General features: G+C 45.1%; 1 protein-coding gene across 1 annotated transcript; it reads right to left on the bottom strand.

The window, feature by feature from the left end:
- Positions 1 to 3,676: 3,676 nt before the first annotated feature.
- On the bottom strand, positions 3,677 to 89,177 carry LOC138676989 (cytosolic purine 5'-nucleotidase-like). The gene is made up of 18 exons (XM_069766752.1): positions 88,933 to 89,177; positions 83,037 to 83,110; positions 82,599 to 82,716; positions 78,668 to 78,763; positions 73,840 to 73,931; positions 69,817 to 69,874; positions 66,089 to 66,182; positions 58,460 to 58,513; positions 57,618 to 57,701; positions 57,497 to 57,538; positions 34,175 to 34,282; positions 33,307 to 33,373; positions 32,090 to 32,260; positions 30,596 to 30,647; positions 13,640 to 13,700; positions 11,004 to 11,180; positions 5,484 to 5,573; positions 3,677 to 4,100 (listed from the first exon to the last, which is right to left on the bottom strand). The coding sequence occupies exons 1-18, from the start codon at positions 89,052 to 89,054 to the stop codon at positions 3,990 to 3,992; spliced, it is 1,671 nt and encodes a 556-aa protein (XP_069622853.1). The 5' UTR covers positions 89,055 to 89,177; the 3' UTR covers positions 3,677 to 3,989.
- Between the last annotated feature and the right edge of the window lie 13,682 nt (positions 89,178 to 102,859).

The following is a 102,859-nucleotide window of genomic DNA, read 5'->3' as shown; positions in this document are numbered from 1 at the left end:
GGATGGTGAGTGCTCTTCTCCAAATTCTTTTTCTCATTTGCTTGGACTGAACTTTTTTCTTGAATGAGCACCAGGATTCCGTCATGGCTATGAACAACAGAACACCAGCTGTGTCATATTGTGTGTGCTAGTGGTTTAAGCGAGCAGGTGGTGCGGACTTTTTTTTTTTCTTTGTTGTTGTTTGCTACATAAGTTAGTTGATACTAGCGCATGGCCGTGCGGCCATGCGAACCTTTTATAGCTGCAGCAACTTCAAGACCTTCCTAGAGGACCAATGGGAGCTACTGCAGTACCTGAGCAACGTCAGGGCCTTCCTAGATGACCAATGGGAGCTGCTGCAGTACCTGAGCATGTGACCCCCGACCTCCAATGAGAGGTCTTACCCTGGGCATGCTTAGAAGGGGAAAAGCAGGACTTAGTCCCAGAGACGTCTGCTCGCCGCTGACCAGTACTGGTTACAATGGCTGAACCTGGAAAGGCAGCAGTAATCATCCGCACCGTATTAGGCTGAGCCAGACGCTGGGACCGACGTCTCTGCTGAGCAGGCTCCACTGCGGCTGGAGATGGATGGGAGACCGGAGCGGAGATGGCTCGAGATTTTCCCTGTGCAGAGGCCGGAACTCGACCCCTAACACCCTCTACCAAAATGCTTGTGCATGCCTTAATCCTCTCCCACCTCGACTACTGGAACATCCTCCTCTGTGGCCTACCTTCTAACACTCTCGCATCCCTCCAGTCCATCCTTAACTCTGCTGCCCAACTAATTAATCTCGCTCCTCGCTACACTCCCCTCTTTGCAAATCTATTCACTGGCTCACAATTTCCCAGCATATCCAGTTTAAACTACTAACACTGACCTACAAAGCCACCCATAACCTTTCTCCTCCGTATATTTCCAAACTAATCTCTCAATATCTTCCCTCACGTAATCTCTGGTCCTCTCAAGACCTCCTTCTGTCTTCTACGCTTATTCGCTTCTCACCCAATAGCCTCCAAGACTTCTCCCGAATATCCCCGATCCTCTGGAATTCTGTGCGCCAAGAGGTCCAGTTATCCACCACATTTGGATCCTTCAAACGGAACCTGAAAACCCATCTCTTCAGCTTACAACCTGTAATGACCACACGGCCACCTCAACACCATCGGAGCTACTGCAACCCCTGACCTACTGTCTCCTTCCCCATAATCCTGTAGAATGTAAGCTCACAAGGGCAGGGTCCTCTTCCCTCTGTACCAGTCTGTCATTGTTAGTTTTACTGTAAGTGATATTTGTATTTTGATGTAGCCCCTTCTCATGTACAGCACCATGGAATTAAAAAGAACCTGTCACCCCCAAAATCGAAGAGGAGCTAAGCCCACCAGCATCAGGGGCTTATCTACAGCATTCTGTAATGCTGTAGATAAGCCCCCGATGTATCCTGAAAGATGAGAAAAAGAGGTTAGATTATACTCACCCAGGGGCGGTCAGAGAGGCCCGGCACCTGCGCACTGCAGTACTTTGCTCTGCCCTCAACAGGGCAGACAAAGTGCGCCTGCGCCGGAGCCGCAGTGTAAGACAAGAAGAGGACGTCATCATAAGAAGATGGGAGGCCCCGGACCGCGACGCCCATCGGACCGGACCGCCCCCCAGGTGAGTATAATCTAACCTCTTTTTCTCATCTTTCAGGATACATCGGGGGATTATCTACAGCATTACCGAATACTGTAGATAAGCCCCTGATGCCGGTGGGCTTAGCTCCTCTTCGATTTTGGGGGTGACAGGTTCCCTTTAATGGTGCTATATAAATAAATCATAATAATAATACCCTTTCTTTACCTGCAGCTCGGATGACAAGGGCCAATACAAGTCTATGTGTCCGTGTAAGACACGTACATCGCTCTGTGTGTCATCCATGTGCTGTATATGTCTAACATTGCAGAGTATAGGAGAAGCTGTGGAATTGATTTTTCTTAAACCATACTGGAAAAAAACAGCTGGCACACTGATGACCCGCTGATAGCACACTGATTACACTGGCACACTGATTACCCGCTGATGACCCACTAATGGCACACTGATGACACTAGCACACTGATGATCCGCTGATGGCACACTGATCACAATGGCACACTGATGACCCGCTGATGGCACACTGATGACACTGTCACACTGATGGCACACTGATGACCCGCTGATGGCACACTGATCACACTGGCACACTGATGACCCGCTGATGGCACACTGATGACACTGGCACACAGATGACCCGCTGATGGCCCACTGACACTGGCGGCACACTGATGAGACTAGCACGATGATGACACTGGCACACTGATGACCCGCTTATGGCACACTGACAAAACTCTAATAACACGCTGATGACTCTGGCACACTGATGACATGGGCATGCTGATGGCACACTGATCCAAAGACACTGATGAAACCAGTACTATTTTTTCTGTTACCGAATATTCAACAGATGTGTGAAGGGGGCTCAAAAAACACAGGACATGATAGGTACAACAGATGGGTGAATGTAGCCGCATACAAATGGCTGAGTGCTCCCAGTCGATCTGTTTTATGCTGAAAAACCCTGGAATCACAGAAAGGCTCCCTTCCAGCAGTCCCACAATGTCATCCCTCACCTGTCTGCATCCTTGAAGCACCACTCCAGAGTGGTGTTATTAATGTAAGTTCCATGCCCCTAGTAATATATTTACCAGTCGCCGTCTTCTTCTGTCCTTGCGCTGCTCCGGTCGTCTCCTGTTAGTTGTGACCGGCCGGGTGGCTCCAGTGTTTGCTGGGTGAACAATGCAAGTTTGTCAGATGCAGAACGAGGCCCTCATCGACTTACACTGAGAGCTTGTGATTGTTACCCCCAACTTACCTTCAGTCAGAAGCTGCCGTCACAAGTGGCGGTGCGTTCAAGGAGCGGCGCTGGGAAGAGCTGAAGACTGCGACTGGTGAGTATATTACCAGGGGCAGGGAACTTAGATTAGTGGCACCACTCCAGTATCACTGGAGTTGGTGCTTTAATCTTATTTTTCTGGGACTGTGAGCGGCGATCCTCTGTTACTTCTTAGATATAGACGAGTATACATAGGCAAACGCCCGACAAACAAGCAAAATGCTTTTTTTTTTGTCTGGTGCAATGGTTTTTAACCTTGTTTAAATCTGACATCCACTTTTAGAAAATCTTCTGGACTCACCTTGAATCAATTCCACCAAAAGCTGACAGTCTTCAGGCCTAAGCTTAACAACATGGTCCAGAGGTTGAAAACCCTAGTTCTCCGCTCCTTCTTGTCACGCACCTTTAGAGGGGGTCATCCTATTAATACTGGATAGATAATAAATGTATGATCCTGATGCCCGGTGCTGATCCTGAGGACAGGAACCCAAAGTCGCACAGGTCAATGAGCATTGAGCATGTGCGATCACCATCCTAGAAACAGTGGTCGCACGTGCTCACTACTGATCTATTCTCGCAGGAGACTTTGGGACCCTCTTTCTCGTGATTATTGAGATTCTCAACATTAATACATTTATGAATATGACCAAAAATGATAATCTATAGGTTTGTAGTGCTCCATAATAGCATTTTTGGAGTTCAAAATGGCTAAGTGACAACCCCTTTGCCGGCTGTAATGACCGTCATTCCGATTGTGAAGGAATAAAAATTGGAAAAATTGCAAAATGTAACATTTTAACAGAAGAGGCTTGTAATTTGTTGTGATTTTCCTTTTTTTTTCATGAAAAGCAATTATTTATCTGCAATTATTCAGTGCCACACACAAATCTGCCCATTTATCCGATGCTGTAGACCAGGCGTTATATATAGTGTAAAAAATGTCCTGTAAACTGAGTTCATTCCTATAACAACTGCAACTCCCATCATTTCTCAACGCACGGTGTGTGATTATTGCCCCTCCAGCTGCCTTCTGCCATGAGTTTTTCAGCAAGTTTCTGATCTAATCCCATATGTGCCCGTCCCGCCGATGGCTGCTCAGGACTAGTACAGCATGACGCTAGGGGGAGTTTTCTCAGTTTCAGGCTTTAATGTTGGCGAGTCGTGAAGACTTAACCTGGCGGTGTTCACCAGCTGCAGCCAATCGTCTTGAACCTGAATCAGGAGAACAAAAATGGTGGAAGGGTTACTATTACACACAACGCTGGGACAGATTTACTAATCCTGGTCCCTCTTTAGACTACATACTTCGAAAATATGCCGGATGATAGATTTGGTGCACGGCGGCTTTGGCTCTGACATTGATAGCACTGCCATAGATTGCTGTACACCATCGCTACATTGCAATGTTATGCAGGTGAACGGGGTCACATTACAACTCACAAGGTATAGCATCATGATAAGGAAGTTTTGAAAAGAACCAGTTGGATATTTTGGGACTCGCTTGTACCTTATGGATCACAATGCAACCCCATTTATCTGCACTGTGCAGCGATTAGTGGCGATCTTCGGACTCACGACCTGCGATGCAGCCAAAGTCACCGAGTAGCCACAGCTTCAGACCTGTTTATCTAACTTTTTACCACTTTTTGTTGGCTCATTTTGAGCCTTTTTTTTTTTTTGCTCCTTAATTTTGGCACAATTTGGTGCACATCGAGGGTATGTGCACATGTTGCGGATTCGCAGCAGTTTTCCATCAGGTTTACAGTACTATGTAAACCTATGGAAAACCAAATCCGCAGTGCCCATCGTGCGGAAAATACAGCGTGGAAACGCTGCGTTGTATTTTCTGCAGCATGTCAATTCTTTGTGTGGATTCCACAGTGTTTTACACCTGCTCCTGTATAGGAATCCGCAGGTGGCAAAACGCAGGTGAAATACGCACAAAAAACGCAGAAAATCCATGGTAAATCCGCAGGTAAAGCGCAGTGCATTTTACCTGCGGATTTTTCAAAAATGGTGCGGAAAAATCCGCACACGGATCCGCAACGTGTGCACATAGCTTGAGACATTTTAAGCTCCTTTCTAGCAAGGCAGCACGACTCCTCATGAAGTCAACTCCAATTTTTCGTGTGAGCCGCTAGACATAGTAGAAACAGATGTAAAACTATACCAAATTTGCATGAAAATTTGACGCATTTTCCACCGAAGTCATGGCACACGTACAATAGTAAATCTGTGCTAATATCTTTATGTAAACCTGACATCCATCCAGAAAAATACCTAGGTGCGTCTTATGGTCCGGTGCGTCTTATAGTCCGAAAAATAAAGTAATTACGGTATACGGTTTTAATAATAGAAGTCAGTACAAGGCAAAGCCTAACATGGGTTCACATTTGACCTTCACATTCCCCTCGCCACAGACCAACACCGCCATGTATACATGCAAATGCACCACAGCAGGGTGGACCACCATCATGAATACAGCAGTCTGACTACTAGGAGTCCATTTTATTTTTCTTAAGGCTCAGGTAGCCATATGGCTCAATATTTTCTTAATTTTAACCACATCGGAGGTTACACATGTCCCGTACTTACATGTTCCCTTTTGATATATTTCAGATGTTGACCAAGAACCTTGCTGGCATCTGCTCCACTTACATGGTCCATTGTGGATTCATGTGGCATCTGGAAGCAATAACATATGAAAAGTTGTCATAGGGGAGGTATTACCGTAAATAACATAGAAACCTATTACTGCTAGATATGTGCTGCCCTGTCCAGTGTCCACCCCAACACTCCTAATCAGCCACATCAAAGCAGTTTTGACTTCTGCACCTGGAGTCCTGGGCACCTCTTGCACTTGATATGCTACACAACATCTGTCATGATGGAGGACAGGACTGGACGTTGGACCAGGGCAGTGCATATCTTTTTTTCTCAACTCTATTCACTATGTAAGATTATGTTTCCTATTCTTACTTTACTTTATTAAAGTTTGCATTGATGATACATGTCAAATATGAAATGACCTTAAAGACTTGTTTCATTAGGGTATTTAATTACATGGGTTACCCCACTGATGCCCATCTTTTGTGACCATCCACTATTCAGTTTGAGCAACACACAAAAAAATCTTAAAATGACAAGGGGCAATACATAGGGTGCTGGTCTCACAGAAAAACCCTCAGGGTTTGGATACCTAGCCTGCCGACAAGCGTCTCTTGCCTCACAAACTAGCTCATACCAAAAAGCTTGTCATGGTTCAGAACAGCTGAGGCCTCCTGTTACAGATTTTACATTGTGGCATAGGTGTTTTTGCTTTTTTTCCAAATGCTTCAGTGTGTGGATATATTGTTCATACATGTTATAGCGTCCCCTTCTGCTCTCTTGATTTTATCAACTCGTGAGAAGCTGGTGAGGAGAAATCGATTGTAATGTGTTGATTCTTGGGCACACATTAATCAAAACTGCTATTTTAAAAACTCCAAAAGTTGCAAAACGTTGGTGCAACTTCAACTTTTGGAAGAATTTTTCAACATTTCAAGCAGTTGTAAGCCTAATTCAGAGGTCTATGAAACACGATGTCCGGACTGGCTACGGATCTTCTGACTTGAGCTTGATAGCCTCCTAGGCATGCATGAGGCTGTCAAGTTTGGATCAAGAGACCCGAGGCCAGTACATGCTGTGCTTCATATACCTGTGAATGAGGCTTTATGCCATATTTTAGGCAAAAACTGCTGGATAAATCAGGGCCTTAATATCTGGCCTGCACTACAACAAGAATTTACTCTACGTCCAAAAATTTTAAAGTGTCTCGCCAGTAAAACATGGCAAGTGGACAGGGCAGGAGACAGGTAAGCTATGCCAGATATGCAAACAAACATGCTCCTTGTTCAGTTGTACTACACCATCTTATTTCCATGTCTCTCTACTTCATATAGGTTGTGGCTGCTGTTTCCTTTCTACTCTACTGCCTTTTGACATATTCTACACAGTCTCTATACATCAGTACATTAGCCCCTCTCCCATGTATAACTCTGAGGCCCTATTGACAGGTCTCAATCATGCAAAACCATATACCACAACCATAGAGCGCGCAAAACGCTCATACAAATCATTGAAACACCTGATCTTTCTCTTCCAGCTCCTTCTCTTAGTTGCTGGCGACATCTCTCCCAACCCTGGGCCTCTGTACACTACTATATCTAACACTCATCCTCCTACACATAGAAACCCTGCCAATCTTATAAATGTTCAGTACATGCCTTCTACTGTCTCTTTTAATTGTGCCCTCTGGAACTCACGGTCATTGTGCAATAAACTCTACATCCAAGATTTCTTCCTTTCAAATTCCCTTAACCTTCTGGCTCTCACTGAAACCTGGACCCAGCAGTCAGACACCACCGACGTGGCTGCTCTTTCATATTGTGTGCTACAATTTTCATATACCCCAGACCTGAGAGCAGACAACATGGAGGTATTGGTCTGTTCCTTTCATCACCATGACTTTTCCAGGCCATCTTCCCCCCGGTTCCCTCACTTATGTTTCCTTCCTTTGAAGTCCACACCGTCAGAATTTTCAAACCCTTCTCCCTGCGAGTTGCAGTTGTGTGTCGCTTTCCTGGCTCCTACCTTCAGTTTCTGGATCACTTTGCCACTTGACTTCCACACTTCCTATCCTGTAAAAGTCCCACTCTCATCATGAGGGATTTTAACATCCACATTGATGAGTCGCTCTCCCCATCTGCCTCTCATTTTTTTTCTCTAACTTCCTCCTTTGGCCTTTCACAGCTTACTAACTCTCCTACACATGAGGACGGGAATACTCTGGACCTTGCCTTCTCATGGCTCTGCTCGCTGCGTGACTTTACTAACTACCCTCTCCCACTCTCTGGCCACAACCTTCCTTCTTTCTCTGTCAAGAACTGTCTCAACACCCAAGACAACCCCACGTACCACACACAGAAATCCATGTGAAATCTATACCCTGCAGCTTATGAACAATCTACAGATAACTTTAGCTCCCATTTCCATCTCTTATGTCAAGACTTAGCATAGGTGTACCGAGCATCTTTCAGCAGAAGACTTAATTCACTATAAGTTCATGCTCAAAACTTATAACTCTACTCTCCATCTGGCTAAACAAGTCTACTTTACCACCCTCATCACATCTCTAGCCAACAATCCAAAACAACTCTTTGAAACCTTCCAATTCCTCCTTAGCCCTAAAGTACTGACGCCCATCAACAACCTAAGTGCTGACATTCTGGACACTTATTTCCTTCAAAAAATCAATCATATGGATCAAGACATTTTTGCACAATCCCTTCAGAGCCAAGATCCCCTTCCAACCTCAAATTCACTTTCCATCTTTGAGACTGACACAGAAGTGACCAGACTCCTCGCTTCTTCTCGCCCTACAACTTGCAGCAGTGACCCTACACCCTCACATTTTCTTCAGTCCTTCTCCCCAGCTGTCACTACCCACCTAACTAAAATATTTAACCTCTCATTCTTCGTGTATCTTTCCCTCATCATTCAAACATGCCATCATTAACCCCTTTACTTAAAAAGCTATCCCTTGACCAGAACTATGCTGCTAATACAGACAGCTCTCTAATCTTCCCTTTATCTCTAAACTCCTGGAATGCTTGGTACACTCCTGTCTCATCTACTCTTTCTCTTCTCGACACTTTACAATCTGGTTTCCACCCCTGACACTTTACTGAAATTGCCCTTACTAAAGTTTCTAATGACCTATTAACAGCAAAATTCAGTGGTCACTTCTTCCTGCTGATTCTCCTGGATCTCTCTGCCGCATTTGACACTGTGGATCACCAGCTCCTCCTCACTGTGCTCCACTCTGTCTCAAGAACACAGTTCTCTCTTGGTTCTCCTCCTATCTCTCCAAAACATAACTTGTGTTTTCTCCCTCTACTATCCTACCTATGGCCGACTTTGCAATTTCCTTGGATCGTTCAACCATAACTCTCAAGCAGCAAGCTTGCTGTCTTGGGGTCATATTTGACAGAGATCTGTCCTTTTATTTCTCATATCCACTCATTCGTGTCACCTGCACATTAAAAGCAAATCCAGAATCCGACCGTTTCTCACCTTTTGAAGCTACAAATACTTTTACTGTCGCTCTTATTCACTTTCTTCTGATCGACCTCCCTCTAACCAAACTTTCTTCTGTCCAATCCGTCCTGAATGCAGCAGCTAGGGTGGTATTTCACAGATGCCTCTACACTGTGCCAGTCCTTGCACTGGTTACCCATTCATTACAGAATACTATACAAACTCATCTCTCTCACCCACAAAGTCCTCCACAGTTCTGCACCGCCCAACATCTCCTCCCTCATTTCTGTCTATCGCTGTTCCCGTGCTCTCCGTTCTGCAACTGATTTAAGACTAATATCCTCCATAATCCGATCCTCGCACTTCTGTCTCCAAGACTTCTCCCATGCTGCGCCAGTATTCTGGAATGCACTACCCCAAACAATCTGACTAATATCTAGCCCCATGTTTTTAAGCGTGCTTTAAAACACATCTGTTTAGATAGGCCTATCACCTCCACTCACTAACCTAAAGGTACCTTCACACATAACGATATCGTTAACGATATTGTTGCTTTTTGTGACGTAGCAACGATATCGTTAAGGATATCGTTCTGTGTGACAGCGACCAACGATCAGGCCCCTGCTGGGAGATCGTTGGTCGCTGAACAAAGTCCAGAACTTTATTTCGTCGCTGGATCTCCCGTGGACATCGCTGGATCGGCGTGTGTGACACCGATCCAGCGATGTCTTCACTGGTAACCAGGGTAAACATCGGGTTACTAAGCGCAGGGCCGCGCTTAGTAACCCGATGTTTACCCTGGTTACCAGCGTAAAAGTAAAAAAAAACAAACACTACATACTTACCTACCGCTGTCTGTACCCGGCGCTGTGCTTCTCTGCTCTGGCTGTGAGCGTCGGTCATCCGGAAAGCAGAGCGGTGACGTCACCGTTCTGCTTTCCGGCCGCTGTGCTCACAGCCAGTACAGAGAAGCACAGCGCCGGGGACAGACAGCGGTAGGTAAGTATGTAGTGTTTGTTTTTTTTTACTTTTACGCTGGTAACCAGGGTAAACATCAGGTTACTAAGCGCGGCCCTGCGCTTAGTTACCCCATGTTTACCCTGGTTACTCGGGGACTTCGGGATCGTTGGTCGCTGGAGAGCGGTCTGTGTGACAGCTCTCCAGCGACCAAACAGCGACGCTGCAGCGATCCGGATCGTTGTCGGTATCGCTGCAGCGTCGCTTAATGTGAAGGGGCCTTAACTCTGCTCCTTCCTATTCATCTGTCTCCACATCCTCCCTGCACCCAATAGCCCACGGTAACTGCACTCAGACAGATCCTGGCTGATGACGGATCATACAGCTTTATATGATAACCGTTATTTATTATAATGATGTCTGGACCGTACCTGACAGCCCATTCTACCTATCGTGTCCCCCTATTTCCTTATAGATTGTAGCTTGTGAGCAGCAAGACCCTCACTCCTCTTGCAGACCTGCAGAATATGTTGGCGCTATAGAAATAAAAATTATTATTATGATTCTGAATCACTCTCTCCCCCATAAGACAAGAGGATTGGGGTTGTCTGGCTGAGCTTCTCATTATATGTGACCACCGGCACTAGATAATTTAGGGTATGACAACACTGCCTGCACTGCATCCATGCTTTCTGGGTTTGCAGGTGGAAAATCCTCGGCATGGTTTTTGTAGCAGCAAAGTGGATGAGATGTTAACAAATCTGATCTATGATCTGTAGAAATCTGCACGGAAATTATGCTGTGGAGTGAGTTTATATCCACAATGTGGCCGTTTATGTCGGAGATTTCACTCGCTGCAGTCCATAGGGTGACATTTGTGTTGGAAGAGTCTGCAAAATTCCCCTAGGTGACCATTGGGAGAGGGTCTTGGACCATCACTGGGGATGGGGGACGCCATGAGGATTCGTTTATCCCATATCAGAGCACTACGTCAGAGCTGTACTTTGTGAGTGTTCCCTCTATGTGACATCAATGTTGGATTTACATGGTCATATAGCCGGGGCTGGTCCAGATACAAACCAGTACAGGAAGCGCTCGGAACACGTAGCTGAAGGAATAGTACAGGAGGTTGAGGAAGGAGGACGCGTACAGGTCTGCGTAACGGATCAGCTGGCTGGAGAAGAGCGTCTGCCGGGAACCGCTGCGGAACAGGCTGCCCATCTTCCCGTAACATGAGTCCATCTCTTGGGTAATTTTCTGTGAAGAAGATCACACTTTTACAAGAAATGCAACTACTGGTGAACTACTCATAATATACTCTATAAGGACAAAAGCATATTACACCTACAGGAGATCTTATGACCTGCCATTCTAAATCCATAGGCTTTACTATGGGGTTGTCCACCATTGCAGCTATTACAGCTTCCACTCTTCTTTGAAAGGTTTCTACAAGATTTTGGAGGTGTCTATGGGAATCTCAGCCCATTTATCCAAATGATCATTTGAGGTCAGACACTGATGTTGGAGGAGAGACCGGGATCACAATCTCCGATCTAGTTCATCCAAAAGTGTTCAGTAGAGTTGAGGCCCAGGCTCTGTGTGGACGGTCAAGTTCTTCCAAACGAAAGTTGCCCAACCAAGTTTGAAGCAACAACTGTACAAAATACCCTGGTAAGCTGAAGGATTAAGATTTCCCTTCACTGGAACTAAGAGGACGATCCCTGAAAACCAACACCAGAGCATATCCCTCTTCCATCAACGTTACAGCTGGCACAATGCCGTTGGGCAGGTAACATTCTCCAGGCATTCACCAAACCACCGGTGGTCTCAGATAGAGAAGTGTGATCCATCACTGCACAGAACATGTTTCCTCTGCTCCACAGTCCAGTGGTGGTGACTTTACACCACTCCATCCAAGACTTGGTATTGTGCTTGATGATTTAAGGCTGCATGCAGCTGCTTTGCCATGAATCTCCAGGCGGGGGCGCAATGTTTGTGTCACGCTGTAGTACTGAGGTGGCAGCCGAGTAGTCAGAGAGCCGAGTCAATACCAGGAGATAACGCAGTATCAAGAGATAACCATGGAGCAGAGTCAGACAAGAGCAAAAGATCAGTACAGGTCAGTAGCAGAAATACCAGAAGGAAGAGACAGAATCAGGTCAGAGCCAAGCAAAAGTCAGTATCGGGAAATCCAAACGCACAAGGGAAAAGGGCAGGAACAGCTAGAAGGAAGGTAAACAGACATGGGTCGGGTCAGAAAAGCGCAGCAGGACAGATCAGGGACTCACCAGAGCCAGCTAGAACGCCGCCGAAGGCAAACAATATAACTGGCACTGCGGACAGGTAGCAGCACCAAGATATAGCAGACCGGACATGGGAACGAGGCAGGGAAAGTTAACCCCTGACAAGATCAGACCGGGAAAGGAAAGGCAAAACCAAAACCCGGCCTGGATCTTGACAGTTTGTGCTGAGTTTAATACCAGAGGAGGCCTGGACAGTTATGAAGTCAGCAAAGCATGGTAACTTTCCTGTCCTCTGTTCCTCAGCACTTGGTGACCCTGCTCTGTAACGTTACGGGGTCTCCACTTCGTGGCTGAGATGCTGCGGTTCCTTCCCATCTCAATATTATCACTCACAGATGATGGGGTAAGATTTAGGAGGGAAAAAATGCCATGATCAGACTTGTTACCCCAGTGGCCCCAATTACAGCACCGCACTGGTATCAGTGAGATCTTTACCACCCATTCTGTCACATGTTAGTAAAGGCAGACGGCATGGCGGGGGTACTGCGGTTATACACTGGGGGCAATGGGACTGAAGGAAAAACCCAAATTTAAGATTAAGGCTATGTTCACACTTTGCGTTGTCCTTCTGCGGATTCTCCTGCAGCGGATTTGATAAATCTGCAGGGCAAAACAACTGCGGTTCTCCCTGCAGATTTATCGCGGTTTGTTCCGCGGTTTCCGCTGCGGGTTTCCGCCTATACTATTGATGCTGCATATGCAGCAATATGCAGCATCAATAGTAATGTTAAAAATAATAAAAATTGGTTATACTCACCCTCTGACGTCCCGATCTCCTCGGCGCTGCACCCGGCGGTCCGGTTCCAAAGATGCTGTGCGAGAAGGACCCTTCGTGACGTCACGGTCATGTGACCGCGACATCACCGCAGGTCCTGGTCGCACAGCAACTCTGACCGGACGGCCGCGTGCAGCGCTGAGACTTCAGAGGGTGAGTATAACATGATTTTTTATTTTTTAACCCCAAATATGGTTCCCAGGGCCTGGAGGAGAGTCTCCTCTCCTCCACCCCGGGTAGGAACCGCACATTATCCGCTTACTTCCCGCAACGTGGGCACAGCCCCATGCGGGAAGTAAGCGGTTCAATGTATTCCTATGGGTGCAGAATCGCAGCGATTCTGCACAAAGAAGTGACATGCTGCGGGTTTTAAACCGCTGCGTTCCCGCGCGGTTTTTCCCGCAACATGTGCACAGCGGTTTGCGGTTTCCATAGGGTTTACATGTTACTGTAAACGCTATGGAAACTGCTGCGGACCCGCAGCATCAAAATCGCGGCGGTTCCGCGGTAAAAACCGCAAAGTGTGAACCCAGCCTAAGAGGTTTGCCCCAATATTTGCTTTTATATATTGTATATACACATGCGCAGACAGACATGTACAGGTCGTTGACTCGCAGACAGCAGAGGGGTCACATTACCTGAATCTTCTTCTGAATGGAGCTGATATTTGGCTGCTCACAGCTGCCGCTGTCTATGTGTCTGGAGGAAACATGAATATACAAGGATAATTAGGTAACTAGACTGATTATGGATATTAATAGTAATTATTTCCTGCGTATTCACACTAGTAAAAATGCTCCTCTAATAGACAGAGAGATGGTTTCCGCTAATCTGTCATCTGATGATCTGGTTCATGATTCAGTCTCCCCACGTCTGAAACAAAACACTAGTAAATGTAGTGTCAAGTGCAACCATCAATATATCATGCTCCAGGTCTAGACATTAATCTTTAACCGGTGTTTTTTTTTCCTATAATTCCAGTATTTTCATCTATCTGCTGTTCTGTGATCCTGCCATATAACACCAGGCAATACAATATAAGATAAAGTCAGCATTAGGCTAGCGAAGATCTAAGGGGTAGAAATTCTTCTAAAAGGGAATCTGTCACCAGGTTTTTGCCACGTAATCTGAAAGCAGCATAACAAGGAGGCAGTCACATGGATTCCAGCGATGTGTCACTTACTGGGCTGATCCCTGTAGGTTTGATAAAATCACTGTTTCACCAGCAGAAGATTATCACTAGGGCACTAGTAACTTGCTGCCATGTATTCCAACCCCACCCCCCACCACTCATAGGCAGGCTATGCACAGTGTACACAGAAAGCTGCCAATCAGTGGTGTGGGCGGGGTTATACAGAGCTCAGCATTCCAAGAACTGGTTGATCTGCAGCAGATAAAACAGTGATTTTATCAAAACTGCATCAAGCAGCCCATTAAGTTATATATCTCTGGAATCAGTGTCTCTGCCCCTACATTATGCTGCTCTCAGATGGGGTAGCAAAAAATGGTCACAAATTCCCTTTAATGAAACTGCCTAGCTGGTGTAAGGAGACTTATAGGCAATGCAATGCTTCCTGGGGCATTTAAGTTGCAAATAACCTCTGTACAGAGCGGAACTGCTAATGCGGCCTGTTGTAATTAACAATCCTAGAAGTCAAAATTGACTCTTTAAACAGCCTTTCCACATTATTTATGATATAAAGTCAAACAAAAATCACCAACTTGGCAAGGTTGTTAAGGAAAAACTTTACCTCCTAGACCACTTGTCAGGGGCCTCTTATGCAGACTACTACGTGTCCCACTTTGCAATTATGCAAGAACCCCAAAACTGATGTGTGCAAGTGGAGATTTAGTTTGGCTTTATATCATAAGGGCATATGTGAGGGATGTGCCGGGATCGTGCAAACATCCCTTGTTCTCATGATGTTGTATATATGTGCATTACTGCAGTATATTTACTAAATTGTGTTTTGTACATTCTTTGGCTAGTAGGGTGAATTACCTCAGATTGGCCACTAGATGGGGCATAGTTGAACATGGGAAATAGTTATGGTTCACATAGGAGGGGCACAGTGGGATAAGTTAGGAGGGACTTCCTGATAGGGGTCAGTCGGGGTGAGGGCGCCCATCGGCTCAGGAGGGCTGGCTAGCCCTGGGCAACATCGTGTCACGCAACGTTCAGCTCAAGCTGAAGGCCCAACATATATTCATGACCAGGATTGTTACAGAGGGATCTACAGCAGTGCAGCAGGGTGGGCAGTGCAGAATAAGTGGGTCTGCAGTTGCCACCAGAAGACCAAGCAGTTCAGGCAGGTTACCCAGGATGTGGCAGCTTATCACGTGGGCGGATGCCCTCAGGACTGGGGCGAAGCGGTCGTGGAGGCCCTTTAACAGATTAAGCCTGCACAGGGTAGACACTGAGGATACGGAAGGTACGGTCTGTCCCGGAAACGAGCTTAGTGGTAGAGAGAGAAGTGAAGGGAGAGAAGAGAAGTTGTATGTTGTGAACCCTGATGATGATGATGCTGGAAAGGATATGAATATGCTGTGTACAAGTCTCAGTAAACTTGCTCCGTTAAAAGTTGAACTGGACTGTGACTCCGTTATTTCTAAAGTGGATCTGGAAGTCCTCCAGAAACGTACAGAGGACCCTGATGGAGCTGTGAAAGGTGCAGCAGGCATGCTGAGTGATGAGCAGCGTGTTTATGTGATGGGAGGCCAGGGCCCACTGTTGCAGATGCTGGTGGCCATGACTACTGCCCTGACCGTCCCTCACACATATTTACAGCCATTGAACAACTGTCGATAGGCAGATTATTAATCTCTTCACCTCCGAGCCTCTTTTCACCTTCCTGACCAGGCCAATTTTTACAATTCTGACCAGTGTCACTTTATGAGGTAATAACTCTGGAATGTTTTGTCATGACACATTGTACTTTATGGTAGTGGTAAATTTAGGTCGATTTCTTTTTGTGTTTATTTATGAACATATCAGAATTTTGGAAAAAATTCACATTTTTTTTAAACTTTTAACTTTTACACCTTTAATCAGAAAGTTCTATCACACAAAATCTATATATAATTGTCTAAGGGGCACTTCCGTCTGTCTGTCACGGAAATCCCACGTCGCTGATTGGTCGCGGCCTGGCAGCCGCGACCAATCAGCGACGGGCACAGACCGGCCGCGAATTCGCCCCTTCCTACTCTCTGTCAGTGCCCCCTCCAATCAGCGCTCACACGGTTAATGGCTGCGTTACACCGCATTATGTTGCGGTGTAACGCAGTCCGTTAACACTGCTATTAACCCAGTGTGACCAACTTTTTACTATTGACGCTGCCTATGCAGCATCAATAGTAAAAAGATCTAATGTTAAAAATAATAAACAAAATAAAAAATCATTATATTCTCACCTTCGGTCGCCTTTCCCGCTGCTCCTCGCAACGCTCCGGGCCATGTATTGCGGTCTCGCGAGATGATGACGTAGCGAGACCGCAATGCATTCTTGGAACCGGACCGTCGCGAGGAGCATCGGTAAACGCCTGGGCTGGATCCGGGGGCTGACGGAAGGTGAGTATATAACTATTTTTTATTTTAATTCTTTTTTTTAAACAGGGATATGGTGCCCACATTGCTATATACTACGTGGGCTGTGTTATATACTGCCTGGGCTGTGTTATATAATACGTCTCTGCTATATACTACGTGGCTGTGGTACATATTACATGGCTGAGCAATATACTACATCGCTGTGCTCTATACTACGTGGCTTGTGTTATATACTACGTCTCTGTGCTATTTACTATGTGGCTGTGCTATATACTACATGGCTGTGCTATATACTACATGGCTGTGCTATATACTACATGGCTGTGCTATATACTACATGGCTGTGCAATATATTACGTGGCTGGGCAATATACTACGTGTCTGTGCTATATACTACGGGGGCTGTGCTATATACTACGTGGCTGGGCAATATACTACGTGGGCTGTGCTATATACTACGTGGGCTGTGTTATATACTGCGTGGGCTGTGCTGTATACTACGGGGCTGTGCTATATACTACGTGGCTGGGCAATATACTACGTGGGCTGTGTTATATACTACGTGGGCTGTGTTATATACTACATGGGCTGTATGCTACTTGGCTGTGCTATATTTCTCTGCTGTATCTGTGCATCATGAATCGTGGTATGTTGTGAATTCTGTGGCAGAGCTCCCTCCTGTGGTCACAAGTGGTACTTCGGCTGATTCTCTCTGTGAGCTTCTGTTGGTGGAGGGAAGTGGTACTGCGGCTTCTGAGTTTCCTCCCTCAGGTGATCTGGTGAGGTCGTTAGGTGCTTCTCTACTTAACTCCACCTAATGCTTTGATCCTGGCTTCCTGTCAATGTTCCAGTGTTGGACTTGCTTTTCCCTGGATCATTCCTGTGGCCTGCTGCTCTGCATAGCTAAGTTCTTCTTTACTATTTGTTTGCTATTTTTTCTGTCCAGCTTGTCTAATTTGTTGCTGGAAGCTCTGGGACGCAAAGGGTGTACCTCCGTGCCGTTAGTTCGGTACGGAGGGTCTTTTTGCCCCCTTTGCGTGGTTTTCTTTAGGGTTTTGTGTAGACCGCAAAGTTACCTTTTCTATCCTCGCTCTGTTAAGAAAGTCGGGCCTCACTTTGCTGAATCTATTTCATCTCTACGTTTGTCTTTTCATCTTAACTCACAGTCATTATATGTGGGGGGCTGCCTTTTCCTTTGGGGTATTTCTCTGAGGCAAGGTAGGCTTATTTTCTATCTTCAGGCTAGTTAGTTTCTCAGGCTGTGCCGAGTTGCATAGGCAGAGTTAGGCGCAATCCACGGCTGCCTCTAGTGTTGTTTGGAGAGGATTAGGGATTGCGGTCTGCAGAGTTCCCACATCTCAGAGCTCGTTCTATGATTTTGGGTTATTGTCTGATCACTGTATGTGCTCTGACCGCTATGTCCATTGTGGTACTGAATTGCCTTTCATAACAGTACAGGAAGCCCAAAGTACTAATGATTCTCAATAGAGGGAAAGGAGAAGTTCTGAGACCATTTTTTTTTTCTTTGCACTGTGTTTTGCCTTTTTTTTCCCCTAGACATTTGGGTGGTTCAGTACACAGGTGTAGCGATGGACATTAGAAGTCTGTCTTCATTTGTGGATCAGCTCTCGGCAAGAGTACAAAAGATTCAAGACACTATTGATCAGAAATCTATGTTAGAACCAAGAATTCCTATTCCTGATTTGTTTTTTGGAGATAGAACTAAGTTTCTGAGTTTCAAAAAAAATTGTAAATTATTTCTGGCCTTGAAACCTCGCTCCTCTGGTGATCCAGTTCAACAGGTTTTGATTGTTATTTCTTTTTTGCGCGGCGACCCTCAGGACTGGGCATTTTCTCTTGCGCCAGGAGATCCTGCATTGAGTAATATCGATGCGTTTTTCCTGGCGCTCGGATTGCTGTACGATGAACCTAATTCAGTGGATCAGGCAGAGAAAAATTTGCTGGCTCTTTGTCAGGGTCAGGATGAGATAGAGGTATATTGTCAGAAATTTAGAAAGTGGTCCGTGCTCACTCAATGGAATGAATCTGCGCTGGCAGCTATGTTCAGAAAGGGTCTCTCTGAAGCCCTTAAGGATGTCATGGTGGGATTTCCTATGCCTGCTGGTTTGAATGAATCTATGTCTTTGGCCATTCAGATTGGTCGACGCTTGCGTGAGCGTAAATCTGTGCACCATTTGGCGGTATTACCTGAGCTTAAACCTGAGCCTATGCAGTGCGATAGGACTTTGACCAGAGTTGAACGGCAAGAACACAGACGTCTGAATGGGCTGTGTTTCTACTGTGGTGATTCCACTCATGCTATCTCTGATTGTCCTAAGCGCACTAAGCGGTTCGCTAGGTCTGCCACCATTGGTACGGTACAGTCAAAATTTCTTCTGTCCGTTACCTTGATCTGTTTTTTGTCATCGTATTCTGTCATGGCATTTGTGGATTCAGGCGCTGCCCTGAATTTGATGGACTTGGAGTATGCTAAGCGTTGTGGGTTTCTCTTAGAGCCCTTGCAGTGTCCTATTCCATTGAGAGGAATTGATGCCACGCCTTTGGCCAAGAATAAGCCTCAATACTGGACCCAGCTGACCATGTGCATGGCTCCTGCACATCAGGAGGTTATTCGCTTTCTGGTGTTGCATAATCTGCATGATGTGGTCGTGTTGGGGTTGTCATGGCTACAAGCCCATAATCCAGTATTAGATTGGAAATCCATGTCGGTGTCCAGCTGGGGTTGTCAGGGGGTACATGGTGATGTTCCATTTCTGTCAATTTCGTCATCCACCCCTTCTGAGGTTCCACAGTTCTTGTCTGATTACCGGGATGTATTTGATGAGCCCAAGTCCGATGCCCTACCTCCGCATAGGGATTGTGATTGTGCTATCAATTTGATTCCTGGCAGTAAATTCCCAAAAGGTCGACTGTTTAATTTATCCGTGCCTGAGCACGCCGCTATGCGCAGTTATGTGAAGGAATCCCTGGAGAAGGGGCATATTCGCCCGTCATCGTCACCATTAGGAGCAGGGTTCTTTTTTGTAGCCAAGAAGGATGGTTCGCTGAGACCTTGTATAGATTACTGTCATGATTCCAATGGCAGGGAATCACAAAAGGACAAGCACCAACGAGCTCTAGGGTGATGGAACCTGAGCTGACCGCGACCCTAAACCTGAACACACAAATAACAATAGCCGGGGAACGTGCCTACGTTGATCCTAGACGTCTCGCACCAGCCGAAGATGTAACTTCCCCTATTAGAAGAAACACAGACCTCTCTTGCCTCCAGAGAAATACCCCACAGAAATAGCAGCCCCCCACATATAATGACGGTGAAATGAGAGGAAGGCACATACACAGTATGAAAACAGATTCAGCAAAATGAGGCCCGCTAAAACTAGATAGCAGAGGATACAAAAGTAAACTGCGCTGTCAGCAAAAAACCCTTCAAAAAACCATCCTGTAATTACTTGAACTCATGTTCCAACTCATGGAACATGAGGAGCAATTACAGCCCACTAGAGCAACCAGCAGCAAAGAAACAATTATATGCAAGCTGGACAAGACAAAAATAAAGCAAAACGTGGAACAAGAAAATCAAAACTTAGCTTGTCCTGAAGATTACTGAAGCCAGAAGCTGAGGTAACAAAACACTCTGATAACCTTGATAGCCGGCGGGGAAATGACAAGAAAGCCCGGTTAAATAGGAAACTCCCAAATCCTAATAGAACAGGTGGACACCAGAGACAGCAGAACACAAATCACCCAGTACCATCAGGGAGCCCAAAAACAGAACTCACAACAGATTACCGCCTTCTAAATAAGATCACGGTTAAATTTCAGTACCCCTTGCCATTGTTATCTGATTTGTTTGCTCGGATTAAGGGGGCTAGTTGGTTCACCAAGATAGATCTTCGTGGTGCGTATAATCTGGTGCGAATCAGGCGAGGAGATGAATGGAAAACTGCATTTAATACGCCCGAGGGTCATTTTGAGTATCTAGTGATGCCATTCGGACTTGCCAATGCTCCATCAGTGTTTCAGTCCTTTATGCATGACATCTTCCGAGAGTACCTGGATAAATTCCTGATTGTGTACTTGGATGACATTTTGATCTTCTCGGATGATTGGGAGTCTCATGTGAAGCAGGTCAGAACAGTTTTTCAGGTCCTGCGTGCTAATTCTTTGTTTGTGAAGGGATCAAAGTGTCTCTTTGGTGTGCAGAAGGTTTCATTTTTGGGGTTCATCTTTTCCCCTTCTACTATCGAGATGGATCCTGTTAAGGTCCAAGCCATCCATGATTGGACTCAGCCGACATCTCTGAAAAGTCTGCAAAAGTTCCTGGGCTTTGCTAATTTTTATCGTCGCTTCATCTGCAATTTTTCTAGTATTGCCAAACCATTGACCGATTTGACCAAGAAGGGTGCTGATTTGGTCAATTGGTCTTCTGCTGCTGTGGAAGCTTTTCAAGAGTTGAAGCGTCGTTTTTCTTCTGCCCCTGTGTTGTGTCAACCAGATGTTTCTCTTCCGTTCCAGGTCGAGGTTGATGCTTCTGAGATTGGAGCAGGGGCTGTTTTGTCGCAGAGAGGTTCTGATTGCTCAGTGATGAAACCATGCGCTTTTTTTTCCAGGAAGTTTTCGCCTGCTGAGCGAAATTATGATGTGGGCAACCGAGAGTTGCTGGCCATGAAGTGGGCATTCGAGGAGTGGCGTCATTGGCTTGAAGGAGCTAAGCATCGCGTGGTGGTATTGACTGATCATAAGAACTTGACTTATCTTGAGTCTGCTAAGCGGTTGAATCCTAGACAGGCTCGTTGGTCGCTGTTTTTTGCCCGTTTTGACTTTGTGATTTCGTACCTTCCGGGCTCTAAAAATGTGAAGGCGGATGCTCTGTCTAGGAGTTTTGTGCCCGACTCTCCGGGTTTGTCTGAGCCGGCGGGTATCCTCAAAGAAGGAGTAATTGTGTCTGCCATCTCCCCTGATTTGCGGCGGGTGCTGCAAAAATTTCAGGCTAATAAACCTGATCGTTGTCCAGCGGAGAGACTGTTTGTCCCTGATAGGTGGACCAATAAAGTTATCTCTGAGGTTCATTGTTCGGTGTTGGCTGGTCATCCTGGAATCTTTGGTACCAGAGAGTTAGTGGCTAGATCCTTTTGGTGGCCGTCTCTGTCGCGGGATGTGCGTGCTTTTGTGCAGTCCTGTGGGATTTGTGCTCGGGCTAAGCCCTGCTGTTCTCGTGCCAGTGGGTTGCTTTTGCCCTTGCCGGTCCCGAAGAGGCCTTGGACACATATCTCTATGGATTTTATTTCTGATCTTCCCGTTTCTCAAAAGATGTCAGTCATTTGGGTGGTCTGTGATCGCTTTTCTAAGATGGTCCATCTGGTACCCTTGTCTAAATTGCCTTCCTCCTCTGATTTGGTGCCATTGTTCTTCCAGCATGTGGTTCGTTTGCATGGCATTCCAGAGAATATAGTTTCTGACAGAGGTTCCCAGTTTGTTTCGAGGTTTTGGCGAGCCTTTTGTGGTAGGATGGGCATTGACTTGTCTTTTTCCTCGGCTTTCCATCCTCAGACTAATGGCCAGACCGAACGAACCAATCAGACCTTGGAAACATATCTGAGATGCTTTGTTTCTGCCGATCAGGATGACTGGGTGTCCTTTTTGCCTTTGGCTGAGTTCGCCCTTAATAATCGGGCCAGCTCGGCTACCTTGGTTTCGCCATTTTTCTGCAATTCTGGGTTCCATCCTCGTTTCTCTTCAGGACAGGTTGAGTCTTCGGACTGTCCTGGTGTGGATACTGTGGTGGACAGGTTGCAGCAGATTTGGACTCATGTAGTGGACAATTTGACCTTGTCCCAGGAGAAGGCTCAACGTTTCGCTAATCGCAGACGCCGTGTGGGTCCCCGACTTCGTGTTGGGGATCTGGTTTGGTTATCTTCTCGTCATATTCCTATGAAGGTTTCCTCTCCTAAGTTTAAACCTCGTTTCATTGGTCCGTATAGGATTTCTGAGGTTCTTAATCCTGTGTCTTTTCGTCTGACCCTTCCAGATTCTTTTTCCATACATAACGTATTCCATAGGTCATTGTTGCGGAGATACGTGGCACCTATGGTTCCATCTGTTGATCCTCCTGCCCCGGTTTTGGTGGAGGGGGAATTGGAGTATATTGTGGAGAAGATTTTGGATTCTCGTGTTTCTAGACGGAAACTCCAGTATCTGGTTAAATGGAAGGGTTATGCTCAGGAAGATAATTCCTGGATTTTTGCCTCTGATGTCCATGCTCCCGATCTTGTTCGTGCCTTTCATGTGGCTCATCCTGGTCGGCCTGGGGGCTCTGGTGAGGGTTCGGTGACCCCTCCTCAAGAAGGGGGGTACTGTTGTGAATTCTGTGGCAGAGCTCCCTCCTGTGGTCACAAGTGGTACTTCGGCTGATTCTCTTTGTGAGCCTCTGTTGGTGGAGGGAAGTGGTACTGCGGCTTCTGAGTTTCCTCCCTCAGGTGATCTGGTGAGGTCGTTAGGTGCTTCTCTACTTAACTCCACCTAATGCTTTGATCCTGGCTTCCTGTCAATGTTCCAGTGTTGGACTTGCTTTTCCCTGGATCATTCCTGTGGCCTGCTGCTCTGCATAGCTAAGTTCTTCTTTGCTATTTGTTTGCTATTTTTTCTGTCCAGCTTGTCTAATTTGTTGCTGGAAGCTCTGGGACGCAAAGGGTGTACCTCCGTGCCGTTAGTTCGGTACGGAGGGTCTTTTTGCCCCCTTTGCGTGGTTTTCTTTAGGGTTTTGTGTAGACCGCAAAGTTACCTTTTCTATCCTCGCTCTGTTAAGAAAGTCGGGCCTCACTTTGCTGAATCTATTTCATCTCTACGTTTGTCTTTTCATCTTAACTCACAGTCATTATATGTGGGGGGCTGCCTTTTCCTTTGGGGTATTTCTCTGAGGCAAAGTAGGCTTATTTTCTATCTTCAGGCTAGTTAGTTTCTCAGGCTGTGCCGAGTTGCATAGGCAGAGTTAGGCGCAATCCACGGCTGCCTCTAGTGTTGTTTGGAGAGGATTAGGGATTGCGGTCTGCAGAGTTCCCACGTCTCAGAGCTCGTTCTATGATTTTGGGTTATTGTCTGATCACTGTATGTGCTCTGACCGCTATGTCCATTGTGGTACTGAATTGCCTTTCATAACAGTGGTATGTGTTAAAGAGGAGGGCCCACTGAGACTCTTTTGCCCGGTGCCCTCAAAAACCTGGAGCAGGCCCTGGCTTCACTGATTGGTCACGCCCAGCCGCGATCAATCAGGGACTGGCGCAGTCCGGCCGCGAATTGGCGCGGAAGTTGAACCACGCTTCGCTAATTGGTCGCGCCCGGCAAGCTGAATCCTGTGTATAAATTGCATTATTCTGAAAACTTCATAAATAAACTACATATACAGTGGGGCAAAAAAGTATTTAGTCAGTCAGCAATAGTGCAAGTTCCACCACTTAAAAAGATGAGAGGCGTCTGTAATTTACATCATAGTTAGACCTCAACTATGGGAGACAAACTGAGAAAAAAAATCCAGAAAATCACATTGTCTGTTTTTTTAACATTTTATTTGCATATTATGGTGGAAAATAAGTATTTGGTCAGAAACAAACAATCAAGATTTCTGGGTCTCACAGACCTGTAACTTCCTCTTTAAGAGTCTCCTCTTTCCTCCACTCATTACCTGTAGTAATGGCACCTGTTTAAACTTGTTATCAGTATAAAAAGACACCTGTGCACACCCTCAAACAGTCTGACTCCAAACTCCACTATGGTGAAGACCAAAGAGCTGTCAAAGGACACCAGAAACAAAATTGTAGCCCTGCACCAGGCTGGGAAGACTGAATCTGCAATAGCCAACCAGCTTGGAGTGAAGAAATCAACAGTGGGAGCAATAATTAGAAAATGGAAGACATACAAGACCACTGATAATCTCCCTCGATCTGGGGCTCCACGCAAAATCCCACCCCGTGGGGTCAGAATGATCACAAGAACGGTGAGCAAAAATCCCAGAACCACGCGGGGGGACCTAGTGAATGAACTGCAGAGAGCTGGGACCAATGTAACAAGGCCTACCATAAGTAACACACTACGCCACCATGGACTCAGATCCTGCAGTGCCAGACGTGTCCCACTGCTTAAGCCAGTACATGTCCGGGCCCGTCTGAAGTTTGCTAGAGAGCATTTGGACGATCCAGAGGAGTTTTGGGAGAATGTCCTATGGTCTGATGAAACCAAACTGGAACTGTTTGGTAGAAACACAACTTGTCGTGTTTGGAGGAAAAAGAATACTGAGTTGCATCCATCAAACACCATACCTACTGTAAAGCATGGTGGTGGAAACATCATGCTTTGGGGCTGTTTCTCTGCAAAGGGGCCAGGACGATTGATCCGGGTACATGAAAGAATGAATGGGGCCATGTATCGTGAGATTTTGAGTGCAAACCTCCTTCCATCAGCAAGGGCATTGAAGATGAAACGTGGCTGGGTCTTTCAACATGACAATGATCCAAAGCACACCGCCAGGGCAATGAAGGAGTGGCTTCGTAAGAAGCATTTCAAGGTCCTGGAGTGGTCTAGCCAGTCTCCAGATCTCAACCCTATAGAAAACCTTTGGAGGGAGTTGAAAGTCCGTGTTGCCAAGCGAAAAGCCAAAAACATCACTGCTCTAGAGGAGATCTGCATGGAGGAATGGGCCAACATACCAACAACAGTGTGTGGCAACCTTGTGAAGACTTACAGTAAACGTTTGACCTCTGTCATTGCCAAGAAAGGATATATTACAAAGTATTGAGATGATATTTTGTTTCTGACCAAATACTTATTTTCCACCATGATATGCAAATAACATGTTAAAAAAACAGACAATGTGATGTTCTGGATTTTTTTTTCTCATTTTGTCTCCCATAGTTGAGGTCTACCTATGATGTAAATTACAGACGCCTCTCATCTTTTTAAGTGGTGGAACTTGCACTATTGCTGACTGACTAAATACTTTTTTGCCCCACTGTATATTCTAGAATACCCGATGCATTAGAATCGGGCCACCATCTAGTAGTTAATAAATAACATTTCCCACATGTCTTCTTTACATCAGTGTAATTTTTGTAAAAAAAAAAACAACTTTTTTTTGTCAGGAAGTTAGAAGGGTTAAAATTTATCAGGAATTTCTTCTAATTTTCCCAGCAAAATTTACAAAACCGATTTTTTTTTTTTAGGGACCACATCGCATTTGAAGGGCATATATGAAAGAAAATAGCCTAAATTGAGACCATTTTAAAAACTGCACCTCTCAAAGTGCTCAAAACCACATTCAAGAAGTTTATTAACCCTTCAGGTGCTTCACAGGAGCTAAAGCAATGTGGAAGAAAAAAATGAAAATTTTACTTTTTCCCACAAAAATGTTGCTTTAGCCCCACATTTTGCATTTTTCACAAGGTTATCAGGAGAAAATTGTTTGTTTTGCAATTTCTCCTGAGTACATTTATATCCCATATGTGGTGAAAAACTACTGTTAGGGCACATGGCAGGGTTCGGAAGGGAAGGAGCACCTTTCAACTTTTGGAGTGCAAAATTGGCAGGAATAGATAGTGGGCGCCATGTCGTGTTTGGAGAGCCCCTGATGTCCCTAAACAGTAGAAACCTCTGACAAGTGACCAAATTTTATAAAACTACACCCCTCAAGAAATGTATTTAGAGCCATGATTAGCACCTTGAACCCACAGGTGGGACACAGAATTTTATAACGCTGAGCCGTGAAAATGAAATAATATATTTTTCCCACAAAAAAAAATTGGTTTTGCCCCAAAGTTTTCATTTTCTCAAGGGTAAAAGAAGAAAATGGACCATACAATTTGTTATGCAATTTCAACTCTACTTCATAGGTGGCACAAAACTACCGTTTAGGTGCACGGAAGGGCTTGGAAGGAAAGGGGCACCAATTGAATTCTGTAACACAATTTTGCCTGGAATAGATTTTGGATGCCATGTCACATTTGAAGAGCCTAGACCCCTCAAGGAATTCATCGAAGGGTGTAATGACCATTTTTAACAATCAGGCAATTCAATGAATTGTATAACATTGGGGGGCTGAGTCACTGGAAAATTACCATTTTTTTTGCATTGGCCAGTTTTTATTTTACAGTGGGGACAATAGTAATGGTACAATTTTATTTCTCCTGAGTATGCCAATATGCCATATGTGGTAAAAAAAACACCCTACTTTTGAGGCACAGTGCAAATCTCAAAATGGAAGAAGCGCCATATTGGAGTTGAGATTTTGCTGGAATGGTTTGAGGGGGGCCATGTCACATTGGCAGAGCCCCTGAGGTAACAGATCCCAACATAAGTGACACCATTTAAAAACATCACCCCAATGAATTTACCTAGGAGTGCAGTGAGCATGTTGAATTTTATACAATTGGGTGGTGAAAAAAGGATAAATACATTTTGACCGCAAAAATGCTGTTTTAGCCCCAAGGTTTTAATTTTTAGAATAGGAAAAAATGGACCTCACAGTTTGTTGTGCAATTTCTCCTGAGTGCGCCAATACCCTACATGTAATCGGGAAATAGTTTTCAGGCACAGTGCAAAGCTCAGAAGGGAAGGAGCTCCATATTATAGTGCAGATTTTACTGTTATGGTTTGTGGGTGCCATGACCCACTGGGAGAGCCCCTGAGGTGCCAGGACACTCCATAAGAGACACCATTTTAAAAACTGCACCTCTCTAGGAATTTATCTAGGGGTGCAGTGATCATATTGACTCCACGGGTGTTTCACAAAATTTTATACCATTGGTTAGTGATGAAAAAATAACTACATTTTTACCACAAAAATGTTGTTTTAGCCCCAGATTTTACATTTTCACACAGATAAATGGGTAAAAATGGCACCAAAATTTGGCACACCACTTCTGGTGAACATGGGAACGTCCCATACTCACATGGCAAGACTCGAAGGGACGGAGCGCTATCTGACTCCTGGAGCGCAAATTTTCCTAGAATAGGTTGCAGACTCCATTTTACAGAGCCCCTAAGTGCTAAATGACCCCATTATTGAAACTACATCCCTCTAGGAATTTATCTACGAGTGTAGTGATGATTTTGATTCCAAGCAACAGTGGATGTTGCTGAGTGAAAATTGCAAAATTACTATTATAGTGCCCAGTGCATTATGCCCAACTCGTGCTTCTGAAGACATGCAACCGTAAATTAAGAGGGCTCTCATCGCTACAGAAATGCCAAACTTTTAGACACCAATTCTGGTTTAGGCACACTTTAGGGCTCGGACGGGAGGGGGCATTTGGATTTTGGAGCGCAGAATTCACTGGATTTCTTTTGGGAGTGAGGAACCGTAGAGCTTTTCCAGAACCCTTGTGTTACCAGTAATGTGGAAGCCCCCTATATTTCCATTAACAGATGGCGGACCTGAGTGGGGATTTGTATTTTTTTGTGGATTGAGTTGAAGCTTTTATTGGGAACATTTTACATTACATGTTGGCTCACATTTATCCTGCACTCTACATTGAGCTCTAACATCGTGGTTTCCTTTTAAATCTCTGAATGACATGATTTAGATAAAATACCTGAGGGATCCTTTCACTATAATGAGGCAGTAGAGTTTCTCTGGACTCCGTCTGGCCTCTGTTCGGCTGTGTCCTTCTTTTCAGAGGTGCACAAAACTGTGGTGGACTGCGCTTTTATGTACGCCTAAAAAGACAGACACCGCTGGATCCCATGCAGTCCACAGTGACTCCATATATCTAATTATAGGGATTCTTCTGCCAGGGGTTCCATCTGAATCACGTATTTCAGAGAGTTACATGAAAACCCTGGTGTAAGTGCTCAGCGCAGAGTGCAGGATAAATGTCGAGCTTTACTGCGCTCTTTGGAAGGCAGAATGAGAAAATCAACAGCAGGTGTAGAATTGCTTTTATTTAGTTTTTACGCCATTCCTCATGCGGTATAAATAATTAGATGACTTTATTCTTTGGGTCGGTGCGATTACAGCAATACCAGAGTTATATCGGGTTTTTATGTTTGGCTGCTGTCACACACTAAAAGATGGTTTTATTTGCAACACAAATTTTTGTATCACCATATTTTGAGAGCTATAATTTTCCTATATTTCTGCCAACAGAGTCATGTGAGGGTTTGTTTATTGCGGGACGAGTTGAAGTTTTTATTGGTTCTATTTTTGGGCACATGACATTTTTTGATCGCTTTCTATTCCGATTTTTGGGGGATCAATTAACAAAAACCATTTATATAATTACTTTTATGTTTTGCAGTTTTTTTTTTCAATAAAAACTATTTTATAAAATAAAAACACATTTGTCTTTGCATCGCTCTGTTCTGACAATTATAACTTTTTTATTTTTCTGCCGATGGAGCTGTTTGGCAGCTTGTTTTTTGCAGGGGCAAGATGATGTTTTCAGCTATAACATTTTTATTTTCATTCATCTTTTTTTTATTCCACTGTTTATATGGCAGTATGATGAAGAAGCATAGTTTTTTCCCAAGTGTTTTATTCTTTTTTTGCGGTGTTCACTGAAGAGGTTAACCAATGTGACTATTTTACAGACCAATTCGTTCTAGACCTGGTGATACCAAATATGTATACTTTTTTGTTTATTTTTGTTTTTACATAAAGATGCATATTTCTGGGTATACATTTCTTTTATTTATTTTGTAAATTTTATTTTTTTTTGGTATTTATACTTTTTTTAAACTTTTTTTTTTTTTACTTTTTTTTTTAGTTAGTCCCTCTATAGGACTTTAACTTTTATTACCCTGATCTCTGATACAGTGGCATGTAAAAAGTTTGGGCACCCCTGGTCAAAATTACTGTTTTTGTGAACAGTTAAGCAAGTTGAAGATTAAATAATCTCTAAAAGGCCCAAAGTTAAAGGGGCTGTTCACTACTAGGACAATCCCTTCTCAATCTAAATGTTGGGCACTGAGAAAATAAAAAAGCTTATACTAACCTCTCGTGTCTGCGCCGTTCCAGCGGTGAACATGAAGAGAACATGAAAAGGAAATCCGGGCTGCAGCTGATCTCTGACTTCCTCTTCATTTTCAATTCATACGAAGGTGGAGACGGTGACGCCAGTGCTGATTGGGTGCCAGGTACCACGTGTCATGCAACCTCACAAGAGCCCCGAGTGCCGACACCACTGGAAAGCCTCCGGCATGGGAGGTGAGAATAAGCTTTTTAGCCTTATAGCAAGAGACGGCTATAAGATGATAGCAAAGTGTTTTCAAGTTGCCCTTTCCTCAGTTGGAAATGTAATTAAGAATATGCAGTTAACAGGAACAGTGGAGGTCAAGATAAGGTCTGGAAGACCAAGCAACATTTCAGTGAAACTTGCTCGTAGGATTGCTAGAGAGACAAATCAGAACTCCCACTTGACTGCAAAAGACCTTCAGAAACATTTAGTAGACTCTGAAGTTGTGGTACATTGCTATACTGTTCAGAGTCACCTGCACAAATACAGCCTTCATGGAAGAGTAATCAGAAGAAAACCTCTCCTGTGTCCTCACCATAAAATTCAGCGTCAGACGTATGCAAAAGAACATCTAAACTAGCATGATGTATTTTGGAAACAAGTCTGTGGACTGATGAGGGTAAAATAGAAATCTGATCACAATGATCAAAGTTACAGTATGTGTGGAGAAAAAAGGGCAAAGAATTTCAGGAAAAGAATGACCTGCCAACCTTTAAGCATGGGGTGGATCAATCATGCTTTGGGGTTGTATTGCAGCCAATGGCACAGGGAACATTTCACAAGTAGAGGAAAGAATGGATTCAATGACATTTCAACAAATTCTTGAAGCAAACGTAACACCATCTGTAAAATAGCTCTAGTTGAAAAGAGGATGTCTTTGGACAACCCCTTAAAAAAAAACACAGTCTCCCCACTGATCCTGGAGAGCTCATTAAATCTACTGGCTACGGGCCGTATATCAATATGTTAATATAATGTAATATACAGGTGATGCCACGTTTATACTTAGACTGAAGACTTACTCGTATATCTGACCAAGAAAGATGTCCAGACTCTTCAGCTCATTGAAAAGCTCTGAAAAAAATAGGAAGTTATCAAAGGTAAGTACTTCCGCATATTTTACTGCAAAATATATGTCTTCTTTTATGTTGGCTGGTCTTTAGTCTACAGCTAAAGATGTGGTCCCCCACATCGGGCCGATCTTCATTGGGAATAGGGACCAGATTCTCCTGTTCCTAGGATTGTTGGGGTGCTACCAGCAGTTGGATTTCACATGCGGCAGATGAGTCGCCCGCCAGGGCTGTCGGGTACTCGGTACCGGGTCCGGTGTTCACAGGGGGATGTCACGGTGGCGACCCGGTCCGTGACCCTGAGCGCCCATGTAAAACGGGGAAAGTCTTTAAAGGGATTTGGTGAATAGAGTATATGTTCATGACGCCACCTGTGGTATTTGGTCAGAGGGGACCGACGCTGCTTTAAGGGGTCCTCTGGGGTGATGTTATGGCAGCTAGATGGTGTACCTTCCCACAGGTGAAGTGTTTCCCCAGGGCTCCCGGTGTGTAGATGAAAGATGGTGAATGGCGCAGTAAAGAACAAGGACACGGGTTTACTGTCTCTTTACCTGGTTTACTGAAGACTTCAGGCAGCCATAGTCCAGGGCACCAGATCACAGGGCAGGCAGGGTCCGGAAGTGAATCCAGAGTCCCCTTTACCAGGTGGAGTTAAAAGCCTTCCTCTAGCGCAGTGGTGTTGTAGTCCCTTAGTGCCTATGGCTTCAGATAAGGTCCTCACAGTTCTTCTCTCTGTCCCCCATATAGGATAGGACATAACCAGTATGACTGGTGACTTGAGCCTTTTTACAGGGACTCTAGCACGCCCCGGGCTCTATGTGTGTCACCGTGCCTCCTGGGTATTAAGGCGGACAGGTAACTTGCAGTTCAGCTGTCCTGCCAGTCTCTGATGTAAGTCGTAGAGTCCTCACAACCTCGGTGGTCCGGCTACCGGTTATCTGCTCCTCAGAAGGAGGCAGCCTGCTTTTAGCTGGTCTCCCCTGATGTTACTCTCCTGTGCTTTGCTCTCCTGCACGTTCATTGAACAATGTTCGGCTTTCTGTATGTCTCTTTCCAGGAGCTGTAGTGCTTCGGACTACACGGCCCCTTCAGACCTTGTGACACTCTATGTCGGTCTGCTCTCTTCTGTCTCTCTGACAATCTAATCTCACTTTCCCTCCAAGCCACAATATATATATAGGGGAGTCACCTAGTAAATAGGATAAAAAGCTCCCCCTTGTGGCTTGGAGTGTGAACATGTTGTGTGTATGGTGGTTACCTGATAAAAGATCTCCTTCATCGCTTCCAAACGTAACATCACTCTCCCCGTGAGGAAAGCAATGCTACTGTGACCACCAGGACCCTGGGGCACCACACATACACAATTAATAAACCAAACAGATCTGCTGAGCAAATACCCCTATAAGTTCAATTAACTACATAAGTAGTCTGTAGGCAGGTACCCACCACTCTTCTCAGTCCAGATGTTCAGCTCTTTGGCCAGTTCGGGCACCACTAGAAATGTTCTCCATCCCTGTCTTTTTTTAGACTTCAGGATATCACCAAAGATGTGGTCCCCCACATACAGGATGTCTTTTCCTTTCACCCCAAGAAGGTCACATACAATGTCCGAGGATCCTGCAGACAAGAAAACACACCAACCACAATGTACAGAGAAAACCACCTGAGTGTGAACTCGCAGCAGTAAACCCAATTGATGCGCACATAGACATATTGGCTTCAAGGGAACCTGTCAGCAGATTTTTGCTATGTAATCTGAGAGCAACATCATGTAGGGGCTGAGACCCTGATTCCAGCGATGTGTCCCTTTGTTTACTGGGTGCAGAAGTTGTGAAAGAATCACAGTTTTCTTTGCTTAAGATCTAGCAGAGCTCAGAATGCTGAGCTGTGTATAGCCCTGCCCACACCACTGATTGGCAGCTTTCTGTGTATAACCCCGCCCACACCACTGATTGGCAGCTTTCTGTGTATAACCCCACCCACACCGCTGATTGGCAGCTTTCTGTGTATAACCCCACCCACACCACTGATTGGCAGCTTTCTGTGTATAACCCCGCCCACACCACTGATTGGCAGCTTTCTAGCTTTCTGTGTACACTGTATATTGACAGAGAGCTGCTAATTAGTGATGAACGAACGTGCTCGCATAAGGTGTTATCTGAGAATGCTCGGGTACTAACCGAGTGTCTATGATGTGCTCCAAAAATATGTTTGAGTCCCCACAGCTGCATGTCTCGCAGCTGTTCGACAGTCACAACACATGCAGGGATTACCTGTTTGTTAGGCAATCCCTGCATGTGTTTTGCGACTGACGAACAGCTGCGAGACATGCAGCCGCAGGGACTCGAAACTTATTATTCGATCATGCCGAAGTCACTTGGTTAGCACACGAGCATGCTCGATTAAGTCCTTATATCAGCACGTTTGCTCATCACTACTGCTAATCACTGGTGGGGTCATGGCTGGACTAGCAGGCACCCGACAGCTAGTCAGACAGTGATAATCTAATGCTGACTAAGCACTAAATTTATTGGGACAGAAACACAGCCCAGTATGTGACACATCCCTGGAATCAGTGTCTCAACCACTACATCATGCTGCTGTCAGATTACATAGCAAAAACCTGCTAACATATTCCTTTTAATAGAGAAAGGACCACCTACCTCCTGAGTACACGGCACAGTGCTGGTGGGGTCCAGTGTACGTTCCAATTCGCAGCTTCCCATTATCCTAAAATAAAACAACAATGAAAATGATTGCAGCTCTACATCTAGGCATTGATTCATCAAAATTGGCATTTTGCACAGCAGGCTTCATAAACAGTGCTCTGGAGTTCATTAAGAGACCTGGCATAAAAATGCCAAAAGTCATAACACTTTTGCCCAAGTAGCACCCGGGTCCTGGACCCCGACGAGGCCCCAGGGCTCCTCCACCACATAATAAGACACCAGTTTTATAAATGACACCTGGTAGGTGGGGGGATCTGTTACAGATTCTACATTCAGGCCCAGAAGCCAATGTCTTGGATGACTTTCCAGGGAGGACACCCCCATCTTTATTCCATAAGAGGTCATTCTTGGCCATGCTTACAAATTACCCATTTGCCTATTAGTTCTTTTGGGGGTAATGGAAGCGAGCTGAGTTTGAAGTCAATGTTTTATGGAAAAAATACATTCAAATTAACTTTCTCCTGGAAGAAAGTTCTCACTTTTTGGAAGCAGAGTCATTGTCTGACACTTTAAGAAGCCATGGAACATGGCTGGTGAAATCAGTCAAGGTAGATAGTTGAGTCGGAGAACCTGGTTTGGCAGGCCAAATACTGAATTATGGAAGCAAACTAATCATGTCTGCTGAGATCAGAAGCAAAAGATAAGTTACCAAAGCCCACTTCACCACTTTCAGAAATTCGAAATTCTTAAGAACAGCTACAAGAGTAGGTGACAAGAGAGAACTCAGCTCTTCTGGACTAAACCTCTAGCTCAAAAACTGAGAGTTGAACCAACAAAAAGTTGTCTCCATAATGGCTCTTACCGTATTGACTTGGCGAAGAACGGTTCCTTCTGCAAAGAAGAGCGGTTTCCTGGTGTCCACAACAATCAGATCAAAGTAGGACCGCCATATTTTCTTCTTGGGGTCATACTATTCGAAGGAAGAAGAGAAATAGAAAGTTTAATGTTGCTCCTACGTCCGTCAGCATCATGTAGTGAAGATGCGACAACGGAACAAATCCACAGTGACCACACAACAGAATATCAAGTCAATGTAGAATTTTGCTCCCAGCAAACATCAGAGACATCCATGAAACCAGGTCATCAACCCATGGATAGATGCACGTCCAAAAATTCCAAGGAGCTCACGTGGAAACATCAACCATGAGAAGAGTAGAAAGGGGGACAACATCCGAACTTGAGTGAAGTGAATAAATCTTCTTTTATTCTGCCAAATACATTCAACGTTTCGACAATACAAGTCTTTGTCAAGCGTGCTTGACGTTAAGATTAAGGTCTGGTGACATAAGGTTGTAATGTCCCTTTGCCACCATCGCAAGAAATGATGGTGAATGGGTCCGCGCAGAAATCAGGTAGGGTTGCAGAAAACCTAGAGTCATAAATCCTAGAGTCATCTGCTGCCTAGTTATACCTGTTACTACAATGCATCAAAGTGTTCCACAAGTCCTCTATGATAAATCTGCCCCTTAGTGCTGCATATTACGCATCTATACTAATTCTGTTGTTTTGTTTTGTCTTTCATACACTTAAATGTTTTTATCCCCAATTTCCATTATAAAAAAAACCTTTTATTCTATGCACCTGGATTTTTTTTCCAATACAAGAATGTTTTATTAGATCTGTTTTAGCCCATAGAAGTCAACGGGTTGGATTTCAAACTACATGTTGGCATAGTTCACACTTAGAGATTTAGTTTTTTTTTTATCATCTGTATTTTAGAAACTTACAAAAGCCACCAAAATGTTATCATTCCTTTAACCAGAAATGGAATAAATACAGATAAAAATGCAGAATGCCATACGGAGCAGGATGGAATCTGATAAAGAAGCAAATATACAACAAATTGTAATAAAAAATGAATCTGTATTTGAACTGTATTTTCTTATGAAAGCATTCTGTAGTTGCAGAACTACGCCACTTTGCTGCAGGGATCTGGAAAAAATTCATACAGACGTCCGTTTTTATTTAATTTTTTTTGCATACAAGAATGGACCGTTTTTCATAAGTGCAATAGATTCGATCATCAGCCATTTTTGAACCGTTAATTTTACCATCAGGGTATCTGGTTTTCTTGTAAGCAAAAAAAAATATATCAAAGCTTTTACCCTCAAAACAGTAAAAAAAAAATAGGATAGCATTCAGCTGACACATAGATGGCATATTGATCATGAAAGTCTTATCCATTTATTTCATAGAATTGTTCATTTGACTGGACACATTTGATCCGCAGTATCCCCGATGTGAGGATTTACAAGTCTGCAGTCCCATAGAGTATCTGCAGACTTGTATCCTGAGGCTGGACAGCCCCATCACATGTTGTTGCCCTCATATATACCAGAGTCCATCGGGGATATAACCCAAGATTCAGATATCTGCAGCAGCTGATGTTCTTCTATTACAAGTGACCTCAAACACAAATTATCCGTAATGTTCTGCCTTTGTCTGAAATAGATCTGCTGCCTGTATTTAAAGGGTCCAACAAACCAATTACCTGTAACCCTAGTAGATGGGACCTTGAAATAATGTTATGAGGACAGGAATCCTACACAAACCCTGTAGTAATTGTTGTAGTATTACATGGGATTGTGGCGGCATCAGGGGGATTCTCTGCAGCTGCCGCTTCATCGCTCGTCATTCCTATAATCTCACACAATAGTAGATTCCTGCACATGACAACCTAATAACTAGGAGACCACCCAAACTGGAGGTGGTCCAAGTCCCCAATGTCCCATCATGGGCGATTAAACCATTATACAGTCAGGCCCATCCAGATAACTGGGATGTGAGGTACATGGCACATCGCAAGAAATGATAGTGGATGGTGCCTCACAGAAATCCAGTAGTGTTGGATTTCTGCTGACCAACAAGTCATGGCCTCTGAAGGTCCATTCACTGTCTATACAGTGAGCATCTGTGTAAGACCATGTTCACAAGTTCAGTATTTGGTCACTTTTTTACCTCAGTATTTGGAAGCCAAAATCAGAAATGGGTGAAAAATACAAAAGTGGTGACATGTTTCTATTAGATTTTTCCTCTAATTGTTCCACTCCTGATTTTGGCTTACAAATACTGAGGTAAAATACTGACAAAATACTGAATGTGTGAACACTGCTTTCTCATGTCGGCTGCTATGACCCCCGCTGATCCCAAGGTCCTTTGTATGAATAAACCAGTAGTGAGCATGTGTGACCACCACATCCTAGACTACAAATGGTCGCACATGCTCACTACCGCTCTATTCACACAGGGAACTTCTGAAACCCCGATCTCATGATCTATGGTGGTCTCACGAGCTGAAGATAGATTATATGTGTTTACCGAACATACTTCTGACAACTACTTCTAATGTTAATTACCATACCTATAGGGTCTGTAACTCCATATTTTTGCATTCCTTGAATGTAAGGTAAATCCTTATTTTGAGGCTAAAGGCCCCTTCACACTAAACGACGCTGCAGCAATCCAGACAACGATCCGGATTGCTGCAGCGTCGCTGTTTGGTCGCTGGAGAGCTGTCACACAGACCGCTCTCCAGCGACCAACGATGCCGGTAACCAGGGTAAACATCGGGTTAATAAGCGCAGGGCAAAAAGTAAAAAAAACAAACACTTCATACTTACCTTCCGCTGTCTGTTCCCGGCGCTCTGCTTCTCTGTACTGGCTGTGAGCACAGCGGCCGGAAAGCAGAGCGGTGACGTCACCGCTCTGCTTTCCGGCCGCTGTGCTCACAGTGAGTGCAGGAAAGCACAGCGCCGGGGACAGACAGCGGAAGGTAAGTATGAAGTGTTTGTTTTTTTTGCTTTTAGGATGGTAACCAGGGTAAACATCGGGTTACTAAGCGCGGCCCTGCACTTAGTAACCCGATGTTTACCCTGGTTACCAGTGAAGACATTGCTGAATCGGTGTCACACACGCCGATTCAGCGATGTCTGCAGGGAGTCCAGCGACCAAATAAAGTGCTGGACTTTCTGCTCCGACCAACGACATCACATCAGGATTCTGATCGCTGCTGTGTGTCAAACTGAACGATATCGCTAGCCAGGACGCTGCAACGTCACGGATCGCTAGCGATATCGTTTAGTGTGAAGGTACCTTAAGTTCACACAACCGTATATTTGACCCTACTGACATCACACAGACAGCACTCAGACCAAGGTTATTCAATTATGTTTTTCGGAGGATCGAGTGTCCGTGTAAAAACATTCTCAGCACAGACTATACTCATACAGATTTCGGATGAGTTAAACATATGGGAACGCAAAAAAATCGGATCCCCTAAGGCTCAACTGTGTAGCATCTAATCCATCCGTATACTTTGCAATTCTTAACACAGGAAACTGGATTTGGACTTATAAATTGTATTCACTAATATATAAAAATGGATTCCAACGGATGAAAATACAGATGAAAAATAGTTTTCTTCTGGATGAAAATCAGACAATTTTTTATATGGTCAAGTGAATATAGCCTTAGGCTTGTCACAACGTGCCATCTTGTGTGTCCATTTTTTATACATGAACATTCTAAAATGTACAAGATCAAATGCAGCTTTCTAGATCAATAATTGCAAGGTATTAGCTAAAATTGGATCTTATGTGGATGATCTGCATAGCATATGATTTTTTGGGGCACCAATAAAATTGTATAGATGAATCTCATTTGATAAGGAAGAGCGCGCTCCGATTTTAATAACACGGGCTCTCAGTCATCTGGACAGCCTGACAGAATTTTGTTGGTCCGTGTGCGGTCCATGTACTATCTGATTTTTACTTGGACAGCACATATCTCAATAATAGACTCATCTCACCGAACCCTTATGAACAGGTTTAGGCTAGTTTCACATTTGCGTTTAAAAACGCAGCGTTTAAAACGCAAACGCAGGTGGTGAAAAAAACTCGTACAAACGCTGCGTTTTTTAGACGCATGCGTTTTCGCATGCGGTAAAAAAAATGCGGCGTTTTTATGCGTTTACATGCGTTTTTCCTGCGTTTGCGTTTTTGGTACGCATGATGAGAATTTTTTTTTTGGGAATAAAAAGCTGCCAATCATAAAAATCAACTAGAAAACCCACTATAAATAGAAATGGTTAGGGTTAGGGTTTTGATCCCTAGGGTTAGGGTTTTGATCCCTAGGGTTAGGGTTAGGGTTTGGATCCCTAGGTTTAGGGTTAGGGTTTGGATCCCTTTATCACCTTGATGGTGGGGGGTGGCTTATCAGTGTGTAGACTTGTTTTTCTCTATGGAAACGCATGCGTTAAAAAACGCAACCAAATGCATGTGCTTAAAAACGCATGCGTTTACATAGACAGCAATACGTTTTTTTGCCGCAAAAAAACGCATGCGATTTTTGGCGGTAAAAAAACGCCTCTAGAAATTACTACATGTTGCATTTCCGCAACAAAACGCAAGCATAGAAATGACGCATGCGTCGTCAAACGCGGCCAAACGCGTACAAAAAAACGCATGCGTTTTTAATGTTAAATATAGGAAAAAAACGCATGCTTTTTTTGCGCTAAAACGCAGTGGCAAAAAACGTAAATGTGAAACCAGCCTTATATGCCATGCAGGGTTTACGATAAGCTGGGTCTGATAACCACATTATTATACTTTATTTTCCTCTCGGTGTATGATAAATTCCCATGTTAATATCTGCCCCAATAAAGCATTTCTAGAAAACACTTTGGGTTATGGGGGATTTCCAGTCTTCCTTTGAAGTGAGATTTTACCCGAGTGGGCTACTAAAAATAAGCCAAATACTTGCACCTGTTGTTTTGTTGTAGGACACCACACAATATCTATGCTGGTCTTCACCTGTCATGGAGATACGATGCAGCTCAGAACTTATCTCCTCTGAGATGAAGATGGACACATTTTCTTACAGTGAGTCAACCTTTGGCCTTATGCACCCAACACATGGTGCTGCATATTTTCTCATCGAGCCATGTCTCTAGGGGGAATATCGCCATCATATACAGAAGTGTGATGACCAAGCTCACAGAGCGTGCAAACGCTTGACTGCGTATTCCAAAATGGGACCTCCGAGCTACCATACCTCTCTTACCGCGTTGATCCTTATACCCCGCCTGCCAGGCCTAATTAAGGCTCTCTTAAATAAAACACAACAATTAATTCTTTGGATAATTTGGCCACAGCGGCCATTTTATTAATTAACAAACATAACCATTTATACATTTATATAAAACTTGAGGGGAGGGTTCTTGGAGCTAATAAATCTGGCACCCAATAGGCAAAGCCCAAAACCAACATGGAAAAAACCCCTTCTTTACCCTCAGCCGTAACCACCAGCTCGAGGGCACCATGTAACCCGTTTACCGGGCAAACCAACCCCAAAGCTCCCGAGGTCAAATCCCCGTCCAGAGCCGGTAAACCAAAGCCAGATCAGCCCCATGAAACCAACTCCAAGAACCCCGCCCCCCGCCAACCAGCCACTGTGACAATAATGCAAAAAACGACCTTTACAAAAACAAATTTAGCACTTAAAATCCCCAACTATTCCCTCATTACACCAAAAACAAGGGAGGGAGGGTGGGCTTCTCAGGTCAGATGCTCTGCCAGTAATGGCCCCCTTTCCCGCACTTTCCCATGACCCACCCCCACCCCCACTAGGCCACCCCTCTACTCCTCCCCAACCCCTGACCAATCGCTTTTCCCTGCCTTCATATTTAAAAATTGCTCCCCTGCGTTCCCTTGGCAACGCAGTCATGGGTTGCTTTTCTTAACTCCGTTCCTCCAGCCCCCCCTCTTGACTGCGTATTCCAAAATGGGACCTCCGAGCTACCATACCTCTCTTACCGCGTTGATCCTTATACCCCGCCTGCCAGGCCTAATTAAGGCTCTCTTAAATAAAACACAACAATTAATTCTTTGGATAATTTGGCCACAGCGGTCATTTTATTAATTAACAAACATAACCATTTATACATTTATATAAAACTTGAGGGGAGGGTTCTTGGAGCTAATAAATCTGGCACCCAATAGGCAAAGCCCAAAACCAACATGGAAAAAACCCCTTCTTTACCCTCAGCCGTAACCACCAACTCGAGGGCACCATGTAACCCGTTTACCGGGCAAACCAACCCCAAAGCTCCCGAGGTCAAATCCCCGTCCAGAGCCGGTAAACCAAAGCCAGATCAGCCCCATGAAACCAACTCCAAGAACCCCGCCCCCCGCCAACCACGAGCAGCACTGAACACCTCAGGCTCGCGAGTGCCCCACCACCGCCTTGGCCCTCTCCACCCCTTCTTGAATTGCCAACATTCACAAATCCAAACCAATATCGTTCAAATGAACGCCATCACTCCTCCAGTAATTTCCCACACCAGCTTCCAACTCAAAATGGCGAACCGCCATCCCCCCGTTCCGAGAAACAAAACTCGCCACAGCCCTATTTAACTTTACCCGGGCCCTATTGATACCCTTCATAGAGCGTGCTGCCCTCCACGTTTTTCTGGGCACAATGTCGGACCACACCGTAACCATCCCTGGAAAGGATACCCACAATCGCAAAAAATCGTACCTTATATCTCGAATTAATTCCCTCACCGGCTTAGACCCCAAATCATTACCACCCAAATGCACAACAACAATATCCGGAGAACGATCCAAACTAACCGATCGAGAAAATTCGGTCAAAAACCCGCGCCAGGACATGCCCCGAAAACCCAACCAACGGACCACCACCGCCTCCCTCTGAAATCCCAATTGCCTACCATCATGTCTAACATCAGCACGAATCGCCCCCCAGTGCACGAAAGAATGTCCGAAAATCCACGCCAGAAGTGGGGTCCGCCCTGCAAAATACAATAATGATTAATACCCCCACTAACAAATAACAAATCAATTACGCACATAAGATAAGTAACGATTCGACGACCACCTACCAATACGCCGAATAACCTCCGGACCCAGCCCCAAACCAGCAGCCTCAGATGCTGCCCCAATTCGGAAGGAATGCGTCCCAAATAACGACGGATCCAGGCCCAAAATTGTCAACGCTTGTTTCAAAACAGCCGTAAACTGAAACCGCGATAAAATTTCGCCCTGACGATGCCGCAAAAGTGGGCCCGACCTATCCGGATCCAAACCCCAATACTCTTCCAAACACCTATGAGGGCACATCGCCCCCCCAATCACTTTTCCTAAAACCACACGCCTTCCTTTCCCCAACTGATCAGTCTTTGACCGCCGGATCCAAAAAGCAACCCCACCTGACCAAAATTCAATATCCTCCGCCAACAAACCCCCAGCTGTGAACCTGCTAGGAGAAACCAGCTCCCCTACTCTCAAAGCCCCGAAAAAGGCTAGCGAAAAAGCCAGTCGAAACAGCACGGCCTCATAATCAGAACTACAAACTTCCCCCAAAACTACCCCCAAACGTTCCAACATCCCGAACGATATGGGCCGCCGCGTATCACACGTTGAAAAACCCCTTCTAAAACCTTTTAATGCCTGCCGAATCAGAAATTCCTTAGTAACATCAACAGAACCCTGAAGCTTGAAACCAAAAGCAACCCCAGCTATAAATTTATTCAACTTTGATACGGACCAACCCCATTCATCCGCCGAACCGATGAAAAGCAACAACGCCATCACCCTATCATCATCTGATTCGACTGAACCCAACTGTTCCAAACACCCTTCCCACAAATGCCACGACGCCTCATAACCTGACCACGTCCTTCCCGACACTGACGACTGTATCAGCCGTCCTCCTCGTCCGCAACTATCTGCCACAAATGAGAAGGGCATGTCGTTCCTGCATCTTCCACTTCTGGAGCCAACTCCCGGAAACGCTCCCACTGCAAACGAGACAGAGCATCGGCTATAGAGTTTTGCACACCGGGAACATGTACAGCTGAAATCCATGTATTCAACTCCAAGCACCGCAAAACTAACTCCCGAACCAATTTGATTACCGGAGGAGATGAAGATGACAAACTATTGATCACCGACACCACACTCGAATTATCACAATGGAAACGTATCCGCCTATCCTGAAACGTACTGCCCCAAATGAACACCGAAACCACAATTGGAAACAGCTCCAACAACGCCAAATTTTTTGTAAACCCCGCATCACGCCACCAATCCGGCCATCCCCCAACACTCCACTTTCCAGCACAATAAGCCCCGTATCCGACACTACCAGCCGCGTCCGTAAAAATTTCACAATCGAAATCGTTCAAATCCTCCTGTTGAATCAGGGCCCTGCCATTATAATTGTCCAAAAAACGCCTCCAAACCACCAAATCCTCCCTGTGCTCTCTTTTCAAGAGTACGAAATGATGCGCAGACCGCACTCCGGCCGTAGCTCTCGACAATCTCCTACAAAATATCCTGCCCATCGGCATGATCCGGCACGCAAAGTTTAACCGCCCCAACAGTGACTGAAGCTCTTTCAACGTAACCTTGCGCAGCTTCTCGCATCTCATTACCTCTTGCCTTAAGGCCAACAGCTTCTCCTCAGGCAAGCGACACTCCATCTTCTCCGAATCTATGAGAATTCCTAAAAAACTCAACACCGTAACAGGACCTTCCATTTTGTCACGCGCTAAAGGCACCCCAAACTGACCTGCTACCCACTCCATCGTAGCCAACAAATTGCCACACAACAAAGAATCCGGGGGCCAACAAACAAAAAATCGTCTAAGTAATGAATTACCGACGGAACCTGGGAAACGTCCCGAACAACCCACTCCAGAAAAGTACTAAAGGCTTCAAACAGCGAGCAAGAAATTGAACAACCCATCGGCAAACACCTATCCAAGTAGAACCCCCCATTCCAAAAACATCCCAACAGCGGGATACTATCGGGGTGAACCGGAAGCAACCGAAAAGCCGATTCAACATCTGTCTTAGCCATTAATGCACCTGTGCCATACCTCCGCACCCATTGCACGGCAGTATCAAAAGAGGTATACACCACAGAGCAGAGATCATCCGCTATCCCGTCATTAACTGACTGGCCCTTCGGATAAGACAGATGCTGAATAAGGCGAAACTTGTTGGGCTCTTTTTTAGGAACCACCCCAAGCGGTGACACAACCACCCCCTCCACAGGTAAATCACTAAACGGCCCCGCCATGCGCCCCAGCTCAACCTCCTTCGCCAATTTAGCCGTAACCACATCCGGCTGCAAATTAGCCGACCTCAAGTTCTTCTTAGAAAAGGGGATAGCATGAGCCGGATGAGGAATTCTAAACCCCTCAGAAAACCCCTCACACAGCAACCTAGCCTTTTCCCTATCCGGATACCTACTTAGATAAGGGGCCATCCTTAGAACCTTCACCGGTGTCACCCCCATGACCGCCTCCCACTCCTGGTTTACCCCTCGCTTTCTTGAAACACTTGGCCGCTCCATGTGAGGCCCCTCCGCAGTGGGAACAAACATGCTTGAACTTGCATGTGCTGCCATATTTGCATTGGCCGTCATTGAACTGCCAACACGTCCCTGTTTTGTCCTTAACCCCTTGCGACCCCTGACCCCCACTTCCTTGTCCTGACTGCTGACCGCTACTCCCTCCACCCCCATGAAAGGACTGCCCAAACCTCGTCGGGGCCATTACCTTCAACCACAAACCTATGTCTTTTTGTTCCCACTTTATCTCAGGCCTAATAGCCTTCCTCTGCCGAAACTGCTCGTCGTAACGTAACCACGCCTGGCCCCCATACGCCCTGTATGCTTCCCCTATCGCATCGACATAGCAGAACAAACCAGTACAGTTCTCCGGAAACTTCTCGCCTATAACTCCCGCCAAAATAAAAAACGCCTGTTGCCAGTTCGCAAACGTCTGCGGTATCAATCGCCAACGCCTCTTCTCCTCCTCCTCCTTTTTGCTATCCTCTTTCTTACCCTTATCCAGATTAAACTTCTCCAGAGGCAACAAGGAAAAAATCTCTACATATTCATCCTTCCATATTTTCTCCTTAACCTCTTTTTTTAAATGAGCACCCAACGGCCCCTCAAAACACACATAAACCTCCCCCTTAGCTCTATCATCCAACTTGATTCTATCCCCTTTTTCCTTATTCGTCTGTACCGACACCGACGCCGATGTCGCCTGTTCCACCCCATTCGCCCTATCGGATCCGCCTCCCCCTCCCGAACCCGTACCAGAAACCGGCAACCAAGCCCCTAACGGAGACGACCGCACACTATCCCGGCCCTCCCCATCCAATCTCCTCAAAATCTGGGACATACCCGCCAAAAGCTCTCTGACCCCCGGGACCCCCGCGGTGCTGAGCCCCCCACTCCCCGCCGAATTAACACCACCATACCAACTATCCCCCACCCGAGCGACACTATGCCACCCCGCAACAGATTCATTTTCATACTCACCAAGCTGCGCGGGTGCTGTGTCCCCGCCAGCCGTGCGATCACCGAACTCCCGCGGGTCGCTCCTGGAACCGGAATCCTCCGCGCCGCTGTGTTGCTCCAGGCCCGCGCCCCTGGCCTCCACGTCACCAGGGGGGACCGGAGCAGGTGAGCTGGAACTTTCCCTGGATCTTCTGGGTGACCTAGACCTGGCCGCCGCCAGCCCGACTCCGGACCTGTCTTCTTGCCGGGCTCTCCCGCGAGCCCCGGCCGCTGCCGACATTCTTCCCCGCCGTGCTGGGCCAGGCTGCGGGGTTGAGGTATACCTGCCCATTGCTCTGCCTCTTGCCGCGCCGCCTCTGCCAGGCACCCGGGGTGATACAAACCCCGAGGTACCCACCGCCACTCCGCTGCTGCTGGCTCGTCCCACTGCTCCCTGTGTCCTGCTCCTCGTCGCCGGGGATGTGGCCGGCGCCGCAGACACCGCCGCTGCTCGCCGGGTACCGCTCCTGCTGGGTGCCGCCATGTTGGTGCCGCGAACCGGAAGTCCGCCGGGCACTTCCGGTGCGGCCTGTTCTCCTCCCTGGGCCTGCGCCGGCAACGCCGGCGGGTGGATTCCTGCCGGAGGACGGGCCGGGGGGAGTAGGTGATCGCCGGCCCGCACGCTCCGCAGGGTCCCGAGAGGGGCTCCGTGGCCGGCGGTTGCCGCGCCCTCCGATCTCCGGCGACAGTCGCTCTGGGGGACGGGTCCTCCTGGATCTTGTCCCCTGGGCTCCCGGACTGCCCAGCAACGACGCCAGCTGATCCTCCAGCCAGCCTCCCCGCCGCGATCTCGCCATCTCACGCAGCTGCCCCAGGATCACATCCACTGAGGCCATCCTGAACTTCTGTTCCGGTCTGATGTGACGTCTTCTCAGGTCAGATGCTCTGCCAGTAATGGCCCCCTTTCCCGCACTTTCCCATGACCCGCCCCCACCCCCACTAGGCCACCCCTCTACTCCTCCCCAACCCCTGACCAATCGCTTTTCCCTGCCTTCATATTTAAAAATTGCTCCCCTGCGTTCCCTTGGCAACGCAGTCATGGGGGGCTTTTCTTAACTCCGTTCCTCCAGCCCCCCCTCTATCTTTCCTAGTGTGACAATGTGGTCTCCACCACTTTACAGTCATTAGAAGAAGCAGAAAGACTAGTTTCACCTCCCTTGTGTGCTCTATTAGACTATGTTCACACACAGAAATACAAAACACTTTTATGAACATCTGAAGAAAATTAACGCTGCCAAGATGGAGGCCAGACATTGCCAAAAGCGACTCCATCCATCTCAGGGCTCTGTCAGGGTTTCCAATGGAATCCTGTTTTTCTCGTAATATGACGGAAACCCTGATGCAATGCTCAGTATGTGTGTGAGCCTAGCCTAAGGCCTCCTTCACCTGTCTTGGTGATTCATGTACAGGAAAAACCAGTACTGGTGAGATCCGTGGTCCGTGTCCATGTGCCATCTGTATTCAGAATGTGACATCTGTGTGACATCCGTGTATCCGTTTGCTGTCCGTGTGTCTCCATCTGTGTGCTGTCCATATGACACGTACCGGTGCCTAGTAAAAGCGGTACAGGTGGCTTTCCCCAGGTACCTGGTGCTGAAGACTCCTGGTCTTCCTGTGATCAGCACAACCAGGCAAAAATGATGGGAGTTGTATTCAGCACCTGCTGTGTATATCGTGTGTAAAATGAAGAATTCATTTAAAAAAATGTGTGGGCTCCCGCATAATTTTGATAGCCAGTACTGGGAAAGCCCACGGTTGGGGTCTGATGTTACTAATCTGGGTAAGGGGGCAATGTTCCAAAAGGTTCACATGCTCTTAATAACAGCTCACAGCTGTTTGCTTAGCCTTTACAGGTTAGTTTACAGGGGACCCCAGAAAAAAAATGACGTAGAATCCCCCTATAAATTCAAACCAGCAAAGGCTAAACATACAGCTGTGGTTTAATATTAATACGGTAGTTTGGGAAGGGGCCAGGGATATTGCTCCCCTCCCAAGCTACCAACATCATCCCTCAGCTACCCCAAAAATTGCACATCCATCCAAGATCATCTTTCTTCCATCTCACAGATTTTCCTTACATGATCTATCTATCACAATTAATGACATCACGCTTTCCCCCGTACCGTAGGTCCGCTTCCTCTGAGTAACCCTTGACTCGGCCCTGTCCTTCAAACCGCACATTCAAGCTCTTTCCATTTCCTGTCGCCTCCAGCTCAAAAATATCTCCAGGATCCGTCCGTTCCTCAACCCTCAATCTACTAGAGTGCTTGTGCATACCCTCATCATCTCCTGCCTCGACTACTACAAAATCCATACCTCCCAACTTTTGAAGATGGGAAAGAGGGACAAAGTTTGTGGCGCGCAAAGCAAAGGCAAATTTTAGGCCACGCCTCTGACCACACCCATTCATAATTAGCCACACCCATATCCACGTCCCAACCACACCCATTTAGCATTGCTGATCACACTGTTTCATATACAATAATTATAAACAAAAAAATATGGCCACACAGTGCCCCATACTGTATAATGGCCACACATGATGCTCCATACTGTATGATGACCAAACATGATGCTCCATACTGTATAATGACCACACATGATGCTCCATACTGTATGACTGCACATGATGCTCCATACTGCATATTGGCCGCACATGATGCTCCATACTGTATAATGAACACACATGATGCTCTATACTGTATAATGTCCGCACTGATGCTCCATACTGTATAATGGCCGCACATGATGCTCCATACTGTATAATGTCCACACAGTGCTCCATACTGTATAATGACCGCACTGATGCTCCATACTGTATAATGGCCGCACATGACGCTCCATACTGTATAATGACTGCACATGATGCTCCATACTGTATATTGGCCGCACATGATGCTCCATACTGTATAATGGCCGCACATGATGCTCCATACTGTATAATGACCGCACATGATGCTCCATACTGTATAATGGCCACACAGTGCTCCATACTGTATAATGGCCACACAGTGCTCCATACTGTATAATGGCTGCACATGATGCTGCATACTGTATAATGACCCCACATGATGCTCCATACTGTATAATGGCCGCATATGATGCTCCATACTGTATAATGTCCACACAGTGCTCCATACTGTATAATGACCGCACTGATGCTCCATACTGTATAATGGCCGCACATGATGCTCCATACTATTTAATGACTGCACATGATGCTCCATACTGTATGATGACCACAAATGACGCTCCATACTGTATAATGAACACACATGACGCTCCATACTGTATAATGACCACACATGACACTCCATACTGTATAATGACCACACATGATGCTGCATACTGTATAATGACCACACATGATGCTGCATACTGTATAATGACCACACATGATGCTGCATACTGTATAACGACCCCACATGATGCTCAATACTGTATAATGACTGCATATGATGCTGCGTACTGTATAATGACCCCACATGATGCTCAATACCGTATAATGACTGCACATGATGATGCATACTGTATAATGACCCCACATGATGCTCAATACTGTATAGTGACCGCACATGATGCTCCATACTGTATAATGGCCGCACATGATGCTCCATACTGTATAATGTTCACACAGTGCTCCATACTGTATAATGACCGCACTGATGCTCCATACTGTATAATGGCCGCACATGATGCTCCATACTGTATAATGACTGCACATAATGCTCCATACTGTATGATGACCACACATGACGCTCCATACTGTATAATGAACACACATGACGCTCCATACTGTATAATGAACACACATGATGCTCCATACTGTATAATGACGACACATGATGCTGCATACTGTATAATGACCACACATGATGCTGCATACTGTATAATGACCACACATGATGCTCCATACTGTATAATGACCCCACATGATGCTGCATACTGTATAATGACCCCACATGATGCTCAATTCTGTATAATGACCGCACATGATGCTCCATACTGTATAATGACCGCACATGATGCTCCATACTGTATAATGGCCACACATGATGCTCCATACTGTATAATGACTGCACATGATGCTCCATACTGTATAATGACTGCACATGATGCTTCATACTGTATACTGGCTGCACATGATGCTCCATACTGTATAATGACTGCACATGATGCTCCATACTGTATAATGAACACACATGATACTCCATACTGTATAATGGCCACACAGTGCTCCATACTGTATAATGGCCACACAGTGCTCCATACTGTATACTGGCTGCACATGATGCTCCATACTGTATAATGGTCACACACAGTTCTCCATACTGTATAATGGCCACACAGTGCTCCATATTGTATACTGGCTGCACATGATGCTCCATACTGTATAATGGCCACGCACAGTTCTCCATACTGTATAATGATCCCACATAATGCTTAATACTGTGTAATGACCCCCCTCCTGTATGCATGGCTCATATTCCCCTCTGTATGCATGGCTCATATCCCCCCCTCCTGTATGTATGGCTCATATTTCCCCCCCTGTATGCATGGCTCATATCCCCCCCCCCGTATGCATGGCTCATATTCCCCCCTCCTGTATGCATGGCTCATATTCCCCCCCTCCTGTATGCATGGCTCATATTCCCCCCCCCGTATGCATGGCTCATATTCCCCCCCGTATGCATGACTCATATTCCCCCCCTCCTGTATGCATGGCTCATATTCCCCCCCCCCTCCTGTATGCATGGCTCATATTCCTCCCCCCTATGTATGGCTCATATTCCTCCCCATATGCATGGCTCATATTCCCCCCCCCCCGTATGCATGGCTCATATTCCCCCCCCTCCTGTATGTATGGCTCATATTTCCCACCCCCTCCTGTATGCTTGGCTCATATTTCCCCCTCCTGTATCTGTATGCATGGCTCATTTCTCCACCACCCCCCCCGCGCTCCCCCCACATGCTCCCCCCACGCTCCCATCTTGAATGGCGCGGCTACCGTCCTCCTTCATCCCCCCTACCCTGTCCCCCGTCCCTTATACTTACCTGTTCCTCACCGCGCGGCCATCACTCTCGCTCTGTGCTGACTCCTGGCACAGCACCTTCTCCCTGGGTGACCGGTCATGTGATACCGTTCATTAAGGTCAATGAATATGCGCATATTCATAGACCTTAATGAGTGGTACAACGTGACAGCTCATTCAGAAGCGCTGCAGAAGCCGAGACCATCGCTGGAGCAGGTTGAGTATCGTCTTCAAGGAGGGTGGATGGGAGGCGGCCGGGGCGGTGGGCGGTTGGGCGGGGTAGGTCGGGAGGTGACCCAGCTTTTATAAAAAAAAAAAACAGCCACAAACCTTGCTCAGGTGCCGCCCCCTGCGTTGTCCCCGCCCTAGGCACGTAGTGCGGGACAAGTAATGTCCCGCCCGGGATCGTGGGGCTGACTGTCAAAATCAGGACAGTCCCGCGGGATCCGGGACGGTTGGGAGGTATGCAAAATCATTTTCTGTGGCCTCCCTGCTAACACTCTCGCACCTCTCCAGTCCATCCTTAACTCTGCTGCCTTACTAATTCATCTCTCTCCTCTCTACTCCACAGCTTCTCCCCTCTGCAAATCTGTTCACTGGCTCCCATTCCATACTCAGTGTATCCAGTTCAAATTACTAATGCTAACCTACAAAGCCATCCATAACCTGTCTCCTCCATATATCTCTGACTTAATCTCCCAATATCTTCCCTCACGTGATCTCCGGTCCTCCCAAGATCTCCTTCTCTCCTCCACACCTATTCGCTCCTCACCTAATCGTCTCCAAAACTTCTCCCGAATATCCCTCATCCTCTGGAATTCTGTGCCCCAACACGTCCGAGTATCAACCACATTCGGATCCTTCAGACGGAATCTGAAAACCCATCTCTTCAAGAAAGCCTACAGCCTGCACTGACCCTGCTGCCTCCTCACCACTACTGGAGCTACCGCCTCACCAACACCGGAGCTGCCACAACACCCCAACCCACTGTCTCCTTCCCCACTATCCTGTAGAATGTAAGCCCGCAAGGGCAGGGTCCTCGCCCCTCTGTATCAGTCTGTCATTGTTAGTTTGCTTACTGTAAGTGATGTCTGTAATTTTTCTGCAACTCCTCATGTACAGCACCATGGAATCAATGGTGCTATATAAATAAATAAATAAATAATAATAATAATAATAATAATAATGTGCCAAATCAGGCGCTTAGCCTTGCTACTCCAACTTGATCTGGTACAGTGGCAAGTGGGGTAATAGGGTTGTGATTGATGTCAGCTTTGAATTGTCAGCTGACATCAAGCCCAGGAGTTAGTAATGGAGAGGCTTCCATAAGACACCCCAATTACTTACCCCATAGTCATATTGTAAAAGAGAGACAGCAAAGATAAAGTCCTTTATTTGAAATAAAACCCCACAACCTATTTTACATATTTATTTAAAAATATAGTCGCCTTTTCACCTATAATGAACTGAAGCCTATGTCCGCTGTAAAAGATCCCCAAAAAAACACACCATATTCCTCACCTGTACAATGATAATCCATTGATGCTCATATCCCCTATAAAAGACCAAAAATAATAAAACACCATATTCCTCACCTGTCTGACGAGAAGATAATCCATTTGTCCCACGCCATAATTCATCTCTCATTTATCTGGATGCCCCCGGAAGAAGCTAGGGCAAAACGTACGTTGGGGTGAGGGGGGGTCTCTCCCTTGGCTCTAGTATTTGGTCCCTGTCTCTTTGTGCTCGCTGTATTCTACTCTGCCGGCAGGTAATGTTCTCTATTTATTTATTTATATCCCCAATTGCTCTGGGACTCTTTATAGAGTCATTAACTGAGGATTTAATATTTTTCTGCTGCATGGAATATTTGCTGCACACTTCATGTGATATAATTGAATCCTAAGTTTAAGAGCCTGATATAATGACATATGCTGTGAACCTTTTATTTATTGACGGGCACAAGGGAGCATTCTTTGCGTCTGGAGGATAGAAGGTTTTTCCACCAACATAGAAGAGGATTCTTTACTGTTAGGGCAGTGAGAATCTGGAATTCCTTGCCTGAGGAGGTGGTGATGGCGAACTCAGTCGAGGGGTTCAAGAGAGGCCTGGATGTCTTCCTGGAGCAGAACAATATTGTATCATACAATTATTAGGTTCTGTAGAAGGACGTAGATCTGGGGATTTATTATGATGGAATATAGGCTGAACTGGATGGACAAATGTCTTTTTTTGGCCTTACTAACTATGTTACTATGTTACTATTGAGACCAGTACTCAGGTCACTCTAGCTCCAAGTATTCTCATTAGAATCTACCATATTTACTATGTTTCATATTTTATAATAAGTATTATTTACTTCTTATTAGTCTTATTCTATATTGTTACTGAATCTCAGAGCTGTAAATTCACCTCTATTTTTATGTGACTTTATATATACCCCCTACTCGACACTTTTGTTTTGTTTTCTTTAGCTTTCTTTATTTTTGTTGCCTTAACTTTTTTTCATAATATGCTGCTCAAAAAAATAAAGGGAACATTTAAACAACAGAATATAACTCCAAGTAAATCAAACTTCTGTGAACTCAAACTGTCCACTTAGGAAACAACACTGTTTGACAATCAATATCACATGCTGTTGTGCAAATGGAATAGGCAAAAGATGGAAATTATTGGCAATTATCAAGACACACTCAATAAAGGAGTGGTTCTGCAGGTGGGGACCACAGACCACATCTCAGTACCAATGCTTTCTGGCTGATGTTTTGGTCACTTTTGTATGTTGGTTGTGCTTTCACACTCGTGGTAGCATGAGATGGACTCTACAACCCACACAAGTGGCTCAGGTAGCGCAGCTCATCCAGGATGGCACATCAATGCGATCTGTGGCAAGGTTTGCTGTGTCTGGCTGGGGGCGCTATCAGGAGACAGGTCAGTACACCAGGAGATGTGGAGGGGGCCGTAGGAGGGCAACATCCCAGCAGCAGGACGGCTACCTCAGCCTTTGTGCAAGGAGGAACAGGAGGAGCACTGCTAGCGCCCTGCAAAATGACCTCCAGAAGGCCACAAATGTGCATGTGTCTGCACAAATGGTTAGAAACCGACTCCATGAGGATGGTCTGAGTGCCCAACGTCCACAGATGGGAGTTGTGCTCACAGCCAAACACCATGCAGGACGCTTGGCATTTGCCACAGAACACCAGGATTGGCAAATTCGCCACTGGCGCCCTGTGCTCTTCACAGATAAAAACAGGTTCACACTGTTGTGCACATGTGACAGACGTGACAGTCTGGAGATGCCGTGGAGAGCGATCTGCTGCCTGCAACATCCTTCAGCATGACCGGTTTGGCAGTGGGTCAGTAATGGTGTGGGGTGGCATTTCTTTGGAGGGCCGCACAGTCCCCCATGTGCTCACTAGAGGTAGCCTGACTGTCATTAGGTACCGAGATGAGATCCTCAAACCCATTATGAGACCATATGCTGGTGCGATTGGCCCTGGGTTCCTCCTAATGCAGGACAATGCCAGACCTCATGTGGCTGGAGTGTGTCAACAGTTCCTGCAAGATGAAGGCATTGAAGCTATGGACTGGCCCGCCAGTTCCCCAGACCTGAATCCAATTGAACACATCTGGGACATCATGTCTTGCATCATCTACCAACGTCACGTTGCACCACAGACTGTTGAGGAGTTGGCGGATGTTTTAGTCCAGGTCTGAGAGGAGATCACCACCTCATCAGGAGCATGCCCAGGCGTTGTAGGGAGATCATACAGGCACGTAGAGGCCACACACACTACTGAGCATCTTTTCTTTGTCTTGAGGCATTTCCACTGAAGTTGGATCAACCTGTAACTTCATTTTCCACTTTGATTTTTAGCATCATTCCAACTCCAGACCTCCATGGGATATTAGTTGTGATTTACGTTGATCATTTTTAGGTTTTATTTTTCTCAACACATTCCACTATGTAATTAATAAAGATTTACAACTGGAATATTTCATTCAGTGATATCTAGGATGTGGGATTTTAGCGTTTCCTTTATATTTTTGAGCAGTGTATATTCAAAATAAAGGTGAGTGTTTTAACCTATAAATGGTTCGCTTCTTTGGTCTACCTGTATTGTAAGTGCACTGGTGGTAATATATTGTCTGAAGTGCCATACTTGTTGTGATTTATAGGGACATACTTCTGATAAACTCATTTTCAGCCCTCTTGCAAGCTAATTTCCTAGCAGGGCTCCTCCCATTTGTCTATTTCAGTTGGTTGCTGGCATGGCATGCAGCTTCCCATGTCAGTGATGACTTTTGTTGGTCTAATAAGTAACAGCACATTTACATTTTATACATGGCATAAAGGAGTCAGCGAGTGCAAATTTCGAATGTAAAGTACGCACGATTATTGTACTAAGAGGCCAGAAACATCTTTGGGTATGTACACACAACGTCTTTTATAGAGTTTTTCAAAGAGAAGACCCCTCAGGAATCACCAGTGCTTTTATTCTCCCTGAAGTCTTTTTTATGTCTTTTTGGCCGCTTCCTGAGCGCTTGTTCACCATATTTGTCAATGGGTTTAATTGTTTTATCAGCATTTTGGGTAATCTTTTGTACCGGCATTTAATTATATTTTTTTATCCTCTCAACATTGTAACAAAAACTGTGTGAAAACACTCAAAAGATGCCCAATCTTTCACATTGACTGTTACTATAAAGTATAGAACTCCTTCTGAGCAGAAAACGCCTGAAGAATGGTCGGCTCACGTTTTTCGCCGTCTGGCGGCTTTGGAAACTTGAAGCAGTTAAAAGATTCTCAAAAGAGGGAAAACAGGAACAAGGCTTTTTTTTTTTTTACATAGGAATGTACAGTACAGACCAAAAGTTTGGACACACCTTCTCTGTATTTTCATGACTATGAAAATTGTACATTCACACTGAAGGCATCAAAACTATGAATTAACACATGTGGAATTATATACTTAACAAAAAAAGTGTGAAACAACTGAAATTATGTCTTATATTCTAGGTTCTTCAAAGTAGCCACCTTTTGCTTTGATGACTGCTTTACACACTCTTGGCATTCTCTTGATGAGCTTCAAGAGGTAGTCACTGGGAATGGTCTTCCAACAATCTTTAAGGAGTTCCCAGAGAAGCTTAGCACTTGTTGGGCCCTTTTGCCTTCACTCTGCGGTCTAGCTCACCCCAAATATCTCGATTGGGTTCAGGTCTGGTGACTGTGGAGGCCAAGTCATCTGGCGTAGCACCCCATCACTCTCCTTCTTGGTCAAATAGCCCTTACACAGCCTGGAGGTGTGTTTGGGGTCATTGTCCTTTTGAAAAATTAATGATGATCCAGCTAAACGCAAACCGGATGGAATAGCATGCCGCTGCAAGATGCTGTGGTAGCCATGCTGGTTCAGTATGCCTTCAATTTTGAATAAATCCCCAACAGTGTCACCAGCAAAGCACCCCCACACCATCACACCTCCTCCTCCATGCTTCACGGTGGGAACCAGGCATGTAGAGTCCATCCGTTCACCTTTTCTGCATCACACAAAGACACGGTGGTTGGAACCAAAGATCTCAAATTTGGACTCATCAGACCAAAGCACAGATTTCCACTGGTCTAATTTCCATTCCTTGTGTTCTTTAGCCCAAACAAGTCTCTTCTGCTTGTTGCCTGTCCTTAGCAGTGGTTTCCTAGCAGCTATTTTACCATGAAGGCCTGCTGCACAAAGTCTCCTCTTAACAGTTGTTGTAGAGATGTGTCTGCTGCTAGAACTCTGTGTGGCAGTGACCTGGTCTCTAATCTGAGCAGCTGTTAACCTGCGATTTCTGAGGCTGGTGACTCGGATAAACGTATCCTCAGAAGCAGAGGTGACTCTTGGTCTTCCTTTCCTGGGGCGGTCCTCATGTGAGCCAGTCTCTTTGTAGCGCTTGATGGTTTTTGCCACTGCACTTGGGGACACTTTCTAAGTTTTCCCAATTTTTCAGACTGACTGACCTTCATTTCTTAAAGTAATGATGGCCACTCGTTTTTCTTTACTTAGCTGCTTTTTTCTTGCCATAATACAAATTCTAACAGTCTATTCAGTAGGACTATCAGCTGTGTATCCACCAGACTTCTGCACAACACAACTGATGGTCCCAACCCCATTTATAAGGCAAGAAATCCCACTTATTAAACCTGACAGGGCACACCTGTGAAGTGAAAACCATTTCCGGTGACTACTTCTTGAAGCTCATCAAGAGAATGCCAAGAGTGTGCAAAGCAGTCATCAAAGCAAAAGGTGGCTACTTTGAGGAACCTAAAGTATAAGACATAATTTCAGTTGTTTCACACTTTTTTGTTAAGTATATAATTCCACATGTGTTAATGCAGTGCCCCAGAGATCTGGTCGTTGCAGTAACGTCGCTCTGCCACTAAGGGGAGTGATGGTACGTCTGACTGCACTAAAGGAGTTCTACTTACCAGGTATCGCCAAGCACACACTACACTTCACACTCCAGCCACTAGGGGGAGTAAAAGGCTTTATTTATTGGGCCACTCTTCACATTGGTAAAACTAGGGGTTGGACAGGAAGTTAGGCAGAACGAAGCCTGGGAGAGCTCCAGGGAGGACCTGTCAGAACTGGGAAATCTGGCAGGTACCCAGTGAAAGGACAGATTGTTACGGAACTGCGCCTGCACTACCTTGCGGCGGTATCCTAAGAAAGAGACACGAAGCGAAAGATATTGTGGAACAGTGAGAAACGAGATCAGCACAAAGAAGATCCAGTAGGAGTCGTGCCCCGAGGACGGCAACATCCTACTGAGGCGCATAGCCGGTGGCCCGGAGCACCGAGGAAGTAACAGTCTCCACGCATTACTTCAAACAGCGGCAGGACAGTTAATTACAATATAACACCTAAGAAGGACATAGGAGGCAATCCTGGGAGAGGGGCGACACTAGGGTTCCAGAATAACTCCAGGCCTACCTGTCATAAAGGTGCGTCCTAGCCATAACATACCTGGGGGACGGAGAAGAGAAAGATCTAGAAAGAACGAGAACAGAAGTTGTGAGGACTATCCTGAAAGCTCAGCAGGGAAGGACTACAACACACAGGCGCTAGTGGGTAGACACTGATTTCCACCTGCAAAGGGAACTCTGGATGTGCCTTCGGACCGGCCGGTCTCAGACAGCCCTGTTGACAGTGCCCTGGATTGAGGATCCTGAAACCTTCAGTAAAAGGTAAAGAAACTGAACCCTGTGTCCTCGTTATTCCTCGCACTACGCACCATCACCCTTTATTGGACGCCCCTTAGCAGGGTCACGGACCGGGTCCAGCCACCGTGACATCCCCAGAACTGAGCCAGCAGAGGACCGGTACCAAGTAACCCGTGGCCCTGCATCTGGGGGCGATCCATTAATTCATAGTTTTGATGCCTTCAGTGTGAATGTACAATTTTCATAGTCATGAAAATACAGAAAAATCTTTAAATGAGAAGGTGTGTCCAAACTTTTGGTCTGTACTGTATATGTTCATAGTGTTGAGCATTTTTGAGTGCTTTTTCAGGCGGGTTTTAGAGCAGACCACCTAAAAAAGATGTGTGGATATAAATGTTTAACTAATTATTAACGAATCTGACTTCTCCAGAGACCTCTCTACAGATATTAGATGTAAGCTCTATGTAATATCCGTCAGATACTCATTCCATGAGGTTGTAGGCATCAGACTAACCTTATCTTCAATTCCATCATCAAACAGGTAGGACATGATGGCCTGGAGGAAGGAGACAGAATATGAGGCACTGTGCGGGTTACGGGGAGTGACCGGCGCTTCGAGGGTCGGACATACTCACGTTGGTGTATTTGTAATCGCTGTTTGTGGCTAGAAAAACTTTTCCCACCTCTCGTAAACGATTCAACAGCAAATGGATTCTCTCCTGGAAAAATCATGTATTGCAGTCATGCAACGAAATAAACAGCTATCTATAAGTTAAAAAAAATATATAGATAGGAGGTGGTGGTCTCTCATTCAAGGACCCTCGTCTATCAGCCTTTGTGATGTAGGACCCAACACGCACATGCATTGCCCGGACAGCCGTGTGATTTTAATGGGCATCATGTAATGGTTTCTGTTCTCTGTGGTGATGCTGGAGAGGTACTGGGTAGTGATGAGCAAAGGTGCTTGGATAAGGTGTTAACTCAGCATGCTCAAGTGCTAACAGAGTGCCTAGGGCATGCTCGAAAAATATGTTCGCACTCGGATGTCATCTGCATTTTGTTTGTTTTTTACTGTTTAACGGGTGAGAAGAACGGATGCTACACTGATGGTAAAAATGAACGCTCGAACCAATCATGGACGAAAATTGGATCCAGCAAACTGCAGAAAAATATTCCATTTTTTTTCTTCTACGCATAAGAAACTAATGTCTGAATAAGACGATAAAGGGAACAGTGCGCCCAACACGCAAGTGTGGATTCCACACACGTGTTCCTTGGTGCCCTTGATTATATTGATCTATACATGAGCAAATCTCTCCCACAATATATAAGCATATGTATCTACAACTTGGTGTACTGTCTCTTTAAATCTTACAACCTCATTAATGGACAATGCATAATTTGGGTGAGTATTCTATAATATGAAGAGAATCTGACTCTGTTTTACATGTTTTTCTTTGCTTGGAAAAAAACTTACGTCTTTGAGAACGTATTTATTCAGATCTTGCAGAGTCTTTTCTTTCAGAACACCCTATTGAAATATAGAATATGGTAATAGAATCAGTAAATTAGACAGTCATGACCGCATATTAATGAAAAAAATAATAGTAAGAATTATAATATATGTAAATAAAGTATCAAATATTTGTCACAATTTCTAGAATATATCTCCTTAGGCATTGTATGCCTTTATAGTGTTAACTGTTAGGAGCCAGCCCAGGTTGGGAAGGGTTACATGGGCACATGGGAAACTAGTTCCTGCTTGTGAGGAGTTGATGAATAGCTGCTGAGGAGATAAGAAGGATTGCGGATTAGGAGAAGGCTACAAGTTAAGGTACCTTCACACATAACGATATTGTTAACGATATCGTTGCTATTTGTGACGTAGCAACGATATCGTTAATGAAATCGTTATGTGTGACAGCGACCAACGATCAGGCCCCTGCTGGGAGATCGTTGGTCGCTGAATAAAGTCCAGAACTTTATTTCGTCGCTGGACTCCCTGGAGACATCGCTGGATCGGCGTGTGTGACACCGATCCAGCGATGTCTTCACTGGTAACCAGGGTAAACATCGGGTAACTAAGCGCAGGGCCGCGCTTAGTAACCCGATGTTTACCCTGGTTACCATGCTAAAAGTAAAAAAAAACAAACAGTACATACTTACCTACAGCTGTCTGTCCTCCAGCGCTGCGCTCTGCTCTCCTCCTGTACCGGCTGTGAGCCGGAAAGCAGAGCGGTGACGTCACCGCTCTGCTTTCCGGCTCACAGACAGTACAGGAGGAGAGCAGAGAAGCAGAGCGCAGCGCTGGAGGACAGACAGCTGTAGGTAAGTATGTACTGTTTTTTTTTTTTTTACTTTTAGCATGGTAACCAGGGTAAACATCGGGTTACTAAGCGCGGCCCTGGGCTTAGTTACCCGATGTTTACCCTGGTTACCGGCATCGTTGGTCGCTGGAGAGCGGTCTGTGTGACAGCTCTCCAGCGACCAAACAGCGACGCTGCAGCGATTCGGATCGTTGTCGGTATCGCTGCAGCGTCGCTAAATGTGAAGGGGCCTTTAGGCCGGAGTCACACTACAGCGAGATACATCCGAGTCTTGCAGGTTAAAAACAAGCTCTGGCACCGGCACTCCGGAGCGGAGCGTGCAGCTCCATGTATTGCTGTGCGGCCGCATACTCCGCTCTGGAGTGCCGGTGCCAGAGCATGGTTTTAACCTGCAAGACTCGGACGTATCTCGCTGTGTGTGATCCCGGCCTTAGAGAGTGTGTTTAGCAACAGAAGATTTGTGGATAGAAAGTTGTGGTGAAATATGTGTATATCTATATGTGTGTAGTGACATATGTCCAGGGTTATATGTGTAATTAGAAGTAGTTGAACATATGTCCTGAAACTGCAGGCCTCACAAAGGTCAGAGCATACATATCTTTAGAAGGCAGACTACTGTCTCTACTCTCGCCAGGGGTCGTGCTGGGAACCAAGAAAAAGGGAAACATTTGACACCTCCTAGCTCTTTGAAGAGAGATGTCAATTACAGCCTGACAGCATCTATCTGTGAGAACTTTTACACAGGGAATCTCAGAGCAAATAATATATTCATTGGGGGAGCGGCCGCGGTCCAATCAAAAACAAGCAATTAGGATATTAACCTGAGGGGCTGGTCTAGAAATCTGCCCTCCAGAGTGAAGCTATAAATTAGGCCTGCATACATAGACCAACTCCATATTCACCCTCTCTCAGGGAGCAGAAAGCAGACTACAAAGTTAGACGTTTCTGTAAGTTTTCTCCAGCTTATTTTGTACTGTTTTGCATACCTGTATGTTTTTTTGTTATCATATTTTTATACCTTTTTCTTACTGTAAGCACTGAATCTTTTTTTGTATTAACCCCTTAATCCCATATGACGTACTATCCCGTCAAGGTGACCTGGGACTTAATTCCCAGTGACGGGATAGTACGTCATAGTCGATCGGAGGGAGCGCAGCCGATCGCCGCCGGGTGTCAGCTGATTATTACAGCTGACATCCGGCACTATGTGCCAGGAGCGCTCACAGACCGCTCCCGGCATATTACCCCCCCCCCCGGCACACTGCGATCAAAGATGATCACAGCATTCTGGCGGCACAGGGAAGCATCGCGCAGGGAGGGGGCTCCCTGCGTGCTTCCCTGAGACCCTTGAAGCAACGCGATGTGATCGCGTTGCTCCGAGGGTCTCCTACCTCCTCCTCCCTGCAGGCCCTGGATCCAAAATGGCCATGGGGGGCCTTCCGGGTCCTGCAGGGAGGTGGCTTTGCAGTTCCTGTCAGATCTCTGATCTGACACAGTGCACTGCAAAGTGTCAGATCAGCGATCTGTCACTATACAGTGATGTCCCCTCCTGGGGCAATGTAAAAAAGTAAAAAAAAAAAAAAATTACATGCGTAAAAAAAAACTAAAAAAATTCCTAAATAAAGAAAAAAAAATATTGTTCCAATAAAGACATTTCTTTATCTAAATAAAAAAAACAATAAAAGTACACATATTTAGTATCGCCGCATCCATAACGATCTGACCTATAAAACTGTCCAACTAGTTAACCCCTTCAGTGAACACCATAAAAAAAAGAGGCAAAAAACAACGCTTTATTATCATACCTCCAAACAAAAAGTGGAATAACACGCAATCGAAAAGACAGATATAAATAACCATGGTACCACTGAAAACGTCATCTTGTCATCAGTGAAAAAATAAAAAAATTATAGTCCTCAGAATAAAGCGATGCAAAAATAATAATTTTTTATATAAAATAGTTTTTATTGTATAAAAGCGCCAAAACATAAAAAAAGATATAAATCAGGTATCGCTGTAATCGTACTGACCAGAAGAATAAAACTGCTTTATCAATTTTACCAAACATGGAACGGTATACACACCCCTTCCCCAAAAGAACTTCATGAATAGCTGTTTTTTGGTCATTCTGCCTCACAAAAATCGGAATAAAAAGCAATCAAAAAATGTCACGTGCCCGAAAATTGTACCAATGAAAACGCCAACTCGTCCCACAAAAAACAAGACCTCACATGACTCTGTGGACCAAAATTTGGAAAAATTATAGCTCTCAAAATGCGGAGACGCAAAAACTATTTTTTGCAATAAAAAGCGTCTTTTAGTGTGTGACGGCTGCCAATCATAAAAATCCACTAAAAAACCCGCGATAAAAGTAAATCAATCCCCCCTTCATCACCCCCTTAGTTAGGGAAAAATAATAAAATGTATTTACTTCCATTTTCCCATTAGGGTTAGGGTTAGGATTGGGGCTAAAGTTAGGGTTAGGGTTGGGGCTAAAGTTAGGGTTGGGGCTAAAGTTAGGGTTAGGGCTACAGTTAGGGTTGGAGCTACAGTTAGGGTTAGGGTTGGGGCTAGGGTTAGGGTTTGGGCTAAATTTAGGGTTAGGATTGGGGCTAAAGTTAGGGTTAGTGTTAGGGCTAAAGTTAGGGTTGGGGCTAAAGTTAGGGTTAGGGCTACAGTTAGGGTTGGAGCTACAGTTAGGGTTAGGGTTGGGGCTAGGGTTAGGGTTTGGGCTAAATTTAGGGTTAGGATTGGGGCTAAAGTTAGGGTTAGTGTTAGGGCTAAAGTTAGGGTTGGGGATACAGTTAGGGTTAGGGTTGTGGCTAAAGTTAGGGTTAGGGTTGGGGCTAAGGTTAGGGTTAGAGTTGGGGCTAAAGTTAGGGTTAGGGTTAGGGCTAAGGTTAGGGTTAGAGCTAAAGTTAGGGTTTGGATTACATTTACGGTTGGAATTAGGGTTGGGATTAGGGTTAGGGGTGTGGTTAGGGTTATGGTTGGGATTAGGGTTAGGGGTGTGTTGGAGTTAGGGTTGGGATTAGGGATAGGGTTGTGTTGAGGTTAAAGGTGTGTTGGGGTTAGAGGTGTGGTTGGGATTAGGGCTAGGGGCATGTTTGGGTTAGGGGCGTTGTTAGGGTTAGGGTTGGGATTATGGTTTGGGGTGTGTTTGGGTTACGGTTTCAGTTAGAATTCAGGGGTTTCCACTATTTAGGCACATCAGGGGCTCTCCAACGCGACATGGCGTCCGCTCTCAATTCCAGCCAATTCTGCGTTGAAAAAGTAAAACAGTGCTCCTTCCCTTCCGAGCTCTCCCGTGCGCCCAAACAGGGGTTTACCCCAACATATGGGGTATCAGCCTACTCAGGACAAATTGGACAACAACTTTTGGGGTCCAATTTCTCCTGTTACCCTTGGGTAAATACAAAACCGTGGGGCTAAAAAATAATTTTTGTGGAAAAAAAAAGATTTTTTATTTTCACGGCTCTGCGTTATAAACTGTAGTGAAACACTTGGGGGGGTTCAAAGTTCTCACAACACATCTAGTTAAGTTCCTTGGGGGTCTAGTTTCCAATATGGGGTCACTTGTGGGAGGTTTCTACTGTTTTAGTACATCAGGGGCTCTGCAAATGCAACGTGATGCCTGCAGACCAATCTATCTGTCTGCATTCCAAACGGCGCTCCTTCCCTTCCGAGCTCTGCCATGCGCCCAAATGGTGGTTATCCCCCACATATGGGGTATCGGCGTAGTCAGGACAAATTGGACAACAACTTTTGGGATCCAATTTTTCCTCTTACCCTTGGGAAAATACAAAACTGGGGGCTAAAAAAAAATTTTTGTGGAAAAAAAAAGATTTTTTATTTTCACAGCTCTGCGTTATAAACTGTAGTGAAACACTTGGGGGTTCACAGTTCTCACAACACATCCAGATAAGTTCCTTAGGGGGTCTACTTTCCCAAATGGTGTCACTTGTGGGGGTTTCAATGTTTAGGTACATCAGGGGCTCTCCAAACGCAACATGGCGTCCCATCTCAATTCCAGTCAATTTTGCATTGAAAAGTAAAATGGCGCTCCTTCCCTTCCAAGCTCTGCCATGCGCCCAAAGAGTGGTTTACTCCCACATATGGGGTATAATCGTACTCAGGAATAATTGCACAACAACTTTTGGGGTCCAATTTCTTCTCTTACCCTTGGGAAAATAAAAAATTGGGGGCGAAAAATTCATTTTTGTGAAAAAATATTTTTTATTTTTACGGTTCTACATTATAAACTTCTGTGAAGCACTTGGTGGGTCAAAGTAATCACCACACATCTAAATAAGTTCCTTAGGGGGTCTACTTTCCAAAATAGTGTCTCTTGTGGGGGGTTTCAATGTTTAGGTACATCAGGGGCTCTCCAAACGACATAGCATCCAATCTCAATTCCAGTCAATTTTGCATTGAAAAGTCAAACGGCGCTCCTTCCCTTCCGAGCTCTGCCATGCGACCAAACAGTGGTTTACCCCCAAATATGGGGTATCGGCGTACTCAGGACAAATTGTACAACAACTTTTGTGGTCCAATTTCTCCTGTTATCCTTGGTAAAAATAAGACAAATTGGAGCTGAATTAAATTTTTTGTGAAAAAAAGTTAAATGTTCATTTTTTTTTAAAAACATTCCAAAAATTCTTGTGAAACACCTGAAGGGTTAATAAACATCTTGAATGTGGTGTTGGGCACCTTGAGGGGTGCAGTTTTTAGAATGGTGTCACACTTGGTTATTTTCTATCATATAGACCCCTCAAAGTGACTTCAAATGAGATATGGTCCCTAAAAAAATGGTGTTGTAAAAATGAGAAATTGCTGGTCAAATTTTAACCCTTATAACTCCCGAACAAAAAAAAATTTGTTTCCAAAATTGTGCTGATGTAAAGTAGACATGTGGGAAATGTTACTTATTAAGTATTTTGTGTGACATAGCTCTGTGATTTAAGGGCAAAGTTGGAAAATTGCAAAATTTTCTCCATATTTCCATTTTTTTTCACAAATAAACGCAAGTAATATCAAAGAAATTTTACCACTATCATGAAGTACAATATGTCACAAGAAAACAGTGACAGAATCATCAGGATCCGTTGAAGCGTTCCAGAGTTATAACCTCATAAAGGGACAGTGGCCAGAATTGTAAAAATTGGCCCGGTCATTAACGTGTAAACCACACTTGGGGGTTAAGGGGTTAAAGCATAAAACTTTAGCAAGTTGAACCTTGAATGTTCTAAAAGAATCCATAGCCTTAAACTGTGTGAGCCTTTTGAGTGGTGGACAGTATTAGTAGTATTTCCGGGACTCATCGCCCGTGGCCTGGGTCGGTGCGTGATTTATGCTCCCATTACAGCATAGGACAGAGGTTGAATGCTGGACTGAGAGAGGGGAGATAGATTTACCCTTGCAGGCACAACCCCAAGTCACGTCCTGAGAGCGGGCACGTGACGAATTAGTGACACCATGGAGAGGGATCCGTGACACAAGTTTCAGAACAATTTCTTAGTAACTGATTACTTATGGGCCAGAGTGCAGAGGTTGAAGGAATTCCTATTCCAACCAGGAGAGGACATGAGGTATTACCTGTGGTGGAGGATAAAGAAAGTGAAGATCAGAGCTAGAAAGCTTGAAAAGTTCTCCATCACTTGTGTATAATACCAATACCATCGAAATGCTGTGCATTTTACGTATAAGAAATTTACTCAAAGTATTATGACTGCTATCTCCTGTTGTAGTTCTGCAGTATATTTGTCGTGGTGTGACTGTAGGTGATTAGGGAAAGGGGTCCTGCACTGTTCCTAGAGCTGAGGCCCTAACTATCCCTGCTTCCAAAGATACCTCTAAAGGTGAGGAGGTTTGGGCCACCAGCCTTACTGTTCTCATGTTATATACTAAGCTGTCCCCTCCCACTCATCCAGAATGCCTGGGACAGAAATACTAGTGTATAAACACGTAAGACGAACAGGGATAACAAAAAGCAACTTATATGCAAAACAGTCACCAAAGGGACAGGGGAATATATTGAAGGGTAGGAGTGTACAAACCAAATGGGAATAGGATCATGGAGAAAGCATACACCCTAAAACAGCAGACAACAATCTCCAGCAGCAACAATGAACTCCAACTTCAGCACACCAACTCAAGTAAACTTTCACTGACAAGAAAGAGAAGGTCTGGCAAGATTTTAAGGAAAGAGGAAATGAGACAGTAGGTTCAACTGTGAGATGGAGCTGCATGTCTCTAACCAGCATAGAAAGGGTTGGTAACCTCTTCAGCACCAAAGGAAACAAAATCCATTTAATATGGGGAATAAAACACACTGGCTAAATGGAAAACCTGTGATTCACAAGTGATTTCCAAATTCCCAGATCTACCATGAGGACGTGACAATATTAGGCTACGATCTCACGATGATCTCAAGACCTCAGGATCCAAAAGATGTAGTCCAGACCTGGGCGCAATCTTCCCTCCATGGTTCTAAAATATATTATCGTGCAAGATAACTTGGGATTGTTTCTGAAAAATAATGGAGATGCGCCTTGTTCTCTATGTGGTATTCTGGAGATATGTATGTAGAAGATCTGATAAATCCATCGCTACATGAGGCCTGAGGAGTGGCTTGAGCCATTGATAATTCCACCTCCGTACAGAAAGGCGAAGAGTAGTGGAAGCTCTTATCTATTCCATATTGGGCTCCTCTGTGTGTTGCTGACAGTCATGATGACGAGATAATATGTCAGAGCTCCACACCCCTCCCATGATCTCACCGAGTCGTGCATGTAGTCCATGGCTTCTCTCACATCCTGGAACATACTTTTGTAGGACATAAACAGATTTCCATGGCGATATCCGGTGTCGTAGCTACAAGGGAATTCAGATATAAAATCACTAACGTTTTCTAACATATAATACCATCATCTTAAATTCAGCTATCACACAGTGGAATTGTTTCAAAAATGCCACTGAAGTTTTTGATGCATTTTATTTTAAGCCAAGACCAGAAGTGGATCCAGAAAGAAGAAGTAGAAGTAGAATTCCCTTCTTTATATCCCATTTCGATTCCACTCCTGGCTTTGACTCAAGAAAAAAAACACTTTAAAAAGCTGTCACAATAAATTTGACATCTTTCAAAAAATTTCTGTGTGTTAATGGGATATATACTTTTTTAATGAATACCTAGTAGCTAGAAGAGACTGTTGAGTCTTTTGCCCCGGGCAGAGCTCGTATCAGCCCGCTGTAAACCTTATAAGTGTTGGGGTCCAAGATTCCTGAAGGGCCCACACTGCCCAGGGTTCAGCTGAAGGCATCTGCCATACATGTAAGGTGGATGTGCACCAAATGTATGGAAGAGGTGTAAGGAGGTGGCGGGGAACCTCAGTTGCCTCCTTTCTCCTACCCACTGCACCCAAGCGGCACCCTAATGGTTCCCTCATGTTTTATGTGTAATGTATAAAGTGTAATGTCTAATGTGCTGTACATGCCATGTAGCTGCATTTGTATAAAGTTAGTTCAGGGACAGAAGGAATTAAAAAGTGGGCCGGTCCAACAGTTTAACAGGGAAGGGAATTCCTGTTCCTGTAGCAGAGCCCAGGCAGGCTTGCCCGAGGCAGGACACTCTTCACTATTAGGAGCAGAGGGTGCCAATAGCATTGTCATGGCAGCTAGGGGGGCCTAGTGGAGACCCTGTAATATTTATACTGCAAACTCCCCTTTATAGGAGAAAAGAAATTTCACAAAACACTTCAATATTATAGTATTGCAATGAATTGTAGAATCTATCAAGTCATTGTAAGCTTAAGTTTGCTAAAAGAACCAATAAAAAGTAAAGAAAACCTCTGTAATAAAGCAAATATTTGTTCCCACTGCAAGTATAACTCTCAGAAAAACACTCATGACATTAAAATTGCAACACCAAGAAGGAAAGTAGTGGAATTATGGAAATAACAGAATGGAGACATGTTACTGATATGCAAATAGTGAATGTCACAAGTTTGCCGCAACAGAGAGGAGCCAGAAGACCATAGCGTCTGATTTGTCCTACTCCTGCACTGACTAGAAGCACTTATCCTCATATTAAATGGTGTAAATTTATTTTAGTAGTGCAGGGGTTAATCTGCTCAGTTGAGAGCTCCAGGAAGTTTTTCTGCATTAAGGCTCTCAAGTGTTCTCTGGTAGCTACTCCCATCTCCTATATAATCTGGACTCTGGCTAGCGCTCATTGCCAGAGTTAGCTTATGCTGCATGGTTCAGGAGTTGGTGGAGAGTTGTTGTTTGAGAAGGTGTTTGGTGGATTTATCTAAGACTGTTGTATGGTTTAGGTTGTGTGCTAATCCTCTCCTCCTACTTTGTTTTTCCCCCATCCTCCACTCCCCGGTGTTTTCCTCTGTTATTTGTGTGTGCATATTTGTATGATTTGTATTTTGCTTTATCCCTGTTTGTATTACCTTGTTAGTCTAGTTGGTGTATTGCCATGCACTACTACTCCCTTCTTCCCTGGGGGGGAAGGGAAACAGACTAAGGGTGGATTCAGGGGCTCAGCAAGGTACGTGGCCCCGGCGTCTTCATCATTAGAAGTAGTCTAGGGATAGCTAGGGCACCCCTAGCGTTAGAAACCTGGAAAGAGCCCTTGGTCCTGGGATACCCAACAACACAGTCGTGACATTGAAAAATTGAAACAAAATTTTCAAAACTTCTCGATTTATCAAGTATAAGCGCCACATGCAGAAATCCCTGCACTTGCAGCCTTGGAAACTATCAGTCAAGTTATTAATGGTTGTCTGAGGAATGTTATGCCTCTCTCAATGCACTTGGGGAAATCATCAAGATCCCCCGCTGGCAGCTCCCGTGTAATTGCCGATCAATGACGCCCCAAGAGTGTGCAATGGGAGCCAAGTCTGGAGACTCTGATTGCCATGGTAGCACATTTAGGCCATGCAGGTTGCTCACAGGAGCACAGGCTTAGTGGTATGTTGAAAAACGGTTGCTGTGACACTTTGTAGAAACATGTCTATTAAACCCTTGATTTTCATAATTCCATTACTTTTAATTTTTGGTGTTGCAATTTCAGTGTTGAAGAGTGGAATAAATTATCATAATATTTATCCAAAAAGCATAAGAATTTAAAATGGAAATTAGGAATCTAAAAAAGTTCTAGGACGTTCATGAAAATTGAAATATTTGTACTTTTTATTTTTAATATAGATTGTGACATGTAAAAAAAATCATTGCCCAATATAAATAAAAAAATACACCAAAATCTTATTTAAAAAATACCGTATATACTCGCGTATAAGCCAAGATTTTCAGCCCAAATTTTTGGGCTGAAAGTGCCCCTCTCGGCTTATACTCGAGTCACGGTGGGCGGCAGGGTCGGCGGGTGAGGGGGAGAGGGCGCTGAGGCATACTCACCTAGTCCCGGCGATCCTGGCGCTGTCCCTGCAGTCCCATGGTCTTCGGGTGCTGCAGCTCTTCCCCTGTGTTCAGCGGTCACATGGGACCGCTCATTAGAGAAATGAATATGGACTCCACTCCCATAGGGGTGGAGCCGCATATTCATTTCTCTAATCAGCGGTAACGGTGACCGCTGACAGAGGAAGAGGCTGCGGCACCGAAGACCATCTGTCCGGGAGAAGGAGTGGGACGCCGGGAGCAGGTAAGTATCGCATATTCACCTATCCCCGTTCCACACGCCGGGCGCCGCTCCGTCTTCCCGGCGCCGCTCCATCTTCCCGGCGTCTCTCCGCACTGACTGTTCAGGTTAGAGGGCGCGATGACGCATATAGTGTGCGCGGCGCCCTCTGCCTGATCAGTCAGTGCGGAGAGACGTCGAGACGGGACGCTGTGGAGCTGCAAGCAAGAGAGGTGAGTATGGCATTTTTTTTTTTATTGCAGCATTATATATACGGGTGGCACAGCTTTATAAGAGGCATCGATGGGGCACAAATGAACGGTGCAGAGCACTATATGGCAGAGTTTTATAAGGAGCATCTATGGGGCAATAATGAACGGTGCAGAGCATATATGTGGCACAGCTTTATATGGAGCTTCTATGGGGCAATAATGAACGGTGCAGAGCATTATATATGGGGCACAGCTTTATATGGAGCATCTATGGGGCCATAATCAACGGTATGCAGCATTATATGTGGCACAGCTTTATACAGAGCATCTATGGGGCAATAATGAACGGTATGCAGCATTATATGTGGCACAGCTTTATATGGAGCATCTTATGGAGCAATAATGAATGGTATGGAGCATCTATTTTTATTTTTGAAATTCACCGGTAGCTGCTGCATTTTCCACCCTAGGCTTATACTCGAGTCAATAAGTTTCCCAGTTTTTTGCAGCAAAATTAGGGGGTTCGGCTTATACTTGGGTCGGCTTATACTCGAGTATATACGGTAGGTCATTTTCTGATGACGCATTCTCTTTAAAAAATTAAGAAAATAAGGCTTTAAGGAGCCGCAATACAGAGTGGGAAAGAGATACTTACTTGACGTATCGTGGGCAGTCAGTAAAAAAATCCACCAGGCAGGCATATAGATAGGTTTCTATGGAGAGAGGCAGAATCATTTAATCATTTAAATGGCTGGACTAGCCCTGCGCGATGTACACTGTACGATGTGCACAATGACTGACAGTGCGCTCTCTCGACACTAGCTCAGATTAGCAATAACAAGCTGGCAACAGAGCGCACTGTCAGAATACCCAGCACTGGTCAGTGTGAAAACTGCAAGACTGCTAATTTGTTTCTTAAACATTGCGATATGACAAAAAGACAATGTCAAATTAAAAAAAAAAAAGTAACCCAAAAACTTGATTTAAATAATATCTATGTAATAAACACACCAGCGCTTACTGAACCTCAACAATACCCTTAGCAGCTTGACTCAAAACAGGTGGACGCCACCCCTGATGTAAACAATGGTCAAGAAAAAAGGTAGAGACCGCGCATAAGGGAGTGCACTAGAAATAACACACAATGAAAATAGTATGCAATGCCACAGCACATGGAGGCATATGATGAACCCAAAAAATCCCCTTAGACGCTGTGGGCCCTTCTGATCAAATGAATCCTTCTGATCAGTAAACGGCGATACACAAATAGACTGGGCAGAATCACTGATGTAAATTAATACATGACGAGCAACAAAGTAAAATCAAATAGAATAGGATAGACCCCTCGGCATAGATGGTAACCGTACCTGTGACCCCTGTGTTTCACATGGGGGAGCTGTAGATGTGCCGTTAGATGTGGCTATATGATAAGCCGGAGTTCAAGCACCACGGTACCAGGTGCGGAGCTAAGCATGGCGCTGTGAGGTAGAGTGTCCGGCGTCAGGTATATGTATGCGGTGGTAGGTCGGCAAATACCGGAATGCTACCGCACAAGGGCGCTGCAGGGAGGCTGCGTGGAGCCAGGGAAGGCCCCGGCCGGTGGCGTCGTATCCAGGGACGCCGTGAAACACAGGGGTCACAGGTACGGTTACCATCTATGCCGAGGGGTCTATCCTATTCTATTTGATTTTACTTTGTTGCTGGTAATGTATTAATTTACATCAGTGATTCTGCCCAGTCTATTTGTGTATCGCTGTTTACTAATCAGAAGGATTCATTGATCAAAAGGGCCCACAGCGTCTAAGGGGATTTTTTGGGTTCATCATATGCCTCCATGTGCTGTGGCATTGCATACTATTTTCATTGTGTGTTATTTCTAGTGCACTCCCTTATGCGCGGTCTCTACCTTTTTTCTTGTCCATTGATTTAAATAATAGTTTATTTTCTGCCAAAACATTCCCTTTCGGATAATCAGAGAAAGAAAGTGTCAGTACATATTGTTCTGGCAGACATGGTAGCATCTGTACATACAAATAAAAATCAAGAGGATAACCTTATGGTGTCCAACAGTTTTAAGGCCCTGTGAGGGCTAAATAACCTCAGGAGCTAAGGCCACTGCATTCATGGTAGGTGTTGGCAGTGTTATACCTCCGACCGTATCTAGCTGGAATTTAGATAATTTAGGTCAGACCTGGGCAAAGTGCGGCCCATGGGCCACATCCAGCTCTCTGTCTGTTCCAGTCTGGCAGAGACTGCAGAAGGGTTGAAACAGTGCCCACGGGCAGCAACATGCCCTCCCCTGCCTGCTGTCCATCCTTCCGCTGCGTACTGTCAGCATGCAGACAACAGTGATACATTGGTGGAGGATGGGGCCGCCGGCTTCATCTTTCACCAATCAGCGTGTGAGACAGCAGATGCAATGACATAATTTTATCGTGCCTCTGCTGATTAGACAGGGGTGAGTTAAGTATGTGCTTTTTTATGTGTATGGGATATTTGTGTGTATATAGGAGCCTATATGGGCCTCACACTGTATATAGGAGATTATATGGGGTTCACCCTATATACGGAGGCCGCCTTACGCATGCTGTATATTGGAGGCTATATGGGGCTCACACTGTCTATATGGAGAGTATGTGGGGGACTTACACTGTATATAGTGAGGCTATGTGGGCCACATGCTGTATATTAGAGGCTATGTAGGGCACATGCTGTATATCAGAAGCTATGTGGCGCATATGCTGCATATTAGAGGCTATGTGGAGCACATGCTGTATATCAAAGGCTATGTGGGACTCACACTGTTTATATGAAGGCTATGTGGGTGGCTCATACTATATATAGGGAGTCTATGTGGGGGCTCACACTGTATACAGTGAGGCTATGTGGAGCACATGCTGTATAAAAGAGGCTATGTTGGGCACATGCTGTATGTCAGAGGCTATGTGGAGCTCACACTGTATATAGTAGGCTATGTGGGGCTCATGTTGTATATAGGTGGCTACGTGGGGCTCACGTTTCTTGAAGGGAGGCTATGTGGGGCTCACACATTATGTAGGGAGGCAATTTAGGGGCTCACATTGTATATAAGGATGCTATGTGGGCCTCATGCTGTATATAGGAGTCTATGTCGGGGTAACTCCATATATAGGAGACTATGTGGTGCTCACATTGTATATATGGAGGCTATGTGGGGCTCACACTGTATATATGGAGGCTATATGTGGCTCACACTGTATCTATGGAGCTATGTGGGGGGCTCATTCTGTATATAGGTGACCATGAGGGGGTTCATGCTGTATATTGGATGCTATGTGGGGCTCACACTGTATATATGGCGGCTATGTGGGGGACTCAAACTGTATATAGTTAGGCTATGTGGACCACATGCTGTATGTAAGAGGCTATGTGAGGCATATGCTGTATATCAAAGGCTATGTGGGGCACAAATGCTGCATATCAGAGGCTATGTGGGGCACATGCTGTATATCAAAGGCTATGTAGGACTCACATTGTATATGTGAAGGCTATATATATTAAATATAGGGAGGCTATGTAGGGGCTTACACAGTATATCGTGAGGCTATGTGGAGCACATGCTGTATAAAAGAGGCTATGTTGGGCACATGCTGTATGTCAGAGGCTATGTGAGGCTCACACTGTACATAGTGGGCTATGTGGGGCTCATGTTGTATATAGGAGATAATGTGGGGCTCACGTTTCTTGTAAGGAAGCTATGTGGGGCTCACGCTGTATGTAGGGAAGAAATTAGTAATGGGGGCATCTTATAGCCACCTCTTCATTACTAACCCTGCTGGGCTTGATGTCAGCGGACATAAAACAGCTGACATTAACCCCCAAACCATTACCCTTTTTGCCAACACACCAGGGCAAGCGGGAAGAGCCGAGGCTAAGCGACAGAAATGGTAGATCTAATTGATGTGCCATTTCTGGGGAGGCTGAGGGGCTGGTGTTTTTTTATAACCAGTAAAGGCTACCTAATGTAAACCCAACAAGTATTGTTAATACCTTCTCTACTGTTCTTTAACCCTTTATACTATTTTCATTTTGAGCTGTCTACCCCCCGGTTAACTGTTTATCTCCTTGCGAGGAGTATTCCAGTGTTAATTGAAATTGTTAATCCTTGCTCTGCCTCCTGCCCATCACTGCATCCCGCAACCTGTTCACACTCACTGTATATATGGAGTATAGGTAGGGTTTATACTGTGTATAGGGGGGCTATATTGGAGCTCTTACGGTATATAAAGGGCTGTGTGTGAGCACATACAGTATATAGGGGGATTTTAGCATACTTAATTATGCTCAATATTAAGAGATAATATTAATATCAATAATTATAGTTAATATGTCAATATTAATATTGAGCAGAATTAATTCCAGCGTATTGGTTCGGCCTCCACAACAGTCACGATCCCTCATATGGCCCCTCAGGAAAATTAGTTGCTCACCCCAGATGTAGATCAATCACTGACAGTAATTGCACCATTCAAAACTATAACTCGTACCTCAAAGTTATGGCTCTTGGATGAAGGGGCGGGAAAAAAAACAAAGGCACAAAAATGGAAAATGGCTCAAACTTCAAGGGGTTAAAAAGTCAGATTGGAGAAAACACCAGTAGCCTGCATCATGTCCAAGTGACCAGCACACTTTAACTTACCTGACAGGTTGAACAGCGTGTTGAGGATATGATATCTCTTGGTGTCATCTCTCTGGATGAATTTATTGGGGTATTTAATCCAGATCTCAGCCCTGAATAATACAATGGAATGGGGTTGGAACATTTTTTTCCTGACATCTTTTAATTAGATTACATCATGCCCCCTGAGGAAGTAGGACAAAACACGCGTCGGGGTGGTGGGACACGGCACCCAAACTCTCATCCTCTACAATTCAGGCAAGTGCACTAGGGCCTTAGCGCCATCTCCTATAATTATTGGATAAGGCTATCATTTTGCACACTGTTGCTATAAATAAAATGCAAATTAGTGTGTAATAATCATACAATGTGATTTTCCGGTTTTTAGTTTTAGATTCTGTCTCTCACAGTTGAAGTGTACCGATGATAAAATTTACAGACCTCTCCATTCGTTGTAGGTGGGAAAACTTGCAAAATCGTCAGTGTATCGTATACTTAGTACGTGTACAGCACATATTATATCATTGTGTGATTTTGTATAGGATCACAAATAACAGGAGTGCTATGTGTGAGTAGGGACGTGCAGCTTTGTCGCATTGAGTACAATTAAAGGGGTTGTCCGACCTTAGGCTACAAGTCTGCAGTTGCTCTAGGTGAGTTGACTCCATATTACCGTAGACTTGTGACTCCTCACATCGCAGACACTGTGCACTGTGAGTATCTGGCGTAAGGAGCGGGCGGGCATATGACCACAAGTATACGATTTGCATACTTCCGGACACATTCCGACTAGCCCTGTCCTGCCTAGCTCACTACACTTGCATTGAGCGAGGCTGTGCCCATATAGTCGGCATGTGACCGCTTGCAAGCAAATAACATACTGCGGTCAAGTGTCCACCAATGTGTGCATGATGTAATTATTCACAAGTCTGCAGTCACATAGAGTGACTGCAGTATTGTAGCCTGAGGCCAGACAATCCCTTTACGGGCAACATCAGAGCGGTTCCCTTCCTCCCAAAATACAATGGTTAACCTGGTTACCTTTGAAACTGGTCACTGTGTGTATGTATAGGAAATAGGAATAGTCATTACAATCTGTGTGCAACGCTGCACAACATGTTGTTGATATACTGTACTGCTCATAAATGTAAGCAGGCATGGATAAATTGCTTCAAATTAAGAATGTTTTAAAAAAATGTAAGTATTGATAGTTTATTTTTATCAATTAACAAAATGTAATGTGAATGAAAAAAAGAGAAATCTAAACCAAATCATTATTTGGTGTGACCTGACGACACTTTGCTTTCAAAACAGCATTACTTCTTCTAGATACTTGTCACTTGCACACAGGTTGTAAGGGATCTCAGCAGGAGATTGTTCCAAACATCTTGGGGAACTAACCACAGATCTTCTGTCAGTGTCGCTTACGCAAATCCTTCTGTCTCTTCATGTAATCCCAGACAAGAGTGGATGATGAGATCAGGGCTCTGTGAGGCCGGATCACCACTTCCAGAACTCCTTGTGCTTGACCCGGAAGATTGGCTGCATGTTTGGAGTCATTCCCCGCTTCAGTATAAATTTTGAACCAATCAGACGCCTCTCTAATAGTATTGCTTGATGGATAAAACATAAATCCACAGAAGATCTGTGGTTAGCATTCCAAGATGTTTGGAACAACCTTCCTGCCAAGTTCCTTCAAAACTGTGGGCAAGTACAAGTGTACCTAGAAGAACTGATGCATTGATGCTGTTTTAAAAACTGGTCACACCAAATATTGATATGATTTCAATTTCCTTTTTGTTCCATTGGCATTTTAGTAATTGATGAAAAAAAAACAGTTAATGTTTCTACACTTGAAAGCATTCTTACTTTTTTGAAATGGCCACAGTGTGAATGTGCTCTTGCACTTTGCACATTTACCAACTTCTACAGTGGCATGTAAAAGTTTGGGCACCCCTGGTCAAAATTACTGTTATTGTGAACAGTTAAGCAAGTTGAAGATGAAATGATCTCTAAAAGGCCTAAACTTAAAGAAGACACATTTCCTTTGTATTTTTGGCAAAAAAAAAATGCATTGTAATTTTTTTACATTTTAAAAATTACAAGAAGGAAAATGGGCAGATGCAAAAGATTGGGCACCCTTGGAGACTTATGTGCTTAGATAACTTTGACCAAGGTTTCAGACCTTAATTAGGCCAGGTTCACACTGCGTTAATGTGACCCGTTAAACGGACTACGTTACACCGCGGCATAACGCGGTGTAACATAGTCCGTTAATGCCGCCATTACTTTCTATGGCAGATGCATCACTAGCGCACGCCCACAATGGGCGTGCGCTAGCGATGTCCCATCATTGAGTGATGGACCCGAGACGCGGGCTGCAGTGTTTCCGGATCTGTCACTGCTAGCGCAGATGGAGCTAGCAGATGCTCCATCTGCGCTAGTGCTGTGCAAACGGCGGCACTTGCGTTACAGCAGCCCGTTAGCGTATGCGCTGAACGGGCTGCTGCTAACGCAGTGTGAACTTTTAGCCTGGTGGGTTATGGCTTGTTCACTATCATCGTTAGGGAAGGCCAGGGGATGCAAATTTCCCATAAAAACTCAGACTTCTCTAACCTTGTGCCAAAAAAACAGCAGCTGCCTAACTGTAGCACCGACGTCCCTGCACGCTTCCTCCCTTCCCCGGCATGGGCGCCGACTTATTCACTGCTGAGGGCTGCTCGTAGGATTGCTAGAGAAGCAAATCAGAACCGCCACTTGATAGCAAAAGACCTTGAGAAAGATTTAGCAGACTCTTGAGTTGTGGTAAATTGTTCTACTGTTCAGAGACACCTGCACAAATATGGCCTTCATGGAAGAGTCATCAGAAGAAGACCTCTCCTGTGTCCACATTGTAAAATTCAGGGTCAGAAGTATGCAAAAGAACATCTAAAACAAGCCTGATGCATTTTGGAAACAAGTACTGTGGACTGATGAGGTTAAAATAGAACTCTTTGGCCACAATGACCAATGTGTGGAGAAAAAAGGGTACAGAATTTCAGGAAAAGAACATTTTGCCAACAATTAAGCATGGGGGTGGATCAACTATATTGTGGGGTTGTGTTGCAGCCAATGGCACGGGGAATATTTCATGAGTAGAGGGAAAAATGGATTCAATGAAATTTCAACATATTCTTGATGCAATCATAACACCATCTGTAAAATAGCTGAAGTTGAAAAGAGGATGGCTTCTACAAATGGATAATGATCCTAAACACACATCAAAATCCACTATAGACTACCTCAAAAGGTGCAATCTGAATGTTTTACAATGGCCCTCACAGTCCCCTGATCTGAACCTCATTGAAAATCTGTGACTAGACCTCAAAATAGCAGTGCATGCAAGACGACCCAGGAATCTCACAGAACTGGAAGAATTATCCAAGAAAGAATGGATGAAAATCCCGTAAACAAGAATTGGAAGACTCTTGTCTGGCTACAAAAAGCATTTACAAGCTGTGATACTTTCAAAACGTGATGCTACTAGGTACTAACTATGCAAGGTGCTCAAACTTTTGCATCGGACCATTTTTTCTTTTTTTAACATTTAAAATGTAAAAGATGGAAAAAACATATAAAGATATATTTGCCTAAAATACAAAGGAAATGTATAATCTTTAACTTTAGGCCTTTTAGAGATCATTTCAATTTGCTTAACTGTTCACAATAGCAGTAATTTTGACCAGGGGTGCCCAAACTTTTACACTCCACTGCAGTCCAGCTCATTTCATTGGTTTCGCAGCACTATTATTTTAGAGCATTTTTCCCACACCTGCCTAAAACCTTTGCCGAGTGTTGTATAAGCAGCAGAAAATAAATACTTTGAGTTAATAATAATATATACTTTCTAGAAACTGTCAGCAAGTTTTACATCTAGAAGTAGATCTATGACTGTATAAGAGCTTGTCCACCAATAAAAACGATACCTTTTATTGTAGAGATCCGATATGCAAGTCAGGAGAAATGAAAGCATAGAACCCATATGCAAATCAGGCTGGAAGTGCATTAGGGGCGTGTCAGTGACATTGAAAAAAGTAAAACAAGTGCATTGACATGCCCACAGTGCATTTCCAGCCTGATTTGCATGTCTATGCTACATTTCTCCTGACTTTCACATCAGTTCTTGAAATTGAATAAAGTCTGACATTTTGCAAGGGTCCATATACTGTTCCTGCACAGGGGTCCTCTTCTGTCTGCGTCAGCCCCTTACTTGGTCCCGTATAGTTTGCATCGGACCATGTAAAAGCAACTTAATTGACTAATTATCTCGTCGATCATTGTTCATTAGGGGCAAATGTAAGCCGAATATAAACCCAGCTTAAAAAGCAGAGGCGATATGGGGATCCAGGGCTTAGTCCCTCTGTCCGGGGGCCCTGCAGCAATCACCCTGGCTGCCTCTGCGGGATTTATGCCCTCGCTGGGCAGATTTGTTGTCTTGGAACTCTAGGAGCAGGAGATCATAACACAAGAACTGGTATTTGCCAGTGATATTATGGAATAGAGAATATACTTATTAGACTCATCATCACTAATTAGGACGTCGTTTGATATGTACAGTAATTAAGTTGTGGAGTCAGGACGGCTCACAGAGAGGACGAAGTGGAGACTCGGGAGGAATTCTGGCCGGTGGACAATGGATTTATGCATAGAAATATTAAACCCCCGGGGCTCTTCTGACAGAATTTAGGATAGTGACAGCACCCCACAAACATGTCACTCTGGATCCAGACCCTATTTCCGTCCCGTAGATGGGCCGGAGCATGGTCACGCCAGTCACTGGCGTGTTCTTCACAGGCTTCTCTTAACTCACCCTTTTAAGAAGCGGAAACCGTGAGTGCAGACCAGCACGTTGCCATTAGCGTCAACTTTCAGCAAATTTCCATAGAGACTGTCAAACACCAGACCCCTGCCGAAGACACAAGGCGTGAGGATTCAGTAAAATTTGCATATTGTAGACCGATAAAGCAGAGCTGAGCTTTTCACTTAGCATCAGGACCGCCATCAGGACATTACACGATGTATTATGAGGGAAGGGGCGCAGGGGTGGCTGCACCGGATGCAAAATTCTTAAGAATGCAAAAATCTAAAGGGGTTGTCCACTACCCGGACAACTTCTTCTTAAATACTTCACTCCTCAATGTAAAATATAAACACCATTTAGTGGCCTCCCACACCAGCACAGCTACGCCGGCGTCGTGTAACCCAGGGCTCTTTATGCCATGTGAGCCCTGAATCCAGTAAGCGGCTGTGGTGCCCTAACTTACCTCAGATGAACCTTGGATGACTGAGCAAGGTCACTCATGTGGCTTAGGTATGTCACATGAGCCCCGTGTGACCAGGTGCCGACATTGCCAGTGCAGGAGGTGACTAGAAGATGTTTTTATTTCACATTGGGGAATGTAGTATTTAACGAGGCCTTGTCTGAGTAGTGGACAACCCCTTTATTAGGAAAAAAAAGAAAGTAACGGTGTCGCTAGCTCTGAACAATCGGGGCAGTGCCATGTCCCGGATTTCTGCCCCCGTGCCCTGGATCTCTGCCCCCGTGCCCTGGATCTCTGTCCGGGTGATCACCACTTTGAGCTTTATTAACGTCAACACTGATAATGTTGGATGTTGTGGTAGAGCAGGGAGGCTTCCTACAGGCAACGGTTGTTGTACGCCTGCGGCCTACAAGATGTCCGTGTCCTGATGCCAGCAGCACCATGTAATCAGTGTACTGCCCCTGTGCCGGCTCGCTCTGTGGGAAGTAGAGAAGAGCACTCGGTCGCACTGATTAGGTGAGAAGAATATCGATTGGCTGCAGTGCTGCCGACATGATATCAGCGCTGCAGACAATGACAGACTCAGCGCTGGACCAGGGGTAAAACAAACTCCAGCTGGGGACTGGGGTTCTCCAAAACCAGAAAACCCCTTTATTAGGAAAAAAAAAAGAAGAAAGTAACGGTGCTGAGAGCTCTGAAGAATCGGGGCAGTGCCATGTCCTGGATTTCTGCCCCCGTGCCCTAGATCTCTGTCTGGGTGATCACCACTTTGAGCTTTATTGACGTCAACACTGATAATGTTGGATCTTGTGGTAGAGCAGGGAGGCTTCCTACAGGCAACGGTTGTTGTACGCCTGCGGCCTACAAGATGTCGGTGTCCTGATGCCATCAGCGTACTGCACCTGTGCCGGCTCGCTCTGTGGGAAGGAGAGAAGAGCACTCGGCCGCACTGATTAGGTGAGAAGAATATCGATTGGCTGCAGAGCTGCCGACGTGATATCAGCGCTGCAGACAATGACAGACTCAGCGCTGGACCAGGGGTAAATCAAACTCCAGCTGGGGACTGGGGTTCTCCAAAACCAGAAAACCCCTTTAATAGTTCAGTGGGCATTAATGAGGTGCACTCATGGGGTAATTATTACTGGATTATGGGATGGTATTCCTACCTCGCCCCGGGCACTAGCAGCCCCCCGCTACACCACTGTTTAGCACAACGCAATGCCTTATCTATAGTCTGCAGGTGCAGTGGGGGAATGCGACATTCTGATCTGACACCACACAATCTTGCAGAATACAATTGCGGTCACAGGGCAGATAGCGCTTTATCGTCAGTGCACTACAGTGCAGCACTGGACAATGTGTATACGAGAGCATAACACCACGCCGTGCGTGCGGCAGGATAACCATATCAGTTAGAAGCAGATCATGTAAATACACCGTGGAAAAAAATGTGGTGATGTCACACGACAAGGCGATTCCTCCGCTTTCGACACTAGCGGTACAATGTTATTCTATAAGGCAAGAGCTCTGTGAATGGAAACATTTACTATAAATGGTAAACTATACCGCACCACCTGCAGGTCGGATGGGGAACTACACCTATAATGTGAGAAACGTGTGATGGAGATGAACCGCAACTGAAAATTAGTTGTTTTGGCATCACTTCATTTTTTTTGCAAGCTAAATTCAGGCGAAATGAACAATCTCAGAAATGTCTGTAATAAACTACAAGGAAAAACATAATGAAAAATGACACTAAACAAGTCATTAAAAAATAGAATATGCTGTAACGACTCTGTATACAGTATGTCCAATAGAAGTAAATTGAAAATCCCATCTATGCAGTGTGGTAAAAAAAAAAATCTGCGCAGACACTGACCTTTGGAGAAGATTTTATAGGGAATCTGTCACCAGGTTTTTGCTATGTAATTGGAGAGCACCATAATGAAGGTGCAGAGACCCTGATTCCAACGATGTATCACTTACTAAGCTGGGTTTTAATGTTTATATACAGCCAGTGTTTTATCAGCAGGATATTATCACTACAGGAGAACTGGCCTCGTGCCTCCTAGTCCAACCCTACCCCAGCACTGATTAGCAGCTCTCTACCACTATTCAGTGTACACAGAAAGTAACCAATCAGGGGTGTGGGTGGGGTAATACATAGCTCAGCATTTGAGCTTTGCTAGATCTACAACAGATAAAACTGTGATTCTATCACAACTGCTGCACCCAGTACACTAAGTGATACATCATTGGAATCAGGGTCTCTGCCCCTACATCATGCTGCTATCGGATTACATCGCCAAAAAAACTGCTGACAGATTATCTTTAAGGTTGGATTGTATACTGTGTTTTCAAGTAATCTCATGTTACTTATCAGGTTTCTGTGGACATTGTCTATGTACATAATGAGCGGTGAACATATAGGTTGACCTCATGGACGAGACATACCGTATTTTTCGGACTATAAGACGCACCGGGCCATAAGACGCACCCCAAATTTGGGGTGAAAATTGCAGAAAAAAAGATTTTTTTATAAGATAGGGTCCATCTTATTGTCCGAATTTACTGTATCTTACCTGATGGCTGGCAGTGGCAGAACAGGGTCACAGGAGGCATGGTGTCGGCAGAGGTGGGGTGATGCGGTACAGCGTGCACCTGAGCAGGGTCCCTTCCTGCTTAGGTGAGCGACGCCACGGCCTGGTGTTCATAGGGGGGTTGCAGCAGTGGTGTGGCGATGGCACAGGTGCGGGGATGATGAGCGGTATGGCGTGCGCAGGGTCCCTTCCACAGGTGAGGTAACGCATCGACCCGGAATGCAATGTGAGCAGCAGAGCCGGGTTAATCACCGGTTTATCGGTGGCAGCGGCCATCTTCCTGAGGCCGCGCGTGTGCAGATGGAGTGCTCTGCGTCCCGGGGCTTCAGGAAAATGGCTGCGGGAGGCCACGCGTGCACAGATGGAGATCGCGGCGGCAATTTTCCTGAAGCTGAGTTCGCAGATTTAGATCTCGGCTTTAGGAAAATGGCCACCGTGATCTCCATCTGCGCACGCGCGGCCTCCCGCGGCAATTTTCCTGAAGCCCCGGGAAGCAGAGCACTTCATCTGTGCACGCGCGGCCTCAGGAAGATGTCCGCCGCCACCGATAAACCGGTGATTAACCCGGCTCTGCTGCTCACATTGCATTCCGGGCCGCTGCATCACCTCACCTGTGGAAGGGACCCTGCGCACGCTATACCGCTCATCATCCCCGCACCTCTGCCGCCGCACCTCTGCCGCCGCCACCACACCACTGCGGGTAAGCCTGCATTACGACCATAAGACGCACCCCCTATCTTCCCCCCTTTTTTTGGGGGGGGAAAAGTGCGTCTTGTAGTCCGAAAAATACGGTAAGTAAACGTTCTCCTTCCGGAGACAGGCGGATGGTAAGATGGCCGAACCCTTACTCAGCAATTCCAATAAATCAGAAGACACACACCTGGTCGGGAAGTTTGGATCGTACTTATACTCCAGAATTTCATGAGGATATCCAATGGAAACCAGTCTGTCCAGTAGCAGCTCAAAGCCAAGTTCCTCGTAGTCTGGGGACCGATACACTGGGAAAAAAATCAGTGTAAAATAAACACATATAATACATTTCTATGGAATGTGCAGCGATAGTGCCAGTTCAGGTTCCTTTCCCATCTAACAGTCTATGAAAATCGCGCCGCAGTCAGATGCCATCCGAGTGCTGTCATTTTTTTCACAGAAATAGAAACACACATTGTCGATTTTGATATGACAGTCGGATTAAAATCAGACACGTTTCTATGATTTTGCGCAGACCACTCGGAAACCAAACATATAGTCATTGTCATCACCTTTTTCCAGAGATACTCTAACGTTTTACATTTAGGGATAACAAAAAACAACTTACTTGCCAATGTATAATCCATATCAAATCCAAAGCATTTTATTTTCTCCAGGCCCAAACTCCGATTGACAAAAATCCTGCAAGGATATAAGAAAAAACCATAGTGATTCCCAGCAGTGACCCGACATGTATCAGGGTACGTTGTAAAATCAGGCTAATTAATAACAGATATATAATCTAATTTACACAACCTTTATTTTTTGCATACAAGAAAAACATGACCTTTTTTCATCAGTGATCTAAACCCGATTTTCAGATTTTTGGTCCATCTGTCATCCCCGTCCTTCATGTCACAGACTGATTGATTTGAATGGGTAAATTTAATCTGTGACTCTGTGATAAAACGTGAATATGTCTCATTTTTCAATTTTTTTGTCGATACTTGGTCCCTAAAGAACACGGACATATGAACATGCCCAAAGACCAAAATGGGCACAAGTTCTATCCTCCAAAAGACAGATGGGACATGTATGCAAATCACAGGTGTCTTAATGAGGCCTAAATATAATAATAATAATAATAATAATAATCTTTATTTATATAGCACCAACATATTCCGCAGCACTTTACAATTAAGCGGGGACATGTACAGACAATAAATTCAATACAAGGTAAGACAATTTAAACAGTGACGTTAGGAGTGAGGTCCCTGCTCGCAAGCTTACAATCTACAAGGAAATGGGGGGACACAATAGGTGAAAAGTGCTTGTTATTTCAGGTCTGGCAATTATAATAAATAGGGATTTTCATATAAAGCTGCATGATCCGGTCATCAGCCTGTGTGTTTAAGTGCAATAGTCAAGTGTCAAGTGCAGTTACGTGCATGGAGGGTGTGGAGACAGAAGAACAGTAGGGTGCAGATTCACATGCAGATAATATTTGGAAGGAGGGAACAGGGTAAAGTAAAGGTACCGTCACACATAGCGACGCTGCAGCGATACCGACAACGATCCGGATCGCTGCAGCGTCGCTGTTTGGTCGCTGGAGAGCTGTCACACAGACAGCTCTCCAGCGACCAACGATCCCGAGGTCCCCGGTAACCAGGGTAAACATCGGGTAACTAAGCGCAGGGCCGCGCTTAGTAACCCGATGTTTACCCTGGTTACCATCCTAAAAAGTAAAAAAAAACAAACACTACATACTTACCTACCGCTGTCTGTCCTCGGCGCTCTGCTTCTCTGGTCTGGCTGTGAGCGCCGGGCAGCCAGAAAGCAGAGCGGTGACGTCACCGCTCTGCTTTCCGGCTGACCGACGCTCACAGCCAGAGCAGGAGGAGAGCAGAGCACAGCGCTGGAGGACAGACGGCTGTAGGTAAGTATGTAGTGTTTGTTTTTTTACTTTTAGGATGGTAACCAGGGTAAACATCGGGTTACTAAGCGCGGCCCTGCGCTTAGTTACCCGATGTTTACCCTGGTTACCAGCAAAGACATCGCTGAATCGGTGTCACACACGCCGATTCAGCGATGTCTACGGGGAGTCCAGCGACGAAATAAAGTTCTGGACTTTCTTCCCCGACCAGCGATCTCCCAGCAGGGGCCTGATCGCTGCTGCCTGTCACACTGGACGATATCGCTAGCGAGGACGCTGCAACGTCACGGATCGCTAGCGATATCGTCTAGTGTGACAGTACCTTTAGTTTACTGAGTAGTTGATGCGGTAGGCTTGTTTGAAGAGATGGGTTTTCAAAGCGCGCTTGAATAGGTCGGGGCTAGGTATCAGTCTGATCGTCTGGGGAAGTGCATTCCAGAGAGCTGGCGCAGCAGGAGAGAAGTCTTGGAGACGGAGGTGCGAGGTTCGAATTACGGGGGATGCTAGTCTTAGGTCATTTGTAGAACGGAGGGCACGTGTAGGGTGATAGACAGAGATGAGAGAGGAGATATAAGGCGGTGCAGAACTGTGGAGAGCTTTGTGGGTGAGAGAGATGAGTTTATACTGGACCCTGTAGCGAATGGGTAGCCAGTGTAATGACTGGCACAAGATGGAGGCATCGGTGAAGCGGCTGGACAGAAATATGACCCTGGCTGCCGCATTTAAGATGGATTGGAGAGGAGAGGAGAAAGTTTGGAAAGAGGGAGACCGATCAGAAGAGAGTTGCAGTAGTCCAGACGGGAATGAATAAGAGCGACAGTAAAGGCCCCGTCACACTAAGCGACGCTAAAGCGATCCCGACAACGATACGACCTGTCAGGGATCGTTGCTCCGTCGCTATGTGGTCGCTGGTGAGATGTCAAACAGTGAGATCTTCCCAACGACGCAGCAGCGATGCGGGGACCTGTAGCGACCTGTACAATGATGTTGTTGGTCATTGTGACCCTGTCACATGGCAGCTATTTTGACGATTCAGACCTCGATGAGGGACGTCCTGGTCACACAGGCGTGCATTTGCGTTGCCTTTTCCGCGCCCATTCAGTTCCGATTGGTGGTCGCTACTGCGTTCTGATTGGCTGCCTGAGGCGACACAATAGCCCTTCCGTCCTTTCTCTCCGATTGGTGGTCGCTACTGCGTTCTGATTGGCGGTCATGCCTTCAACAGAAAAATGAAAACGCATTTGAGACCCCAAACGATACCTACCGTGCACAAAGTATAGGTGTCTGAAGAACCGTTGAAGAATAGATAAATTGAAGAGGAGTCGCAGGCCGGAGAACTCTACAACGATCTGCAAACCACCACGTGGTCAGGAACAAAGGATGGAAGCGCTACTATGTCGCCTTCTGTTGAAGGCATGACCGCCAATCAGAACGCAGTAGCGACCACCAATCGGAGTGGAGGGGTGGGGAAAAGGCAACGCAAATGCACGCCTATGTGTCGGTGTCTGAGACGTCAACGAGGTCGTTGGTAAGGTGTCAAACACAGCGATGTGTGCTACCCAGTGGGACCTCAACGATCAAAAAAAGGTCCAGGCCATTCCGTCACGACCAGCGATCTCACAGCAGGGGCCTGGTCGCTGCTACGTGTCACACATAGCGAGATCGCTACTGAGGTCGCTGTTGCATCACAAAACTTGTGACTCAGCAGCAATCTCGCTAGCGATCTCGCTTTGTGTGACGGGGGCTTAAGAGTCTTAGCAGTTTCAAAGGTGAGAAAAGGTCGGATTCTGGAAATGTTTTTAAGATGCAGGTGACAGGAGCGAGTGAGTATCACTAATATCACTAAGAATGCTGTGCTGCGGCTACATGTCAGCGCAATACAGGTGAATGGAATCACATTGTGACCCCCTAGGTTACCTTTGATCCACTGTTTGGCTAGGGGGCAGCAGGAGAAAGCCAAGCACAGCGTTCTGCTATTTCTCACAGTCCCATAGACAATGAATGAAACAGTGGGAGCCATGTTTAACCTCTGCTCCAGTCACATGAGGTTCTGCACAGCCTCGTTCTTGAGGACACAGGAGATCCCAGCAATCAAACCCTCAGTGATCAGCAGTGGCATAACTAGGGTCTGATGGGCCCAAGTGCAGGTTTTTAATTGGAGCCCCCCTAATTCTGCTTAAATTATACATATATGTACAGTATACTCTATATTTACTGTATATATATATATATATATATATATATATATATATATATATATATATATATATAAATTATCCTTCCCTATCCTGGTATATATATCCCCCATTATGAAACGGTTCTTTAATGTATAGAAGAAAATAAACAATTACACTTACCCGGGGTGTACATAGAAGTCATGGGGCACCATAGAAGTATAATGCATCAATTGCCCTCCATATAATATACTGCACAGCCCATAGTCATCCATGTAGTATAATGCACAGCCCATAGTCATCCATAAAGTATAATACACAGCCCGTAGTCATCCATAAAGTATAATGCACAGCCCATAGTCCTCTATAAAGTATAATGCACAGCCCATAGTCCTCTATAAAGTATAATGCACAGCCCATAGTCCTCTATAAAGTATAATGCACAGCCCATAGTCCTCTATAAAGTATAATGCACAGCCCATAGTCATTCATAAAGTATAATATACTGCCTATAGTCATCCATAAAGTATTAAGCACAGCCATTAATCATCCATGTAGTATAGTGCACCCCAATAGTCATCCATATAGTATAATGCACAGCCCATAGTCATCCATATAGTATAATTCACAGCCAATAATCATCCATAAAGTATAATGCACAGCCCATAGTCATCCATATAGTATAATTCTCAGCCAATAATCATCCATATAGTATAATTCACAGCCAATAATCATCCATAAAGTATAATGCACAGCCCATAGTCATCCATAAAGAATAGGAGCGCACGACGTCACTACCATGATCCCCGTCACATTGACTGGCAGCGTGCATTGTCGCGCATGAACCCAATGGGTCTGTGAGGTGCAATACACTTCAACTTGATATCCGTCCAAGGACAAACATCCAATTGAAGTTTCCGTTGGAGTTGGAGCACTCCTGACCTACCGGGTCCTGTCGCAATGGTGACCGCTGTGACCACGGTTGTTACACCCCTGGTAATCAGAATATATCCCATGAATAGGTGGCATCTTAAACTTTTGGGGAAAAAAACTTTAAGATTTACTTTTGCTTATTCCAGAAATGAAGATAACCAATTGATCTGACCAGAGGACAAATTAGAAAAGTCTGAAAACAACCTCTTGGGCTAATCCAAGCAAATCACTTCTAGCTGTTGAATTGGATCCATACACAACGCTGTGGGGAATTTTGGTCATAATGTACAACCTGCATCTGATTTTGATTGGATCACCTGAGCCCAATACATACAAAAGCCATTGTCCATCACTGTACCGATGGAGGACCACTAGATGGTCAGGATCAGGCAGCTAACTAATGCATGGAGATGTGCTGACTTCAACATGCCCCATACTTTACTCTCCTCGAACAAAAGAAACTACCATGGGAAGCGGTGTGTTCCTTTGTCCCCATCGCTCAGCCGGGCTGCAGAACAAGCATTCAGCCAATATTCAACATATTGAAGATACATGGAAAATCTAGAGTTTTCTGAAGATTAATCTTCAGGAGCGCACCTCTCCCCTGCCTCCCGGATTCCTGATTGTCTGGGGATAGTGCGCTCCTGATGACTGAACTTTGCCTCCGCAGCATCGGAGCTCCAGCTTCTGAGCAGCATTTGTAAGCGCTATAGTAGAGAGTATGTAAGTGCTGCTCTCCTTACCTAAAAGATCGGCCACTTCTGATGGAAGCAGGGGCCGGTGACCTAGGCAAAGAGCAGTAAACCATAGAAATTAAAAATCCCTTGCTGAGTACATCTCCATGGTGGCTCAATTCAAAGGCTACTAATCCAGCTGGAAAGATGCAATCACTTGGAAATAGTTTCCAAATCATCTACGTAAGTCTATTTCCCATTGACATCTACATTTGCTGATGTTAACAAATATTTTTTGACCATCACTTTAATGTTCCCAGCACCCTATCTACCGAACAGGTGTGTTATTTCTAGGAATGATGTGCGGTAAGATGCTAGACACCTCCATTACTCCTCCCTGGGGAAACAAAAAATCCGACAGGTATAAATCTTATGGTTATTCTTTCCCCAAGAGGGAAATATCATGATGGTACCCTTTGGAGATCGAGGGGTTCACCTTTATGAGATTCCCTTTAAAGTGGTCAAAATACAAAATTTCATCCAGCTAGCTCATGGCACTGGAAGACTATAGATTTCCCATTGAGATCAATGAAAATTATGAGTATCTATAAATTTCAACTATGATGATGGCTAGTAACCAAAATATACCATTTTGTCATACCGGAAATTCGGCTATTCCTGTGCCCACTCATTGGGCAGATTGGCTAAAATATTGTCATATCGATGGTCATTTTAGAAACATTGGAAACTGATGACAGAAGAAGACTTGGTCCATCTTGTCCTCAGTAATAGGAACACATTGTCACTCACCTATGATGGTAATCCTTCAGCTTCCGTAAATCCATACCACTGGTGTTGGCGGAGCTGAGACAGTGGTCATGCAGCTGGCGCCCATCGGTCCCCAGGTTATGCTCCTTACTGATGCTCCCCATGGCCAATCTTCTCTCTGTGCCAGCTGAACGTTCGGTGCTGTTCTCACTGTGCTCTCAGTACCATGTCAGTAAAGCTAAACACCCAAGTCCAAGGGTCTATCTTATGCTGCAGATCATGTTATCAGAAGGGGACAGCCGCTGCCTCATCCCTCCCACCTACTCCTGTTCCAGCGGCCCCCTCCTCTCTCCAATCCCTCCGGTTCCCAATTCCCCAGCACAGTCTGTCACATACACAACTTGTCTGCTTATCTACGTTTCTCACATTTCATCTATCTCACCGTCTCACATAGTCCTTTATTTTTGTCACACATCTCCTTCCTCTTAGGTGTGCCTCTACATTATTGATATAGTACCTATTGTGATGGCCTACACCTCCCAAATGACCAGTTATCCCATATACAGTGCCTTGCGAAAGTATTTGGCTCCCTGGAACTTTCCAACCTTTTCCCACATATCATGCTTCACACATAAAGATACCAAATGTAAATTTTTGGTGGCGAAGAATCAACAACAAGTGGAACACAATTGTGAAGTTCAACGAAATTTATTGGTTATTTTAAATTTTTGTGGAAATTCAAAAACTGAAAAGTGGGGCGTGCAATATTATTCGGCCCCTTTAACTTAATACTTGGGGTATGTCGCTATCAGTTTTGTACATCGAGAGACTGAAATTCTTGCTCAATCTTCCTTGACAAACAGCTCGAGCTCAGTGAGGTTTGATGGAGATCGTTTGTGAACAGCAGTTTTCAGCTCTTCCCACAGATTCTCGATTGGATTGAGGTCTGGACTCTGACTTGGCCATTCTAACACCTGGATACGTTTATTTGTGAACCATTCCATTGTAGGTTTTGCTTTATGTTTGGGATCATTGTCTTGTTGGAAGACAAATCTCTGTCCCAGTCTCAGGTCTTTTGCAGACTCTAACAGGTTTTCTTCAATAATGGTCCTGTATTTGGCTCCATCCATCTTCCCATCAATTTTAACCATCTTCCCTGTCCTTGCTGAAGAAAAGCAGGCCCAAAACATGATGCTGCCACCACCATGTTTGACAGTGGGGATGGTGTGTGTTCAGGGTGATGATCTGTGTTGCCTTTACGCCAAACATATCGTTTGGCATTGTTGCCAAAAAGTTCCATTTTGGTTTCATCTGACCAGAGCACCTTCTTCCACATGTTTGGTGTGTCTCCCAGGTGGCTTGTTGCAAACTTTAAATAACACTTTTTATGGATATCTTTGAGAAATGGCTTTCTTCTTGCCACTCTTCCATAAAGGCCAGATTTGTGCAGTGTACGACTGATTGTTGTCCTATGGACAAACTGTCCCACCTCAGCTGTAGATCTCTGCAGTTCATCCAGAGTGATCATGGGCCTCTTGGCTGCATCTTAGATCAGTCTTCTCCTTGTTTAAGATAAAAGTTTAGAGGGACGGCTGGGTCTTGGTAGATTTTCAGTGGTATGATACTCCTTCCATTTCAATATGATCGCTTGCACAGTGCTCCTTGGGATGTTTAAGGTTTTGGAAATCATTTGTATCCAAATCCGGCTTTAAACTTCTCCTGTTATGATCTGGTGGTTTAGGAGCAACATGGAACGAGCTCTGAAGGAAGTGGTAACTGTACTGACCGCAGTCCCTAAGCTCAACACAACACTAGAAGTAGCCGTGGGATGCTCCTAACACTCCCTAGGCACCTCGTCACAGCCTGAGAACTAACTACCCCTAAAGATAGAAACAGGAAAGCTATCTTGCCTCAGAGAAAATCCCCAAAGGATAGATAGCCCCCCACATATAATGACTGTGAGTGCAGAGGGAAAAGACATACATAGAATGAAACCAGGATGTAGCAAAGGAGGCGAGTCTAGCTAGATAGAAAGGACAGGATGGAATACTGTGTGGTCAGTATAAAACACTACAAAAAATCCACAGAGAGTTTACAAAAATCTCCACACCTGACTAAAGGTGTGGAAGGTAAATCTGCTTCCCAGAGCTTCCAGCATCACAGAATTAATTCATACTGACAAGCTGGACAAACATAGAAAGCACAGAACGGATAAGTCCACAACCTGTGGACAGAAAAGAGCAAGCAAGGACTTAGCTTTGCTGAACTGGTCAGGATAACTGGGAAATCCAAAGAGATGTGAATCTAACCAGGAACCATTGACAAGTGGCATAAGCTGAAGGAAAGAGCCAGGCTAAATAGCCAAGCAGAAAAGACAATCAGTGGAAGCAGCTGCTGACAGCTAAATCCAAGGAGCAGCCACTCCACTTAAAACCACCGGAGGGAGCCCAAGAGCAGAACTCACAAAAGTGCCACTTACAACCACCGGAGGGAGCCCAAGAGCGGAATTCACAACAGTACCCCCCCCTTGAGGAGGGGTCACCGAACCCTCACCAGAGCCCCCAGGCCGATCAGGACGAGCCAAGTGAAAAGCACGAACCAAATCGGTGGCATGGACATCGGAGGCAACAACCCAAGAATTATCCTCCTGGCCATAACCCTTCCACTTGACAAGATACTGAAGCCTCCGCCTCGAAAAACGAGAATCCAAAATTTTCTCAACCTCATATTCCAACTCTCCCTCAACCAACACCGGGGCAGGAGGATCAACTGATGGAACAACGGGCACCACATATCTCCGCAACAAAGATCTATGGAAAACATTATGAATGGCAAAAGAGGCTGGAAGAGCCAAACGAAAAGTCACCGGATTAATAATTTCAGAAATTTTATAAGGACCAATAAACCGAGGCTTAAACTTAGGGGAAGAAACCTTCATAGGAACATGATGAGAAGACAACCAAACCAAATCCCCCACACGAAGCTGGGGACCAACACACCGACGGCGGTTAGCAAAACGTTGAGCCCTTTCCTGAAACAACGTCAAATTGTCCACCACCTGAGTCCAAATCTGCTGCAGCCTGTCCACCACAGAATCCACACCAGGACAATCAGAAGGCTCATCCTGCCCTGAAGAAAAACGAGGATGAAAACCAAAATTTCAAAAGAAAGGTGAAACCAAAGTAGCCGAACTAGCCCGATTATTAAGGGCAAACTCGGCCAACGGCAAGAAAGCCACCCAATCATCCTGATCAGCAGACACAAAGCATCTCAAATAGGTTTCCAAGGTCTGATTAGTTCGCTTAGTTTGGCCATTAGTCTGAGGATGAAACGCCGAAGAAAAAGACAAATCAATGCCCAAAACCTAGAGACAAACTGAGAACCTCTGTCAGACACAATATTCTCCGGAATGCCATGCAAACGAACCACATGCTGAAAAAACAATGGAACCAAATCTGAGGAGGAAGGCAACTTAGGCAAAGGTACCAGATGGACCATTTTAGAGAACCGGTCACAAACAACCCAGATAACAGACATCTTCTGGGAAACAGGAAGATCCGAAATAAAATCCATGGAAATATGCGTCCAGGGCCTCTCAGGGACCGGCAAAGGCAAAAGCAACCCACTAGCGCGGGAACAGCAAGGCTTGGCTCGGGCGCAAGTCCCACAGGACTGCACAAAAGCACGCACATCGCGCGACAAGGAAGGCCACCAAAAGGACCTAGCAACCAAATCTCTGGTACCAAAAATCCCAGGATGACCAGCCAACACTGAACAATGAACCTCAGAAATCACCTTACTTGTCCATCCATCAGGAACAAACAGCTTCCCCACTGGACAGCGGTCAGGCTTATCAGCCTGAAATTCCCGAAGCACCCGCCGCAAATCAGGGGAGATGGCAGAAAGAATCACCCCTTCCTTAAGAATGCCAACCGGCTCAAGGACTCCAGGAGAATCAGGCAAAAAACTCCTAGAGAGGGCATCAGCCTTAACATTCTTAGATCCCGGAAGACACGAGACCACAAAATCAAAACGGGAGAAAAACAGGGACCATCGAGCCTGTTTAAGATTCAGCCGCTTGGCCGACTCGAGGTAAATCAGATTCTTATGATCGGTCAGGACCACAATACGGTGCTTAGCTCCCTCAAGCCAATGTCGCCACTCCTCAAACACCCACTTCATAGCCAACAACTCCCGATTGCCGACATCATAATTGCGTTCCGCAGGTGAAAACTTTCTGGAAAAAAAAGCACACGGTTTCATCAAAGAACCACCAGAATGCCTCTGAGAAAAAACGGCCCCTGCCCCAATCTCAGAAGCGTCAACCTCAACCTGAAAAGGAAGAGAAACATCCGGCTGACGCAACACAGGGGCAGAAGTAAATCGGCGTTTAAGCTCCCGAAAGGCAGAAACAGCCGCAGAGGACCAATTCGTCACATCAGCGCCTTTCTTCATCAAATCAGTAAGGGGCTTAACCACACTGGAAAAGTTGGCAATGAAACGGCGATAGAAATTAGCAAAGCCCAAAAATTTTTGAAGGCTCTTCACAGATGTGGGTTGAATCCAGTCATGAATAGCTTGGACCTTAACAGGATCCATTTCCATAGACGAGGGAGAAAAAATAAAACCCAAAAAAGAGACCTTCTGAACTCCGAATAGGCACTTAGACCCCTTCACAAATAAAGCATTATCACGAAGGATCTGGAACACCATCCTGACCTGCATCACATGAGACTCCCAATCATCGGGAAAAATCAAAATATCATCCAAATATACAACCATGAATTTATCAAGATAATTGCGGAAAATATTATGCATGAAGGATTGGAACACAGATGGAGCATTGGAGAGCCCGAATGGCATCACAAGGTATTCAAAATGGCCTTCGGGCGTATTAAATGCAGTTTTCCATTCGTCACCCTGTTTAATACGAACAAGATTATATGCCCCTCGGAGGTCAATCTTAGTAAACCAACTAGCCCCCTTAATCTGAGCAAACAAATCAGAAAGCAAAGGCAAGGGGTATTGGAATTTGACCGTGATCTTATTAAGAAGACGATAATCTATACAGGGTCTCAAGGAGCCATCCTTCTTAGCAACAAAAAAGAAACCCGCTCCCAATGGTGACGAAGACGGCTGAATATGCCCTTTCTCCAAAGATTCCTTAACATAGCTCCGCATTGCGGCATGCTCTGGCACAGACAGATTGAAAAGTCGGCCCTTAGGGAACTTACAACCAGGAATCAAGTTAATAGCACAATCACAGTCCCTATGTGGAGGAAGGGAACTGGACTTGGGCTCATCAAATACATCCTGAAAATCCGACAAAAACTCAGGGACCTCAGAAGAGGGGGAAGAGGAAATTGACATTAAAGGAACGTCACTATGTACCCCTTGACAACCCCAACTAGTCACAGACATAGTTTTCCAATCCAGCACCGGATTATGTTCCTGTAACCATGGAAATCCCAGCACAACAACATCATGCAGGTTATGCAACACCAGAAAACGGCAATTTTCCTGATGTGCAGGAGCCATGTACATGGTCATCTGCGTCCAGTAATGAGGTTTATCCTTGGCCAATGGAATAGCATCAATGCCCCTCAAAGGAATAGGGCTCTGCAAAGGCTGCAAGGAAAAACCACAACGCCTGGCGAATTCTAAGTCCATTATGTTCAGGGCAGCGCCTGAATCCACAAATGCCATGACAGAAAAGGACGACAATGAGCAAATCAGGGTCACAGATAAAAGAAATTTAGGCTGTACAGTACTAATGGTAACAGACCTAGCGACCCTTCTAGTACGTTTAGGGCAATCAGAAATAACATGAGCAGAATCACCACAGTAAAAACACAGCCTATTCTGACGTCTGAATTCCTGCCGTTCTGTTCTAGTCAAAATCCTATCACATTGCATAGGTTCAGGACTCTGCTCAGAGGACTGTTATGACCTGGTGGTTAAGAGGCCACACTGAGATGACCTGGAGGCTAAAACGCAACATGGAGCGAGCTCTGAGAAGGTGGTATCTCTACTGACTGCAGTCCCTAATCCTAACAACAACACTAGAAATAGCCGTGGGATGTTCCTGACTCTCCCTAGACACCTCTTCACAGCCTAAGAAATAGCTACCCCTAAAGAAGGAAATAGAAAGCTATCTTGCCTCAGAGAAAACCCCCAAAAGGAAAGATAGCCCCCCACAAATATTGACTGTGAATGGAGAGGGAAATGACAAACATAGAAATGAAATCAGAATTCAGCAAAGGAGGCCAAAACTAAACTAGATAGACAGAGAGAAAAGCATACTGTGCGGTCAGTATAAAAACTACAAAATCCACGCAGAGATTACAAAAATGAACTCCACACCGACTCATGGTGTGGAGGGGCAAATCTGCTTTCCCAGAGCTTCCAGCTAGCCTGAATAAGACATAGTGACAAGCTGGACAAAAAGAAACATATTTGCAAAGCAATAGAGTCCAAACGAATGGACAAACAAAAACAAGCAAAAACTTATCTTTTGCAGACAAGAACTGGCCATATGAAAATTCCAAGGAGAGAACCAAATCCAACCAAGAACATTGACAGCAGGCATGGACTAAAGCCCAGAGCAGGTTTAAATAACAAACCCAGGCAAGGCGATTAGTGAAGGCAGCTGCTACAGCTATCTAAAGGAGCAGCAGTTCCACTCGAAACCACCAGAGGGAGCCCAAGGGCAGAACTCACAAAAATACCATTAGCAACCACAGGAGGGAGCTCCAGAACGGAATTCACAACAGTACCTCTCCCCCCTTGAGGAGGGGTCACCGAACCCTCACCAGAGCTCCCAGGCCGATCAGGACGAGCCAAATGGAAAGCACGAACCAAATCGGCAGCATGAACATCGGAGGCAACAACCCAAGAATTATAGTCCTGGCCATAACCCTTCCACTTGACCAGATACTGAAGCTTCCACCTCGAAAAACGAGAATCCAAAATCTTCTCCACCACATATTCCAATTCCCCCTCAACCAACACCGGAGCAGGAGGGTCAATGGAGGGAACCATAGGTACCACATATCTCCGCAACAAGGATCTATGGAACACATTATGAATGGAAAAGGAAGCTGGATGGGCCAAACGAAAAGACACTGGATTGATAATTTCAGAAATCTTATAAGGCCCAATAAAGCGAGGCTTGAACTTAGGGGAAGAAACCTTCATAGGAACATGACGAGAAGACAACCAGACCAAATCACCAACACGAAGCCGGGGAACAACACACCGACGACGGTTAGCAAAACGCTGAGCCTTTTCCTGAGACAACGTCAAATTGTCCACCACATGAGTCCAAATTTGCTGCAACCTGTCCACCACGGAATCCACACCAGGAAAGTCAGAAGGCTCAAGCTGCCCTGAAGAAAAACGAGGATGAAAACCAAAGTTACAAAAGAAAGGCGAAACCAAGGTAGCAGAACTAGCCCGATTATTAAGGGCAAACTCGGCCAACGGCAAAAAGGTCACCCAATCAGCCTGATCAGCAGACACGAAGCATCTCAAATAGGTTTCCAAGGTCTGATTGGTTCACTCCATTTGGCCATTTGTCTGAGGATGGAAAGCTGAAGAAAAAGACAAATCAATGCCCATTCTAGCACAAAAGGACCGCCAAAACCTAGAAACGAACTGGGAACCTCTGTCAGACACAATATTCTCCGGAATACCATGCAAACGAACCACATGCTGAAAAAATAATGGAACCAAATCAGAGGAGGAAGGCAACTTAGGCAACGGCACCAAATGGACCATCTTAGAAAACCGGTCACAAACCACCCAGATGACAGACATCTTCTGAGAGACAGGAAGATCAGAAATAAAATCCATGAAAATATGCGTCCAGGGCCTCTCAGGAATAGGCAAAGGCAAAAGCAACCCGCTGGCATGGGAACAGCAAGGCTTAGCCTGAGCACAGGTCCCACAGGACTGCACAAACGAATGCACATCCCGCGACAAGGAAGGCCACCAAAAGGACCTAGCCACCAAATCTCTGGTACCGAAAATCCCAGGGTGACCAGCCAACACCGAACAATGAACCTCAGAAATTACCCTACTAGTCCATCTATCAGGAACAAACAATTTCTCCACAGGACAGCGGTCAGGTTTATCAGCCTGAAACTCCTGAAGTACCCGCCGCAAATCAGGGGAGATGGCAGAAAGAATCACCCCCTCCTTGAGGATCCCAGGCGGCTCAAGAACTCCCGGAGAATCAGGCAAAAAACTCCTAGAAAGGGCATCAGCCTTCACATTCTTAGAACCCGGAATATACGAGACCAAGAAATCAAAACGTGAGAAAAACAGAGACCACCGAGCCTGTCTAGGATTCAACCGCTTAGCAGACTCGAGGTAAATCAGATTCTTGTGATCAGTCAAGACCACCACGCGATGCTTTGCTCCCTCAAGCCAATGTTGCCACTCCTCAAATGCCCACTTCATAGCCAACAACTCCCGATTGCCGACATCATAATTACGCTCAGCAGGCGAAAACTTTCTGGAGAAGAAAGCACATGGTTTCATCAAAGAGCCATCAGCATTTTTCTGAGACAAAACGGCCCCTGCCCCAATCTCAGAAGCGTCAACCTCAACCTGAAAAGGGAGAGAAACATCTGGCTGACGCAACACAGGGGCAGAAGTAAAACGACGTTTAAGCTCCTGAAAGGCCTCAACAGCCGCAGAGGACCAATTCACCACATCAGCGCCCTTCCTCGTCAAATCAGTCAGAGGCTTCACCACACTAGAAAAATTAGCAATAAAGCGGCGATAAAAATTGGCAAAGCCCAAAAATTTCTGAAGGCTCTTTACAGATGTAGGTTGAGTCCAATCATGAATGGCCTGGACTTTAACAGGGTCCATTTCAATAGCCGAGGGGGAAAAAATGAAACCCAAAAAAGAAACCTTCTGAACTCCAAAGAGACACTTAGACCCCTTCACAAACAACGCATTAGCACAAAAGACCTGAAATACCATCCTAACCTGCTTTACATGAGACTCCCAATCATCGGAGAAAACCCAAATATCATCCAAATACACAATCATGAATTTATCCAGATAATTCCGGAAAATATCATGCATAAAGGACTGAAATACCGATGGAGCATTAGAGAGCCCGAATGGCATCACAAGATATTCAAAATGGCCTTCGGGCGTATTAAATGCTGTTTTCCATTCATCACCTTGTTTAATACGCACGAGATTATACGCCCCTCGAAGGTCGATTTTAGTAAACCAACTGGCACCCTTAATCCGAGAAAACAAATCAGAAAGTAAAGGTAAAGGGTACTGGAATTTGACAGTGATCTTATTGAGAAGGCGATAATCAATACAGGGTCTCAAGGAGCCATCCTTCTTGGCAACCAAAAAAAATCCTGCTCCCAACGGTGACGAAGACGGGCGAATATGCCCCTTCTCCAAGGACTCCTTTACATAACTCCGCATAGCGGCATGCTCTGGCACAGACAGATTGAAAAGTCGGCCCTTAGGGAACTTACAGCCAGGAATAAAATTAATGGCACAATCGCAGTCCCTATGAGGAGGCAGAGAACTGGACTTGGGCTCATCAAATACATCCTGGAAATCCGACAAAAACTCAGGAACTTCAGAAGAAGGGGACGAGGAAATGGACATCAAAGGAATATCACTATGTATCCCCTGACAACCCCAACCAGTTACAGACATAGATCTCCAATCCAGCACTGGGTTATGCACCTGTAACCATGGAAAACCCAGCACAACAACATCATGCAAATTATGCAACACCAAAAAGCGAATAGTTTCCTGATGTGCTTGAGCCATGTACATTGTTAACTGAGTCCAATACTGAGGTTTATTCTTGGCCAATGGCGTAGCATCAATCCCCCTTAAGGGAATAGGACTCTGCAAAGGTTCCAAGGAAAAACCACAGCGCTTGGCAAATTCTAAGTCCATTAAGTTCAGGGCAGCAACAGAATCCACAAATGCCATAACAGAGAAGGACGACAATGAGCAAATCAGGGTAACAGACAAGAGAAATTTAGGCTGTACAGTACTAATGGTAACAGACCCAGGAACCCTCCTAGTACGCTTAGGGCAATCAGAAATAGCATGAGCTGAATCACCACAGTAAAAACACAGGCCATTCTGACGTCTGAATTTCTGCCTTTCTGCTCTAGTCAAAATCCTATCACATTGCATAGGCTCAGGACTTTGCTCAGAGGATACTGCCATATGGTGCACCACCTTGCGCTCACGCAAGCGCCGATCAATCTGAATGGCTAGAGACATAGATTCGCTCAAACCGGTAGGCGTAGGAAAGCCCACCATAACATCTTTAAGGGTTTCAGAAAGACCTTTTCTGAAAATAGCAGCCAGAGCCTCTTCATTCCACTTAGTGAGCACAGACCATTTTTTAAATTTCTGGCAGTATAACTCTGCCGCTTCTTGACCCTGACACAGGGCCAACAGTGTTTTCTCAGCATGCTCTACTGAGTTAGGTTCGTCATACAACAATCCGAGCGCTTGAAAAAATGCATCCACACTCAACAATGCCGGATCCCCTGTTTCAAGAGCAAAAGCCCAGTCTTGAGGATCACCACGCAGTAAGGATATGATGATTTTTACTTGCTGAATGGGATCACCAGAAGAACGGGGTTTCAAAGCAAAAAACAATTTGCAGCTATTTTTAAAGTTCAAAAACTTGGATCTGTCCCCAAAAAACAAATCAGGAGTAGGAATTCTAGGCTCTAGAGCCGGAGTCTGGACAATATAATCTTGGATACTCTGGACTCTTGCAGCAAGTTGATCCACACGAGAAAACAAACTCTGAATCTCCATACCAGAGCATATATCCAGCACCACCCAGATATCAAGAGGGAAAAAAAGACAGAACAGAGCACAGAAAAAAAAATGGTTCAGAACTTTCTTTTCCTTCTTTTGAGATGCATTTAATTCATTTCTGGCCTGCTGTACTGTTATGACCTGGTGGTTAAGAGGCCACACTGAGATGACCTGGTGGCTAAAACGCAACATGGAGCGAGCTCTGAGAAGGTGGTATCTCTACTGTCCGCAGTCCCTAATCCTAACAACAACACTAGAAATAGCCGTGGGATGTTCCTGACTCTCCCTAGACACCTCTTCACAGCCTAAGAAATAGCTACCCCTAAAGAAGGAAATAGAAAGCTATCTTGCCTCAGAGAAAACCCCCAAAAGGAAAGATAGCCCCCCACAAATATTGACTGTGAATGGAGAGGGAAATGACAAACATAGAAATGAAATCAGAATTCAGCAAAGGAGGCCAAAACTAAACTAGATAGACAGAGAGAAAAGGATACTGTGCGGTCAGTATAAAAACTACAAAATCCACGCAGAAATTACAAAAATGAACTCCACACCGACTCACGGTGTGGAGGGGCAGATCTGCTTTCCCAGAGCTTCCAGCTAGCCTGAATAAGACATAGTGACAAGCTGGACAAAAAGAAACATATTTGCAAAGCAATAGAGTCCAAACGAATGGACAAACAAAAACAAGCAAAAACTTATCTTTTGCAGACAAGGACTGGCCATATGAAAATTCCAAGGAGAGAACCAAATCCAACCAAGAACATTGACAGCAGGCATGGACTAAAGCCCAGAGCAGGTTTAAATAACAAACCCAGGCAAGGCGATTAGTGAAGGCAGCTGCTACAGCTATCTAAAGGAGCAGCAGTTCCACTCGAAACCATCAGAGGGAGCCCAAGGGCAGAACTCACAAAAATACCATTAGCAACCACAGGAGGGAGCTCCAGAACGGAATTCACAACAGAGGACACTGCCATATGGTGCATAGCTTTGCGCTCGCGCAAACGCCGATCAGTCTGAATGGCTAGAGACATAGATTCACTCAAACCAGTAGGCGTAGGGAAGCCCACCATAACATCTTTAGGGGCTTCAGAAAGACCTTTTCTGAAAATAGCAGCCAGAGCATCCTCATTCCATTTAGTGAGCACAGACCATTTCCTAAATTTCTGGCAGTATAATTCTGCCGCTTCCTGACCTTGACACAAGGCCAGCAGGGTTTTTTCTGCATGATCCACAGAATTAGGTTCGTCATACAATAATCCGAGCGCTTGAAAAAATGCTTCTACATTCAGCAATGCCGGATCCCCTGATTCAAGGGAGAATGCCCAGTCCTGAGGGTCACCACACAGCAAGGATATGATGATTTTAACTTGCTGAATGGGATCACCAGAAGAACAGGGTTTCAAAGCAAAAAACAATTTGCAGTTATTTTTAAAGTTCAAAAACTTGGATCTGTCTCCAAAAAACAAATCAGGAGTAGGAATTCTAGGCTCCAAAGCCGGAGTCTGGACAGCATAATCTTGGATACTCTGTACTCTTGCAGCAAGTTGATCCACACGAGAAAACAAACCCTGAACATCCATGCCAGAGCATAAATCCTGAACCACCCAGAGATCAAGAGGAAAAAAAAGACAAAACAGAGCACAGAAAAAAAAAATGGCTCAGAATTTTTTCCTTCTTTTGAGATGCATTTAATTAATTTTTGGCCACTTGTACTGTTATGATCTGGTGGTTTAGGAGCAACATGGAATGAGCTCTGAAGGAAGTGGTAACTGTACTGACCGCAGTCCCTAAGCTCAACACAACACTAGAAGTAGCCGTGGGATGCTCCTAACACTCCCTAGGCACCTTGTCACAGCCTGAGAACTAACTACCCCTAAAGATAGAAACAGGAAAACTATCTTGCCTCAGAGAAAATCCCCAAAGGATAGATAGCCCCCCACAAGTAATGACTGTGAGTGGAGAGGGAAAAGACATACACAGAATGAAACCAGGATGAGCACAGGAGGCCAGTCTAGCTTGATAGATAGGACAGGATGGAATACTGTGCGGTCAGTATAAAACACTACAAAAAATCCACACAGAGTTTACAAAAATCTCCATACCTGACTAAAGGTGTGGAGGGTAAATCTGCTTCCCAGAGCTTCCAGCATCACAGAATTAATTCATACTGACAAGCTGGACAAACATAGAAAGCACAGAACGGATAAGTCCACAACCTGTGGACAGAAAAGAGCAAGCAAGGACTTAGCTTTGCTGAACTGGTCAGGATAACTGGGAAATCCAAAGAGATGTGAATCCAACCAGGAACCATTGACAAGTACACACACGCTGAAGGAAAGAGCCAGGCTAAATAGCCGAGCAGAAAAGACAATCAGTGGAAGCAGCTGCTGACAGCTAAATTATATTTATCATCATTAGGCATTTAGGACAACATTGGATCATTCAGAGATCCACAATGAACTTCTGGAGTGAGTTTGCTGCTCTGAAAGTAAAGGGGCCGAATAATATTGCACGCCCCACTTTTCAGTTTTTGAATTTCCACAAAAATTTTAAATAACCAATAAATTTTGTTAAACTTCACAATTGTGTTCCACTTGTTGTTGATTCTTCACCAAAAATTTACATTTGGTATCTTTATGTTTGAAGCATGATACGTGGGAAAAGGTTGAAAAGTTGCAGGGAGCCGAATACTTTCACAAGGCACTGTATGTCATTGTTCAATGTGACAAACGATCTCTAGACATCAGGTGCCCCACAATGCGTGGAAAAAGTGACTTTGTACCTGTTCTGTTAATGAGGTACTGGCACTTAATACGGGGGGGGGGGGCTGTAACTGACACTTCCAGACTGCCTGGTGCTGGCATTAGTAGGGGCAGTAGATGTCTATCTGCCACAAATACAACTGTTTGTTGGCACTTATGGTGCATTGTGACAATCCAATTTATTGGTTCACTATATATATTTTTTTATTTGAATTCTTATGCATTCTGGAGTTCTGAGTCTAGAGTGAATTTGTACCCACTGACTGACAATATCTGATGATTTGTACGTCTTGATGATTTTGTTCCACCATTTGGTAAGAAGATTCGTAGGCTGATGGGCTGCAAAGTGCCATGTCAATAGTGGC

Source organism: Ranitomeya imitator, chromosome 4, assembly GCF_032444005.1.
Source record: "Ranitomeya imitator isolate aRanImi1 chromosome 4, aRanImi1.pri, whole genome shotgun sequence".
Taxonomy (NCBI): Eukaryota; Metazoa; Chordata; class Amphibia; order Anura; family Dendrobatidae; genus Ranitomeya; species Ranitomeya imitator.
The sequence above is the reverse complement of the archived record's forward strand: the minus strand, read 5'-3'. Positions and strand labels throughout refer to the sequence as shown.

Bases quoted from the DNA above. Each gene is read 5' to 3' on its own strand.
- LOC138676989 (XM_069766752.1), bottom strand. From the start codon at position 89,054: ATGGGGAGCATCAGTAAGGAGCATAACCTGGGGACCGATGGGCGCCAG. The intron at 78,764-82,598 runs GTGTGTGTCTTC...TGTCTTCGGCAG, and splicing joins GATCCAAACTTCCCGACCAG to GGGTCTGGTGTTTGACAGTC. The intron at 5,574-11,003 runs GTTTGTATCTGG...TATTGCTTCCAG, and splicing joins TCCGAGCGCTTCCTGTACTG to ATGCCACATGAATCCACAAT.